The sequence below is a fragment of the Hyperolius riggenbachi genome, chromosome 3 (assembly GCF_040937935.1).
Source record: "Hyperolius riggenbachi isolate aHypRig1 chromosome 3, aHypRig1.pri, whole genome shotgun sequence".
Classification (NCBI taxonomy): Eukaryota; Metazoa; Chordata; class Amphibia; order Anura; family Hyperoliidae; genus Hyperolius; species Hyperolius riggenbachi.
Window position 1 is genome coordinate 444,364,989 of NC_090648.1, and position 144,179 is coordinate 444,509,167.

The 144,179-nt window shown below is 44.2% G+C and overlaps 3 protein-coding genes across 4 annotated transcripts in view; 2 read left to right on the forward strand and 1 right to left on the reverse strand.

Moving 5' to 3' along the window:
* Nucleotides 1-6,017: 6,017 nt before the first annotated feature.
* On the forward strand, nt 6,018-76,157 carry APBB3 (amyloid beta precursor protein binding family B member 3). The gene is made up of 13 exons (XM_068277814.1): nt 6,018-6,321; nt 32,591-32,766; nt 34,925-35,001; nt 35,191-35,251; nt 38,489-38,629; nt 39,994-40,121; nt 48,370-48,375; nt 58,521-58,635; nt 59,885-59,972; nt 65,046-65,129; nt 66,986-67,101; nt 68,901-69,083; nt 72,990-76,157. The coding sequence occupies exons 1-13, from the start codon at nt 6,273-6,275 to the stop codon at nt 73,218-73,220; spliced, it is 1,455 nt and encodes a 484-aa protein (XP_068133915.1). The 5' UTR covers nt 6,018-6,272; the 3' UTR covers nt 73,221-76,157.
* Nucleotides 76,158-88,046: 11,889 nt separating this feature from the next.
* On the forward strand, nt 88,047-106,292 carry SRA1 (steroid receptor RNA activator 1). The gene is made up of 5 exons (XM_068272967.1): nt 88,047-88,133; nt 90,970-91,092; nt 96,132-96,352; nt 99,602-99,710; nt 105,612-106,292. The coding sequence occupies exons 1-5, from the start codon at nt 88,109-88,111 to the stop codon at nt 105,806-105,808; spliced, it is 675 nt and encodes a 224-aa protein (XP_068129068.1). The 5' UTR covers nt 88,047-88,108; the 3' UTR covers nt 105,809-106,292.
* Nucleotides 106,293-120,241: 13,949 nt separating this feature from the next.
* Nucleotides 120,242-144,179, reverse strand: part of C1QTNF2 (C1q and TNF related 2) — a 119,283-nt gene continuing 95,345 nt past the window's right edge. For both annotated transcript variants that reach the window (XM_068272968.1, XM_068272969.1), the window contains 2 exons: nt 121,917-122,174; nt 120,242-120,913 (listed from right to left, as the gene is read on the reverse strand). In XM_068272968.1, coding sequence (XP_068129069.1) covers nt 120,258-120,913; nt 121,917-122,166 — 906 coding nt within the window. In that variant the 5' untranslated portion in view covers nt 122,167-122,174 and the 3' untranslated portion in view covers nt 120,242-120,257. The remainder of the gene's footprint in view (nt 120,914-121,916; nt 122,175-144,179) is intronic.

Genomic DNA, 144,179 nt, shown 5'->3' on the forward strand with positions numbered 1-144,179 from the left:
CCACCCTAATGCTTCATACACACTTGAGATAAAAGTCTTTGGAAAAGGCAAGATCACAGACCAACTTTACCCCCTTCCATGTAGTATGAGAGCCATACTCTACACAGTCTATTCTATGGAGCTGAACTCCCCATCAGATAAAAATCTTTGCAAGATGCTGCACACAAAGATGCCTGTACACATTCAAAAGATCATTATCTGCAAAAGATCTGTTCCTGCAAAAAATCCATTCCTGCAAAATGCATTCATAGTCTATGAGATCTGCAGATCATCATACACACTTGGTTTAACAGACTTCATCTGCATATCTGGCAATCATCTGCAGATCTGAAGATCCATCCTGGTGGATCTGATGTGCAGATGATCTGCAGATGATTGTCTGTTAAACCAAGTGTGTATGAGGATCTACAGATCTCATAGACTATGAATGCATTTTGCAGGAATGGATCTTTTGCAGGAACAGATCTTTTGCAGATAATGATCTTTTGAGTGTGTACGGGCATCTTTGTGTGCAGCATCTTGCAAAGATTTTATCTGATGGGGAGTTCAGCTCCATAGAATAGACTGTGTAGAGTATGGCTCTCATACTACATGGAAGGGGGTAAAATTGGTCTGTGATCTTGCCTTTTCCAAAGACTTTTATCTCAAGTGTGTATGAAGCATTAGTCTCAGAGATCCAACACTGTCTAATCCGATACCACAGCCAACAAGGATGTTGGCTGTGGAGCAATAGCACCTGCAATATCTACTTTCCCTGACGCAGGAGCAGTAGAGGCTTTCTGATCAGGCTCAGGCAGAAATAGCCGCTCTACTGTGCAGGATCGATAGAAAAGCAGCTACTATGCCTGCGCTGGATTGCGGTAGGTAAATATTTACCTCACCAGTGTTTGGGGACTTCCAGCGCTTGATCGCCAAGGCTTAGAAGGACGGGGGAAGCCTCATTAGGATCCAGAGGCTTCCCTCTCCCTGGGTATGTATCCCTGGGGAAGGGGGGTTCTTCCAGATTTTTTTTAAATAATCAGAGACTTCTATTCTGTCCATCCAAGCTGCATGTGACTTCACATAGGAAGGCAGTTTTGCCTATCCAGCAAGCCTGGCAATAAAAATGAGAAAATTCAAAAATGAATTATGTGTAATGTACAAAACGTTTTACATTACAAATTTTTGCAGGAGTGATTTTTCCACGATTTCATGCGGAAAAATCACTGAACACTGCAGCGATTTTATCCGCGATCACGTTTAGTGCTTCTGTAGCACTGAAACACAATCGCCGGGAAATTGCCTAAAAATGGTGCAGGCGACGCGTTTACATTTCGCGTTTTAGGCCGATTTGCGGCGATTAGCACAAATCGCCCAAGTAAAAACGGGCCCATAGGGTTTTTGCGTTTGAGCGTTTTGCCGAAATTGCAGGCAAAACAATCTAGTGTGAATGGGCCCTAAAGATTTCATAAGAAAAATATGTTGCTTTATACTCCAAACCACACTGGTCCTTTCCATCCTGGTTCATTTTCCTTCATATTTACATTTTAACCACTTCAGCCTAACTGGACGAAAATTTCCGTCCAGTTAGGCTGCGCGCACTCCCGTGGGCCCCCCCGTGCGCGCTCCCGCCGCCGGCCGTTAGCCCAGCGATCAATTAATGGGATTATAGATCCCTTTCATTGATCGGACCCCCCCGGAGAAAAGCCGACAGTGTCTCTTCAGACGCTGCAGCTTTTCTGAGCTCTGGTCTTCTTCCTCGGAGCGAGATCGATCGCTCCCAGGACCATTTGACTGTGGCCATCTTGTGGCCAAATAGTAAAACTACACCCCAAACCACATTTTATAAAACAAATACATTTTTACACATTTAAAATCCCCTGTTTACCTCCCACACCAAAAAATACCCACATACAAGTTTTAATAAAAAATAAAATAAAAAATTACAATAATAAAAAAAATTAAAAAAAAAACATAAATAGTTACCTAAGTTACCTAAAAAAACATAAAAAACCATAAAAAAAACATAAAAAACATAAATAGTTACCTAAGGGTATGAACTTTTTAAATATTCATATCAAATGAGTATATCAATATGATTTATTAAATTATGGGCTTCTAAATAGTGATGGACGCAAATTGAAAAAATGCCCCTTTATTTCCATATTAAATATCGGCGTCATACATTGTGATAGGGACATAATTTAAATGGTGTAATAAGCGGGAGAAATTGGTAAATAAAGTACATAGGTTTTAATTATGGTAGCATGTATTAATTTCAAACTATAATGGCCAAAAGCTGAGCAATAATGATTTTTTTCCATTTCTTTCTTAAAATTCCTGTTGAAATGAATTTAGAATAAATTAATTCTCAGCAAAATGTATCACCCACAGAAAGCCTAATTGGTGGTGGAAAAAACAAGATATAGATCAATTCATTGTGATGAGTAGTGATAAAGTTATTGGCAAATGAATGGGAGGTGAAAGTTGCTCAGCTGTAAAAAAAAATCTCAACCCTGTAGGCTGAAGTGGTTAAAATTAGTAATATATCAATTTGAAGGATGGGAATAAAGTTCAGAGAAAATCAAACACATTTTTTTTAGTTTTAGTCCTGAAAGAGGGACAAATGAGGAAGAAAGAGGGACAGGGCTCCCAAAGAGGGACTGTCCCTCCAAAAGAGGCACTGTAACGATTGGTGTCAGCACACAGAGAGAATCTGATTATTGGTGATCTGCAGTATCACCAACAATACAGATATATACCCGATTATTGATGATCTGCAGAATCACCAATAATACAAGTATGACTAACCTATGGACACCTGATAAAGTGTAAGTGTTTTGGTGCAACAGTAGGCTGTCTCCCGTGGGGCGGGAGACGCAGATAACAATGAGCATGGACCACCTGAGGAGCAGGTGGCCCTTGGCTGGGTGTGAACTATCTCCTAGGAAAGGGGATAGAGATAACCTGCAAGCCAATGATTCCCTGCAATACTGGGAATCAGACTATACTGCAGCCAAAGGACTCCTAAGGGAGAGAGCCCCTGATTGGTCTCTCTGAAGAAGCTGAGCTGTGTATTCAGCCAGGGAAGCCTGCATAATATAAGCAGCCTCATTCTCCCTCCCTTCTTACTTCTGGTGCGGTGCCTCCCTCCAGCTAATAGAATGAGAAAGGCAGCCGAGCTTCCCCCACAAGAAGATGCAGCCTGCAGTGAGAGAATGTTGATTCTGGAGTCCAGGACTCTCCAGAGCACAGAAGTGTCAGACATGATGCAATTAGAGGGCAGGAAAGCTGGTAAATATCCACAGCATGATGCAGAGCTTGCCTGGACTCAGGGTCCGTGGCCAAACATCTGTCTGGTCTCTCCCCATTGTTATAATGACTGCATGTGTGGATAAGGTGTTAAACAAGTTGAAAAGTTTTTGACAGTCCCTAGACTCCAGGAGGGCTTCTTTCTGACTTGTGTGGGAGACTGGCAGGGACAGGAGTCCGATTACAGGCAAGTAACCTGTCTGATGTGGGACTGCAATACAGATAAGTTCTCTGCTCCATCTCAGGCTATTCTCAATTTCTCCACTCCTCTCTCTGGGCTAGTGCAACGCCAAAATGACAGTAGCAATCGCTATCAATTTGTGAGTGTGATTTTGTGAAACGATTTTCAGAGCGATTTTTGAATGAATCGCTCAAAAACATGCTACATGCAGTATACGTGCGATTTTGAAAAAGTCACAACGCTGTTGTGAAAACACTGTCATAGGGTAACATTAGCCAAGCGCTTTTCAAATCACTGTTGATTTGAAAAACGCTCAGAAGCACTCTTGGTGTGCACCAGCCTCCTTCATTCACCTTTGTTTCCCTCTTCCCCTAGTGCTGGCTGTGTCTTCTTGTCATACAGGAAAGCTAAATAAAAGTGCAATTCTGGTGAGGCAAAATATTATTATATAGTATTTATATAGCGCCGCGCCGCCATCTTCCGCAGATGCATATATCCCTGCATCATATGGGTATCGCTTGCGCTATGTGACACTATGTGGCATATTCCACTGAATTGTCCAAACTAAGTCTATCTCCCGTTCCTCTCTCGGGGAGATGTTCCAGTGCTGTACCCCGTTCAAATTTGCTGCTACCAGAAGCCCTCAGAAACACTTGTGTCCTTGAGTACTTCCAAAGATAGGCAGCTCCGTAATACGCTAGCGCACTTTTGTGCATGGGCAGTATGGAGCCACCTGTATTCGGAAGCACTCGAGGACATAAGTGCTTCTGGACCTTTCAGGAACCCCCCCTTAAAAATCCTGCATTGGCCCCTGCACTCGGCTGGGTAGTGTCACAGGTAGTACAGATAGACTGAACACTCAAGGTATGAGTGACAGCCAGAAGGGTCGGTCAGGCCAGGTCAGCAACACACGAGCAGATAAGGTACAGAGACAGAAGGCTGATTCGGTAACCAGGTGCAGGCAGGGTTTGGCAACAGGTAGGCAGATATGCATAGGTACCGACTCAGAAAGCAGGAGAGAGGTCTAGAGAGCAATTGGTCATAACAGATAAAGCAGAGGTCTAGTCTAGAGTGTAAGGTCCGTGGTCTCAACACCCAGGAACTGGTCTAAAGTATAACACAGCAATGACACAGTATTCCTAAGCTTGGGTGTGAGGTCCGTGGTCACAACACCCTGGAACTGGTCTAAAGTATAACACAGCAATGACACAGTATTCCTAAGCTTGGGTGTGAGGTCCGTGGTCACAACACCCTGGAACTGGTCTAAAGTATAACACAGCAATGACACAGTATTCCTAAGCTTGGGTGTGAGGTCCGTGGTCACAACACCCTGGAACTGGTCTAAAGTATAACACAGTAATGACACAAGCGTAATCTGGCTACGTGTGAATTCCCAGATCCACCTGGTTCTAACACACTGTGGGATCTGACTATGGTCTGAGTGCTCACACGTATGTATTCGCAACGGCAGACAACCTGAGACTGACCAGCGAGATCTATATATAGGGCAGCGCTCCTCAGCGCCACCCAGCGCTACTCAGCCAGTGACAGTCTGCGCTGGGATCAGCTGACCAACCTGATCAGCTGATCCCTCTCCTCCTGGCATAAAGGTCCTGCCTCCCAGCGCGTGCGCGTAGCTCTCCATCTGTGTGCACTAGAAGGCTCAGACAAACCAGACGCATGCTGCTGTGCGGAAACCGCCGGTCTGAACGCGGAGACAGCCGCCCCGCCGCCAGACCGCGCGGCGGCATCTCCGCAATCCTTTACAGGCACAGTTGGGAGCCATGGATATACTCAAAATATGTATTGCAAAAATTGAGCCTGATCCACCATCATTTCAAGTGGACCCTTATTTCTGTTCTAGAGAATATCAAGATGAGATGTTTTTGTTGACATAAAGCAGACTGATAAAATGTAGAAATCACGTTTACATTTTGAATTCGTGAATTCAGTAGTGAGTTTCTAGCACTGTTATGTTTTGAAAAATATTATGGTGTAATATCATTACCTTTTAAAACTACTGCAACCAGCCATTACAGAAAAATAATCCACATTCACACCTGACGTCACATTATTCTAGATGACAGCATTCCTGTACAACCAGATTTCCAGTCCTTCTGTGACCTTTACTTTTATTAGAATCTATGTTTCCATGCAGAATTCCCTCCGGCCAGCCCATGCAGCTACATTAGTGTTATTAGTCATTATTACGTGTCACCCCCTCCCCGGGATGCTGCAGGTGGGACCTAGGGGCCGGGCTGCTAAATATAGTTCAATTCTCAGAACAAGGAACGCCCCATTCCCTCCATGAGGAGGGGGGCAGTCTTCCAAAGTGCATAACTCCACACAACTAACACTGAAGACATGAGGACACTGCTTGCCTAGATGACCTATAAATAAATCTATAATCCAAAGTGTGTGTAATAAACAGAGCTGTGTGTGTGAATGTACTTGGTCTTGGTGTAGCAATGCCTGGTTGAGGACTGTTACATTGAAGCTAGTGTACAACAGCATCATTCATCAGCACTGGACAGCTCCTCCCAGACTGCAACTCCCACTAACAGCTCAGTATCGCCTCTCCTCCCAGCCAAGCATCCTCAGCTTCCCTGCCTGTCCAGTGCTCTGTGCATCATCCTCGCTACAGATGGGTGCTGCAGACTTTCCTGCTGTGTTTGCAGGCTGATCCGGGGCAGAGGCTCTCATCCTTGGTACCCCTCACCCTCCTCCACCCCATCTCAGCCATCAGGTTGGCATTTTTCCTTTGCGGAGACCCCCTTTCGCCTGTTGTGGCTGCCTGAAGATGCTGGGCAAGGACTACATGCTCGCTATCATTATCGTTAATTATGACGGTAAGTTGATGCGATGATGGTTTTTTTACGAGCTGCGGTTTTTCTCTGCATCCCAGCAAACAGTCTTGCCTAATTAGAGAGTTAGAGGAGCGTTATTATTGAGTTGTACAGATTTGATGTACGGTACATCTGCAGAGTTTTCATGATGGCTTCCTGAACCATCAGGTGAGCTGTACAGATTTTATGGACTGTGGAGACAAAACCTGCACCTGCTTTTACAGACGAGGCATGGACTGTGGGAGTTTTTAGTGGGACAAGTGTGTTTATTGCGAGTTTTTCTTTTCTTTTTACATTAATACTAGCTTCATGCTAACTGTTGTGTAACTGCAGCACACTAAATATTTTGGTACACGACTATGAATAGCTGCAAAGAATGAGCATGGCTTCTGTAGACAGGAGGAGATACAATACAGGGTTGAAGTTTGTCATTTTAATGCTGTAGATTTTCTTTGTTGTGAATTTAGAAGGAAAAACTGGAGAAAGTTGACTGTGATCTGTTTTTTTCAACAGATGTCTGGAGACTGATGGTACCGTGCTAGAAGTTGGAATAGTTTTAGTAATTCATGTGAAAACATAAAAATCTGTGATTGATGGGGCTGACTTGGTGCAAAAGCTAGTATGGCATAAGCCAATCTCAGTTTTAGCTACATGATTTTTCATTTTTAGACTATAGAGAATGCAGCAGAAGAAGTGAGACTCCAGCCTTTGGAAGATTGGGCATTGAGTTTAGAGCAGTGTTAATGAAATCACTGCCTTATTGAGAAACTGTAGTGAAAATAACAGAATGAATAACATTGCTTATTGTTTACAATATTCATTTATAGATTATTTAGTCGGTATTTGCCCATTGTAACATTCATCCTCTTTCTGAATTCCATTCTGAAATGTATGGTGATGGTGACAGCTTTAGTCCCGCTAGGTGATCTGTACTGAATGTCCATTACTGAGAGTTCTATGCACAGAGAAAGATACTGCTTTTGCTTGGCAGTTGGAAAAATCTGTTTCACACAATGCAACGAGGTTCACAGACAGCAATCTGTCAGGACCATGGTCATGACATCACACTGTGGGAGGGGTTTCACCACAATATTAGCCAAACAAACCCCCCTGATGATTTATTTGAGAACATTTAGAAATTTTTCATCTGGAAGGGGGTATCAGATATTGATTGGGATGAAGGTCAATCCTTGGTAAAAGTTCCTCTTTAATGTGTACCCGAGGTGACATGTGACATGATGAGATAAACATGTGTATGTACAGTACTAAACATATTAATAACCAGGCTGTTTTGCTTGTTTTATTTTGCTGCCTGAAATAGTTAATTTTTAAGGCTGGAAATGACAGCTTCTGTCTTGTCAGTACCTTGTCAGGAATGTAGTAAACATCACTGATAATCAAATTACAGCCATAAAAGTTTTTTACATTTTCTACATATTTCTGAGAGCAGATGGAGAGAGAAAGGGTCAATATAGTTCCTGTATTTTCATTTAGGGACACTTAAATAGACTGCAACTGAGCAGAGACAACTAAACATTCAATCTACTTTCTAAATGTTTAAATATAAAATAAAATCCTGGGCTGTCTTAAAAGTCATTTTTAGGAGTAGGAGGATAAATACGATTGTCTATCTCATCAGTTTATTTTCACCTCGGGTTCACTTTAAGCTGGCCACACATTGGTCGATGTGGCCAAAGGATAAATCCCTCTCAAATAATAATCTTATCAGAGAGGGATCTATCTGATCACCTGATCAAATCCTTCTACACACTGCACATAGATGTTGAATAGATTTCGATGCAGGGCAACGCTATGGGCCGTTGATCCGCCTCTGCTCCTGACCCCCCCCCCCCCCCCAGTGCTGATTAATCGAACTGTCAGGAATGATTGACCGATTTGATTGATTTTAAACAGCATATTGGGACATCACTTTCTAGCAGATTTGAGCCAAAGATCAAATCGACCGGATATCGACTGGAAAAATAATTCAGATGGACAGCTGCCGGGGGCTGGTTTATGCGTCCTCAAACGCTTTTCACCTACTGAGCAGGAAAGCATTTGGCATCATTTCCTATCGACTTGTTGTCACGTTTTAAGCCCAGGAATGGGGGGGGGGGGGGGGGGATTTGGAAGTACGAACGTCGCCAATGCTAGATGCTAAATGCAGGGTCTCTGGAAAATGTGATCGACCTTGGCGCTTACACAATTGACGGTTAATGCATTGCTTGCATTTTCAATGTGTGGCACGGTGGGTCCCACCAGTAAACGAGGACGATCGCCAGCAGCCGCCCGTCTTAACCGGCCCTTACTCATCTTACTGAAATCCACATGTAGCTGAGATTTCTTTCGGTTTTTGATGTGTTGATTTTTTTTAAGGGACAGAACATGGGGCAGCCATTGCTGACCTGTTTTGGAATGTGCATTCTCTAGGTTGTCCTTATGTGGGTGGTGTTTTTGCTGGCTTGGCAGAAAGCCATTGCGTCAAGACACTTGACTGCTGCACAGGGACATAGCACTAGTCATATTAGCGGTAGCAGGAAATTTGGGCACTCGTGGCTCTAGGCCAATTTGGACGACCCATTGGCGCTAATGCAAATATTGTTAATACAGCGGCAAAAACAGAAATTTGAAGTGAGCATATGAGATGTCCCATATTGCATCACTGCTGAATATGCAAATGGTCCCTTTTGTTGACCCTGAAAGCCAAACACACCGCCAGTACTGAATTGCATATTCAACAGTGATGCATTGTAGGACACCTCATATGCTTACTCAAACATGAATAATCACAAATACCTTCTGTTTAAAGAAGGCACATTTCTGTTTTACATATCATTGTAGTAAGGCTTTTTGGTCCTTCTCAGCCCCTTACACACTTCTTTGAGCTTCCATTCACCATGAGCTTGCTGGGAAATCTGTAACTGTATTGTTATACTGTAACAGCTACAATAAACCTTCCATTGCAATTGTAGACGGATAATTTCTTGGTTAAAGGGCAAACGAGCAAAATCAGTAAATGATCGAATACTTCATTCCCTCACTGTACAGCTTCTCCCATTTGTCTCTGCAGAACCTTATAGTATAATGTTTTTACCCCATCCGTACAAACAGCAGGCCTTGTGTGGTCAGACATCAGTGAAGCTACCAGCATGTCTTTGGTCCTTGTAAGGTGGCCACGCACAATACAACATTTTTTTTTAATTAGAGAATTAGGATTAACTAGGCGACCCGCGGCATAGCATACGCCGCATAAGGGGGTAGCGAGCAGGAAGGGGGTATTGGGCACAATAGCGGGGAGGGGGTGGTTGGACCCCCCCTCACCTGGGTCCCCCATGTGCGCTCTCCCTCCAGCTTAAGCTCAGCAGGACCCCCCCCTCCCTCACCTAGGTCCACCAGCAACTGGGACGCGCTCAGGAGGCCACCCTGCAGTGTTAGGGAGTCTTGCCTTGAACTCCTTACTGAATAGGTACTAACCCTAGCCAGGATTCGAACCCTGGCCTCCCACGTCAAAGGCAGTGCCCTTAACCAGTACTCTATTCAGCCACTGCTACTTCTTCTTCTTGCTTGGACTGGCCCTGGGGGCAGGGCGCCACTTCTTTATCTTGCTTGGACCGGCCCTGGGGGCAGGGCGCTACTTCTTTATCTTGCTTGGACCGGCCCTGGGGGCAGGGCGCTACTTCTTCATCTTGCTTGGACCGGCCCTGGGGGCAGGGCGCTACTTCTTCTTCTTGCTTGGACCGGCCCTGGGGGCAGGGCGCTACTTCTTCATCTTGCTTGGACCGGCCCTGGGGGCAGGGCGCTACTTCTTCATCTTGCTTGGACCGGCCCTGGGGGCAGGGCGCTACTTCTTCATCTTGCTTGGACCGGCCCTGGGGGCAAGGCGCTACTTCTTCATCTTGCTTGGACCGGCCTTGGGGGCAGGGTGCTACTTCTTCATCTTGCTTGGACCGGCCCTGGGGGCAGGGTGCTACTTCTTCTTCTTGCTTGGACCGGCCCTGGGGGCAGGGTGCTACTTCTTCTCCTTGCTTGAAGGTTGAGGCACGTACTCTATTATATATATAGATTTAGTTTTTTGCCTGGTTGTAACTTTTGAAAAACCTGACCCAGGGCTGTCTTACCATAAGGCACTGTAGGCACATGCCTACAGGCGCATAATGATGGAAAGGCGGCTCACTCCCCTCCCAGAGCGTCTCCCTCCTTCCATATGCAGAGTCCTGATGAGAGTGTAAGTGAGAGGTTACTCACCCAGGTCTCAGCATTCCACTGACCAGATCTCCCTTCAGTCAGGGGTACCTCTAGCTACTTAATACTGAGGTTCCTCTAGCTACCTAATACTTGGGGGCACCTGTAACTACTTAATACTGAGAGTGCTTCTGGCTACCTGATACTAAGGGGCACCTGTAGCTACCCATGACTAGTAAGGGAGAAGTGACAGCTGAGACAGCCATCACACTTGCAGTGCAGTTGGCGGGTGTTTGTAGGTTCATGGAGGGTGAAGTCTAAGGTGCCAGGACATCTGTGCCTATAGGCTCCTGTGAGGTAAATCCGGGCCTGACCTGACCACTGTTTGACTTGTGCCCAATTTTATGAAAAACTAAATATATTAAAAACTCAAAAGAAACTTGCTTGGGCCTATAAATCAAGAAATGTACCATCTATCCTACACCATTCAATTTTCTGAAAAATGAATCAGAATTTTCTACCACAGTCTACCAAAAAAGGAAATTTTGATAAAAAAAAAAATGAAAACATTTAATTTTTCTATATAAGAGATTTTTGTATTGTAAAAACAAAAACAAAAAATCGAACAATTTATAGTATGGTGTGTGGCCACGTTTAGGGTATTCAAATACAGCCCATCCTAACTGTATAATTTTATAAGATTCAAATTTTATTAATCTACATCAAGACTTTCAATAACTGTCATAGGGACACTTTGGAAATGATCATTGTACAGACACACTGCTCAACAGTCTGCTCTGTTCTATGGAGAGAGGAGGGGTGACAAGCTAGAGCAGGCATGAGCAAACTTGACCCTCCAGCTGTTACGGAACTACAAGTCCTACAATGCATTTGCCTTTATGAGTCATGACTGTGGCTGTCAGACTCCTGCAATGCATTGTGGGACTTGTAGTTCCTTAACAGCTGGAGGGCCAAGTTTGCCCATGCCTGAGCTAGAGTCACTGACCATCTCTAACTGTGATATATCTATTATTTATAGCACATGAGATTTATAACGCATATTTGCCTAATGATAAGCATTCTTGAATTGTTACTGTGGTATGGGTGCTGTATGCTTTATTTTTGTAACAAATAATGTACAGTGTTGGCATTTTTGCCATGACCTAAGAGGGTGGACTAATTCATAGTGCCTTTTTGGTTTATTATTTTATTTTTTAGCAACCTTTTTGTTACTATGATATATAACTACATAACTTGTTGGGTGAAAAAAAGACATATGCCCATCACATTCAACCTGAAAATATGGTAAACACTGGCCTGGACCCTCTCATGTACCAGATGATCCAGAATAAGGCAAAAAAAAAACCCTTTCAAGGCTTTGATCAATTAGCCCTAACAGGGAAAAAAAATCCTTCCCGTCTCCAGATGGCAGTTACGGTACATAAAATTCTGGGATCACCACAGCCGAGAATTACCTAGTAATTATAGCCATGTCTTTTAATCAGTCTTTCAATGCAAGGAAAGCATCCCAGCCTTCTTTTAAAACTAAGATTTAGAATTTGCCATGACTACTTCCTGTGGTAATATAGTCCACATTTTAAAGTCAATGGGAACTGTAGAAAAAAAAATCAGTCAAATACTTACCTAAGCAGAGGGAAGGCTTTGGGTCCTATACAGCCTTCCCGCTCTTCTCACGGTCACCGCGTTCCAGCGCTGGATCCCCTGGTAGCAGTATTGGACCAGATCGGTGAAATATGGCTTTCCACCACCGAAACAGGCTACGGAAGTCTTTGAGAGCCGAAGACAGGCGGCTTCGTACTGCGCCTGCGTGAGAATGCTTGCTCGCACGCTCATGCAGGCGCAATATGGAGCCGCCTGTCTTCGGGAGCACTCAGGCTCCCGAAGACTTCTTAAAGAGACTCCGTAACAAAAATAACATCCTGTTTTTTATCATCCTACAAGTTCCAAAAGCTATTCTAATGTGTTCTGGCTTACTGCAGCACTTTCTGCTATCACAGTCTCTGTAATAAATCAATGTATCTTTCCCCTGTCAGACTTGTCGGCCTGTGTCTGGAAGGCTGCCAAGTTCTTCAGTGTTGTGGTTCTGCTATGAACTCCCCCTTCCAGGCCCCTCTATGCACACTGCCTGTGTATTATTTAGATTAGGGCAGCTTCTCTTTTCTCTCTTATCTTTTACAAGCTGGATAAATCGTCCTCTGAGCTGGCTGGGCTTTCACATACTGAGGAAATTCAGACAAGGGCAAAGCTGTTTGCAGGAAGAAAAGAGCAGCCTGAAACTTCAGTGCATGAGAGCTGAAGGGGGAAAGAAACACACAAATGATCTCTTGAGATTCAAAAGGAAGGCTGTATACAGCCTGCTTGTGTATGGATGTATTTTCTATGTGTGGACAAACTGTACATCAACCTACTTCCTGTTTTGGTGGCCATTTTGTTTGTTTATAAACAAACTTTTTAAAACTGTTTTTAACCACTTTTAATGCGGCGCGGAGCGGCGAAATTGTGACAGAGGGTAATAGGAGATGTCCCCTAACGCACTGGTATGTTTACTTTTGTGCGATTTTAACAATACAGATTCTCTTTAAGTCCCCTGCGGCGGGGGATTCAAATGAGGGAAGCTACCGCTGCAACAAGTGGACCGAGAGAGGAGCGGGAAGCCTCTATAGGACCCAGAGCCTTCCCTCTCCTTAGGTAAGTATCTGGCTAATTTATTTTTTTAAAGTTCCCATTGACTTTAATCACTCTGTTAAGAACCTTTTCCTGAATAGATGGCAAAAACGTTTGTCCTTCATGCGTCCCCTAGTCTTTTGCACAAGCTTAGGGACAAAAAGGTAATCTGCCAAAGTTTTACAGTATATTTCCCTCTGATGTATTTATACATGTTGATTAGGTGTATTTTCTCCAGACTAAATAAGGCCAGTTTAGCTAACTTTTCCTGGTAAGTGAGCTCTTCCCTTCCTCTGATCAGTTGAGTTGCTCATCTCTGCACCCGTTCAAAAACTGCACTATCCTCCTGTAATGCGGTGCCCAGAACTGTATTCCAAATTACAGTACAGCCTTACAGTAGAGCTAAACAAGGGCAGTATTATGCTAATATCCCGACTATTTATTTCCCTTTTAATGCATCCCAAAATTTAATTTGCTTTAGCTGCAGCTGCTTTGCATTGAAGATGATTATTTAAAGTGGACCTGAACTCTTGCACTGGACATAAGGGAAGCAGCGAGAAATGCACCATGTATGTATTTAGAGCGTTTAGCCTGTCTAATTTCCCTCATCTGTGACTAATCACCAGGTTAATTTGATATCTCAGCTGTGTCAGCTGGCTGTCTCGGCACAGCAGCAAATTTGTAAACACAGGATGTTATCCCTATGTCTGCTTCCATGAAAGCAGGACATAAACACACTGCAAATGTATTGCAAGATTTGTATCAGCTGTAACAAACAAATGTTTTTCTTAAAATGTTATTACGCTGTTGTTTATCTTTTAGAACAGAGAGAAAGTTCTGAGTTCAGGTCCACTTTAACTTGCTGTCAACCGGTGTGCCTGGATGCTGTGTCTTCCCTCTTGACTGCCATGACATTGTTATACTAGCACTCTATTTCTAAGATAAGAAATTAATTGGTATTATAATAACCTATATCCACTGTCCTATCACTAAATACCATTTACTATTTGTATGTATATTGATGAATGTTTCCCTTGTGATGCATTCTGCAAACTGACCTCCAGCGTTTTTGCTTCCTTCTGCTAAGTACAGTGTGTACAGCATTTCCCTCATGATGCAGCAGAAACAGCATAGGCACAGCTGCAGTCATTTCTGCTGAGATATATTAGGAAGGAATAAATATGCACTTATTAAATTAATATTTAGCTCATGTCTGTGATGTTCTGTTTGAAGAGAACATTTGTGCTGGGCGAGACCATAAGGCCTATTAATCTTCACATACTGTCTCTTTGCTCTGCTGGCTTCAATGTTCTTTCCAATTAGCAGCCCCCTCTCTCGCTTTTTTTTAAATTATAAGTACATTAAAGAAATGATTTTATGTAGGAGGGTATGTGTAAAGAAACTGCAGTGTTGTCTAAGGGTCGGCTCACATTAGGATGGAGCAGTCGGAGCAGGTAGCATAGACGATGCCCTGTGCACCGTCTGGTGGTTTGCTGGGGGTGCAACCGCTGCCGGCAGAGTGACATGCTATATCTTCAGATACGGCAATGTATCCGCTATCCACTAGGCGGTGAATGCACATCGAAGTATCACAGTGGACTTTCACCTATCACTATGTGAATGGGCCTACAGAAACATTGGTTCATCATAATGCCAAGTACACTATTGTTAAAGTACAGCGTTTCCCCGAAAATAAGACAGCGTCTTATATTATATTTTGCCCCAAAAGATGTGCTAGTGCTTTGTTTCAGGGGATGTCTTATATTCCTCCTGCCTTCCCCACTGTGCCACCTCTTAGTACTGGAACCCACTAAAAAGCTCTATCTGAATCGCTAGCGATTTGTGATAGCGTATTGCAAGCAATTTTGGAAGTGATTTCCCTGCTCCTCTACAATTCAGTAGAATGGAAACGCTCCCATGTCCTGTGGTTGCGATTTCCTTAATCACAATCGCTGTAGTGGAATCTGTACTATTTTTCCCACCATAGCTGCCGCTAGGGCTTAGTTTTAGATTAGGACTTATGTTTCGAGATTGCTCAAAATTTCAGCTATGGCTTGTTTTCGGGGGATGTCTTATTTTTGGGAAAACAGGGTGGGTAATTAAAGCAGACCTGAACTCCGAACTTTCTCTCTGCTCTAAAAGATAAGCAACACTTCCCTACTACAGCTTATAGAACTCTTACTGAGATTCTGAAGAGTGGTTACATCCTGGTATCCTGGGAGCACAGAAAGACTTAACCTCCTGTGTTTACATATTAGCTTAGAAGTCGGCAGACTGCTGACAGCTCAAATTACACTAGCTCATTACTTGCTGAGAAGGGAGAATTAGAAAGGCTGTTCTCTACAAATACAAACAGGGTGGATTTTTCTGTGTTCTCCTTGTCTCCTGTGCAAGAGTTCGTGTCTGCTTATAGGAAGATAGGGCACTGCCATAGACCACAATTTAATTTGTGTCTTTGGTGGAGCCAGCGGAGTCATTTTGGTACTGGTATAGCTGAAATCCATCTTAGCGGCAGCAGTTTGGGGCCTGAGGTTCAACTAATATATATAGCCGAACTTCAAACAGCAGCGGTGGGAGTCACTAAGCAGCGTATTAAGTTTGGCTACTAAGTAGCTGAGCTTTGGATAATGGTGGAAAGCCGCGGCGGGGGGACTAAGCAGTGGCTAAAGTTTGCCTACCGTGAGATTGCAGCTGGGGTGAGTAAGTTACGTTTTATTAGCTGTGACAGTGTGATAGCTAGTGTAAGGAGTAGGAAGATGGGCAATTAGTGGTGCTTCTGGGGGTGGGGACTGTTGGGGGTAAGTTACTCTTAGGTGTAGGGAGGGTGGAAGATTAGTGTTATCCGAAGTTGGGGGGGGGGGGGGGAGAGGGGTAGTGTTAGGCATAGGTAGGGGAGGGCTAGTGTGAAAGATAGTTTGAGGAACTGCTAAGTTGCGTATTGGTAAAGGCGGCCACTAACGATACAATTTGCCAGACTATCGTTTATAAATGATTCTTCGTATGATTGATCGGAAATGATCGTTTGAGACCACTAAAAACCACCTTACCAATCCAATCCGATTTACGGGATCGATCCAAAAATTGGATCGATTTCATTAATCTGATCAGATTTATTAGGAGATTTTTATCCATTAGTGATCCCAAACGCTTATATCCAGTCACTTATACAAAGAATCGTTTGTAAACGATCATTTGGCAAATTGTATCGTTAGTAGCCCTCTTAAAGGAAACCAGAGATCAAAAATAATAAAAGATTTAGGCTTCCTCCCTCCCCATGTGCACGGATCGCTACCACGCCGCAGTCCTCCGCAGGTCCAGTACCGGGTCCCGTTACTTCGGCCAGTCGCGGCCAGTCTGCGCAAGTCAAGTGCGTGCTCTATGTAACTCTCCAGTGTCCGCTGGAGAGATACGTAGAGAGCGCACTTCCTCTTGCACAGACTGGTCGCGACTGAAGGAAGTTACGGAACCCGGTACCAAACCTGCAGGCAGCGGAGGACTTCGGTGTGCAAGCGATCCGTGCACATGGGGATGGAGGAAGCCCCAGGTATGTATAAATCTTTTATTATTTTTGATCTCTGGTACACTTTAAGATTATCAATATTCTAAATATCAGCAATAATTTCCTCTTTCATCTGGCGCACTATTGGTACATTTCGTTGATGTCAAATATGCCAGATCGGTCTGCCAGTATGTGGCCAGCGTATACCGGGATAACATTAGACCCTGGCATGCATGTGGTTTAATTGCTTAGTAAAGTATTGCATTTGCTTAGTAGTTGTGTTTTTAAATACCTGACAGCCATTATATTCAGTCTTATGGAGCAGGACGTTCCATTTCATTTGTATCACCGGAACACCTAAAAATTGCTGTTGAAATTGCTGTAGCACACAGGAGGAATTAGCCAACCCTTGGGAATCTAATTGCAATACTTTTCCACTGCTTGGGACTTGCGATGCTGAACAAATGCCATAACAACTGCCTGTATGTGTTGTACCTGTCTGTTCCATAGATTCCTATGGGGCTTGTTTCCTCAGCGGTAATGACAGCTTGTTGATAGAAAAAAACACTGGAAACAACAGTTTAACTGTCTAAGGGCCCTTACTGTGTGCTCAAAGGAATGGAGGGAATTTTGTTAGTGCTGTATATCCTCGATTTCTTATTGACTCAAGTATAAGTCTACCCAGCTAAATTTAATGGCTGCACTTGGGGACCAGGTCGAGTTAATGACTGCACTGCATACAGTATTGCAGCCATTAACCCCTCCGGTCCCTTAACCTCCTTGCCGGTCTAATTCCCCCGGCAAGGAGGCAGCGCATCACTTTTTTTTTTATTTATTTTTTTTTCTAAATCATGTAGTGAGCCCAGGGCTCGCTACATGATAGCTGCTGAGCAGCGGCAGCTCCGCAGCCACTCCGATCGCTTCCGGCGATCGGAGTAAGCAGGAAATCCCGTTCAGAACGGGATTTCCTGCTGGGCTTCCCCGGTCGCCATGGCGATGGGGCGGGATGATGTCACCGACGTCATCGACGTCGGGACGCCATAGGGAATCCGGGCCACCCCTCAGCGCTGCCTGGCCCTGAATGGCCAGGCTGCGCAAGGGGTCTGGAGGGGGGAGGGGGGCGGCGCGACGTTGCGGATAGCGGTGGATCGGCGGCGAGCGGCGGCGATCGGATGTTACAAGCAGCTAGTAAAGTGCTAGCTGCTTGTAACGAAAAAAAAATTATGCAAATCGGCCCAACGGGGCCTGAGAAATCCTCCTGCGCAGGTTACCCCGGACTGAGGATAACGGGCAAGGAGGTTAAGTGCAGCCATTAACACCTCCAGGCCACCAAGTTCTGCAATTATTCACTCGCCTTCCTGCAGTCCCGTATTTTTCCCCCACCCCTTTCCTTATTAATTGTTGTGGTCAGGACTTTCAGACCTGTGTTTTCTTGGTATTTCCTTTATAAAGAAAGTATCACTTACCACTGTGTAAATTGCTGCAAATGGGAATGACACTAATAGTACACATATGTTACTCAGTGTGCTCAATGTTGCTCGCTATTTAGTTAGTCAGACCTAAATTTCTAGCCTTATAGTTGAGTATATACAGTATTTAAATCCACATTTAATTCAATCACCCTAAGCCATTGTGACGTCTGGGCCTGTAAGAAGGCAGACAAGGTGGGTCAGGTAAATGCTGCCAGAGACGGCAAGTAAATTTGGGTGATGCCATAGATGCCCATGTAACAAATGCTTATAGCGGCTACAGCAGTAAATGTTTAACTTTTCTTGAATAGATCATCAGGGGGTCTGTATTTCTGAAATTGTGGTGAAACCCCTCCCACAGATTGATGTCATGAACATGGTCCTGACAGTTTGCTGTCTGTGAACCTCATTGAATTGTGGGAAATGATGGCTTTTTCCAACTGCCAAGCAAGCAATATCTCCCTCTGTGCATAGAACTCTCCGTAACAAACATTCTGCACAGATCATCCGGCAGAACTAAAGATGTCACCACCAGTGATACATTTCAGAATGTAAATCAGGTAGAGGAAAGATTTTACAATGGCACACACTAACTAAATAATCTGCAAATGAATATTGTGAAAATGCTAAAAATAAGCAATTGTATGTTTTACTAGTTCCTCTTTAATTTTATCACTGGTGGTGACATCTTTAGTTGTGCCAGGTGACCTGTATGGAATGTTTGTTACTGAAAGTTCTCTGCACAGAGGGAGAATTGCTTGCTTGGCATTTTGAAAAAATATGTTGTTTCCCACAATGCAACAAGGTTCACAGAAAACAAACTGTCAGGACCATGGTCATGACATCACACTGTGGGAGGGGTTTCAGCACAATATCAGCCATACAGAGCCCCCTCATGATCTGTTGGAGAAAATGTAAAGATTTCTCATGGGAAAGGTGGATCAGCTACTACGGTAATTGGGATGAAGTTCAATCCTGATTTAAACCACTGACCACAAGGGGGGACAGCAGCAGACTCAGGGGTCCTGGGGGGAAATATGGGGCCCCTTATACCGCTTTCTGATTTGGAGGTGTCTGTTAAGGGGGCCCCTGGATTTATTTTGCTTGGTGGCCCCATTGTTATTTGAACTGGCCCTGATAACAAGTGTAGCAACAAAAATCTGATCTGGAGAGTGGACCATTTTATCAGAGGGAGTAAAGTAGTAGTTAGGGTCCCCTTACAGCAGTGGCGTACCCAGGGAATTTGACACCCAGTGCGGATTATTTACAGACCCCCCCCCCCCCCCCCCCCCCCCCCCAAAAAAGTCCATCTTTTTGGAGGGAGGGTTGGAGCGCGTCGCTGCACATTTTTATTTGGGAGAAAAGGAATTATGAAATTCCTAAAATGATGAAACTCTGTACTCTATACAGTGCTGCAGAAGATGCCAGTGCTATATTAATACACAATAATGATATATTTGGACATTAGACTATGACAATGGTAGGATTAGATTATGAGCTCCTCTGAGGACAGTAAGAAATGGTGGACATAGGATAGAGGGGGGTGTCACGGAAGAGCCGTGAGACCAGAAAACGCAATCGCAATCTGTTTACTGCACCGATTGCCGTTGACGTGCCAGATCAGAATCGTATGTCTCTGGATACCAGGCAGTCAAGCCTGGGGGTCTCTGTTGTCTTGTGTTAGCATAGTTCTTTTCATGAGAGCCAAGTATGCTCTCTGATAAGGCCTGTGTGGTTAATTAACTGGATCAAAAGAGTCCCTTTCCTGGCCAGTGACACCAAGGTGTGAAATCTCTCCAGCAGTAAGCAAATGGCAAGTGTTACTGCCTTTTGAGGAGACAGGATAAACTCAGCATGAGACCAGACTGCCTGACTCCGTCAGAAGCAGAGAGAAAATTAATACTGTATATGATTTTTTGCCTGTTTATGGAATACCGAATCTAGGATAGTTATGAGAGTTGTATCATTGGGTTTGTAGTGTCTTGCTGAACCTTTTGATACCATTCTTAAGGGGCTAGGGATATGCTACAACCAAGTTTTCAAACTTCTCAGGAACTGGACCCTCTACCCTAATCATGTCTGATGTCATAGGAATTGTCATAATCTGAGGAATATTAAACTGTTATCAGCACAAATGTGTCATTTATCGGTTTTGAATTACATCGTTTTATAAGCTTAAACCTAAATCTCCGAGGGAATGAACTGTGATTGGTTTGTGAACCGGAGGGGGCTGGCTTTGTTCTACCCCCAAAACTAGCTTCCATAAAACCAGGGTGCATACAGGGAGGGGCAGTCCTCCAAATCTCATCTTCACGAGAGCATGCTGCTGCTAGCCAGAGGACCATGTGGTTAGCAGCTATCTTGTCTGAAATTTTGCTCCTGAACTGAAACAAAGGAGCTTTACGAGTTTTCCCAGAAAGGACATATTTCCACGAACTTAAGTATTTTCCTTTTTTTAAGTATTTTCTCCCTTTTCATTTTTTTTTACTGCGCTACTAATGTTTCTATAATTGTTGATTTTAATGATTTTCTGTATTTATTAATTATTTATATTGCATTTTTAATAAACGACGCTAACGTCATTTATTTGTTCGGCTACACCTACACAGCAACACAAAACTGAACCCTGGCCTCTGAAGAGTCGCTACTATTGTTAATAGCTAGATAAAATTGTGTGTTTAACCGTTTTCTATTTGCAGGTCTAGAGTCAGCCAGTCAGTGGGTTCCTCTGTCCCATGGTAACAGAGGTGGTGGGCTGGCAGTTATACACTGAAATAGTGTGTAATTTGTATTACGGTATCTCACAGGCTCCCTTCTAGTCGGTCTGCTGCCAAAATCCCAGCAGTTTCTGCGCACCGATTGCGACCACAGATTGCATGGCCTGTGTTCTGAAACCATTGGAAGGCATTGTGCGGTCCGGCCACTAGGGGGCTTGTGACAGGGGGTGCATAGGAGGAAGGGGGGAATAAAGAGGTAGAGGCACAAAACAGAGAGCATGGTGGGAGAGGAGAAATGGCAAGAAAACGTGTTACCAGGACTGCAGACATCATCAGTGCTGTTTTGCAGGGACATGCGGTTAAAAGAAGCCACTAAAATCTGAAAAGAGGAAATGGTCATGGGGAAAGACAACAGGGTGGGAGGGGGAGCTAGGAAAAAAGATAAGATTACCTGAAATCATGCTGATCTAAATTGCCTGGAGCTTGCTTTTCTGCTCACTACAGAAGTTGGCTGTCAGCACCTATATCACTGGCTTCTGCAACAGCAGACTGCCCTGTATTAGTGATGTATTACTCTGATCAGGATAAACAATCAATAATCTAGGGTACTCTGGTATTACAGCAGCCAGTGCACATGGCTACTAATGACAGGCAACTTCTGAAGCACTAGACACATCTTGCCACCTCTCCCTGCTAATGTCCCAGCTGCAGCACAGCAATTATTCCCTCTACTCACCCTGCTGCTCTGCATATTCACTCACTGCAGGCTGTGTGTAGAGACCAAGGAGACACATTGCCCATGGGACAGGAAGGGGGAGGGGTGCTACATCTAGTGCAGGGAGTAGTACAGTCTCCTGCACTACCTGCTGCTATTTTCCCGAATGCTGCCCAAACTATGAAAAAAGTCCCAGGTGGAAGAACACAGTGGCTGAGCACCACAGCAGCACCCCTAGCCATGGCTGCACCTGGTGCTGTGAGCACCTGCAGCCTTATGGTGGGTATGCCATTGCCTTACAGCTGTGGGCCCTCCTAGGGGTGCAGAGGCTGCTCCCCTGTAGTTACACCCCTGGTGTCAGTCCAACAACCATATACTGTAAATTAGCGCAGGATCCCCCTGGCACTGCTGTTTGTCAATAATTAGATTTTTAGTCTCTTCCAAGAGCTTACTTAGCAATGTGTCATTCCACGTGGGCGAGTGTTGATGAAAAATGCAATTACTGTATTTCACAAGTGCATATTTGAGCCTTATCATAATTTCAAAGAGTAACATTTCTCGTTGCGCAATCAGCGGTCACAGCGCTTTACAGGCTAACAAGTTTCCTGACGCATCTTATATGAATCATGGTGCCACTTGTGGAGGTTCAGTACCGTGCAGTGACTAATCATGCTTGCATTATGTGTGGGGGAATACATTCTAGTAAAACAGTGATATATGGGCTTTGCCAAGGTAAAGCGCAAACATCATAACAATAACAAAAATAATTAGTAAAGAGAAAAGGGAAGTTCAGCCTAAAGCAACTTACTGTCATTAAGTTACATTAGTTATGTTAATTAAAATAGATAGGTAATATAATCTCTTACCCACCCTGTTTTAAAAGAACAGGCAAATGTTTGTGATTTCATAGGGGCAGCCATCTTTTTCATGGGGCAGCCATCTTTTTGGTTGAAAGGAGGTGACTGGAAGCATGAGACACAGTTCCAACTGTCTTGTGTCCTGATCACCCTTCCAAGCTGCGCATGCTAGGCTTCAAATCTCAAATTCAAAATAAAAAAACATTAAATTGTGCCAAAACAGCAGAAGGAGAACAACAGCATCAGAAATCCCATCATGCTTTGCACAGCATCAGGGGAAAAATGCCCGGCAGTTTTCTTCTGTGCAGCTAAAAATGAGGCTTGAGTAAGAAAAACAAAGTTCTGACGTTGTGAAGCTGTTAAAGAAACACCAAGGGCCTGATTCACTAACCGGTGCTAACTTAGTTAGAATGCCTAAAGGCTTTGGGTGTGCTAACTAGGGTGCTAAGTAGTTAGCACTCACCAAGCTGATTCAGATTGCGTTCAAAGTACCGTGCACAAAGGCCGGTGCGCGCGAAACGGTACATCGGGTGCGATGAAAGCGGTGCACCCGATGCACCTATAACGGTGCATTAGGTGCGCCCTGAACATCGCACCTATGCGCCAATTAGGGAGCATCCAATGATAGGTGCATCGGGTGCGCTGTTTTCGTCGCACCCGATGCGATGTTTTGCGCAAAGGCAAAGTTTTGCGCGCGGTACTTTGCGCTATTTAGCACGTGCAAAGGATTTTCAGGCATGATAAGGGGCTTTTCACAAGTGTGCCAACAATTAGCACCGCTTTGTGAATCAAGCCCCAAGCCTTTTCAATGCTGCTGAGTAGATTTTTAGTCTGGAGGTTCACTTTAAATTTTATCAAGCAACATCGTAAAGACATACTGAATCTGGTTTTGCCCAAGTGCTGAAAAAAACACGTAGGGCTGGTTCACACGGGCATTTTTTGCGGCATTAAACGCAGCGTTTTTTGGGATCTACTGCCATCCCATTCAAGTGAATGGGAGCGTTTAGAACTGGCTTTTGCAGGCTTTCATGAAAGCCTGGCGGTAGATCCCAGCGTTGCGTCTTGTCTTGAAAGCAACATGTTGCTTTCAGACGTGGTAAACGCCAGGATACAATTGCAGAGACCTGAACTGCTATGGCCTCGTTCACATCAGCGATTTCAGCAGTGCTTTCAATCGCTGATGAACGCTAGCAGTTTGAAAAGCGTTACTGAAATGTAAGGCCTCATTCACACTGGAGCGTTTTAAACAGCTGATGAAATCGCTAGTAAATCGCTGGCGATCACTAGCATTTTGAAAAGTGATACTGCAATGTAATGTATTTGGCAGTGTTCACACTTAGCCAGCCTTTTACGGTTTGCTGAAATCACAAATATATTGCATGCAGCATTTTTTTGTGATTTCTGAGCGATTGCGTATCAATGTTATAGAGTTGCAAAACACAATCGCTGTAATATTGCTTTCCTGTACAGTGAACAATTGCTGGAAAATCGCTTTGCAAAGTGCTAGTGCTTTTGCTAGCGTTTTGTGATTGCCAGTTTGAAGGAGGCCTAAAGTGTCTCTCGCTGTAGTAATCGCCAGTGTTAAGTGATTAGCTGAAATCATAAATGTAGTGCACGCAGCATTTTTTTTTGCGATTTTGGAGCGATTGCAGTTCTATGTTAAAGCGGATCCAAGATGAAAAACTAACTATAATAAGTAACTTGTCTATATATCTTACCTAAAGTTTAGATAGTTTACACAGCAAATCTAGCTGCAAACAGCTTCAAACGTTTATGATTATTTATTCCTGTGATACAATGAAGGCAGCCATGTTCTGTTTGCCACATTGTCACAGGCTGAGGGCTGGAGATGCTATCAGCTTGCCTGTGTGTAAATTCAGTCCCATCTCCTCCTCCCTCCTCCCCTCTGCCTCTGAAATCAATGGCTAGTAACCTCCTTCTCCTCCTGCCCAGACTGTGCTCCCATAAGCCCTTGCTACACTGCCAAGGCACTGTGAAAAGCTGTGAGCGAGGCTTGTTTATTTTATAGGGAATTAGAGTATTTAAACAAAACAAAAAAAGTATTTGGCTTGAGGAATGCCCTATAAACTATATGAAAGGAATACAATTATGCAATGAGTAAAAGTTATCTCGGATCCACTTTAAAGAATCACAAAATACAATCGCTCCAAAATTACTTTGCCATAAAGTGATATAATTGCAGGAAAATCGCTGTGAAAAATGCTTGTGGTTTTGCTAGCGTTTTGTGATTCCCAGTGTGTATGGGGCTTGTGGCCTACTTTACACTGGGAATTGCAAAACGCTAGCAAAATCATTTGTGTTTTGCAAAGCGTTTTTCCAGCAATTTTTCACTGTACAAGAAAGCAACTTTGTAACGATTGTTTTTTGGCGATTCTATAACGCTGAAACGCAATCGCTCCAAAATCGCTAAAAAAAGCTGTATGTGAACACTGCCACACACGTTTCAGTAGTGCTTTTCAAAACGCTAGTGATCGCCAGTGATTGAAAAAGCTGCCGAAATCGCTAGTAAAATGCTCCAGTGTGACTGAGCCCTAAAAGAGCCCTCATACAGCAGTGGTCTGTATTATGTGATTACTATACATACAGTGCTGGGAAGGGGGCCAGTGTTGCACTGGGGCCCCTGGCTCTGTACCTACTCCATTGTCAGCACTATATAAGGGCTCATTCAAGCTATGTGCTGCGCTGTCAGTTTTTGACGCACTGCATATAGTGGGCTTGATTCACTAAACCGCACATTTAGTGAATCAAGCCCAGCGTGCGATCCACATGGTAACATGACAGTCCATAGACTTTCGTGTTACTATTCGCAGTACAGCTGTGCGTTCCCATGCATTGCGATGTAACGCGCCTGGGAACATTTTATCGCACGACGCACACGTTTTCTCGATGGGTTTTATTGTGTTTTGCGGCTGCTGATATTTACGCTTTCATGAACTACAACCTGGATTCGGTGCGATGGGAACGCATGCACAAAATCGCATTTGTGCATGCGTTCTGTAGTGTGGATGAGCCCTATATGTACAATAATAATAATGGCAGGGAAGGTACAGTATGCATCCCTGGCACAGAAGAGTTAATGTTTCTACAGTAAGCTAAGGTTCCCTGCAGCACAGCTGAAAAGCTTTGACTCACCAATCAGCTCACCCCGGCAAATGTGTGGGCAAACACACGCCAGCACTCCGCTAAACCCTGAAACACTGCCTTGCTACGCTGTAATCCTGCAGATAAGAGCCCTCATTTTCTTGATTAAATCCTCCGTGCTGTCAGCAATGCAGATCGGAATTATACCCTCATAATGTTATCCCAAAATCACAGCTATATTGTTACGCTCTATTGCCGGAGATAGTATACCAGTTTGACCCAGTTCATTGCCATTGTCCTCATTTTAGATTTTTTTTCAGACCTACTGTAGTTATTCAGGAGTGAAGCATTTTGGGAAACCACCATTGCTCACTTACAGCTGAATTAGTGCAAATGCCTTCTATTTAAAGGCAAAGGCTCTATAGGACCCAGAGCCTTCCCTCTCCTTAGGTGAGTATCTTTTTTTTTTTTTTTTAAATCATCTTTTATTTAAGAAAGACAAATATGCAACAGGATACATAATAATGCAGCAGTGCGCCTCCGTACAGCTTTATGGTCAAGAAAACGTTGCGGTTTGATGCGATGTTTAAGTCGCAATGCAAATTACAACGCAACGCCCCCAAAAAATCATTACCAGCATAACACCATTGAAGAGCTAATACTGTGGCTGAGGGAGGGCTCCAGACCCAGACAGCAGTGGCGTAGCAATAAGGGACGCAGGGGTTGTGACCGCATTCTTATCCAGCGGCCATGGTGCGGTCACAGCCTCTGCATCCACTATTGCTACACCACTGCTGTCTGGGTATTACTCTCAGATCTACAGGGATATATTTATAAGGTTTTATCACTAAGCAATGATAAATGTATTCTTCACTTGCGGTTCACATTGTGTAAAGTAACAGGGAATGTAAAACCGGTCTTAGTTGCTGACAAAAAAGTCTTTATAGGTTTACTGTTTCAAGGTAGTGACCATATTTAAAGCAAATCGATATATAAAGTGAAAAAGAATACGTTGCCAGCATTATATGCACTGATCGCTGCTGAGTCATCTGACTACCAGATAGCTTTTATTATAGTGTAAAATGCATGACCATCAGGCTAATGTCAGGCTGGGATTTAGTACACACTTACAGATCTAACGTTACTGGGACACAGCCAAGGATGGGCTGGATACAGAACATGCTTAGTAAGAGGAAAAAGTTAAAGTAAACCAGAGCTGTGGAAAAAAGAAGATTTGATACTCACCCGTGGCTTCCTCTGGCAGCATAAACCCGACTGAGTCCCACGCTGTCCTCCCGCAGTCTGCCCTTCAGCCGCCATCAGCCCTGGTAACTGCGCCGGGTCTACGCCGGGTCTATGGGTCATTCAGAACACCCAGACTGAACCCGACTGAGCTTATTACCGGGGCTGATCGCGGCTGAAATGCAGATCGTGGGAGGACGGCGTGGGACTCACAAGTGTTTATGGGGCTGGAGGAAGCCACAGGTCAAATCTTCTTTTTCTCGGGCACTTCGGCCCGCGCCCGAGATACACATCTACGGATGATACACACGCGCACGAAATGGACATGTACAGACAATATGCACGCCTGCGCACGAGCTGCACATGTACGGATATTACACACGCCTGCTCACGAGATGGACATGTACGGAAGATACGCACGCCTGCGCACAAGATGCACATGTATGGAAGATACGCACCCCTGCGCCCAAGATACAATATGCACGCCTGCGCACGAGATGGACATGTACGGACAATATGCACGCCTGCGCACGAGATGGACATGTACGGACAATATGCACGCCTGCGCACAAGATGCACATGTACGAACGATACGCACGACTGCGCACGAGATACACATCTACGGATGATACGCATGCGCACGAGATGGACATGTACAGACAATATGCATGCCTGCGCACGAGATGCACATGTACGGACGAAACACACGCCTGCGCACGAGATACACATCTACGGATGATACGCACGGGCACGAGATGGACATGTACAGACAATATGCACGCCTGCGCCCGAGCTGCACATGTACGGATATTACACACGCCTGCGCACGAGATGGACATGTACGGACAATATGCACGCCTGCGCACGAGCTGCACATGTACGGATATTACACACGCCTGCGAGATGCACGAGATGCACATGTACGGAAGATACGCAGGCCTACACACGAGATGCACATGTATGGAAAATACGCACGCCTGTGCCCAAGATACACATCTATGGACGATACGCGTGCCTGTGCACGAGATGCACATTTATGGCCGAAACGCATTCCTGCGCCCAAGATACACATCTACGGATGATACGCGCGCCTGCGCACGAGATGCACATTTATGGATGAAGCGCATGCCTGCGCCCAAGATGCACATTTACGGACGATACGCACGCCTGCGCCCAAGATACACATTTACGGACGATACGCACGCCTGCACACGAGATGCACATGTACTGACGATACGCATGCCTGCACAGCAGAGATGTCAGTATGCATTGGAATCCCTGCAGCTTTGTCATGCACGGCTATAAGGATTCAGGTGTACACTGCAGGAAACTGCAGCATGCCTTCCAAAATCACACTGGCATGCGATCTGGCCACAATGTTATTGTACGGAATAGGCAGGGCTGCTCCGTGTGACTCAGATCTGGGAAAATGCTGGGTATCTGTATGTAGTGGAAATGGGCCCTAAAAGTTCCCAAAGTATTGGATTTTCTATCTACCATTGCATGCTGGCGTAGTGGATGGAGAGTGTAGTGGTTAGGGGCTCTGCCTCTGACACAAGAGACCTGGGTTAGAATCTTGGTTCTTCCTGTTCGGTAAGGAGTCCTTGGGCTAGACTCCCTAACACTGCCACTGCCTACTCAAGGTGCCCATGTGGCTGCAGCTCAAGCCCTCAAAAAGCGCAATATAAATTTTATTTGTCTTGTCCAAAGTATTTTGACAACAAGGCTGACCAAGTACGGCCACTGGACTGGACATGCTCGCTCACTGGTTGGATATTTGAGATCTGCTGTAGATGTGTATAAACACTTATAATGAAATGATGGCGACAGTTGGCTTGAATCAAGTGACTCGTACATTTGGTCTTGTTATTAAGCCCAGTGTTATGTGTTATTTACATCTAATGTAACATGGCAAGTCTGTGCACTGTGTGATTTTGACATGACGTGTCTTGTAGCTAGGAGACGGTTTTCCAATTTTCTAATCGGGTTTAGCTGCAGTGTGTCAACATGATTGAGTTTCTAAGAGAAGGCAGGCTACTCTTAGTGTATTTTTAGATTCCTTCAATAAAGAAACAGATTCAGTTACACATCTGCGAATTGTACAATGTTTTATGCTTGACTAGCCATTGTGTAACAGTACTGCCTTCACTTCTATTCATACAGATTACAAAATCATGACCAATCAGTATTTACCACACTATCTACAAGGCAGTTGTACTGCAGGACCTAAGATAGCACCCAAGTACATTTTAACTCACATTTAAAAAATATATATGTATCTGCCTTTGTCTACTGTCGGTGGGTATTGTGGCCCCAGTTTATTGAGGCTGGAGATCATTTTTGAAAGTTCTGATCATGGCAAACTGGGGGAAAAACCCTGTCAATAGCACGGAGAATGGGTACATGATAAAACTGTGCCCAGAAACATGGGCGTCGGAGATACTGGCTAGTTATAGTGGTAAAACAGATATTCTACTACTGACCAGTGATATGTAATTCCAATAGTAAAATATCTGTACATTTTACAGATATTTTACTATCACTAAACCTAACCCTATTCGCTCATGAACCCTCTACCAGTACCTAATCCTAACTGACCCCCCACAATGCCTAACCCTAACCAGCTCCTCTCCTTTCAGGCAAACTGAAATGAAAAGTCAAAATAAACATACACACGTCATACTTACCTCCCATGTAGTCTACTCATTAATCTCTTTCTCCTCTCCCGCACCCTGTTTGTCCACTTTGGCATTCTCCGTCCTCCATTTTAAAAATGGTGATGACCCCGTAACAGCTTCCGGGTCAGCACACTGTTAAACTGTAATATCGCCCACTTGAGCCATGGTAACATGGATTTTACCTTGCACATCAGTTGTCCTTTCAGTTATAACTGACAGCAACTGATTTATTTCAGTTATGACAAAATGTTGTCAGAACTGGAAGGAATCGTTAGAAGAAAATGGGGAGCTCCTGAGAGGAACTGAGGGCGAGGTTAGTATGCATTATTTATTTTCAGGTACACCGTGTTTATTTTAAACTAGCTGATGGCCTGGCGTTGCCCGGTATGCATTTGGCTGGTTTTAGCTCCACCCTCTTTTTCTAACCCTAACACACAATTACTCAATGACCTAGTTTGTGAACTTTGGGGTCTTTTGCATCAATAATTTGCATTGAAATAAAACAAATCTGATTGGCTGTGGCTCCACCCCTTTTTTGAATCTGAACCCCAATCAACCAATGACCAGCCGTACCAGGTTTGAGGCTTGTGCCATTTACAGTGCAAGAATGGTAGCAATTAAAGATTCCCCTTGAAAATCAATAGGTGAATTTTGAATGGCTTTTGTAGGCGCCACTCACTTTTCTGGATATTAATCCCTGTCACCCAGCGACCAACTGTGCAAAGTTTGAGAACCCTGCCATTAACAGTGTAAGAATGGCTGCAGTTTACATTTTCTCCGTGAAAATTTTATTTGTCTCTGCCCAGTGATGACCCGGTGATGATCCGAAACATACAAACATCTGAACTTTCCCATTTATAATATTAATAGGATGGTACTTACGTATTATACTGTCTGAAGAGTTTGGTAGTTCCTTGTTTAAGTTTTGTTTGCTCCACTACCAAGATTTCACCCTTTTTGAAAAGCTGAAAGTCCTGGCTTTCCATTACACCAGGTCTCGTGTCAGTGTAATGCTACATTGCCAAGTTAAAGGGTTTTGAAGGAGGGGTGTCAGAGCAAACAGAACTTAAACAAGGAACTGCCAAACTCTTCAGACGGTATAATACATAAGTACCTTTTAAATAATTTTATTCAGTTCAGGTTCATTTTAATCCTAACCAAACCCCCATGATGCCCAATCCTAACAGACCCCCCACCAATCTCTAAACGACCCCCCCACCGATGCCTAACCCTAACCGATCCCTATTCCTACCCCTAACCACCCTCCACTGCAAACCCACTTTTATCCACACTGCCTGTTGCTATATATGATAAATAACAGCACCATGGACATTTGGGCACCCCCAAATTTTCCTGTTTCTCAGAGACCACCCCAGCTCCAAAAAAGCAATCTCTATGGCAAGTCATCCCAGTGCAGTCACCCACTAGTGCAGGATTGTAGGACTCAACATGTCCGTTTGTCAGTTGAAAGCACAAGTGAAAACAGATGTAGCTGGAAGCAGGAAAAAAGGGCAGCTAGTGGACAAAAAGGGCGCCGCCCTTCACTCCCATAATAAATATAATTTAATGGGCGGCGAACAGGAATAAAAAGTGCCGGAGATTATTAACGTTGTATAACTGCGCCCGGAGATTATTAACGTTTTATAACTGCGCCCGTGACAAATCACGTTTACAAATATATTAAATATATGTATCGTATGTAACTAAAACGTTATTTAAAATGTTATGACTTACTGTGTGTAAAACATTATTATTCGCATAATAAAGCGATCAGTAAGTAAATCGTAATTGTTTTAAAGTCACTATTTGTAAAACATTATTATCCACACAATAAAGCGATCACTAAGGGGAGTCTTAGGGTTAGGCACGACCAGGGGGGATTTAGGGTTAGGCACCACCAGGAGGGTGGTTAGGGTTAGGCACCACCAGGGGAGATTTAGGGTTAAGCACCACCAGGGGGGTCTTAGAGTTAGACACCACCATGGAGTGGTTAGGGTTAGGCACCACCAGGGGGGGTGGTTAGGGTTAGGCACCACCAGGGGGGGGTGGTTAGGGTTAGGCACCACCAGGGGGGTGGTTAGGGTTAGGCCCCACCAGGGGAGGGTCTAAGGGTTAGGGATAGGTACAGGGAGGGTTCTGTGTGAGATTAGGGTTAGGTTTAGTTGTACTAAAAAGTTAGTAATATTTAGTAATGTTTCACTACAGTTATTTTTCATTGTTACAAACAATATTTTCAGATTTTATTACATGAAGAAACGATAAATGAAGGTTATACACAATATTATACAATGATAATTATTATACATATATTATGTTTTTTTTAACAAACGTTATTATAAGTTTCACTTTCAAAATAGGGAAGATTATCGTTTTTACAATTTGCAAACTCATACACATTATTTATTGTTTTTAAATTTGTAAAACATTATTGTAAACGAAATACAACACATTATTTTTTATAAATGTTATTGCCACTTATCGTTTACACCCCGCACCATTTTTTCCCGATGCCCTTTTTGCATGTTGCCCTTTTGCAGTTGGAGACAACTGATGTGTTGAAAATGGACTTGCCTGTAAGGATACTATAGATAACATAGGATCAGTTGACATGTCTGGTTATCATTAGGTCTCCATTGTGGAGTGTCTAGTGTGAGATCATCAACATTATACAAAAAGAGTAGCTAAGGATTTTTTGTAGAGCTAATATATCATGCAGAAACATGCAAACTTGTAGTCTATACTCCAAATATGCACTCAAGGCCGGATTAATAATTTTTCTATCCCTAGCCCCAATGTGTCGTGACTCCCCTTCCTGGTGCAGAAGCGCCCCTCCCACTCCATGTGCAGCCCATTTGTATCCATGTACTGCAGCCCCTCTCTTTCTTAAACAGCCAGCAGGGACATTAGCTTCACTTTTTCCTGTGTTGCTCCCCCTTTGCAGCCTCCTCTTTCATATGTATCGACGTCTTTTTCATGACCAGGTGCCCCCCAGGTGCTGCAGCTGCACAAGGCTCGGGCCATTGGGGCCTTACCAGAAATCCAGCCCTGATCGCACTGGTGACATGGTTTTGCAAAAAAACTCAGCTTACTGTATTTCACATCTATGCTTCATGTGTTTGTCTACAGATAACCTTTGGAGTGACCAGAACCTCGAGGCTGACCCTGATCTGCCTCCAGGCTGGAGAACAATCCGTGATTCCTCCGGCACCTATTTCTGGCATGTGCCAACCGGAACCACCCAATGGCAGCACCCCATGTACAGTACAGGAATATCTCACAGCATGAGTGCCATTCAGGAAAAGGTAAAGGGAAATGTCAAGCACATGAGAAAGTATAGGCAAAACACATTTTTATGGAATGAACAATGAAGGATGGAAGTGTATATAGCAACTGTATTTCTTACATGGAGTCTGACGCATTTATTTCCTTTTAAACCATGCACATTTCCTGGCTGTCCTGCTGATCCTCCGCCTTTTAATATTTTTAGCCGTAGAACCTGAACAAGCATGTAGATCTGGTGTTTCTGACAAAAATCTGATCAAATTAGCTGCATGCTTGTTTCAGGTGTGTGATTCAGACACTAATGGCCGGAAAGATCAACAGGATGCCATGCAACCTGTATTGTTTAAAAGGAAATAAATATGGCATCCTCCAAATCCCTCTCAATTCAGTTGTCCATGAAATAGAACAAAAGGAGGAGAAGTGCTAAAGAGGTGTTTCTAAATTCCAAGCAGCTCCGATAATTATCCCCTTGTACACTCAAGGTGGCCACTAACTGCCCAATTTCTAGCGAAAAATCGTTCGAGCGATCAGAAATTCTGATTAGACTTTTGTCAAACCAAACTTTGGATTTTCTTGATTGGTTGTGATAGATAGGAAGCAAAGATTGGTTTGTTGATGGTGTAGTGGGCGATTTTTCTTCCGATCACAATTTCTGATCGCTCGAACGATTTTTCGCTAGATATTGGACCATTAGTGTCCACCTTCATACATGTACAGGGTCTGGGTCTCCATAATCTATTTTGTTGATTCTATCTCCAATCTCACAATGATCCTGCCTATAGGTTGCCACAGACATGAGTGGAGATTCAGCTTTCATGCCTAGAGATCCTCATCCTCTAATATAAAGTGGATGTCTAGTTATGAACTCACACAAGAATTATAGGCAGATAATTTCTATCTGTCTTCTGACTATTAACAGCTTTACTTAAAGTGTGCCAGAGATCGGAAAATTCAAAGAATCGATACTTCCTCCAGCCCCATAAACACATCTAAGTCCCTCGCTGTCGTCCCGCGGTCTGCCGTTCAGCCGCGATCATCCCCGGTAACTGCTTCAGTCGGGTCTAGTCTGGGAGGTTCGCGCATGCACAGAAGACCCAGACTGGACCCGTCTGAAGCAGTTACCGGGGCTGATCACGGCTGAACGGCAGACCGCGCTGGAGGACAGTGAGGGAGTATCGATAAGTATCGATTCTTTGTATTTTTTGATCTCTGGTTTACTTTAATCTTTGCCGCAGTGAGACTGAGCTGCTGAGAAAACATAGTCATTCTGTTCTCTTTTAAAGTGGGATGAAACTCTATACTGAAAGAATAGAAAGAAAGTATCCAATGAGAAATGACTTATTTATCTTACCCATCATGTTGTTTTTAGTGTTCACTGTCAGATTTAGGAGAGGTGAAATTAAAAAAAAGAAAATAATATTTCTGCTGTTTTCCATTTTTTCTATTTCTTTTTGATGCCAAACGTGACATCACTTTTGCACTTTTTTTTTTACCCACCTCCCTACTGCCACAGCCTACTGTTCCTTCCACAGCAAACATTACCTAGACAACAGGCTTATGCTAGGTACACAGCATACAATTTTCTGTTAGATTTACCTGCCAGATCGATTTTCTCCAGCATGTCCAATCTGAATTTCGATAGATTTTTCGATTTTCCGATAGTTTTTTTCTTAATCATTTTTTTAGATCATTTTTTAATAGATTTTCATTGAACTGAATGAAAATTGATCAAAAAAAGGATCAAAAAACGATAAAAAAATATATTGGAAAATCGAAAAATCGATCAAAATTCAGATCAGACATGTTGGAAAAAACCTAGCATTACATCAATTACTATGTAAACTCTACAGAAGAGGGGGATTTAATTACCTTCTGAGTGTGTCCTTAATGGTGTCCTTATCTTATCCGTAGGAAGCTTTCTGTTATTTGCATGCTTAGATAAGCTTGTTATTACTGTTAATCCCCACAATCCGGCTGGCACTGTACAGTTCCTGGAAATTAGTCAAAGGCACCAAAGCCAGGTACTGTAAAAAGAAAATATAGGGACTTGTTTTAGAAAAAAAAGGGGGGGGGGGTGTGACAAATATATTTAAGGCACTGACTATTTTTTGGCAATTTCTTTAGTTTTGGATGTTACAACCCCCTTTAAAATATGTACATTTTGGTCTTCTTGCACAGAAAGTCCTCAGGACTTCGGTTAGTGATATCTCTCCATCACGGCCCTTGTTAGGAGCAGCATCTCCATCAGACCGAAGGTAAAGAACATTTTCTGACAGTTTATCAGCTGGTGATGTCCTAGACAGCGTCCTTGTTGTTGTTATGCTTGCTTTATGTCCAGTTCCAACATTTATCGTGTTTCATCTTACAGTATATAGATGTTGAAATCGAATAAGTGTTGCATCATATTAATGAAAACTAAAAAGATGATTTATCTGTGTGTTTAGGCTTTCTCCTCCATGGCACGACGATGATTTCTTTCATACTATCAATGAGCCTGGCTGTAAGGTAATATTTATGAAATGCTTACACCTGGTAAAGAATTGCATCGAGTGTACTGCTTTAACAAAATAAATTATATAGGCAGCAGGGCCAGATTTTTCCATAAGGCACTGTAGGCATGTGCCTACAGGCACCTGATGATAGAGAGATGGCTCACTCTCCTCCTCGAGTGCCTCCCTCCCTCCTTCCCTATGCAGAGTCCTGATGAGAGTGTAAATGAGAGGTTACTCACCCTGCTCTCTGCATTCCACTGACAAGATCTACCTTCAGCCGGGGCACCTCTTCCTACTTAATACTGAGGGTACTTCAAGCTACCTAATACTAAGGGTCGTCTGTAGTTACATATGATGGCCAAGGGAAGTAAGGGAGAAGTGACAGCTGGGCCAGTCAGCACACTTGCGGTGCGGTTTGGCACAACCAACATTGCCCTTAATGGACGTTAATAGATTCTGTGGGAAACGAGCATTGTACAGACATGCTGATTATCTAATTTTCTTTATATAGTATTTATATAGTGCCAAAATCTTCTGCAATGCTTTTCAGAGTACGTAGTCTTAACACTTAACTGTCCTCAGATGGGCTCACACATCATAGTCTAAGGCCAATTTTGGAGATTGCCTGTTTACTTACCTGCATGATTTGGGATAGCCGAGCAGTGTGTGCTACCCTCTGTAAAAGAGATGAAGGACGACAGACGGCGCATGAGAGCGCGGCATCCGGTAGTGCAGGTTAGTTAAAAATCTCTCAGGCCGGATCCACACTATGGCCTAGTGCACACCAAAAACCGCTAACAGATCCGCAAAATGCTAGCAGATTTTGAAACGCTTTTTCTTATTTTTCTGCAGCGTTTCAGCTAGCGTTTTGCGGTTTTGTGTAGCGGTTTTGGTATAGTAGATTTCATGTATTGTTACAGTAAAGCTGTTACTGAACAGCTACTGTAACAAAAAACGCCTGGCAAACCGCTCTGAAGTGCCGTTTTTCAGAGCGGTTTGCGTTTTTCCTATACTTAACATTGAGGCAGAAACGCATCCGCAATCCAAAATCTGCAGCAGCCCGGGAGTATGCGTTTCTGCAAAACGCCTCCCGCTCTGGTGTGCACCAGCCCATTGAAATACATTACCCTAGCGGATCCGCACCCGCAAGCAGATCGCAAACCGCAGCGGAAACGCTCCGGTGTGCACTAGGCCTATGTGATTGATTAGCGCTTTTTAAAAATTTCTCCCATTCACTTTCATTAAAATTGTGGTAAAAATGGCTGCGATTTTTCGCGGACGCGATCTTGGCGATTTGTACCGCACTTTTAATGAAAGTGAATTGGAGAAATTTTTAAAAGGCGCTCAGCTAGTGCTAATCAATCACAAAGCGCGCAGAAAAGCTCTTAGGCCTGGAACCCACTGAAAACCGCAAACGCAAAACGCAACCGCTAGCGTTTTGTCTGAGCGGTTTGCAAGCGGATTCATGCGCGTTTTGGGTTGTGTTTTGCAACATTGTATTTTTTTCCCCAGCGGGTGCCTAGCGTTTTGCGTTTTGCGTTTTTATCCTGACTGGTCCTGTGAATTATTTTTAATTTTGTTACAGTGTGCTGAACCGCAAAACGCTAGCAAAACCGCTCAGTTTAGGTTTTGCTGAGCGTTTCTGCTAGCGTTTCAATACTTTACATTGAAGCGCTAACGCTCCCAAAATGCTGCAGGTCCTGCGTTTGCGTTTCTGGGAAACGCAAACGCTCCTGTGGAAGTTGCCCCATCCATTAACATTAGCCCAGCGTTTTGGCAAACTGCTAGCGTATCGCAGTGCTGCCAAAACGCTGCCAAAAGCGCTCCTATGGGTTCCAGGCCAGACAGTGTGGATTCGGCCTCATAGTCATTGTACATATGCACGATTTTTGGCCACCACCAACCAATACCACTGCTGCCTGCAAATGCGCAATGCTGTCACATAGTGACTGGCAAGCGGTGACTGTGATACACCCTAGCCATACGTGGGTGAGCTGGCACTATAAGGGGGGGGGGAGGCATTTGAAAATAAACTGTAATGACTGAAGACGGTTTTACACCTGGCCAATGCTTTTGTGGTGCGCCCCCGTGTCATCGCACCGCAACGCACAAAACGTCAATTATATGACCCTGCACTAGCGCACCATCGGAGTCATATGCATAGCGCCGCCCCCTGCACACCTCTCACCCAGTGACATACTTCCTGCTGGACAGGAAGTATGTAATACTTGTCAAAAGAACAGACTGTGTGGCACTCCTATTGCTGAGAAAAATAGAGGGTTGTCAGTGAGCAGAAGTATCCTCTTAACAGCCACTGATGTGTGCCCCGTATAAATGGAAAGGAAGAAGGGACATCATGAAATCTTGTTACAAGATGCAGATACAGGCACCATCCATCATTCAGCTGATTTATTGCGTAGTAAGATACTTGTACATCATCGAGACATCAAGCAAACATCATCTTACAAGATATGGATACCTGTGCGGGGTGGAGGTGGGTGCTCAGGGCTGCAGATGGGTCGGCGCCGGCCGTTTCGCGTCCAACAGGAAGCTTGGTCACGCTGCGTTCCACGGTGGAACGCAGCGTGACCAAGCTTCCTGTTGGACGTGAAACATCTGCTTGATGTCTCGATGATGTACAAGTATCTTACTACGCAATAAATCAGCTGAATGATGGATGGTGCCCGTACCTGCTTCTTGTAACAAGAGGACAGGAAGTATGTCACTGGGATTCCTGGGTTTCCCTGTCGTATTCCTGTCGTTCTGGGAATGTGTGCCGCACTGCTGCCATCATGTGTAAATTTCCTGCATTGCTCATTGACTCACATTACTTCCGCCGATGCTACGTCCCTTCGGAAGTCCGCCGGAAGCGCACTGTTGACTTCGCAGTGGCTTGGCAGCTCGGGCACTTCCAGCGCGACGTGATGCGATAAGTGTGCTAGGCTCCATTGTCTTACATTGCCGCTGCGTAACTCTGGGTAACACAATGCAGCTTTGTAAAAGGGGCCTGATTCTACAACTGAAATTCTGATCAATTACTGATACTAATTTATGCCAAGCTCTCTGCAGTGAAATCCATACACATTTAGGCCTCATCTACCATTGTTTTGTGATCAGAGGGATCCCCAGAATATTTCACACCCATTCATTTAGTAGTTTTATATACAGTATTCTGCCAGGGTATGGGCATAAAATGTATTACAGAGTGAAGAGAGAAGCAAGGTTCTATGTTGTTTTTTGTTTCCTCCAGAGCTTTGCTGTTCATTGTCTGGGCTGGGTGGAGATTCCTGAAGAAGACTTGGCACCTGGGAAGAGCAGTATTACTGTGAACAACTGTATCCAGCAACTGGCCCATACCAAATGTGACGGCACTGACATGTCATCCAATGAGGTGAGTTCTAATCGCACCAGCAGCTTTTAGGACTAACCTTTGTCTGTGATGGTCAATGAGATACTTATAATATCAGGTTAATTCAAATGGTATGTTCATTTAAGCAAATATATGCAGCTTAGAAATTGGATCAGTCAAATGCAGGAGTACACAGCTGAAAGGTATATGCCACTCCGATCTGACAACGTGAAGGGAAGACACAACACCATATATGCCAGGGGACACTCGGAGGGGACATAATCTTGGGCTAAAAGTATAGGGTGGAAGACATTTGTCAGCCTCTCTGGTTTAAATCAACTGGGGGTAATAAGACTGGGAACACAGGTCAGAGTGGTGCCAGGTATAAAATGGGGAGAAAACAGGCTGGGCTTAGAGCAAACCTGAACTGAAAATTAAAAGTCAAAATAAACATACACTCACCATACATACCTCCAGTGTAGTCTACTTCTCTATCTCTTTCTCCTCTCCTGCGTCCTGTTTGTCCACTGTGATCAATGGAACTTTCCATCCTCCATTTTGAAAATGGCCATTACCCCATAACAGCTTCCTGCTCAGCACACTGTTAAACTGTAATATCGCCCACTTGAGCCATAGGGAAACAGACATTACCTTGCTCATCAGTTGTCCTTTCAGTTATAACTGACAGAAAATGATATATAACTGACAGTAACTGATATATTTAAGTTCTGACAAAATCTTGTCAGGAATGGAAAGAATCGTTGCAAAAAGATAATGGGGAGCTTCTGAGAAGAAATGATGGTGACGTAAATTTGTAATATTCATTTGCAGGTACATTACGTGTTTTGTTTTAAATAATTTTACTCGGTTCAGGTTCCCTTTAATGTGGTTGTGTTAAAAGCAACAGATTCTTGTTTGTGGACAGTAGAGGAAACAACATTAATAAAATCTTGAAATAACTGTTGAATTCCCAATGCATGTAGATATACCTAGGTATAGAGTAAAGATTAGGACATCCAGGCAGCTGTTTTGTGTTGTTATTCCTACTTGGTACAGCACTGCTTATATGTCCAGTACCGGAAATGTAACTTGCGTTGGGACTCAGATTGGGGACAGCACATTATAAAGAACAATGGCAAGGCAGAAAAATAGGCTCGGAACAATGACAGAGAATGGTCACCTATTACAACTTTCAGCTGCTCAAGCAACCGCCAGGCTAGCTTTTTACTACTCTCGGCTTATACTCGGGTCAATAATTTTTTCCCCTGTTTTTGAAGGTAAAAGTTGGGGGTCTGTCTATACTTGAGTCGGCTTATACTTAAGTGTGTAGATATGCAGAAAGAAAACTATTTATAATAGCTACTGTATTTATTATACATAATATTGACACCTTCTGTTTTTTTTAGGGGCAAAACATGGTGATGATTCTTAAAAAAGATACCATGAGCCTGGTGGATCCACTAGATCACAGTCTGATCCATTCTCAGCCCATCATCAACATTCGAGTGTGGGGTGTTGGCTGCAATAATGGAAGGTACTCAGGTTTATACCATTCTGTACTCGTACTGACAACACTAACTGCTGTAGAAAGGAATCCCCTTGTCCGGTATAACATAGATCTGCTCACATCTGTCTCCTCATGGCAGCTAGAGAGCAAGACTTCTACCTTGCTTTTCTACTTCATTACAAAACGTATGTTTCTCCAAAGTACAATTTACAATTTAGTGTGTAAACTATGCATTAAAGGCAACCACTGTTGGTGGAGTGAGACTCATGTACTGTGCCCACCCATTCTTCACACACTAAGCTTTTCCCATTGGCCAACTGTCACTAAACCAGTGCTTACTAATTCTGTCACCAGTATCACATGACTGGAGATGGGGGCAGTTGGCCAATGGGAGAAGCCTAGGGAGGGAGGAAGGGGTAGACACAAGATACATCACAAGCCTTATTCTAACGCCATAGTGTCACTGGACACAGGTTCACTTTAACGTGTATCTGAAGGGATGTGTAACTTAAGATAAATGTGTGTATATAGTACCAATCTTACTTAGAAGTTGCCTGTGTTCCCTTTTTGTTTTTTTCACTGTAAGGCCCGTTTTGCATTAGCGTTTTTTTACGGAACCGGACATATGGATCAGGCCAGCTGGATCCGGTGAAATCGGTCCGTTTTACAGCCAGTGTGCTGTAAAACATCTGTTTTCATTGGTTCCTATATGCTGCAAAACCTTCCGTTTCTGTTCCGCTGAGCGAAATTGGGTCCTGCAGCATTTTTTCGGAACGGACCACGGAACCGTACGGCCGGTTCCGTTGGCAAACGCTAATGTGAACCGAGCCTAAGGGTTCATAAACTACTACTAAGAGTCAGATTCTTTCTGCTGTTGGATAGAGTTAGGCTATAATGCAAGGTAGTTCTCCCTGATAACTGATAAGAGGTCATAAAACACATGAGTGTAAAAATAGATATAGATTAGATATAGTTTGTCCTTTATCCAATTGACTTTTTCTCCAATGTTTTCACAGAAAATTTATCACAGGTGGCGGCATATTTAGTCCTGTCAGATGTAGCTCTGCAAATACCGGTATGTTTGTTTTTGAGAATTCCGAAGCCAGTAATGCCTGGTCTCCCAGAATGCTCTGGGAGGAGAATTCCACCTAGCTTAACAATCTAGGCTAAGCATCACTGGAATGGTGTGGCTACATACCAATATACAGCAAAAATATATATACTAGACCTTAGGCCCGTTACACTAACGAGCGCTAGGCCTCTGCCGCTACACCCCTCACAACCCCCTTCCCTCCCGCCCCTGTTGCCACCGCATCGGCCCCAGGTCAGCGCGCATGCCCGCCCCCTGCCCCGTCCTCCTGTAGTGTCCAATGTCTGCCCACGTGCCGCACATGCGTGCTGGCAAAAAAAGCATAGACACAGGGACAGCAGAGGACGCATGGACACAGGGGTTTTATCCTATATGAAATAACATATATCCTTATATACTCGCATATAAGCCTACTTTTTCAGTACAGAAAATGTGCTGAAACGTTACCACCTCGGCCTATATGCGAGTCAGTGAAGCAGAACGGATGGTGGAGCAAGTTTTGCTACGGGCAGAGGAGCGTAAGGATTGTGCATTAGTGATCCTGCTCTTGTCATCTGACTCCCTTCTGTTTCTGTGCCCCTCAACCCCTGCAACATGGTGTGCAGAGTGCACTGCACAAGACTACCGGTGCCACCTGGCTTGTGGAGCAGAGTGTGCAAGCAACGTGTCAGCGGTGTAATGATCGGGGATTCTTCCTGTGCGGCATTCGCTGTCTCTAATATCTATGATGCCATCTAGTAGTGTTTTGAGACACAGCTGTATCATCCTTGGGGCACATCTGGCTATGAGGGGGCTAACTTTTACTGGGGGCACATCTGGCTACTGTGGAGAGGGCTGTATTGGGGAGGGGGCTAATACACAAGTCAATCACTTTTTCATGGTTTCTGAGTGAAAAGTTGGTACCTCGGCGTATATGCATGTTGGCTTATATGCGACTTTATACGGTATATATAGTGTATTTGATACTGAAACCAGGAAAATTACTGTAAAAGTGGGCATCCTGAATGATTAGTCTGTGACAAATGGGCTCTCAGTGCTGTAATCAAACACGTTGGAAATGATAATTGATTCTGATTTCTGACAACTGATAATGATGGACGAGATGTAGATAATGATTCTTATTCCTTTGGAAGAGGCTTTGCTTCCATTGGGTTTAAATTGCTGTATCATAACATTTATATAGCAGCGTCTCACTCTGGCTCTGTCTATAGGTAATAAAGTGACAGAAGAGAGATGGGATCCGGGGAAACTTTCCAAATTAGTAAAATGAGTAAATTGGAGTTCAGTGCTGGCATGAATCCACTTCCCCTGCCAAGCTTATACACAGAAAATCAGATTAGCGGCTTCATCAATATGCCAGCATCTCTGCCTTTTGTGTGGCCAATTCAATCCTTTTAAGAAAATAACTATTGAATACGCTCCATTTTTCAGGTGCTGGTGACGTTTTTAATTTTCTCTGGATAAACTAATTGCAGAAAACAGATTTTTCTCTCGCTCAGACAGCAACAATTCAGCCCCCCCCCCAAAAAAATAGGAAAATGTAGAACTCCTTGTTTGCTCATATTTCCTAAGCTGTTGTTGACATTATTTTAAAATGACACCACTCTTTTAGCAATTTTATTGGTTTTATGACCATCTTTTATTCACTTTATGAGATTACGTAGCCAGGGCTATCGACAGGGCCGTGCATTGCTTTTCTTCCAAGGTCGGAGTGACCTCCACTTTGTATAAAGGATAGATTCAGTCAGGCTGAGCTGATTTCATCCGCTGGTCATGCTGTACCCTTATTGTGTGTGGCGATCACTAACAGCAAAAAGTAGGATTTTAAATATTGTCAGAAAGTCAAAACAAGTAACCACAAGGACAAATAGAGATAAAAGAAAACTAAAGTGAATTTAAACTCTAGTTCGAAAAATAAAACTGCACATAACAGCCTTAAATATCTATCTACATCAGTGCTTATATCTAAAAGATTAGGGCCCATATCCAATTCACTTTTTCTCCAGAGTTTTCTCCTATGAGATAATTTTGCATCTTCAATGTAAAATAACTTTTTAGCACTTTGCAATGGAAATAGTACCAAAAAGTTGGTGGATGTACTGTCAAAATTATTTTTAGTATTTTATTGGTTGCTGGTGGTTTAACCACTTTGTCCTCCACTACAGTATATCTACGTCGGCTGTGGCACCCTCCAAGCCACAGTGACGTAGATATACTGACCTCCTTGCAGCCCTGCTGTGCACGGTCGGGTGCGCTTCAGAGTGCACCCTCCGGCACTGTCAGCTGCAATACTAATTGGTGGAAGGGAACATGTTCCCTTTTGGCCAATTAGTCCACCCTCCTCCCATGAATGATCGCTGCAGTAGTGAACTACATCGATCCTTCATCTGTCCCCCTCGGCGCACAAACAGTTAAAAAAAATGCACAAGCAAGCAGCCACACTCACCTACCTCGGTCCTGCGACTGTCGTGAAGTCTGATCCTCCGATCACCGCTCTGAAGTCAGCCGCATATTGCCGGAAACCCGGGTCCCGGCTTGATGACGTCATCAAGCCGGGACCCGGGTTTCCGGCAATATGCAGCTGACTGCAGAGCGGTGATCGGAGGATCAGGCTTCAGGACAGTCGCAGGACCAAGGTAAGGTGAGTGAGACTGCCTGCTTGTGCATTTTTTAAAACTATTTCTGCATAGAGGGGGCTGCCTAATGGGGGGGGGTGCATCTGGCTATATATTATTGGGGGGGGGGAGGGATATGTAAAGGGGGGGGGGTGCATATACATGGGGGACATCTGAGTAACCAAGGGGAGGGGGGTTTAAAAATGTTGCACATCTGGGCACCTGGGGGGGGGCCCATAACTTAATACTGGGGACACATTTGGCTATAATGGGGGGCAGCACTAATCTTGGGGGTACATCTGGCTATAATGGGGTAATCCTGATCCCGGGGACACATCTGGCTATAAAGAGGGGCACTATTCTTGGGGGTGAATCTGTCAATCGATTCTGGGGGTGGCAAACACAGGGGACACATCTGGCTATGCTGGGGGGGCTGATATTGGGGACACATCTGGCTATACTGGGGGGGGGGGGGGTGATACTGGGGACACATCTGGATATCTATACTGGGGCGACTTTAACTGGTTGCACAGTTTTTATGTCAATCGCACTTTTTATTTTTAAACAGAAATTGGTCAAAATTGAGAAATAATGAATTTTTTTATTTTTTCCACCTTTTTCCCATTAAAATGCATAGAGAGGAACATTTTATTTGGGACCAAATACCCCCCAATGAAAGCTTAGTTTGTCTTGAAAAAAACGATATATAGATCATTTAAGTAGCACGAGTACAGATGAAGTTATTGGTGATTAAACAGGGACACCGCTAAAGCGTCAAAACTGCTCTGGTCAATAAGGGGAAAACAAGGTCTGGATGCGAAGTGGTTAAAAGGCACTTCATTTACAAATTGTAAGGCCCCGTTCACATTGCACGCGTTCCCGTACGCATTTCGGGAACGCGTGCGGAAGGCCGACACGCACGACATCAGACAGTGCATAGACTACACTGTCTGATGTTCACACTGCATGCGTTCCGGACCAGTGCGGTCCGGGAACGCATGCTGCACGCGTTTCCTAGCAAAACGCGCGGCTGTTCTATTCACTTTCAGTGAATGGGATCAGCCACGCAACGCACAGAGACGCACATGACGTGCGTTCCTGTGCGTTGTGTTCTGAACGGAACGCGCCTGCATTCTGTGATGTGAACGGGGCCTAAAAGTATCACTTAGGAGAAAACTCAGGTGAAAAAGTGAATTGCATATGGGCCCGTGGCCCTTATTCCAGTCAATTTTTCTCCTAAGTTTTCTCTTAGGAGATAGTTTTTCATCTTCTATTTAAAAGAACTTTTTAGCACTCTGTAATTGAAAAAGTACCAAAAAGAAGATGAAAAGTAGTGTCAAAATTATGAGTATTTTCTTGGGTTCTGGTGGCTTAAAAGGCATTTTATTGAAAAGATGTGAAAATGTCACCTAGGAGAAATTGTAGGAGAAAAAGTGAATTGAATAAGGGTCCATATGCAATTCACTTTTGCACCTGAGTTTTCTCCTAGGAGATACTTTCCATCTTCTATTTAAAATAACTTTCCAGCACTTTTAAACTAAAAAAAGTACCAAAAAGTAAGTGAAATGTACTATCAAAATTATTTTGAGTATTTTATTGCTTTCCGATAGATTAAAAGGCATTTTTGTGATGATTTGCTCAGCTGCCTGTGCAGGCAGGCAGCCTTGTGACCATTGTGTAGGTTTGCATGCTGCAGGACTCTGGAAAGAAGAGTTTCTGTCAGTTTTGCAGCTTGTGCTTGCAGAGGAATTTGCATATGTTGTCATGCAAATTGCCTGGCCACATTCATTGGAGGCGTGTACTATAAGTACTATGTCTTTCCCACAATGCTTGGCTGTTCATAAGGAATCCGTCCTATGTAACACTCCTAGTGGGGTGTCAGCCATGCTCTTGGTTTGAAGATCAGCTTAGAGTAATTCCTGGAATCTGCGCTAGGCAGGTGTTCCCTAGTGCAGTTAGGATTGTTTATCTGTTTGTTTGTCTGTTGCCATTGTCCTGTCCCAACGGTGGTCGACAGGAAATGGTTCTGATCTCTGTTCTTGGAGTATAGCTGGTGCAGCGGTTGAAAAAATATCACCTAGGAGAAAACTCAAGAGAAAAAGTCAATTGCATATGGGCCCGTGTCTCTCAGCACTGACCGTAACTGTTGTTCCTTCATTTGCACTTTATTTATTATTACTGTGTTATTTTTATTATTATATCGGTTCAGTTATTTTACTTCAAAATCTGTAAACATACAAAACAGAATCATCGGCAGATGACCAGCTTAAAGTGTACCTGAGATGAATAAAAAAAAAACATACCTGAGGCTTCCTCCAGCCCCTCTCGGCCTGATTGCTACCTCGCCGTCCTCTTCCCCCTCCCGGATCCTCTGTTAAGGCTCCCGGTAACTTTGGCCAGTCGGGCCTTACTGCACATGCGTGGCCCGGCAAGCTCCTCCTCCCCCTCGAGCTACGCATGCGCAGTAAGCCCCGGTTTCTTAAGTTACCGGGAGCCGTAACGGAGGATGCAGGAGGCAGAGGACAGCGGCAAGTGATGGATCAGGCAGAAAGGGGCTGGAGGAAGTCCCAGGTATGTATGATTTTTTTTTTTATTATTCATCTCAGGTTCTCTTTAAGCACAACATACTCATTATTGTAGTCAAGATAATAGTCAGAAATGGACAATTGAATATGAGATACATGTAGCTCCCAACTTACGAGCGGCATGAAACTGGGAAGAAGTAAAAAAAAAATTCCAAAAAGGAATTTGTACTTCTTGAGAACATTGATTTTTAAAAAATTCAAAGAAAAAATGTTATATAAACTCTGTAAAATTACAAAATATAGTGTACTGCGTTACACTAGAGAGAAACCCAGTGGAGGCAGAGGGAGACAGTGGAGGCAGCAGTGGCACAGAGGGGGACACTGAGGGAACAGGGGGACAGAGGTAACAGAGTAGTGGGGCAGAGGTGGCACACTGAGGGCACAGGGGGACAGAGGTGACATAGTTGGGAGAGCAGCGGTGCCACAGAGGGGGACACTGAGGGCACAGGGGAACAGAGGTAACAGAGTAGTGGGGCAGAGGTGGCACAGAGGGGGACAATGAGGGCACAGGGGGACAGAGGTGACATAGTTGGGGGAGCAGTGGTGGCACAGAGGGGGACACTGAGGGCACAGGGGGAAAGAGGTGACATAGTTGGGGGAGCAGTGGTGCCACAGAGGGGGACACTGAGGGCACAGGGGAACAGAGGTAACACAGTAGTGGGGCAGAGGTGGCACAAAGGGAAACTCTGAGGGCACAGGGGGACAGAGGTGACATAGTTGGGGGAGCAGCGGTGCCACAGAGGGAGACACTGAAGGCACAGGGGGACAGAGGTGACATAGTTGGGGGTGCAGTGGTGCCACAGAGGGGGACACTGAGGGCACAGGGGGACAGAGGTGACATAGTTGGGGGAGCAGTGGTGCCACAGAGGGGAACACTGAGGGCACAGGGGGACAGAGGTGACATAGTTGGGGGAGCAGTGGTGCCACAGAGGGAGACACTGAAGGCACAGGGGAACAGAGATGACATCGTTGGGAGGGGGGGGCTGTGGTGGCACAGGGGGGCATAGAGAAGGTACAGGGGAAAAAGATAGCTCAGTGTTCCAATTTAATAACGGATTCAGGTTAAGAATGAACCTACAATCCCTATCTCGTTCACTAACCGGAGACTACCTGTTCATACAAATAAAAGACAGATCTGTCAGTTTTTTACTACCTACTGTAACCGCAACTTGGGAAAAAGTAATTTATAGTACATCTTACCCTGGGAGAAGTGTATATTTTATATGCTTGAATTTTACATTTTAAAATTGTTTGTGATAGTGGTCATTTAAGTGCTTGTGTTCCTTTCACGTAATTATACATTTGAAACCAAACTATGAAATGAACAGCATAGCAACATTTAGCATCAGGTAATACTGCAATCTAAAAACCATAATTGCCAAACAGAAGCAACCAGGTGGAAGCTGACTGGTGGCTAATGGTGGCTAATTTTTCACCCTGTGCTGTGCCCACAACTATTCCTTGCTGTGATCATGTTCTCTGAAACATCAGATAACTTCAAGAATGGATTTTGACCTGTCCAACCTTCATGAAAGGAAGAAGCCTCCTGGGCCCGATGTGAGCTATATATAGGATATTCTATTGTCAGAATCTAGAGGATCTTCCAAGAACAACCACTACCAGATAAATTATAGAAGTAGATTAAATGTGTGATTTTGAGTACAGCCGTTAAGTGCTTCGTTGCACTGAGAGGCATTGAAACCCCATAAATCAGCATGTTTGCCTTTTTCAGGTTCATGTAGCCCCCTTTGGGGATAGAAGAAGTAAGAGCTGCTTTATAGAAAGCAAACCATAAATGGCATCTTGAAATAGACACAGCGGTGCACTCATGCTGTTTGCTATGTTTAGCTGAACCTCTGGGGGTTTTTGTATTGAATGAGTAAAGCTGAATGTTTTGTATGGCATTTGTGTGGCAAGTCTTCCTAAAATGTCTGTTTGTTTGTTTCCTTTCTCCTTATGGGCATTCCATCTATTGAAAATTGAAGAGACAGGTAAGCGATTATAACACAGTATATTATGAAGAATATGTTGTGCTTTTTATTTTTCTCTTATGTTGTGTGTATTAGCATTTTGGCACTATTCACTAATTGATTCCCTCAGGCTCCATTCAAACTTTGCAATCCTGCACGGTGCAGGTGAATGTTGTAGTTTTGCATCCTACACTGTTATTTAGTATCTAGATAGCCCCCACATATTTTGCAGTGCTTTAAAGAGTATATGTAGTCTTGTCAAAAACTGTCCCTCACAATCTAATCCCTACCATAGTCATATTGTCTATTGTAGTCTAGGGTCCATTTAGGGGGAAGCCAATTAATTTATCTGTATGTTTTTGGGATGTGGGAGGAAACTGGAGTGCCCGGAGGAAACCCACGGGGACAACATAAGGGGGTTCCCAGTGCTACAAGGCGAGAGTGCCGTCCACTACCCCACCTTTCTGCCCAATTTAAATGAAATCATTTAAGGCCTCTTGCACACTGCACGCGATTCCGATTCAGATTCCGCTTTTTAATCTGTTTTTACATCCGATTCAGATTCAGATTTGCAGTGTGCAGGGAGCAAACTGCAAATCTGAATCGGAATCTGATGTAAAAACTAATTAAAAAGCGGAATCTGAATCGCTTGCAGTGTGCAAGAGGCCTTAAATTGCGTTTTCGTTTGAATTTTCCGATCCAATTTTTATGCATTGTTAAAATGGCCGTCAGTGCTGCACCTATCTGTGTACGATGTGCGATTCACACTTAATGAAAGTCAATAGGAATGCGGAAAATTGGAAGTCAATTACATAAAATTTACTGTAAATTGACTTTATTGATATGAACGAAAAATCATAAAGTAAAAAAAATCAGATACAAAAAAATGAATGAAATAAAATTGGGACCGAAAAATTGCAAAACACAGAAACAGGAAAGAGAAAAAAACACACAGAAATGCATCCAAAATTTGCAGGGATAAGTGTGATGGCTGCCTATGTGTAACCAACTTAAAGTAAAGCAGAGCCGAAGCACTCTCATGTATTTTACCATATATATCAGTGGGAACATAAGAGAAAACACAGACCCTACTCTCTGTTTCATTTTCCACTGCTCAGCATGCTTCTAATCATCCCTATTAAAATCCCCAACTGAGCATTTAGAAACCCAAGCCTGCCCCCTTCTGGCTCTGCTATAATGACTCAGCTATAATGATTCCTGAGCAAAGCCAGACTGAATGCTCAGTTGGGGATTTTATCAGGGCTGTTAACAAGCAGGCTGAGCATTGAAGAATGAAACAGAGAGCAGGGTAGGTATTTTCTCTAATGTTCCCACTGATATATATGGTAAAATACATGAGGGTGCTTTGTCTCTGGTTCACTTTAAACCTACACTCCCCCATCATTAATCCATATTTTGATTCTGCACCATAATCTTCTAACCCTACCATGTATCCCTAAAATCCTCTTACCTTATCCTCTAAAGCCCCGTACACACCAGCGGATTTCTGCTGCCTGGCAGGGATCAGTACGTGAACCCTTGGGTGACTGTGCAGTGCTGACGCTGTACAGATGTGTCATCATCAGCCTATAGGCTAGCCCCGCGTTGGTTGCTATGGAGGGGCAGAGGGAGAATGAGTGGCGCACAATGGGGAAATGCCTGGGCATCGGGGACTGTGGGATCTTTAGCTGACATTGGGCAGCCACTGTACACATGTTAGATTGACTCTCAATCCTCAGCCGAGGGTCTTTATTGTCTGCCACAGGCGAGTTCAAACCAGTGTGTGTATTTTAGGATTAACCTGCTTAAAGATTACCAAATCCCAACCACTAAAGACCCATACACACGGCGGATTTTTGCGAACGACGGGACGTTCAAACGACCCATCGTTCACAAAAATCCGCCGTGTGTATGGGCCTTTAACCCTGCTTACTAGTCACCTTTTATTGTACTGATATCTGGTGCTGAATCCATCTTTCCTCTCTATCCATACTGTATCACAGGGGTATCAAACGCAAATACAAAGTGGGCCAAAATTGTACATGTGACCAAGTTGCGGGCCAACCTCAATGTCTAATGTCTGGTACTTTCCCCTCCCTCCCCATATGGCTTCACTGGTGATCTATGACTTCACCTCCAATATAGCTTCCCTGGCGGTCTAGAGGGGGACAAACATAATGCAAAATGGGAAACTACTTGAGGGCCAAATTTAATGGCTCAGAGGGCTAGCTTTTGACATGTATGCTGTATCAGCACTTTAACAATAAAGCGTTTGGGCACTGTCACTGGCTATGGTTAGCCCCCAAACCATATATTTTACCATGCAAACTGCTGAATTGGGCTATGTCTGCATCCAAATCATACTGTCATCAGGATGCCCAATCCATGGCACCAAACCACCCTGCCTTCATCCTACAGCCTTGTCCCTACTCATGCTTTAAATCACAGGTGTCAAACACAAGGGGGTCCTCCTTGCCATTTTATGTGGCCCTCCAGATCTTCAAATGAGCACCATTGTAAGCAGTAAAAGAACACTGCCTCCCCATCCAGAGGAGCACATCAGTGACAGTGTTTCTGGTTGAAACATTGTCAGTTTGAGCAACAACTCATGGGACCCCTGGGCAAAATTACCATGAAGCCCTCCTCTGGGGATCCCCCCTAACTTACCAAAAAGACTGGGTAAGTGAAGGCTAGCATCTTGCCTTGAGCAGCATTTCATCTTGAATTTTTTCTGCTGAAGCAGCACTGGGGAATCTAAATATTAAACTGCTATACTGCGCTACTCTGCAGAAGGGGGAGGAGCTTGCACCCCCATGTTAACTATAGTTACGCCACTTAATTTGAGACTGTCCTTAAAGTGAACCTCCGGACTAAAAATCTACTCAGCAGAACTGAAAAGGATTGATGTTTCTTTAACAGTTTCACAGCATCAGAACTTTGTTTTTCTTACCAAAGCATCATTTTTAGCTAAGCTCCACCCATCAAAGAAAACTGCCCAGGCTTTTTTCCCCTAATGCTGTGCAAAGCATGATGGGATTTCCTATGTTGTTGTTCACGTTGCCTAGCAACTGGGAGGGGTGATCAGCACACAGGACAGTTGGAACTGTGTCTCGTGCACCCTGTCACCTCCTTTCAACCAAAAAGATGGCTGCCCTCATGAAATCAAAAATTTGCCTGTTCTTTCAAAACAGGGGGGGGGGGGGGGGGGTACGAGATTATATTACCTATCTATTTTAATTAACATAACTCATGTAACTTAATGACAGTATGTTTGTTTAGGCTGAAGTTCCTCTTTAACCACTTTCCGACCGCCCACTACCTATGGGCGGCGGCAAGGTGGCTCCCCCAGGACCACGTTAACGCCGATCGGCGGCGGCACCTGGGGGACTAATTATCCGGCGATCGTGCGCAGGGATGCGTGTGCATCTGCCGGAATTAGGCTCCGCACACCTGCGACGTCAACTAGGTTTTAGATTTTTGCCCCTTACGTGATTGAGTTTGACACACCAGATCTAAATCATCAATTGTACGTAGGATGAAGACCACAATATTTATCATTAGTTTATTCACATTACATTTGCATTACATTACATTGCACTCTTGATTTCCTCTCTGTTTTGATTGCAGAATATGTATAGTTACCTTTTTACCTTTAGTTTTATTTTTATGGCCTTTTGTATCAGTACATTCACTTCACTGAGGAACAGTGATGTGCAGCTAACGAGTGCAGACAGTAAAGCAGAGATTTCTGGGAGATTTTGGCTGGCCCTGTTGAACAGTGGAGCTTGACTTTTGTCATGTATGAGCTCACAGCAGCTGCCCTTGGGTATAGCTTGTCTGTGTGGCTCTGTGTGATGAGTCATTGACGTGATTCAAATAAAGAAAGCTTGAACTTTACATGCTTACAAAAACACTGACGCGTTGGAAATAAAATGGTTTTTGCAGCTGTATAAGTACAGCCCTTTCTGCTTTCTTGACCATTCACCAGAGATGCTCCAAATTAAGTCCTTAGCCCATAGCCAACACTTTATTCCCTTTGGCGACACCCAGGCCAAAAGGAGGGCTCAGTGCCAAAAAATGAAAATAAAGGATCATGATGTACAGGCTAAAGCTACTGACACATGCTAGGCTAGTGTTGCCAATCATAAGTTATAGTTAAAGAGAAACTCCGACCAAGAATTAAACTTTATCCCAATCAGTAGCTGATACCCCCTTTTATATGAGAAATCTATTCCTTTTCACAAATAGACCATCAGGGGGAGCTGTATGACTGATATTCTGGTGAAACCCTTCCCACAAGAAGCTCTGAGTACCGTGGTACTTCTGGCAGTTTCCTGTCTGTGAACCTTGTTGCATTGTGGGAAATAGCTGTTTACAGCAAGCAGCAGCTACATCACCTGCCAGCAGTAAAAATGTCACCATGTGATAAATGTCCGAATGTGAATCAGGGATTTAAAAGATTGTTACAATGGGCAAACACTGACTAAATCATTTATACATAATTATTGTAAAAATGAAGCACTTTTTTTATTACATTATTTTCACTGGAGTTCCTCTTTAAAGCAAACCTGAGGCCAAATTAAAATAAAATTAAATAAAAAAAAACAGATACCATACTTGATCCTGATTGACTATGGTGAGGGAACACTTTGGATCGTATATAGCCATGCCATTCCTATCCTGGTCCCCTTGTTCCAGCGCTGTCACCCCGGTTGGCGATTTTGAACCGATAGAGGCTCCGGATGTCTTCAGGAGCCCGAGTGCTTCTGAAGATGGGCGGCTCCGTACTGTGCTTGCATGAGCGCCCTCTCTCGCATGTGCAGTACGGAGTATCCTGTCTTCAGAAGCACTCGAGCCTTCGAAGACTTCCAAAGCCTCTCACAGCAGGAGATTTGAACGGTGGTGAAAGTGCTGGAACAAGGGGACCAGGAGAGGAAAGGGAAGGCTCTATAGGACCCAAAGCCTTCCCTCTCCATAGGTAAGTATCTGTTTTTTATTTAAATTTAGCTTTAGGTTTGTTTTAAAACATTTGACATTATCTCTGTAGACAAGTTGTCAGTTGTCTTGTCTTTATTTGAGAAGTTTTCTTTTTTCTCTTGTTTTTTATTAGTTTTTTTTACATAGAAGAACTAGATTATATACCATCTTTCCCCTAAAATAAGACCTCCCCCGAAAATAAGACCTATCTCATATTTCAAGTATGCTTGAATTATAAGCCATCCCCGAAAATAAGCCCTAGCTGCGCACAGTGTGACGAAAGTTGGGGTAATACCTGCGCTTCTCCATACCCCTCCCCCCACCCACCCCCATCACCACCACACCACTGCTGCTATGGCCGATTTACCTCTCCTGCTTCTGCCCCCCTCCTCCAGAAAGTCGGATCCCCCTGTGGGCTGCGGCTAACGCTGTGCATAATTCAGATCTTAGATCAGCGGTGAAGGCAGCTAAACTTGAACAGTAACAGAGCCCGTATACAGGTAGTGATCTCTGTTTACTTCCTGTGTAGGGCGGCGCTGTTACTATACAACTTTAGCTGCCTTCACCGCTGATCTAAAAGCTGTATTATGCACAGCGTTAGCTGCAGGGGAATCCGACTTTCTGGAGGAAGAGGCCAGGAGCAGGAGAAGTAAATCAGCAGCAGCAGAGACGGGAGTGTTATCTGCTACTTACACTGGCTATATACTAGGGAATCTGGCTATAATACTTCGGGGGGATCTGGCTACCCCCAAAAAATTTAAGACCTAAGTGGAGATCTTGGTTCTTACAATTCACCTTTCCTCCTAAATTTTCTCCTAAGTGATAGTTTCACACCTTAATAATAAAATGGCTTTTAAGCCACCAGCAAGCAAGAAAATAAATAATTTTGACACCACTTTTTCACGCATCTAGTGAAAAATGGCGCCGGCAAAAAAATGGCGCCCCCTTCTGCCCGATATATGTTTAAAACGATATTTATTGTTTTAAAGGTTAAAATAGTACAGACCTTTTGAACCAAATTTATCGTTTTAAAACTTTTTTTTTTTGTCCTGCCTGAACGATATTTATCGTTTTAACCCCTGCTTTGCTGCCGTTTGGAAAATATCTGCCCGCCGGCTTTAATGTTTAATAGCAAAGCCCCCTAAAAAACTAAAAACACCAAATTTGCAGGGAATGTTAAGAAGAAAATTGTGAACAAGAGGAAATTTTTTTTTCAAAAAGACCTTATAGTTTTTGAGAAAATCGATTTTGAATATTCTTCTTCTGACCGTGGGAAAATTAAACGCCCGCCGACTTTAGCGGTTAATAGCAAAGCCCCTTTAAATGCCAGAAACACCAAATGCGTAGGGAATGTTAAGAAGAATAGTAGGAACACGAAGAAAAAAAATTGTTTAAAAAGACCTTATAGTTTTTGAGAAAATCGATTTTAAATCTTCAAAGAGGAAAATGTATCTATTTAAATCGCGCAATGACATTTCCGTGGAAACGATTCCCGCCGACTTTAGCAGTTAATAGCAAAGTCCCCTTATATCCTAGCAACACCAAATTTGCAGGATATGTTAAAAAGATACTGGGAAACATAATTTTTTAAAAAAATAGAATTTTTTTTTTTTTTTTCATTTAAATTTTTGGTATATGTTCTGAGTGTGGGAAATTTTCTGAAAAAAATGATGTGGGGTCCCCCCTCCCGAGCCTCTGTAACCCCTTGTCCCCCATGCAGGCTGGGATAGCCAGAATGCGGAGCCCCGGCCGGAAATGGAAATGGGTAAAGGGTACTTTGCACCCCTATACTCATTTCTCCTGGGAGGGGGGCAGACATCTGGGTTCCCCTTCTTAAAGGGGACTCCCAGATGCCACCATGTACCCCCACCCAGGGAGTCGTCGCCCCCACCTCCTCCTGGGGCACCGGAGGTGGGGAAGAGCCCCTTGTCCATGGATTGGACAAGGGCTCCAGGGGGGAGGGGAAGGCTTGGCCGCCCCTCCCCCCCGAAGCCCCCCCATACCATGGGCCATGCGGGCTGGTATAGCTCAGGGTGTGAAGCCCCAGTCGGCCGGGGCTCCGCATTCTGGCTATCCCAGCCTGCATGGGGGACAAGGGGTTACAGAGGCTCGGGAGGGGGGACCCCACATCATTTTTTTCAAAAAATTTCCCACACTCAGAACATATACCAAAAATTTAAATAAAATTTTTTTTTATTTTTTTTAAAAAATAATGTTTCCCAGTATCTTTTTAACATATCCTGCAAATTTGGTGTTGCTAGGATTTAAGGGGACTTTGCTATTAACTGCTAAAGTCGGCGGGAATTGTTTCCACGGAAATGTCATTGCACGATTTAAATAGATACATTTTCCTCTTTGAAGATTTAAAATCGATTTTCTCAAAAACTATAAGGTCTTTTTGAACAATTTTTTTTCTTCATGTTCCCACTATTCTTCTTAACATTCCCTACGCATTTGGTGTTTCTGGCATTCAAAGGGGCTTTGCTATTAACCGCTAAAGTCGGCGGGCGTTTAATTTTCCCACGGTCAGAAGAAGAATATTCAAAATCGATTTTCTCAAAAACTATAAGTTCTTTTTGAAAAAAAATGTTCCTCTTGTTCACAATTTTCTTCTTAACATCCCCTGCAAATTTGGTGTTTTTAGCTTTTAAGGGGGCTTTGCTATTAAACATTAAAGCCGGCGGGCAGATATTTTCCAAACGGCAGCAAAGCAGGGGTTAAAACGATAAATATTGTTCAGGCAGGACAAAAAAAAAAGTTTTAAAACGATAAATTTTGTTTGATAATGTAAGTGAATGGGGCACCATTTTTATCTAACGGTGCTGGGCGCCATTTTTCACTGACCCGCTTTTTCACATACGTTTTGGTATTTTTCAATTGCAGAGTGCTGAAAAATTATTTTAAAGAAAAGATGAAAAATTATCTCCTAGGAGAAAACTTAAGAGGAATAGTGAATTAAGGGCCCTTGACTTTTCTGACTTAGGTTGCTGGACATTAGGAAGAAGCAACAAAAGTGGGACACCGAGAGCCCAATATAGTGTAGTATGTACTGGTATATGAAGTGAGACTATGGTAAAAAACAAGAAAAGGACGGGAAGAGAAAACGGGAGCCCAATATGGTGTAGTATATAGAGTAATGATGATGGTTCACAGGGTAATTCTATGATATTATACTCACAAAATTAGGTTGCGAACCAAGCAACCACTTCGTGTGCATGCGGGGAAGTACCGTCCCCGCTCGGTCTTGTCCAAATCTGGTCGTAGCTCCTTCAAAAAATCCACTTGCCAAAGTGGTAACCCCTAGCTTGGGGTAAAAACGTCAGAACAGAATAAAGTAGGAGGCGCCCGTGGTATGTTTGTATTATGATTCAAAATTGTAGATGGATAGCCATACGAGTGGCGGATAGAAATAGTGAAAATAAATGAATAAAATAAATAAATAAATAGGGTAACGGATGGTCCTACCTTATGAAAGTAGTCACTCCGCTACAAGGTATAAAAAAGTAACAAACTTTATTGGGCACTTTTGATTGACAACGCGTTTCGCGGAATAGCAACCGCTTCCTCAGGTCGAGTAACCGTGCCTTGTAACAATTGAAGGTTATCCTAGGCGCCTGTGAGTCACAGGTCACAGGCGCCTAGGATAACCTTCAATTGTTACAAGGCACGGTTACTCGACCTGAGGAAGCGGTTGCTATTCCGTGAAACGCGTTGTCAATCAAAAGTGCCCAATAAAGTTTGTTACTTTTTTATACCTTGTAGCGGAGTGACTACTTTCATAAGGTAGGACCATCCGTTACCCTATTTATTTATTTATTTATTCATTTATTTTCACTATTTCTATCCGCCACTCGTATGGCTATCCATCTACAATTTTGAATCATAATACAAACATACCATGGGCGCCTCCTACTTCATTCTGTTCTGGTATATGAAGGTGTGTGGAAAGAGTATGTGCTCACAAGTCTGTGTAACCGCATAGACAACTACTGTAAAAGCAGGTGGGGAGATTAGATCTGTCCCCACTCAGGATTAAGAAGTCGCTCTTTGTAGATCAAGGAAAAAAGGGGTAGCGCCCGTCCACCAAGGGTGGATATGTATAATGTAGTATGAATACAGAGGCACCAGAAGGATAAAAATATTTAAAACGTTTAAAATGAGGAGGAAGTGGTGGACTTGCCTCCTCCGGGCAGACACAAGAAAATGCCAATACATTTTTAGCAAAATAGTTTATTTACATACTCCAGTAAAATACAACGCATTTCACGGGAGTGACCCACTTCCTCATGCAATAAGATGGAGCATATACAAAAACAGGTCTGGTACTATGCTAAGCGCCTCTGTCTCACAGGCAATAAGATGTAAGACTTGACAAAAACAGGTCTGGTACTATGCCAAGCACCTCTGTGAGACAGAGACGCTTAGCATAGTACCAGGAGGATGGTGACAGTGTGGTGGATGGTGGTGTGGCAAGCAGTAGGAGGGGTGAGAAGGAAAACAATAACCCGTGGTCAATACGATACGCCAGGCAGATCACTCACCAACTCACCAAGAGAGATTGGGGGCTGCTGTACACACACTAGAGGTGGCCCTGCCAGGCAGTCTCGAATAAAAACCATTTTGCATGTTTACAAGGCTTTATTGTCTTACATAGACTGCAATATTGAAAGGTGATCGAGACTGGCTGCTCCGGCACCACAAACAACCCTTCTTTAAACTAATTTCACGCATGCAGCGTAATGGGTACATACCTTTGAGTACCATAGTAGCATAGTACCAGACCTGTTTTTGTATATGCTCCATCTTATTGCCTGAGGAAGCGGGTCACTCCTGCAAAACGCGTTGTATTTTACTGGAGTATGTAAATACATTGTTTTGCTGAAATGATCTGCATGGAGGTAAGTCCACCACTAACTCCTCATTTTAAACGTTTTCGATCTTTTTATCCTTCTGGCGCCTCTGTATCCATACTACATTAGGAAGAAGCAGACAGAACTCTATGCGAGCAGTTATTCTCAGGTTTGTGAATGATAAGAAGCTTAGGATCACAGTTGCCCAATAAGTGTGTCCCTATAATTGGAGGGCTCCCTGGAAAGCAGCAGAGACAGTTTACAAATGCTGAAAGGTTTTCTTTGCTCGTATAAATATTAAATAATGTTGCTAATTCTCACGGGCTTCTTCTGTTTTAGAGACTTTGCCTTTGTAGCTAATGACAAGGACACCTGCATGTTGAAGTGTCATGTATTCCGATGTGATGTCCCAGCTAAAGCCATTGCCAGTGCCCTGCATGATATGTGCTCAAAGGTATGTATTTATTACACTGCATGCATGAAATGAGTTTAAAGAAGGATTGTTTGGGGTGCCCGGAGCAGCCAGTCTCAATCACCTTTCAATATTAAAGACAGTGAAGATTTGTAAACATGCTAAATTATTTTCAGTTGCAATTGCCTGTCAGGTCCGCTTCTGCCGAGGATCTAGTGTGTACAGCAGTCCCCAATCTCTCTCAGTGAGTTGATGACTGACCTGTTTGGTGGATTGTCTCAACCACGACTTATTGTTCTCCTACTCACCCCTCTACAGCTTACCACTCCACCATCCGCCACACTGTCACCATCCTCCACCTCCATAACAACAGGATATGTCACTCGCCTGGAGGCTAGCAATGCATCTGCACAGCCTCAGCCTTGCACTGTTGCCTAAAGGATCGAGTTCTGATCCTTGCAGAGTGACAGGCCTTGTGTGTGAATATGAGGCTTACTTGAGAAAAGGTATAGCCACTACTACAAAAATGTTTATATCAGTGCAATAGAGCATTTGAGTTAACAAGCATGCAGATCAGGTGCTCTGACTGAAGTCTGACTAGATTATCTGCATGTTTGTTACAAAGTGTGTGATGCAGATGCTGCTAATACCAGAAAGATCAGCAGGACTGCCAGGCTACTAGTATTGTGTAAAATGTTTAAAATAAATATAGCAGCCTCCTTATGCCTAGCAAGGCATAGGTTGTGGTGCAATGTCTGCTAGGCGACCGGGGCATAGGTTGTGGTGCAATTTCTGCTAGGCGACCGAGGCATAGGTTGTGGTGCAAAGTGTGCTAGGCGACAGGGGCATAGGTTGCGGTGCAATGTCTGCTAGGCGACTGAGGCATAGGTTGTGGTGCAAAGTGTGCTAGGCGACCAGGGCATAGGTTGCGGTGCATTGTGTTCTAGGTTACATGGGCATAGGTGTCTGTGCAAAGTGTGCTAGGCGACCTGGGCATAAGTTGCGGTGCAAAGTGTGCTAGGAGCACCTGACTGCATTTGTGACATTCTCAAGCGGTTGTGGCTAGCTGAGGAGGCGTGGCCATACTTGCTCAAGTGCAGTACGGCTGCCCTTATTCATGAAAAGGAGCGCGGCCACGTAACATATCCAGCAAGCTCTTGAAAGATATGTTTTGGGGGTCCGCTCACGGCAACAGTGGAGGCCAGGAAGATATGGCAAACCTCAGGTACACTTTAACTCTGCATTTGCTTAACATGACATTTAAAGCACCTTCATTGTTTACCCTTCGCAGATCATGTCGGAACGAGCAGTGGCCAGTAGCAGCATGAGTCGCTCTGTTACCCTGGAGACGATTTCACCTGAGGATTTGCCTGTACAAGGTGGGCAGATAGCCAGATATATTCCTCCCCTATAAATTGCCAGTGCACTGCAAGATGTTATAGCCTTGGTCACATGGGCGGCACTACACTGGGGCTTTAGAATCACCTATGCAAGTTGATGGAGCAAAGTGTTCTGTATACGCAGATAGGCACACAGTATAACAAGTTAGAACTCTTTACTGAAGAAAAACATGCAGAGATAAATCATACACCACCATCAGGAAATGCAGCTTACTTAGAACAGAGAGGAACACAGAATTAATACAGGAAATCACAGTACCATAGAGATCATTGCAGCACTTTACATTTTACAGTGACATCTTGTGGTTGCTTTACTATACTGCAGTTTTAAGTAATTCTGTTGATACTGCCAACACACGTGAGAGTTTCTCTCCAGTCGGGACCCAGTCGGACTATAGCATCCATCACTGATGAGAAATTACAGCCACAAACCTCCTTCCACACAGAGAGTGAGTTCTGAGAGCAGGGAAGAGATAAAAAGGGTCAATAGTTCATAGTTTTTAGTTCTGGCATGCCTCAATGAATGAGATAAAACATTAAAAACTTAAAAAGTAGATTCAAACATAAAAAAAAGACTACCATTTTTTTCGGTAAATAAGATGCGCTTTTTCTCCCACAAAAATGGGTAGAAAAAGTCCCTGCATCTTATATGCCAAATACAGGGAGGCTCTTGGTGTGGCGTCTAGCGAGGTTCTGAAGCGGCATCAGTTGGGACAGTCACCCGGGGACTGCATCTGTTTTGACATGCTGGCTTAATACCTCTGCTTGTGAGTGCAATACTACCTTTTATTCTATTAAATGAAACGTTTTTACGCTATGTTAGCCTGTCTTAGTCCTAGTGCTTATTGAAGAGGAAAGGGCGCTCTGGAGTGAATCAATTGTATTGCGGAGTGCGCAAACCCCCAAAGGCCATCATTCCCACCTCCGGATAGATTGGAGGACATTTGGGTGAGTGCGGGCACTTAGGGGGGGTGTCCCAGCACAATTGGTGTCCATGAGGTGACGGTTTAAGCACTGGTGAGAGGTGCTGGGAAGCTTTGAGCCTCGCAGATATACACTATGTATGTGTTTTTCTTTTTGCATGTAACGTGGAACATGACCTGTGTGGATTGGAGCTACTGATACAGCTAATCCCTCTCTTTGGATTGTCTACGAAAGACCCTGAAAGGGATGTGAGACATTTTTCTGCACTGGTAGTATATGTTTTTGGAGCGCGGACTTTTAAAATTTATTGACTTTAGATTGTTTAAACACAACAATTTTGGAACGCGAACCACGTTTGCAATTTATATTGGATTTTGATCCTAAGCGCATAAGAGTTTTTTTCCAAATACAGGGAGTCCTAGGCTTACGAATGCCCGCCGATACGAACCGCTGACCCGCTGCAATGTCAGAGGCTCCCTGTATTGCCCCCCAATTTGTCCTCCGCTTTCCCCCGTGTTTCCTCATCTGCTCCAATGTATAACTATTAAAAGCAGGTCGCCTAATGTATGACTCCAGCGGCAATCAGAGACCTCTCCTCCCCTTCACTGTTCCCCTAGTGCTGGTTTCTGCTGAAGACGCGATCAGCAAAAAGCCTGCACTAGGGGAGCCATGAGTGAAAGGAGAGGTCTCTGATCGCCGCTGGAGCCGTGGGTTAGTCGAGCCGTGCTTCTGCTTCTGATAGTTAAAAGCCGTGCTTCTGCTTCTGATAGTTAAACATGGGGGGAGTGGTGGACAAATGAGGGCAAGGAGGAAACATAGGGGGAAACGGAAGACAAACTGGGGGCAGAGAAGGATAAACGGGAGCAAAGGAGGACACACAGGGGACCGAAGGAGACACATGGGGGACAGAATTGGACCCATGGGAGACAGAAGGGGACACATGAGGGACAGAACTGGACACATGGGGGACACAGGAGGACACAATAATTGGGGGAGAGCATCTACAAGACGCTCCTGGTTCATGGACACACCAGGTTTAGTATATATTTTTTCCCCTGGTTTTTGCCCTCTAAGCCTAGGTGCGTCTTATATTCCAGAGCGTCTTATATGTATGGTATACAGGACAAGGTGAACACCGCTCGACTCCACCACTCTTTACTGCAGTGCTCGACCTGGGCAGCAAATCCAAAGTACTAGGAAGAAGAGGAGAGGTCCGCACTTGTCAGTAAAACGTAAATACTTTATTATGGACGTATCCAAGAACAACCATGGCAAGCGTACAGAGCTGACATGTTTCGGACTATCAGTCCTTACTCATAGCTATGAGTAAGGACTGATAGTCCGAAACATGTCAGCTCTGTACGCTTGCCATGGTTGTTCTTGGATACGTCCATAATAAAGGATTTACGTTTTACTGACAAGTGCGGACCTCTCCTCTTCTTCCTTATACCTTTTGTATGGTAGTTATTTGTAGGAGTAGGATAGATACAATTGTTTATCTCATTAGTTTATTTTCCCCTGGTTATTCCTTTATATCCATGATAAGCACATAAAACTATGACTCTGGTAGGTATTACATAGGGGTAAAGAGGCAACTTTGGAAAGGGTCAAGAGTAAATGGAATTTTCCATGTGAAAAGGAATTCTCCTAGAAGTTTACTCGCACAGAAAAGTATTAGCACATATTGTAATATTAGAAAACTCAATTCTTGTTCCCTCTCCCTGGAGCTGGAGGGCTGCCCGGTGTAATGCGGGAACATTTTCCATAGCTTTTGTAACACAAACAGATGGACATTTTGTTTCACGAATCCTCAGTCAACACATTTCACAGCCTGCGATGCCAAATTGGAAAAATGTATGAATTTAATAATTTTTCCCATTTTCAGATGGAGAGATCTGCATGCCGGCGGTCTGTACGCCTTGTACAGCAGGCAGCTAAAATAGGAACATAGAATGAGCTGGGAATAGCCCACATACATAAATGTAACTGTTGATGGTGTGCTGTCACTTCAGACCCTGCGGTGTTCCCTGCTTGGCTGTAAGACAACATTAATAAGTTGGCCATGCAGAAGGACACGGTGGGTACCTGCGGCTGATTGGAAATTTGGGTGCTGCGTAAATCACAGTGCTAATTGCAGCTATAGCCATTGGCGTAACTACAATTCATGGAGTCCACAAGTGAAACTTTGATGGGGCCATCCAATGTTCACACCCCTTCCCTTGTCTCCCCTTGGTGCCCTTCACAGCCTTGGGGACCATCTCACAAGGGTCGTAAAACAAGTGTGGCCATCATGATCTTAATAACCATAGCAACTTGCTATTAGCAAGTGTAGCCAAACCAAAACACCTGATCTGAAGTATCGTCCCCTGTATTGGAGGAAGGGTAGGTTAGTAGTTGGGCCCTCCCCTGTGATTACAGGTGCTGCTCCCCTCTAGTTACGCCCCTGGCTATAGCAGCACCCAGTTGTCAGTTTGGTAGCCAGGGGCGCCAGATTCAGCCGAAATACCGGGGCAACGTAGATTGTGATGGAGATAGTGGCAGCTGGGTAGGTTACTGGGTGTGAGTGTGTAGGTGTAGATTAGTGTTAGGAGTATGTAGGGATAGGTTATTGTTAGGCTTCACGTTGACCTAAACTCTATCACAGGAGAGAAGGAATACACAGAGAACCCCACCCTGTGTGTATTTAGAGAAAATAGGCTGTCTATTCCTCCCCTATCTGGAAGTAATGAGCCACTGTAATTTGAGCTGCCATCTCTGTCTGAACTGTGCCACGGTGTGCCGTTGAGACAGGCTATATCGAAACACAGGAGTTTAACCCCTTCTGTGCCACAGCAAATCTGGAAGTAACTACATTGCAGCATCTCTGAAGCTGTAACAAGGACATGTTTTTCTTTAAAGGTTATTATGCTATTGATAATCTTTTAGAGCAGAGAGGGTTTAAGTCCGCTTTAAATAGTGGTAGGTTGGCATTGGGAGTAGCTAAGGGGGCTTAGTGTTAAGCTTACACAGCGGTAGGATAGTATTAGGAGCAGGGGCGTCTCTAAGCACAGGCACTACAGGTGGTCGTCTGGAGCAAACCTGTCTAGAAGGCGCTGTAAATTTTCTGGCAGTCCAAGAAAAAAAAAAGTATATTTTCCCTGTCCTGAGAGACTGAAAAGTAAAGGTGCAGAGAAAAATCTTTCTGCTCTTTGAATAATTGTTCTAATGACTGTGTCTGCTCAGCCACTGATAATGAATCATATAAAGTTTTGTAGACAGAGATATATAGACAGTCCCTATTCAGTGTGCAGCAGGCCCTGGGGGGAGAAGCCAGGGGGACCTCTGGGGGGAGAAGTTTCTTTTCCCTGTCCTGAGAGACTGACAACTAAGGGCACAGAGGGAAACAACTTTCTGCTCTCTGTACAATTGTTTTAATGACTGTGTCTGCTCAGCCACTGATAATGAATCATACAAAGTTTTGTAGACAGAGATTTGTAGACAGTCCCTATTCAGTGTGCAGCACGATCTTGCATACGGTGCCCAGCCACAGCCTCTCCACCCTTTTGTAGCAATTTTGGGTACCTGGAGTCTGAGTCAGTGGTTTAATAAACTGAGGAGTCGGATGATTTTGTACCTCGATAGCCCTGGCCACTACACTGTGATTCTGCATTGAAAAGCTTTATATGCATTTTTATGTGAATTTTCATGGTACGGGAAACACCTAAGATTTTGGAAAGTGTGATCCCCTGCCTTAGAGTTTTTTCAGTTCATTTTTCAGGGGAAAAACCTCTAAACCAAGAACTCATGGCACAGATTCCTAAAACCACTGTATGTCACTTTGGTTTCTCATTGGCACATCATAAAGCACCCCCCCCCACACACACACCACCACCACCCACCCAATATAAAATGTTAAGCTGCACTGATCAGAACTGCTGCATTCATAATTTAGTACCAAAAACTATTTAGCTTTGTCTGGGATATATTTTTTACTAGAATTGGATTTTTGGAACCATAACACCTCCCACAAAAGCACTGTTATGTTAATAATCAGTTGCAGAGCGTTTGTGTTACTCTCCTCTGCATTGGCTTTGTGTTCTGTTCTTTAGGTAATGGATGACATTTTCACATATTGTACTGTTGTTCTAGTTGACATTCTGGATACGGTGCGGGAGTCCATTCAGAAATATGAAGTGCTGTTTCTTGGCAGCCTGCCTGTCTCGAAGCCAATGGGTGAGTTATTTTAGTGACTGCTGCAATGGCTGCTCTAGGGAGCTCTTTACTGCAACTAACAAACATGGCATAAATAACGTGTGTCTTTATTCCCCCTCCCACACCGCAGTGCTGTACTATTTGTTGGATCTGAAAAACGGTACATTGTAACTGCGCTAATAGCCTTTAACCTTGTTCAAAGACATACGGTATATAATGGATGCTGCTGAAGCAGGGCTGGGCAAACTTTGCGTGGCCTGGGCCGCATGCTGCGGACCACGGGCCGCATTCCTTAACTGGTTCCGGACAGATGCAGTACAAATCTACGTCCAGCAGGTGGTGCTGCCGCTCTGACTGGACGTAGATTCAACGCCTTGATGAATGATGCGTCCCCACCATTACCGCCGATCTCACTTCTCTGAACCCACCGCAATTCGCTCGCTCTGCCGGGTATAAGACGGCAGAGCTCTGTAAGCAGGTCAGAAGCCGCTTTCATTGGCTCCTGACCGCGTGATCACGGAGAGCCAATCAAATTGCTCCCATTGATAGACAGCGTCAGGAGCCAATGGAAGCGGCTCCTTACTGGCTGACAGCACTCTGCCGTCATAGAGGTGGCAGAAAGAGGAGCCTGTGGTGATGAGACAGCGTCGTAACCTGGTGAGTGCGGCGATTCATCGGGAGGTGGCGTTTTACCGTACCAGCATATCTGGTCTTTAAGGGGGTAGAGACTGCTGGTATGGAAGTGGTTAAATTCCTCTCTCCTCAGGGGAACTTAAAACCCACCTGATTGCTGAATCCAGCGTCACGTCTCCATAGCGACAGGGCACCACATGTCACGACTTCGGGACGTGCCAGCATGTCACATGCTGGCAGTCCGTGGGCCGTAGTTTGCCCAGTGCTGTCTTAAAGGATATCCGAGGTGACATGCAACATGATGAGCGTGACGTGTATGTACAGTGCTAAGCATACAAATTACTAGGCTGTGTTCATTTTTTATCGTTTCTTCCTGAAAGAGTTAACATTTAGGGATGCAAGTGACAGTTTATTTTAGGTCAGGACTAAGTCAGATTATGGGGTGGGGAAGTATCAATACCTACCTATGGGGTGCTGCTCCTCTGGCGCCCAGTGCATACGATATGCACCATCTTCTCCACCCAACCAGCAGCATCTTTTGTAGTTCCCAGTGGTGTTTTCATTTGTGGACATAGTCCATGGATATGCGCACTTGAGGATGGGAGTTTGAAATCCCTGCTGTAGGCCATAAATAATCAGCTAAATGTAAAGAAATAAATGCTTGAAATATAGCACTCTCTATGTAATTGAATCTACTTTAAATTGAATTACCTTTAACTTTTCACTGATATTCTAATTTACTGAGATGCACCCATGTAGGTTCCTATAGTAACCTAATCAGGGGCGTAACTAGAAGTCCCCGGGCCTCCCCGCAAAAATTTGGATCCTGTTTAACCAGGAAGTAATGTTAAGCACTTACAGAACGGAACCTCCAGCGGCGGTTGGAGGTATGTGTCTGCCGCTGCTGCTGCCACTGTAATTGATGCAGGAGGGGAGCGCAGAGGGAAGAGCCCGAGGTGAGGGGGAGGGGGCTGTCCCCCCCTCCCCACCGATGTCCAATGCTCTCCCCTCATGCTGCGACCTCTCCTGCCCCCCAAAATGGTCCTGAGCAGGCCCCAGAGGGCTGCATCCCCTATTGTTACACCCCTAAACCTAATGTGACAGCTAGTTTTTGATGTAATGTAAATTTTTACATACTTGCTTTTCTATATCCGCATTAGGGTAATCTCTAGTGATTGAACCTGCCTGAGTGAGACAGAAATGCATCATTATTTGCAATTAACAGCTGATTTTTTTGTATCTAGGGATGGACATACTGAACGATACGATAGAAAACCTCACCAGTACCACGCTCAGGGATAACTGGACAGCCGCCACCATTGAGGTGACTGACACATCAGTAGCTGTGCATCCGAGAGAGGTAGGTTTCACTGACACATCTGAGAACCTACCTGCATTATAAGGCCTCTTTGAGGCCGGTTTTACACCTGAGTTTTACATTGCAGTAGGATGAATTGCTTCTGCCACATCCCACCACAACGCAAAAAATGAAGACATGACCCTCCAGCAGAGTGCGCCGACAGGGTCAGATGCATAGCGCTGTCCTACACTCAGTGACATACTCCCTGCTGGGCAGGAGGTACATCACTGGGATTCCTGTTGGTCCGTGCATGCGCGCAGCAACGCACTCCGTAGTTTACACATAGTGCACCACCGGTAATGCGCTGTTGCCATTGTGTCAGATTGGATACTTCGCCAATGACCGCAATAAGTGTGAAAGCTTTTGCTGCCCCTTGCAGTAATATAGGGTAAGGCAACGCAGGTTTACCTTACAAGTGTAAAAGGGGCCTCAGACAGACGACTGAAGTGCACACTTGCAGAGCAGTTCAGTATCCCATCTGCCTCCTGCCAGTGGGGTTCAGGTGCACTTTAAAGAGAATCCAAGGCGGGTATTTTAAATCTTAAGAGGACACAGAGGCATGTACTGTGCATAATCACATGCCTCTGTGTATTTCTATTGCTGCCTCTAGTACCCCCCCCCCCTCCCCTGGGACCTGCTGTGCCCCCTGAAAATATCACCTGGCTAGCGACAATCTGCTAGCCTTCTATTTACATACATTTTGTCATTCAGTCAGCGCTTCCTGCTTCTGTCCCCACCTCTGTCCCCGCTGCTGCCCGCCTCCGCGAGCTTCCTCCAATCGGAAGCTAAGCCGCGACCTGGGAGGTACTTCCTGGGTCGTGGCTTAGCTTCCGATTGGAGGAAGCTCACAGAGGCGGGGATTGCTGACTGAATGACAAGATGCATGTAAATAGAAGGCTAGTGACAAGCAGATTGTCGCTAGCCAGGCGCTTTTTTTTTTCAGGGGGACACAGCAGAACCCAGGGGGACGTCTAGAGGCGGCAATAGAGAGACACAGAGGCATGTAATTATGCCCAGAACATGCCTCTGTGTCCTCTTGAGATTTAAAATTCCCGCCTCGGGCTCTCTTTAAATGCAGGCAAATGTGCAAGTGGTTGTAACACCAGGCGTGTCAATCGCTGAATTGCGGTGGTGCAGCAGCAGGGGACCGCAACATGTTGTGTCTGAGCACAGTTGTGGTTATGTTTGCCAAATACTCGTGGGTTACATCATATCTAGCACTCCTTGACTCATAAACATTTGGTAAGATTACTTTATAATTGGATATTAATACAGTATTTGCTAAAGATTCCATTATGCTTTTAAATGACCAAAATGTTATTCAGGTTTATTTATATTTGATTTTTATTATTTGAAATCTCAGAACTTTCTATAACAGACCTATGATTAGTCCAATTACCCCCTGAGCTATATAGAAGTTCCCCCGAGGTACTTGTTCCATGTATTTAGGTCCTAGTCCTAGGCACTACTTTTTTGTGGAGGTGCTGATTCTACTTCCTCTGTCTCACTTAACTCCTCCCTGCTGTAGTCACATGACATTTTATATTGATTAGCATATGCACATTCCATAAAGGATACTCACTATGAGGGCTGGTTCACACTGTGAGCGATTGTGCTTAGTTTGCCGATCGCCAGTGATTGTCAAAGCATCACTGCTGAATATCCACATTTTTGCAGGGGGGCCCGGTGATTTCTAGTTACGCCCTTGATAAAAAACCTTCTGTTTTAAGAAGGCAAATGTTTGTTTTGCATAGGTTTTCTATAAGTTATTGTAATGTGTTTTGCATTTTGAACTCCAGGCTGCAGCAGAAGAACCTGTGTGGGAGTGCCAAGTCCGGTATGTGACTTTCATGGGCGTTGGGAAAGATCCCCACACGTTTGCACTGATCGCGGATGTAGGCAAGCAGTGTTTCCAGTGCACGGTGTTCTGGTGTGAGCCGGATGCCGGGCATGTTTCCGAGGCTGTACAGGCTGCATGTATGGTGAGTGCTCACTTTGGAACCCATTATAGAAATAGATTGTGGTGTGTGCTATGAATGTATTTCTGCTAAATGTGTTTATTTTCTGCATTGTTTGCTTGTTCTGTGCCTCAACATTACTGGTAGCTTGTATTTTTTTCCATTAGGAGTCCCACCATCTCTTGCTTTTTCAGTTTGGGATTTAGGGTCCTTTTATGGCATAACATCTGAAGGGTAGTGATTTCCAGCTCATATAGCATCTCGGCCACAGGGACGGATCTAGCTACAGTGGGGCTCCGGTCAAAATTAACCTGGGGGTCCCACCTGAACCCCCCATGGACAGCTTCCACCTCCCCAGAGCACCCACCCCCATTCAATTCGGTCCCTAGGGCTCCTGCACAATTTTTAACAGCACAGTGACTCACCTCTTCCAACTGGTGTGCATGTATTTCTGCTTAGTGAAGTTTGTTTAATTCACCTCAGTATATTACCCTTGCGAAATTAATCTTTACTCAGGTTTTAGACTACATACACATCTTCAATTACTTTCACTCCCAGGGGTGGATACTTGATCCCATGGGTGACAGTTTGGTACCCAATGCTGTACCGACATGACGCTAGCCTCTAGTCTAGCTACACGTTCTGTTGTTATGTAGAGGGCCACACACAGAGCAGGGGGTGGAAGAAGCCCCAGGTAAGTTAAGCTGCTTTTTTCTTGCTACTTAAAGTGTACCTGAGATTTAAAGTAGCGGTAAATAAAAAATATACATACCTGTGGCTTCCTCCAGCCCCGTTCAGGCTCATCTGTCCCCTCGCCGTCCTTTTCCGCCTCCTGGATTCTCCGCAATTTGACCAGGTAATTAGGCCAGTTGGGGACAGTCAGCGCAGGCGCAGTACACTCCCCCGTCGTGCTCCTGGAATTGCCGGACCGAAATGTGGAGGATCCTGGAGGCGGAAGAGGAAAACGAGGGAGCGATGAGCCTGGACGGGGCTGGAGGAAGCCTCATGTATGTTTATATTTTATTTACTTTACATCTCAGATACACATTGTTTCCCTTAAAATGGTTCCGAGTCCAAGTTTTACTCATTGTATAATTGTTTTCCTTTCATATAGTTTATAGGGCATTCCTCAAACGAAATACTTGTTTTGGTTTGCTATAATACATCATTCCCTTTAAATTAAACAAGCCTCGCCCACAGCTCCTCCAGCGCCTAGGCACTCTGAGAGCCATGTAGCAAGGGCTTATGGGAGCTCAGTGTGGGCAGGAGGAGGAGGAGGTGTCACTAGCCATAGATTTCAGAGGCAGAGGGGAGGAGGGAGGAGGAGAGGGGAGTGACGTTTTCACAGGCTGGAGATGCAGAGCAGCTTGCCTGTGTGTAATGATCACCAGCAGAACATGGCCGCTTCATTGTATCACAGGAAGAAATAATAATACCCTGAGAAAGCTGTTTGCAGCTAGATTTGCTGTGTAAACTATCTAAATTTTAGATAAGATACTATATAGACAAGTTACTTGTTATAGTTAGTTTTTCATCTCGGATCCACTTTAAACTCAGCAGGTGATGCATTTAATCAATCTAAGCTGCATAAACTCTGAATTATTGTCATGTCATGGACCATCCCTAGCAGGGCACTATACATTGTGTGATTCCTTTCTATGATAGCGAGGCTCTTATTGAAAATCCTGAAAACACTTTAGATAGTTAAAAAGCATACCGTATTTAGAATATAATATAATGCAGTCCGCTTGAAAACCATTCATTTAAAAATGCAAAAAATATAAAGCAAAAGCAAACCCTGTGAAGATGATGCATGATTATGATGAGCGGAGTAAAGATGTTATTATGACTATTATTGTGGAATACTGTTGATACAATCCAGCCTGCTGTTCGTAGGGCTCAGCATTGTCCTTACATGTATCTCACTGCACCTGAGAAAGTGGTTTTCTATCCGACACATTCTATGAGTGCTAATAAACTGTCCCTGCAGTGAATAATTATCACCACTGCACCGTGAAGTCATTCTGGGAGTGCCTCTGCAATCCTGGATCCTTGTCAGATCTTCTGTAGGCCTGCAGGAGTGATAGTCCATCTCCTAGTACACTCATTCTAATGATGCTAACATTGCTGGAGTAGGAATCAAATCATCTAGGCTAGGAACACACTATTATTATTATTGATTTATAAAGCGCCAACATGTTCCGTGGCGCTGACACTAGGCAGATATGCTTTGCGTTTTTGTCTATAATGAAATTATAAGGGATGCATGTAAAAATGCATATATGTGTGTTTTACAAAAAAACAGCAAAAAAAGCAAACGTGTGGTTTTCCGCACAGCCTAGCGTGCTCCCAGCCTTAAAGAGACTCTGTAACAAAAAAACCTGGGGGGTACTCAACTGGAAAGTGCCAATAATAGTCATAGCCCGACATAGTTAACTTTCCACATGCACCCGCCACAGTCGCTCACACGCTAATGACAGCTGGGTTCTGTGCGCCCATGTGCCTGAGCCAACCACAGTGATCACAAGGGGAAATTTGTAAAAAAAAAAAAAAAAAAAAAAAAGGTAAAACACAGAACATCTATATCGTGCTTTTCTACTGGCAGCCTCAAAAAAAGGCTGAATTCACTCCATGGGTGATCAGGCGGTCTATTAAAACCCGCCAGGGGGTAGTGCGGAAGTTGTTTTTTTTTTTTTTAAATCATGTAGCAAGCTACATGATAGCCGCTGTGCAGCGGCATCCCCCCACCCGCTTCGATCGCCTCTGGCGATCTGCGATCAGGAAATCTCGTTCAAAGAAGGGGATTTCCTGGAGGGCTTTCCCCGTCGCCATGGCGATGGGCGGGATGACGTCCCCGACGTCATCGGGAGTCCCGATCCACCCCTCAGAGCTGATAAGCCAGGCTGCGCAAGGAGTCTAGGGGGGGGGGGGGCGGCAGATAGCAGCGAATCGGTGCGGAGCGGCGAATCGGCGCGGAGCGGCGACGATCGGCATGCACACGCAGCTAGCAATCCTCCTGCGCTGCTTACCCCGAACTACGTTACTGGCAGGAAGGTTAAGGAGCCTTGCCCAAAGACTACTTACTGTTTTTACGTGCTGGCTTGAGCTGGGATTTGAACCCTTGTCAAAGGCTCAAATCCCACATCTAAGGCAACCGCTTTACCAGTACATTATCACAACAAAACCCTAGAAAAAAGTCCTAAAGGGGGTAGAGCAGTGCAGTACTAAGGAGGTAAAAATAAACTTGTACTGGAATAAAATGTGTACAGTAAAATAATGGTGTGTGTTCCTATAAGTTTAATGGTTGTCTGGGGCCTTTGGGGTCCATTTCATTTCCCGTTTCATGATCTTCCATCACTCTATCACACTGGGAGTGCCAGAGGCCTTGATTGAATGTATTTGTAGTGTGCATGCATGAGTTCACCTACTCTGCATTCACAAATCGATATTGTGCATGCCTGTGCAGATGTGCTCAAACATATTACTAGGCATGCGTGGTTCCACGAAGTTGGGCATGCCCGGTGCATATTCTGCTGTGGACTCTTCTGAAATACAGACCTAAACTGTCTAGCAGGCATACATGAAAAAAGGGCACATGTTGTTTTCATAGTAATTTGAGCTCTGTCTTTTGAGGGCGCCCAAATTACTGTCTGAGCGCTGCTATAGCTGTAATCCACGTTATGGTCTATGGGGGCGCATGGTAGCCCTTTTGCATTGTCTTGGTCTAACAGTTGCATAATTTAAGACTCTGAAATGGATGGGAGGGACAACAGAGACCCAGAGGGTGGCAAGTGTTCACTAAAACTTATAGTATTGGTCACCATCCTTAAGGGTACCTAAACAGAAAATAACATAAAGTAATAAACGGACTAAAGTTCTGCTTAGTTCTAACAGTTTATTCTGTTCTTTTATCCTTTGCGGCATATGCAGGTCCAGTATCAAAAATGTGTGGTAGCATCGTCATCAACACGCATGAAGCCAAAAGGTGGACCTGGCAGATCCCTTCTGAGAATAAAGAGGACTACATCTGTGGACTCCCCAATCTCCCCTTTCAGCTTGTCAGGACACACCCTTCAGAAAAACGGGGCAGCAAGTAAAAGGAGAGGAGTCATGGCTTTCTTTGAAGCCTTCAAACAGAGGCATGTCAGGCATACCCCGTAGATTAGAGAAACTGGAATGACCCCCTTTTTTCAGGTCTTGTTTTTGCCTGTTTTATAGGTATTTTAGAACATTTGTTCTTTCTGTAATTTCAGAACTAACAACTGTTTACTATAACTTATTTCTCTGAGAATCCCAGGTGATGAAATTCTGCTGTCAGTGAAGTTACAATAAGCAGGGAGATGTATTTATTGAGAATATACAGAGAATATAAGACATGAAGATTATTTAGCATGGTGCTCACACACTAAGGACTAGTTCTCACAGTGACCAATCAGTTGATAGCTTTGTACACAAAGGAGCATAGTCCCCAAAGTTCGGTAATGTTGCCATGTGGAGGGAGCGCACAACAATTTTACCATTGAGGCCCCTTGCGCGCTGCATCACACCGTGTTACCCTTCGTCGCTGCAAGGGCTATGCAAGTCTATGGAGACGTAGCGGGCAGCAAGTCTATGGAGACGTGCAAACCAACAGGAATCCCAGTGACGTACTACCTGCCCAGCTCTCCTAGGCTACCGCAGTGCATGCCCGGAGATGTAGTCCATCGATAGATGTACTCACTTCGACAGACTACATCTCCCATCATGCATTGCAGCAGTCGAAGGTGCGTGACACCACCATGGGTGCACGGCAACGTTACTGAACTTTTGTGAATATGCCCCAAAGTATAGTCAGCTGAAATATGACTGCAGCTATTGTAGATTACAGTGAAACGTGTTCTTTTGTCAGGTACATGAAAAAAAGATTCAGAGATATTTAAACATTTATTTTAGTTTCGGGTGGAGTCATCATTTGAATGCATCAGCACTGATTTATTAAAGTCCAGGTCTGCTGTGGAAAATGTAAATAAAAACAGTTGAATAATTTGCAAATCATTTTAATTGAAAACAGTGCAAAGACAAAATTGAATGCTGAGTCTGAGAACTTCCATTGTTTTGCGGAAAATAGATGTTTATATTGCATTGGATGCCAGAAAAGTAACACATTGAAAACATTTTAAGAAAAGACTGGACAAGTTGTATATATAAAAAAAACAAACAAAAAAAAAAAACGCTTGGACAAACATCTCATAACTAATTAGAATAATTGTTAACATTTGAGTAACATGTCTGCTATTAAAGGATCATCCCAGAGAGGCAAATGGGGCAACAATTGGAGGATTTCATTATTATTTAGACATGTTGTTCTTAAATAGTTTGCAATTTGACATGGTACATACTGAAAGATGCTGAAAAACTGCAGAAATCTTTGTAGGCAGGGACAAGGCCGGGAGCCAATGTTGGATGGGCTCATGGAGCATTCCATTAAAACCAGACATGATTTTATAATAGAAATTGCTCCATGGGCCCAGAAACCCTTCTAAAAAGCATTGTCTGTGAACCCTGTAGATAGCAAGTCAAATACCATGATAAAAAAAAAGGTCAATAATAGGATAATATTTCACTTTTAAAGCTAGAGCAATTGGTCTCCTCGGTCCCAACAGGGACAGATTTATAATTTTTTCATCCCTAAGCCAACTTTATTGTGGCTTCTCTTTCATGTTCCCCTTCTATTCCATGTGCAGTCCCCTTTTCCATGGGTAACATACATGTATAGCTGTCTCTATATTTCCTGTACAGCTCCCTTGGGCAGCAGCTTAGCCCTTCCATGTGCTGCTCCCCATTTCTAGCCCCCCTTATCCACATTCAGCAGCCCCTTTTGCATGTCTAGCTGTAACCTAGGCCTTTGTACCCTTTCCAGAAATGAATCCTGGTTCCCAAACCTGGAGCAATGTTAAAGGACAAGTTTGGCCACAGTTTTTTTTTCATGGACATTTTGTGCAAAGTTGTTTCATATGAATTATGCAGAAAAAGTTTTTTGCTAAACAGAGTAGGACAAAACTGCTTTATGAATAAGCAGCTTCTGATTTCCTCTTCAGCAAGCTCTAGAAGGCAGAGCACTTCCCCTTCCCAATCAGCCTGACACTATGATAGGCTGTTCGCGAACAGGGAGGTGTGATTTCTGCTGGATCACTCTGTCACTCCCCCCGCTTTATGCCCATGTGACTAAAGGGGAGTGGCTGAGCTGTGTGTAAACAATCAGCCAAAAGAATATGTAACCTAATGGAACAGGTAATCTCTTTATTGCTTTTCAAAAATGAAAACTTTTTTGCAAAACTTTTTATTACTAATTGATTTAAAATAATCGCCTCTAAAATGCATATTAAAATCTAGAGGTTTAAAAGAAGAGATGATGGAACACAACATAAACATTACTCTGTCCCACCTTTTTCTTAAATGTGTTGTTGATATCAAATTCAAAATGAGCACATATCTTCTGGACATCAGTAACGTTTCTCAGTTTGAGTATTTGGCATGTTGTCATAGTACTATTCCACTATTCCTGATTTAAAGAGACACTGAAGTTAAAAAAAAATTATGATATAATGAATTGGTTGTGTCGTATGGATAATTACTAGAACATTAGTAGCAAAAAAAAATCTTATATTTTTATTCACAGTTATATAGTGTTTTTTATAACATTGCATCATTCTCTAATATTTGCAGTTCACACACTACTCAGCATTCTAAATGATTTTACAGAGCAGGCCACTGAACTTTTGACCTGTCATCTGTAAGAAAACAAACAATACAGTGCCAGACACTTGAGATAATAAGCTTCAGAAGACAGAGCTCTTGTGGAGCTCAATGGCTCTTTTTATCCCAAAAAATCCATACACAGATACAACTGTACCACAGATGATCATTTTGGGGTCAAGACACACCCCTTCCTTAGTGTAGAATACAATGAAGAAGGGACACCCCTTGAGACTTAAATGATCATCTGAGCACAAAGCCCCATGTACAAACCCCCTTCCTGCCGCCTAACCTTAACTGCTCTCCCCAGCCGTAAACCCTTTCCTGATGCATAACCTTAAAGGACACCTTAGCCCTGAACCAAATCGGAAATGAACACCCTGTGTGTGGGGGGAGGTGCACATGGGCTTACCGCCCCTCCCGGGGCCCGGAGTCAATCTCGGTTCAGTTGTAACCCTGTTCACAGGCCCTGGTTGGCGGGGTCAGTGCAAGCGCATTATGCCCACGGGAGTATGCGCGCATTCCCGTGGGAAGACGTAGCCAGCGGGCGTGGCCACCAGGTACACAAGTGGACATACTGTGCTTTCGCTCGCAGTATATCCGGGTCAGGTGACCGCACACCCTAGCTACGTGTTCCTGCCGGAGTGTGTGCATACTCCCACGGGCATAATGCGCCTGCGCCGACCCTGCCGACCAGGGTCTGTGAACAGGGTACAGCTGAACAGAGATGGACGCTGGTCCACAGGAGGTGTGGAAAGCCTATGCACACCTCCCCCCACACACAGGGCATCCATTTCCGGTTTAGTTCAGGACTAAGGTATTTTCTAACCATCCCCCGGGCACAAGCCCCCTTTCTGATGCCTAACCTTAACGGTCCACTCTGCCACAAATCTGGCGGAAACAAAAAAAAATAGAAAATACCAGTTACTACATTAGCAATAATATTAACGATAAAGTTCATCAGGCCCACAAATTTCTGCTTGGGTGCCCAGTAGCTGCTAACCAACATCAGTGCCAATGGCGGCGTCCAAAATTGCCTATTCATACAGGCATTTACACAGGCACCCAAATTTCCTGTTTCCTTGTAAGCACCATACTCCAGACACGAACTGAGTAAATCTCTTCAGAAGTAACAGACACAACATAAAGTTGGACCACCAGATTTCATATTAAAGTCTGCCAGCTCCATGGTAATCCCAGGGACAGATAGGCCTAGTGAACACCAAAAACCGCTAGCAGATCCGCAAAATGCTAGCAGATTTTGAAACGCTTTTTCTTATTTTTATGTAGCGTTTCAGCTAGCATTTTGCGGTTTTGGGAAGCGTTTTTGGTGTAGTAGATTTCATGTATTGTTACAGTAAAGCTGTTACTGAACAGCTACTGTAACAAAAAACGTCTGGCAAACCGCTCTGAAGTGCTGTTTTTCAGAGTGGTTTGCGTTTTTCCTATACTTAACATTGAGGCAGAAACGCATCCGTAATCCAAAATCTGCAACAGCCCGGGAGTATGCGTTTCTGCAAAACGCCTCCCGCTCTGGTGTGCACCAACCCATTGAAATACATTACCCTAGCGGATCCGCACCCACAAGCGGATCGCAAACCGCAGCAGAACCGCTCTGGTGTGCACTAGGCCGAAGAGAGGAAAATCTCCCTGATAGGGACCCATACAGCAGTAACATTATTTTAAAAATATACCATCGTTCCACCTCTGTATAAATATTATTTTTTCTAGAGATAACATTTAGGTATAGATTAGTGCTGCATTTAATTTAACCCATTTGATGTCCGTTAAAAGAAAAAAAAAACATTGATAAGTCTTGTCACTATGGCAACATAGCATATTGCTTGTGTAAAGGATTTATTAAAAAATGTTGAGTTCTGTACATGATGCTTTTGGTTATTTGCCCTATCAAAAATTATCCTAGGATTTGGTTTCACGAATCTCGCTTCCTTCATCACAACACTGGAAACAGTACAGAATTTATAATATGGGGATATCCAAGAATAAAGAGGCAGTTCTCTGGGACAATGGTAGTTCAAGTTTAAAAGTAGAGTATTAGGGTTAGTTCTCCATTGTTGTGGAATATCCCAAATTCAATGCAAAAACTATACTGCATTGCAAGTAAATAAAAAAAATGGACGAACCAAAAATGAATTATTCCATCACCATCTGGGTTTGCATTGCTGACCTCCTGTGCTGGTATAAAAAGCAGCCTGTGAGCTGACCAAAGTCCTATAACCATCATTCACAGAAGGTAGTCCAGGAGGAGGTGCGAAGCGAGACCAGCCAGCCTTTTCCTGTGAATACAGAGCTGACCCCTCCCATCTCCTTACTGTACTCCATTGGAGGGAACAGAGGAGTAGGAGGTGGGTGTGGTCAGGTAATAGTACTGTGCAAAGGAAGAAACTCCCACTCTAATGGCAGCTCTATACTTTGTACATAGATCTCTGGTTCATGTAACTGACATTTCCAAAGGGAAATTATTCGTTGGAAGAACAGCAAATATGAAAAATGTGTATCCAATGGCATAGTCCCATTTTACCTCTTACTAATAATGACTAAAATCCTGAAGGGTGAACTTGGGCTAAGGAATAGGAGATTGCCGCAGAGGTGAAAGTGACCACTATGATTTTATACAGGATTAAAAAAAATAGGTTAATAATTAGGACTGTTATAACAGTTATATTATCTGATGAAGGTAGAGTGACTCTTAAAGTGGGATTACACTCAAAACTAAATGTTTACCATAATGCATTGAACACAGTAATATGAAACACTGTAAGACTGAATATTTACAGTACACCTCACTGAAGCAAACTGATATCAATGTCAGCTGCAGGACAAATTATTAGAGTGACTCCCAAATAAGTAATTACTGAGCAAATAAAGGAGAGAAAGTTATATGCTTCCTCCCTGAATACAGCAAGCTTATCAATTAGCAGCTAAATGAAGTAAAAAATAACTTAAGTATTAACCTTTCCAGTACCCTGAAATACAGTGAGGCCCCACTCACACTTAATCAGTTGGCATGCGTTAGTGTGCATTAGTATGCGTTAGTGTGCGTTGGTATGCTTTTTTCCATAGCAGTGCATTGGGAAGAAGATTTCAGTTAAAATGCGTTAAGTGTGAAAGGTGCCATAGGAAAATATGGGCATTTCTTTGAAAATCATTTTTCTTTCAGTTATAACTGAGAGCAACTGAAAAAGGGGCCTAAGATGGTTTTAGCTGTTAATTTTATGCTGTGTTTAAAGAAAACCTGAACTGAAAATGAAAAGTAAAAATAAACATACACAAATCATACTTACCTCCCGTGTAGTCTACTCCTCGATCTCTTTCTCCTTTCCCGCTTCCTGTTTGTCCACTGTGATCAAGGGAATTCTCCGTCCTCCATTTTGAAAATGGTCATTACCCATAACAGCTTTCTGGTCAGCACACTGTTAAACTGTAACATCGCCCACTTGAGCCATAGGGAAACATAGACATTACTTGGCACATCAGTTGTCCTCTCAGCTATAATTGACAGCAACTGATAAATAACTGACAGCAACTGATATATTTCAGTCCTGACAAAATGTTGTCAGCACTGAAAGGGATCATTGTCAGAAGAAAATGGTGAGCTCCTGAGAGGAACTGATGGCAAGGTAAATATGTAATGTTCATTTGAAGTTACCTCATGTGTTTATTTTAAATAATTTTACTCAGTACAGGTTCCCTTTAAGACTGGATTCACAGTTGTCAGTTGCATAATGCAATGTATGTGAACTGAAATGGAGACTGGACATAGACTTTAATGCAAAGTCAGCGTGTAGCGAGTTAGAATAACGTGACCGGTTACAGCGCAACACTGTGAACAGGCCCATAGAAATGTATGGGCAGTGAGTTGACATCTATAATTATTCTGCAATGCAACTGAGCACTGTGAACTAGGCATAATGCTATAAACCATAGAGGAAATTTGTGTATAATACCACTTTAAAAGCTAATTGTACAACAATTTTTTTTTAGTGCAAGTAAAGAGAGTATCCCACACAGTAAGAAGTCAATACTATGAGTGCACTGGATATGACTACAGATATGGTAGATATGGTACACTGTCGAGATAGTCAACTGCAGTGTTGTACCGGGAAGTAACCGCATGTTCAGACGCGATGGAAGTGACCGCATGTTCAGATGTGATGAAAATATACAGGGATACCGGCTGGCTGTTCCTGATCACAGAACTAGATGTATGGTAAAATATATTGAAAATATGTAGTGAGCTAGATCATGTATATGTTTTATTCCAATTAGTGTAATGAAGGAACTGCACTGTAATATACGGTTTATTGTAAATATTTAATAGCACCACTAGTTTCTCAGTGGATTTGTTCTTAATAAATTTGAAGCATTAAAATAAGTCTTATTAGTTTATTTAACTGCTTTTTATATCTCGTGTCAATTCCTTGAAATGGATGTTGATATGGTGTGTTTTTTTCTTAATAAAGAACTGCGCTGTCTAAAATGCATTACTAAGCATGTAAAGAATGCTAACAAGAAACAGCAATGACAAGGCTTATGAAATAATTTAATATTCATCCACAAGTTGTTATAACTACATTGGTTTGCTTATTAATTCAAACTGGACGTTTTTATGCGTCCAGTTTGAGCTCAGTTAATCCTATTATGTCGTACCGGTATGTCCTGTCAATCAGCGGTGGGTGCACGAGCCTGTGTACATTCTCACTGCTCATTCCTGGCAGGATTTGCATGTAGGCGATTGGTGAAGGGGAGCATGTGTACCCTGAGCCAATCAAAGTTCCTGGTAATGAATGGACATGACTTGAATCACGAGCCATGTTCATTCATAAAAGTGAAAGTAAAAAATGTAGTTTCTAAACGAACACTTCCCGGTAACTTCCAGGAGAGTTTACAGTGATAATTATTAAAACCTTATTAACCCTCTTCTCCTGTGGTTACCAAATAAACACTTTTTTTTTTTTTTTAAAGTGTCAGTTAAAAAGAAAATACATAAATAGTTACCTTAGGGTCTCAGCTTTTTTTTTATATGTATGTAATGAGGGTATATTACTGTTGTTATTGGGGGAAATTAGGTTATATTACATAAGTGCTTGTAATTATTAATATGTTACTAAAAATAGGGTTCTAAATAGGGTACTAAAAACACTACAATATTGTCGTCACACATTGTTCTAGGGGCACAATTGAAATGTTGTGATAGCCAGGACAAATGGGCAAATAAAATGTGTGGGCTTTATTTACAGTAGCATTGTTTATTTTAAAACTATAGGGGGTGGAATTGTAGAAAGTGTGTATTTTTATTTTTTTCCCTTGTATTTTCCTATAAAATACATAGAAAATAAAGTAATTACTGAAAACAAGTATCGCCCCCAAAATGCCGAATTGGAGGAGCGCTAACAGGGGAAAATAGCCTGTGAAGTTAAGTGGTTAAAGAATATTTTTTATTTTCTTTGGCACAGGCTACCTGGGGATTAGACATGGCCAATAAAATTGTAATAATTTGACTTGCATGTAAATGAATGCAAATAACATGTGGTTTGGAATTAGGCTAACTAAAATCACCAGGAAGTGATTTTCTAGTGATTTCTAAGCTGCATGCAATTTGCATCCAAGTTGGAATTATTAGCAGATCATAGTCCATTTCTACTGAGGATGCCTCTGGAACCGAAATTGTTAATTTCAAACATCTCTTTATTAAAGAGCTTCAAAAGAAAAGGAAAAGGTATACAGTATACCACAGTTTGCAGTAGTATACAAATTCAAAGTATAAAGATAACAGCAAGAGTAATCAATTCAACTTGAATCAAACAGTAAGTAATAAACGCTGCCGTCAGGGTCAGACCAGCCTGCCGTGCCTAAAATAGAATTACCGGCGGTTCCACAAGGTATACAAGGGTACATTTATAAGGTACAGGAGATAAGAAAACAGGCAATAAATCGTCATAAAGTACATAGGGGACAAAAGAGCGTAGGTGATCCAGGGCCAAAAAGCACACTTGGTGGGCAAAGGAACATTGTATATGCAACATCAGTGGAGGAAAGACGAGAGGGTATTGCCGTTGCAGTCTATCCAAGGAGACCAAGTTGTGAGACAAGCCTCCTGCCTATCAGCCAGTCTAGCATTTATTTTTTCAGATACCTGTAACGATAGGTGTCAGCAACCAGAAAGAATCTGATTATTGGTGATCTGCAGTATCACCAAGAATACAGATCTATACCTGTATATGGATGATTTGCAGAATCACCAAAATACAGATATAGTACTAACCTCTAGACACCTGAAGCGTGTAAGTGTTTGGTGTAACAGTAGCAATTGAACCACCGGGCTAGCAGGTGGTCCAATTAGTAGAGAAGACTCTACTGCAGTCAAGGGCTCCAGGAGGGAGAGTCCCCGACTGGTTTTGCAGCAGGGCCCCCCTCTGAGGAGCAGAGGACCCCTGCAGGAGGACTGAGCACCCAAAGGTTGGATGACAGCCAGTAGGGTCGGGCAGGCCGAGTTGGCAACACACAGACAGATAAGGTACAGAGACAGGAGACAGATTCGGTAACCAGGGACAGGCAGGGTCGGCAACAGTAGATCAGATGTGCTAAGGTACCAAATCAGAAAACAGAAGAGAAGTCAGGAGAGATACAATTCATAAACAGATATCCAATAATGCCTAGTCTTGAGTGTGAGGTCCGTGGTCTCACACCCTGGGGCTGGTCTAAGGAATAACACAGATGATATACAATATTCCTAGTCTGGGGTGTGAGGTCCGTGGTCTCTACACCCTGGAACTGGTCTAAGGAATAACACAGATGATATACAATTCCTAGTCTGGGGTGTGAGGTCCGTGGTCTCTACACCCTGGAACTGGTCTAAGGAATAACACAGATGATATACAATATTCCTAGTCTGGGGTGTGAGGTCCGTGGTCTCTACACCCTGGAACTATGCTAGAGAATAACACAGATGATAATACAGGGAACTGGCTAAGTGTGGTTTCCCAGGTCCTCCTGGTTCCACCACACTGAAGGATCTGACTAAGGTCTGAGTGCTAACACATAGGTATTCGCAACGCCAGACAACCAGCAACTGAACAGCAAGAGATATATATAGTAAAGCGCTCCACAGCGCCGCCCAGCTCCCATCAACCAATCACCTGCTGAGCTGGGATCAGCTGACCGCCTCGATCAGCTGACCCTTCTCTTATTGGCATAAAGAGCCTGTCTTGCGGCGCGTGCGCGCGTAGCTCTCCATCTGTGTGCACTACTAGGTCCAGACAAACCAGAAGCATGTTGCTAGAGGGAAACCGCCGCTCTGTGCGCAGATTCCGCCGCTCTGTGCGCGGATTCCGCCGCCTCACTACCAGAACGCGCGGCGGCTTCTCAGTAATCCGTCACAATACCATCGTAGAATCTATTCTGCTGATAACTGGCGCAAGCAAAAGGTGCGTTGAGTGCCAGTTGGCTGCAATATGTGTTTTGGCAGCATTAGCTATGTGTTGCATAAGCCTAACCTCTGGATGTTGAAGTGCTGCTTGTTTACGACCCAACAAAAAATTGTAATTTAGTAATCTTACGTGTAAGTTGTTGGGAGAAAAGTTGGGTGATTTTGTTCCAAAAAGTGGAAACTTTACGGCAGGTCCACCAGATATGAAGAAGAGTCCCTCTGATAGGAAAGCCTCTAAAGCAGCACTCCAAGACCGAGGAGTCAAAGGCATGCAACCTAGACGGGGTAAGATAAATGTGTGGTGTAGCAGTCTCAAGAGAGACTCCCAGATGAGTACTATAAAGGCTAACTTTGGCTAACGTTTCAAAACAGCCAGCCCAAGTTTTATAATCAGATTCAAAATTCAAATTAGCCAATTGGACATAAACAGAGGTTTGGGATCTGAGGGAGGCTGATTCTGAGCTGAGTATAAGTGTTATAAGAGATCAGGCCCTTGCGAAAGGGGTCAAACTGGCAGATAATTTTCAAACAAGGTTTTTTTCAATTCTATTGGTCTCATGGCAAGGGAGCTAATATAATGATTGATCTGCATGGCTCAAAACAACTCTCCATTTGTTATTTGAAACTCTGAGAGAAGGTGGCGAAAAGTAGGTGTCTTACCATTGAAAGATTTTGAAGGTGGGTTAAATCTCTAAAGGACAACCAAGAGAACGCTCTGTGGTCAGTGCCACCAGAGAAGTCAGGATTGTCCAACAATTGAATAAGGAAGGGGGGGGGGGGGGGCGGGGAAGGGAATTTGGGACTGGAGCTGTTATGTAAATCCGGCCTCATCCCAAAGTGACGGAGTGGAATGTGATACGGGACAATGTCTGAATGGTTTTGTGCACTTCATTAGATGCCCAAAGGAGTCCCTTCCAAGAGTAAGGGGACAGCAACAAGTTTTCTATTTTAACCCACACAGGGGCAGAGGGCCCCGCAAATGTCAAAGGGAGTTGAGCCAGCTGGGAAGCTACATAATATTTGGAAAGGTTTTTAAAGTGTACTGGGCCCTTATAAGGTTTAAAAAGTAAATAAGCTAAAAAGAAGTAAGCCTCTGGATCCTATTGGGGCTTCCCATACCATTCTCTGGGCCCCCATTGCCAATCATCGGACTCCCCAAAGATTATGACAACAGCTCGTGGTTAATTACATCTGGGCCATGCGCCGCTACAAACGCAAGTGTGGTCCCGCCTTAGGTTCTCTTTAAGGATGCTAGTTGTGATCCAAGCTATAAGGTCATGTAGTGCATATGTTCCATTCGCAAATTCGTGTTCTTCACCCAATATGTTGTTCAGATATCTTCCTATATATCTCATGAAAACTTGGATCTAAAGTGCTATAACTGCAGACTGTTGTATGGCTGAAGATTTCTATATTGCACTCACCAAAAATCATCAGAGCACAACTGTAGACACAAAAATTGAGACAAAAGCTCACAACTCAGCCCAGGAAGTGAGCAGTGAAATTGATGGGTTGGGGAGGGGACGACACTCATTTATGGACAAAAGCATGCTACACAAGTCCATTATGGTTTATGGGCCCCAGATGTTAGTTTTTCTTTTTTAAAGGGACATTTATTTGGCTGCAGCGGGAATCATGATTTGGTTCACACTTGTCCCCTGCAGAACGGATCCGTTTTTGTAAACAATTTTTTTTCTCTCTCCGTTTTGAAAGAAAATGTTTTGTTTGTAGGGAAGTTTCCAATCCATGGAAACGTCCCCAGCCCTAGCCGTGGGTGGGGGGCGCCATACTGGAGGGGAGAGCAGGCAGGAAGGGGGGCAGCGGTTGGGTCCCCCCTTCCCTGCTCCCCCTCTAGCTAGTTTCTGCTTAAAATACTTTGAAAATCACTTCCTTGTGCTCCACATGCTCGCCGCATCACTTCCTGCAATGCCGCCCTCTGTACTTCATTGGGTGACATACAGTAAGTGAAGCGGTGAGTGGTGGAGCGCAAGGAAGTGAGTAGTTCCCCACTCGCCGCTTGCTTTATAACATTGGTTTTTAAAGAATTTAAGCAGAAACTAGCTGGAGGGGCAGCGGGGAAAGGGGACCCAGGTGAGGGAGGGGGGGTAAACGACCCCCTCCCCGCCGTCCGCTGCAAACCCCCCATCCTGGCTGCTACCCCCTCCAGCATGGTGGCCCCTCCACACCCACAGGCAAGGCTGGGACACAGAAAACGGATACGTTTCTGTGTCAAAAGATGCCTATGTAGAGGGGTATCCGTTTTCCTATTGCCCTTTACTACCCCTGCGTGTATCAGGATCCATATGTGGCCCGTGAAAATCTGGACCTTCCGTTCAGGCTTTGAGAACTGGTCCCCTCAAACACAGACGGATCCGTTTTTTGTTTGGGTAAATGCCTTCCAGTACTGAAAAGAAAATACAAAACAAGATCTCTGCAGATGGTGACTACAGTCATGAGATTAAGAGACGTTGGTTGCGTGGGAGGAAAGCTATGGCAAATTTGGATAAGATACTACAGGATGGAGATGTCACTTTACCAACAAAGATCCTGATAGTTAGAATCATGGTCTTCCCAGTAGTAATATATTGTATAGCTGTGAAAGTTGGACTAAAAATAAACAGAGGGGTTGATACTACTATTAAAACGTAAATAATTTGGTCACATAATCAGAAGACCAGATTATCTGGAGAAATCCTTGATGCTTTGAAAAACTGAGGGCGGTATACGTGAAGCTATAAACTCCAACAACAAAAATCTTAATCTTTATTTTTCCCCTAGGATATCCTTCAGGGCATATTCACAGTGGGACGTTGTGGTTTAATGCTACGTTAAAGTTGCAACCAGGGCTGTGGAGTCGGTACAAAAATCTTCCGACTCCAACTCCTCAGTTTCTGAAACCACGACTCCAACTCCGACTCCGGGTACCCAAAATTGCTCAGACTCCGACTCCTCGACTCCGACTCCTTAGTCTAATACTTAACAGGGCTGTGGATTTTGTACAAAAATCATGCGACTCCGACTCCTCAGTTTCTGAAACCACGACTCCGACTCCAACTCCGACTCCAGGTGCCCAAAATTGCCCCGACTCCTCGACTCCAACTCCGACTCCACAGCCCTGGTTGCAACATGCCTGCGTTTAGAAGTAAAGCACTGCAAGCATTGAGTGAGTTACCACAACGCAACATTTTCAACGGGACAATAACGTTGCACTGTGAACGGCCCATAGGATTATCATTGCAGTGCGGTAAGCTGCGTTATAAGACTTTATAACGCAGCTCCACAATGTGGCACTGTGAATGTGACCTTAAGCTTTACTAACCTGAAGCTTCTTCCAGCCCCTAGAAGTCTATCTGGTTCAGCGGTGACGTTCTGTTGTCCTCCAGGGTGCCACTGTCACCTTTGTAGGATCGCCAACCCCAGCCAGGTCACAGGCTTCTGCAAATGCGTGGGCATGCTGTGCGCCTCTATAGATCCCATAGCCATGAGCGTTCTTCACTTGCTCAATTCAAAAGCGTTCTGCACTTACTCAATCTAAGTCAACACCTGCACAGGTGCATATGCTTCCAGCCACGGGTTTGTGATCACAAGAGGCACACATGCGTGTGACAACCTGGAGGACAATGAGACTGCACCATTGAACCAGATAGACTTCTAGGGGCTGGAAGAAGCTCCAGGTAAGTAAAGCTTAATCTTTATTTTATGCCTTGGATATACTTTTAAGGGAACCCTCTGTGAGAGGGATATGTAGGCTCAGGGACAGATTTACCATAAGGCACTGTAGGCACATGCTCACAGACGCCTGCTGATGGAAAGGCAGCTCATTCCTCTCTCTCCTTTGCAGAGACCTAAGCAGAGTGTAATTAGAGGTTACTTACACAGCTCTCAACATTCAACTGATGAGATCTCCCTTCAGTCTGGGGCACCTCTAGCTACATAATACTGAGGGTACCTCTGGCTACCTAATCCTAGGCAAGGGAAGTAAGGGAGAAGTGACAGCTGGGCCAGTCAGCACACTTGCAAAGTGGTTCGCCGGAGGTTTGTGGTTCGCCGGAGGTTTGTAGGTCCATGGAGAGAAAGTCTAAAAGGTGCCAGGACATCTGTGCCTATAGGCTCCTGTAATGTAAATCCAGGCCTGTGTAGGCTGCCTTATTTATTTATTTGTAAACAATACCAGTTGCCTGGCAGCCCTGTTAATCGTCTGGCATAAGTAGTGTGAGTTAAAACCCCGGAACAAGCATATGGCTAATCCAGTAAAACCTGAATCAGAGTAGTTGATCTGCTGCATGCTTTGTTCAAGGTCTATGGCTAAAAGTATTAGAGACAGGATCAGGAGGACCGCCAGGCAACTGGTATTGTTTAAAAGGAGATAAGGTTCTTTTCCGTTAGCCGGGCGCATCCACTAGGTGGCGATAAAACTCCACCAGAGTTACATCTTTCCCTACTATCCATGGCAGCCTGGAGAGGGTATAGTAATTAACGCCACCTGGTGGATGCGCCCGGCTAACGGAATAGTAACGGAGATAAATATGGCAGCCTCCAAATCTCTCACCTCGGGTTCCCTTTTAAATGACATCAAAAAATGTATACTAATCATTTTTAGGCACAGCTGGTGAGTCAAAAATATTTGAATGTGTACAAATATCTAGGCAGCAAGTTAATTTCCAGGACTGTGCTAATAAATACGGTTCTGCTGAAAATTAGTGCAGCAGCACTACTACAGCCAATTTGGTCCCTCCAGAATAAGGAATACAACCAGCTCAGTGTCCTCTCGATGTACAAATAAAGCTTTGAAGAAAAAAAAAAAGCAGCCACGAAGCACTGAGCAGCAGAGCATGGGACTTCCTGCCTGGCAGAGAGAGGAGAGATGGCTGAGCTGTACGTCAAGCCGGGTAAGCTGGGCAGAGAGCTGGGTGGTCCTGTGGCAGACCACCTGAAAACAGGCTGGAAGGGCTGAAGGAGGAGCAGTTATAGTCAGAGCTGTCAGTGTGTGTGATGTGTGCTGAGTTTGTTTACTTTTACAGAAGGAGAGAATCTGCTCATGAAGTGCTGAGTGCTGGAGATAGTTATACATGAAGCAGTTTTTTGTGGCATGCTCTGTACAAGTTTTAATGTAATTTATAAAAGATTTAGGAGTAGCAGAAATGCACTCCAGTCTAACGTGTAGCTCATTATTAACTGTCCTGTCTCCTTGTGCTGCCTCATCTGTATACAATACTTTGGTAAACAACAAATGCTGATTCTTCCCTCTTGGCGTGTAAACTTACATCCAGCATGCCTCATGTGTAATCTTAGCTAATACCTGCCTGCATGTTATATCAGCTCTCACCTGCTCATTGCCAGGTGCATCCAATCCCAGGTCCCTCCTGCCTGGCGCCTCTACCCGGCTCCCTCCTGCCTGGCGCCTCTACCTGGCTCCTCTACCCGGCTCCCTCCTGCCTGGCGCCTCTACCCGGCTCCCTCCTGCCTGGCGCCTCTACCCGGCTCCCTCCTGCCTGGCGCCTCTACCCGGCTCCCTCCTGCCTGGCGCCTCTACCCGGCTCCCTCCTGCCTGGCGCCTCTACCCGGCTCCCTCCTGCCTGGCGCCTCTACCCGGCTCCCTCCTGCCTGGCGCCTCTACCCGGCTCCCTCCTGCCTGGCGCCTCTACCCGGCTCCCTCCTGCCTGGCGCCTCTACCCGGCTCCCTCCTGCCTGGCGCCTCTACCCGTCTCTCTCCTGCCCGGCGCCTCTACCCGTCTCTCTCCTGCCCGGCGCCTCTACCCGTCTCTCTCCTGCCCGGCGCCTCTACCCGTCTCTCTCCTGCCCGGCGCCTCTACCCGTCTCTCTCCTGCCCGGCGCCTCTACCCGTCTCTCTCCTGCCCGGCGCCTCTACCCGTCTCTCTCCTGCCCGGCGCCTCTACCCGTCTCTCTCCTGCCCGGCGCCTCTACCCGTCTCTCTCCCGCCCGGCGCCTCTACCCGTCTCTCTCCCGCCCGGCGCCTCTACCCGTCTCTCTCCCGCCCGGCGCCTCTACCCGTCTCTCTCCCGCCCGGCGCCTCTACCCGTCTCTCTCCCGCCCGGCGCCTCTACCCGTCTCTCTCCCGCCCGGCGCCTCTACCCGTCTCTCTCCCGCCCGGCGCCTCTACCCGTCTCTCTCCCGCCCGGCGCCTCTACCCGTCTCTCTCCCGCCCGGCGCCTCTACCCGTCTCTCTCCCGCCCGGCGCCTCTACCCGTCTCTCTCCTGCCAGGCGCCTCTACCCGTCTCTCTCCAGCCCGGCGCCTCTACCCGTCTCTCTCCCGCCCGGCGCCTCTACCCGTCTCTCTCCCGCCCGGCGCCTCTACCCGTCTCTCTCCCGCCCGGCGCCTCTACCCGTCTCTCTCCCGCCCGGCGCCTCTACCCGTCTCTCTCCCGCCCGGCGCCTCTACCCGTCTCTCTCCCGCCCGGCGCCTCTACCCGTCTCTCTCCCGCCCGGCGCCTCTACCCGGCTCTCTCCCGCCCGGCGCCTCTACCCGGCTCTCTCCCGCCCGGCGCCTCTACCCGGCTCTCTCCCGCCCGGCGCCTCTACCCGGCTCTCTCCTGCCCGGCGCCTCTCCCCGGCTCCCTCCTGCCATGTGCATCTTCCGGTCTCACTCCTGCCGGGCGCCTCTCCCCGGCTCCCTCCTGCCGGGCGCCTCTCCCCGGCTCCCTCCTGCCGGGCGCCTCTCCCCGGCTCCCTCCTGCCGGGCGCCTCTCCCCGGCTCCCTCCTGCCGGGCGCCTCTCCCCGGCTCCCTCCTGCCGGGCGCCTCTCCCCGGCTCCCTCCAGTCGGGCGCCTCTCCCCGGCTCCCTCCAGTCGGGCGCCTCTCCCCGGCGCCCTCCAGTCGGGCGCCTCTCCCTTTAATAGATTTTGATTTAGTGCTGAATTGGATCTAATGTTTAATCTATTAAAGGACACCTGAACTGAGAGGGAGGTGGAGGCTGCCATATTTATTTAGTTTTAAACAATACCGGTTGCCTGGCAGCCCTGCTGACCCTCTGCCGCTAATACTTTTTACTATACACCCTAAACAAGCATGCAGTTCAGGTGCTCTGACTGGATTATGCTTGTTTCAGGTGTGTAATTTTATACACTACTGCAGCTAAAGAGATCAGCAGGACACCCAGGCAACTGTATTGTTTAGAAGGTAATAAATATGGCAGCCTCCATATCTCTCTCATTTCAGGTGTCCTTCAAAGACATCCAGAGGTGAATGGTAAACATTTGTAGGCATATCTGTTTGTGTATCTCGGTCTCTTTAGTTCATACATGTCAAATCTGGCCCTCAGACCCATCAAATTTAGCCCCCAAGTGGTTTCACCACTTTGCACATTTTGCCCACTCTAATCCACTAGGGATGCTATACTGGAAGTAAAGATCATCAGGGAAGCCATATGGGGTAGAGAGGGGGAAAGCACTAGACACTAGGGAGCTGTATAGACAAGAGAGGGTGGTCAGTAGACACCTGGGAACTGTATAGGGGAGGAAAGAGGGATACTAAACACCAGGGAATTTTATAAGGGAGGGTAGCCACTAGACATTGAGGTTGGCCCTCGACTTTGTCTCAGTGTTCAAGTTCGGCCCACTCTGTATTTTAGTTTGATACTTCTGGTTTAGTTGTTCTTGTCTGTCGTTCATTCTATACATTTTAGACAAGATGCATGTTTCATTAGGTTTTTTTTTTGTACTAGCTTTTCATTTGAATTACCAATATTGTGTTTTGTTTCCTAACAGGGAACCAAGAGAGGGGTTGGAATGACCCACCACAGTTCTCTTACGGCTTGCAGGCATCCGGAGGCGGTAAGAGGCCACCGCTGAATAAGCGAGTACCTGTGCCGTTACAAGGATCTCCCGCAGGTAGGAGGCAGCAGAAGAGTCAGGCGTGACTTATTGTAATCAATGTTACATAGTTACATAGTTACTTTGGTTGAAAAAAGACATACGTCCATCGAGTTCAACCAGTACAAAGTACAACTCCACCCTGCTCCCTCACATATCCCTGTTGATCCAGAGGAAGGCGAAAAAACCCTTACAAGGTAAAAATTCCTTCCCGACTCCAGATGGCAATCAGATAAAATCCCTGGATCAACATCATTGGCATTACCTAGTAATTGTAGCCATGGATGTCATTCAACGCAAGGAAAGCATCTAAGCCCCCTTTAAATGCAGGTATAGAGTTTGCCATAACGACTTCCTGTGGCAATGCATTCCACATCTTAATCACTCTTACTGTAAAGAACCCTTTCCTAAATAAATGGCTAAAACGTTTTTCCTCCATGCGCAGATCATGTCCTCTAGTCCTTTGAGAAGGCCTAGGGACAAAAAGCTCATCCGCCAAGCTATTATATTGCCCTCTGATGTATTTATACATGTTAATTAGATCTCCTCTAAGGCGTCTTTTCTCTAGACTAAATAAACCCAGTTTATCTAACCTTTCTTGGTAAGTGAGACCTTCCATCCCACGTATCAATTTTGTTGCTCGTCTCTGCACCTGCTCTAAAACTGCAATATCTTTTTTGTAATGTGGTGCCCAGAACTGAATTCCATATTCCAGATGTGGCCTTACTAGAGAGTTAAACAGGGGCAATATTATGCTAGCATCTCGAGTTTTTATTTCCCTTTTAATGCATCCCAAAATTTTGTTAGCTTTAGCTGCAGCGGCTTGGCATTGAGTACGATTATTTAACTTGTTGTCGATGAGTACTCCTAAGTCCTTCTCCAAGTTTGATGTCCCCAACTGTATCCCATTTAATTTGTATGGTGTTAGACCATTGGTACGACCAAAATGCATGACTTTACATTTGTCAACATTGAATTTCATCTGCCATGTATGTGCCCATATAGCCATCCTATCCAGATCCTGTTGCAATATAACACTATCTTCCTTAGAGTTGATGATTCTGCACAATTTTGTATCATCTGCAAAAATAGCAACATTGCTCACTACTGTATCCACTAGGTCATTAATAAATAAATTGAAGAGCACTGGACCCAGTACAGACCCCTGTGGGACCCCACTGCTAACAGTCTCCCATTTTGAGTATGATCCATTGACCACAACTCTTTGTTTTCTGTCCATTAGCCAGTTCCCTATCCAAGCACACAGACTCTTCCCCAGTCCTTGCATCCTCATCTTTTGCACCAGACTTTTGTGGGGAACAGTGTCGAATGCCTTAGCAAAGTCTAAGTATATCACATCTACAGCATTCCCAATATCCATATTAGCATTCACTACCTCATAAAAGCTGAGCATGTTAGTCAAACAGGACCTGTCTTTAGTAAACCCATGTTGATGCTGAGAAATAAGATTATTTTCTACTATGAAGTCATGTATAGTATCTCTTAGTAACCCCTCAAATAGTTTGCATACAACTGATGTTAAGCTTACAGGTCTATAATTTCCTGGATCTGATTTTTTGCCCTTCTTAAATAATGGGAAAACGTGGGCTGTACGCCAATCCACTGGGACTCTGCCAGTTGCAAGAGAGTCACAAAAGATAAGATAAAGGGGTTTATCTATAACTGAACTTAATTCCCTTAGGACCCGAGGATGCATGCCATCCGGGCCAGGTGCCTTGTCTATTTTTAATTTATTTAGTCTTGCCTTTACTTCTTCCTGCGTTAAGTATTTAATATTACAGTTAGAAGATTGAGACTCATCCGCCTCTGTAATTTGCAACAGTGCTGTTTCCTTTGTAAAGACAGAAGCAAAGAAAGCATTTAATAACTCTGCCTTACCTTGGTCATCCACCATTAAGTTTCCACCTTCATCCTTTAGGAGTCCTATACAGTCAACCTTTCTTTTTTTAGAGTTGATGTACTTGTAAAACTTTTTTGGGTTAGATTTGATATCCCTAGCGATTTGATTTTCAGCTTCGATCTTTGCTAGCCTAATTTCTTTTTTACAATTTTTATTGCACTCCTTGTAATTGCTGAGTGCAGCCTCGGACCCCTCCTGTTTTAGGACCTTATAGGCATTCTTTTTCCTCTTCATTTTATCTATAACCTTTCTATTCATCCATAGAGGCCTTTTTTTATTCCTAGACATTTTGTTTCCATATGGGATATACATACTACAATATTGATTGAGAATACGTTTAAAAGCTTGCCATTTCCCTTCAGTGTCCTCCCCTTGTAGTACATTATCCCAGTTCACCAAACTTAGTGCCTGCCTAATTTGATTGAACTTTGCTTTTCTAAAATTCATAGTTTTAGTGGTCCCGCTGCCCCGTGGCCTATCAGTCACCAGATCAAACGTTATCATGTTGTGATCACTATTTCCCAAATGTTCTTGAACCTGCACATTTGATACATTATCTGGTCTATTCGAAATGATCAGATCCAGTAACGCATTCCCCCTAGTTGGTTCCGTTACCATTTGAGTCAAGTAATTGTCCTGTAGTGCTGCCAGAAATCTGCTGCTTTTACCAGAATGGGTAGCCTCAATACCCCAGTCAATGTCTGGAAAGTTGAAGTCGCCCATAACTATGACCTCATTTTTACTTGCCGCTTTTTCAATTTGCTGTAGTAATTGCAGTTCTGCAGCTTCATTAATATGGGGTGGTCTGTAGCATACCCCAATAAGCAATTGGCAACTTTTATTTCCACCATGAATATTTACCCAAACGGACTCCACATCTTCGCAATCTTCCTCCATCTCATCGTTGAGGACAGCTGTAAAAGAATTCTTAACAAAGAGACAAACCCCTCCACCTTTTTTTCCCTGTTCTATCCCTCCTGAACACATTGTATCCTTTTAAATTGGCTATCCAGTCATGACTTTCATCCATCCATGTCTCGGTTATTCCCACAATGTCATAGCCTTTGTCATTCAGAATGAACTCTAGTTCATCTATTTTATTTGCAAGGCTCCGAGCATTGGTTATCATGCACTTTATATTTTTACCACCACATTTACCAATTTTGTTTACCTGAAATGGGCTACTTGAAGTTTTACCAACCTCCTTAATCTTTACACTGTCCCCACCCCCCTCTCCACCCCCCATAATGTTAGGCTCCCACTGTCTTTTTACCTTATCTTGTCTATATGTTGAGACTTTATCCTCCCGCCTCCCCCCAGATCCTAGTTTAAAATCTCCTCCAACCGTTTAGCCATCTTCTCCCCCAATGCAGCTGCACCCTCCCCATTAAGGTGCAGCCCGTCCCTGCTGTAGAACCTGTAGCCGACTGCAAAGTCTGCCCAGTTCTCCAGGAACCCAAACCCTTCCTTCCTACACCAATTTCTCAGCCACTTATTTAACTCCCTAAGCTCCCTCTGTCTCTCAGATGTAGCACGTGGCACTGGCAGTATTTCAGAGAACACCACCTTGGAGGTCCTTGCTTTAAGTTTATCTCCAAGTACCTGAAAATCATTTTTGAGGACCTTCCATCTCCCACTAACTTTGTCATTGGTGCCAATGTGTACCATGACAGCCGGGTCTTCCCCAGCCCCACCCAATAATCTGTCAATTCTTTCCGCTATATGCCGAACCCGAGCACCCGGGAGGCAACAGACTGTACGGCATTCACGGTTTCTTCGACAGATTACCCTGTCTGTGCGCCTAATAATTGAATCCCCTACCACCAGTACCTGTCTAGCCTTAGCTGCACTCCTATTCCCTTTCTCGTTACAGCAGTCTGCCCCTTGGTTGCTAAGGAGCACATCCTGCTGCAGCATTGCTACTCCAGAGTCGTCCTCACCAATATTACGCAAACAAGCATACTTATTAGTGTAGCCTAACTTCTCAGTGATCACCTCACAGTCATATATTTGCTTAATGAGTCATTATGTAATCAGAGGACAAGATATGTAGTGCGTGATTTCACAGAACAGCGATGTCAACACAGAGCAAAGTAGTAGATGACTTAATGAGAGAGCATTGAGGTCACTTGCTAATAATAACCATAGATTTGGATGTGAACCAGAAACTTAGTAGATTCAGCATCCGTAAATACTGGCTGGTTTTCATTCAATTCTGATCATAGACCAGTGTTCATAGCTTTCTTGTGGTGCATGTGTGTTTGTGTTTCGGGATCTATTAATGGGCTGACAAAACTCAAAGGGCCCCTCAGCAGATTGTAATGCTGTATGGCCTAGGCACAGGTGTAATATAGATGCATATATTGGTTTTACCAGCAGAAAGCCTAGCAAGGTGATCGCAGTATTGGGGTTGCAGCACTAGAAGGGAGTATAAAAGATACACCATGTCATCAGTTTTATCTTTTCTGTTGAGGTTTGTGATTCTAGAGTTTGGTGAATTCAGGAGGTATTTTGTTTTAAATAAGCCTGTACATGCATATGGCCTCAATTCTGGTAGGGTTATCTGCAAATTACCTCATGTGAGGTAGTTTACCTCATGAGGTAATGACATTTACCAATTCTGCTTGATGTTATTCATGTTTACCTCGATCAGTTTAAGACCGGCCTGTACCTGGAGGTAAAGTCAATTTGTATGCATTTTGTAGTTTTTAGTGGAGTTCCTATTGCTGTTTTAGTGTTGTTCCTATTCAGGCTGTGTAATAGAAAAGAATAGTAGAAATAAAACTCTAAAAGAGGAAAATACCTCATGAGGTATTTTACCTACAAAAAATATTTACATCACATAGCCACTAGAATTGAGGCCTATAATCTCTCTCTTTTTTTTTTTTTTTTAATCAATTCCCATTCGTCCAGTTAGTGTTATACACACAGCCAGAAACCTAACCCTGAAACACACCATAAGGGCCCTTTTACATTATATGCATTGCATCATAGCGCAATGTGTAACTTGTTAGCAACGAGCAACCATGTAAAATCGATACCTTCTTTCACATCATTGCATTATAATGCTTATACGTTTTTAAAAAGTTCTAAGTAAATGGATCTGGTGTTAAAACATGTTTTTATTACATTATAGCACCTTCTGGGCAGCCACCTTCTTCCACCCCTCCAAAAATGCCACCTACAGGTCAGCCAAGCATCGCTGGTCCGCCACCTCTAGGACCAGACACCCCACCCCTCAGGACAGACAGACCCACACAGCGCTCCAGCCAATCAGAAACCGAGGCTCCGGTAGATGTTACAGAAATTCTGCCTTCCCTCCGGGAAATCCTGGACAACTGCAAAGACTTAATAAAGGTAAATCTGGCACTAATGTACACCTGAACTGTAAAGCTCATCTCCAGGCGGACAACGTTTCCTTAGTTCCATGTGGCCTTTCTAGGGCAGAGATGGGGTGGAGAAATATGATCCGTACCTGATCAGGAGTAACTTCAGCAGCTGCTCCCAGGAGTCCAGACCTCAGTAGCTGCACACTACAACCTTATCAGATGCCCAACATGATTGCCCTTGACTTAATTATTTATAAAGTAATATTGTTAATATAGATTGATTAATAAAATTGTTTTTTAAGTTCCTATTTAATACTACTGCCCGTGTGAAGGGTGTGTTCACTTTAGCAACACAAAGCATTTGGCCACACTATAGTGTGTTGCTGCCCCACATCCATTGACAGAGAGCTGTTATGCAGTAAACCAGCTGGCAGAATGTTTCTCTCCTGCCAGGCTGCTTCACTGTGCTCTGCCATGAAGCACCCGTGTGAGGAATGTGATTATGCTTTTGCATTTGGATGCAGGGCTGAATGATAGGGGACACGCGGCTTAGGCACAGATGTTTTATTGAGGCAACTTGTATTGCTGCACTCTGATCAGCATTACAATGACTGGGCACAAGACAGAGCAAAAATTCTCCCAATCCAGCCTGCCTTCTATTACTGCAGTTGCCATTGCCTTGTATGCATCATACAGCAGTAAGGATAGGCAAGCTGAAAGGCAATAGTGGACCATGAGTATCTGTATATCAGACTATGGGCTCCATTCTGGTAGCTATGTGAGGTAAATATTTTTTGTAGGTAAAATACCTCATGAGGTATTTTTCCTCTTCTTTTATCAATTCTGAAAGATTTTTCTCCATTTCCGAACATGAGGTAAAACAGGAGGTAAATGCATAGAGTGAGGTAAAACATGAGGTATTTCAGTGGTAAGCCTGCAGCAAATAAGTAATAGTCTTTAATTGTCTTCCATAAGTTAGGATAGTCTTTGGAAGATGTTTTTTTTTTGTTTTGTTTTTTATTTGAGGAGGGAAGGTGTATTTGATTATGTAGCAACCTATGAAAAGTGCTCCCCCCCCCCCCCCCCTCTTCCCAGCCTCTAAAAGGTAAATGAGCTGGTTTTTTTTTGTTTTTGTTTTTATAATGGATGCCTATAAATTTACTTTTAGAGGCTGGGGGAGGGGTCAGCACTTTTAGAGACTGGGGGTGTGAGTACTTTTACTTTTAGAGGCTGGAGGGTGGGGTTACAGCACTTTTACTTTTAGAGGCTGCTGGGGGGGGGGCTCGGAGCACTTTTAACCAGAGGAGGAGGGGGGGGGGGGGGTGGTATCGGTGTTTTCCACAGTTTTACTTATTTTTTTAAAAAATAGAGGCTGTGGGTTGGAGCATTTTTTGACTTTTTTTTTTCTTCCAACCAGAGGTTGGGGAATGGCAATGTTGAGGGAAGGGCACGGCAGATGAAGGATTGTACAGGGTTTGGTTGGAGCACTTTTTCTTTTTTTTAAAACAAAATGGAAGCTGGGAGGGGGGGGGGGGGGATTCGTTGGTCAGATCACTTTTACTTATTTCAGCAAAATATGGGGGCCCTGAACACAGAACAAGCTGAAAAGGCTCCATGTTATGTGACAGATATCACAATTTTGTCACAGCACTGCATTTATCATGTGGTAGAGGTAGGTCTAATTATGTGAGGTAAAAGACATGCAAACACGCACCTTATTTCTCTTCAGAATTCAAGTGTGAGCTATTTCTCTACTTAATACCACACATTTTTAGTAGAAAATTACCACATGAATTACCTCATGAAATTACATGAGATAAAACTTTACTTAAACTTCCAGAATTCAAAAATTGATTTCCCTCATGAGGTAAACCCAATTCCATGATGTAATTATTTACTAAACGCTACCAGAATTGAGCCCTATATGTTTTATACTTCCTGTACACAGACCAGCATGTATATGTAGTAGCTTGCGCTACAGTGAACTGTTATTTCCTTATCAGGCCAAGACATCCCAGGATGCAGGTAGCCGCTGTAGGTGCCCATATACAACTACAATTGCAAACTATACCCGATAGCTATTATTAACCACTTTTGTAACCACTGAGAGGCCCTTTCTCAAGGCAAAGCAAGCAACAGTCAGTTAAAGATGCATTTGGCGCTGATCTGTGAGTTCCAGTCAGCTTCAGCACGTGACTGGATCTCACACATTGCCATTAAGTGAGTGTATTGCCATTAAGTGAGTCCCTGAGATTAGAGGTAGAGCCCTTAACCATTGTAATTTTCAGCCTCTGCTGGATAGTGTAACAGCAAAGCCAACTAAGGTTAGCACAGAAGTTTGTCCATGCTGGATCCACAAAAAAAAGATCTACTCTACCCGAGGCTTCCTCCAGCCCGTGGCAGCTGATATGTCCCTCGCCGCAGCTCCAGTGTCCCAGGATCCCCTCTGGTGCCGATGCCGACCTCTCCAGGTCGCCGTCTACTGTGCCTGCGTGAGCACCGCTGGTGATTGTGCTCACATGGTCTGGAGAGTTCTGCACCTGTGCTCCAGACCACGTGAGCGCGGTCACCAGCGGCGCAGAAGATGCCAACCTGGTGAGGTCAGCATCTCCAACGGAGGGGATCCCAGGACACTGGAGCTGCAGAAAGGGACATAGGGACGTATCAGCTCCCATGGATTGGAGGAAGCCTCAGGTAGGTAAGTAGATTATTTTATTTTTTTTCCTTATGAGGGAATAGGAGGGTGATGGGACGGAACATCTCAGCAAGCCTGCCACTTCTTGTCTGAAAGGAGGAGTAAGGAGAACCAGGAGGAATGAGGAAAGGACAGCACAGTATGTGGATGCAGCATGAACATACATCTGTGTGTACTTTAGGTAGCTTTGCCTTGGGTCAGGAATCCTTTGGAGTTCTGTGTGGCTGCAATGCCTTTACGTATATGCTACTAATAGATGGTGCTGTGTAGCCCCCTATGTACAGCACCCGTATTATAGGCCTATTGCCAAATACTGTGCAGGGTCTACCCCTACCTATCCTGACCATCTGTTACGAGTCTCTGCTGGTTATTTTTCACTGCATTCAAAACAGTAATTTTTTCCCCCTTTGCAGCATTCCTCAGTAGATCACATTCGTAGATGAGTTTGGGTTATATATGGGTGAAGAATCTTTATTGAAGTAAATGGAATCTGTTAGGTTGTACGCAGCCGTGAAATGAGCTTTGCTTTGTGCTGTTACAGTCAGTTCTGTAAAATCCCCCGTGAATAATTTGATTTTCCAGAAGCAAGTGTTTACAGACATTGGCAGGAGGCTTACCATGCTGGAAGAAATGTGGAGCGCTGGAAAGTTATCTAATCCTGTGCAGAGGAGGATGGCCGTATTAGTGAAAGGTAAGCTTGCATGTCATTGTATTAAAAGGTCAGCCCAGCAGAACTGATAGTTCAGCTACAGATGGACCCTGGTGGCAGGAATCGCTCAGAGGCTTTCTTGTGCGTTGTCATACTCTCCCCCGCTTATACCAGTTGCCTGGCTATCCTGCTGATCCTCTGCCTCTAATCCTTTTAGCCATAGACCCTTAACAAGCATGCAGCAGATCAGGTGTTTCTGACATTATGGTCAGGTCTGACAAGATTAGCTGCATGCTTCTTTCAAGTGTGTTATTCAGAGAGAACTGCAGACAAATAAATCAGGACTGCCGGGCAACTGGTATTGTTTAAAAGGAAATAAATATGGCAGCTTCCATATTCTTCTCAAGTCAGTTGTCTTTTAACCTCCCTGGCGTTTTGATTATGCACAGCTGCACAGCTGTGCATGGTTCTTTAAACTTAATTTTTTTTTTTTTTTTTAATCATGTAGCTAGCCTAGCGCTAGCTACATGATACCCCTCTCCCTTCCGATTCCCACCCACCCTTCCAATCGCCGCCGGCACCTATGCCCATCAGGAAATCCTGTATTGAACGGGATTTCCTCCAGGGCTTTCCCCGTTGCCATGGTGATGAACGGAATGACGTCGTGACGTCATAGGGAGTCCCGATCCACCCCTCAGCACTGCCTGGCACTGATTGTCCAGGCTGCGCACGGGGTCTGGGGGGGGGGCCTCTTTCGCATCGGGTAGTGGCGGATCGGCGGCGAGCAGCGGCGATCGCAGCAAACACGCAGCTAGCAAAGTGCTAGCTGCGTGTTTAAAAAAAAAAAAAAAAAAGCTCCAAAAGCTCACCAACTTGACCAGTCACAAGAAACTGTACATGCTGCCCTCCCACACTCAAATCATGAATTGCAAAAGCGTAATCAAGGAGGTGCATGGACAGGACCACAAATGTGCATTAGTCTGCCACTGCTCCAGTTGGCAAGCTTTCAGAGGGGCACAGCGGAAAGGCCCAGGAGGAAACAGGGGACCTACAAGACTACAATGGGTTGGAAGAAGTCACAGGTAAATAAAATCCTATTTTCCTCCACTTAAGGTTCAGTGATGTGTCAGCTTGTTATTACAAGCTGTAATATTAACAAGCTGACACATCCATTGCATTCCAGCGGATCTGGTGGTGTATTAGCTCAAAGGGACAACAATGGGTGATTTGCATATTTCAGCAGTAATGCATCGGGAGAAATCTCGGAGTTCACTCCAACCTGAATTACCGCAGATACTTTCTGTTTTTAAGGAAGCAAACTTTTGTATTCCATAGCATTTTAGTAAGGGGGCTTTTTGGACCATTGTAGCCCCTTACTCACTCCTAGAAGTTCTGGATCACCATGAGCTTGCTGGGTACTCTGTAACTTAAAGTGAACCTCCAGACTAAAGCTCTACTCAGCAGAACTGAAAAGGCTTGGTGTTTCTTTAACAGTTTTTTACAGCATCAGAACTTTGTTTTCTTACCCAAGCCTCGTTTTTAGCTGCACAGAAGAAAACTGCCCGGGCATTTTCCCCCTGATGCTGTGCAAAGCATGATGGGATTTCTGATGTTCTGCTGTTTTGGTGCAATTTTTTTTTTTTCCCCTGTGTTTTTTTTTTTTCTTTTTCTTTTCTTTTCTTTTGAATTTGAGATTTGAAGCCTAGCGCGCGCAGCTGGGAGGGGTGATTAGGACAGTTGGAACTGTGTCTCATGCTCCCTGTCACCTCTTTTCAACCAAAAAGATGGCTGCCGCCATAAAAAAGCTAATTGCCTCCATGAAATCACAAACATTTGCCTGTTCTTTTTAAACAGGGTGGGTAAGAGATTATATTACCTATCTATTTTAATTAACATAACTAATTTAACTTAACCTCCTTGCCGGTTTTCCCGACCTGAGCTCGGGGTAGAAAAAAGAAGCTGTTAGCGGTGATCCCGAGCTCAGGTCGGGGTATGCATTGCAGAGCTTTACCTTTAGTTGTGGAGTCCCGCGCGCGATCGTGCTGCGCAGCGGGACTCCAGCCTCTCTCCCCGGCAGTGTGGGGTCTTTCCATGGCCGCCGGGATCCCCCATGTCCCCGCTATTCTTCCGGGGACCCGGCAGCCAGTTGGAGCAGCGGAGCCGTGGTGGCAGCAGAGCGGTGGTGGCAGCGTGACGTCATCGGGGGCGGGGCTAATATTGAAAACGAACTTCTCTATATTAGAGAAATATAGAGAAGTTCGTTTATATGTATATTAGCCCAGAAAGGTACATTTTTTATTATTTTGCTGCAGATCTCCCTGCCAGAATGATTTTTTTCAGGTTTTAGGGTCTGAAAGAGTGGAAAAAAATTGCACCGCTTTTAGACCCTAAAATCTGGAAAGAATCAGAACGGCAAGGAGGTTAATGACAGTATGTTTGTTTAGGCTGAAGTTCCTCTTTAACCTCCTTAGTGTTACGCACGCCGGAGGGTTTGCAGCCAGGAGTCCCCCATTATAATTTTAAGCGATCGCATAGTTCTAATATCTTCAGCTAGCACTAGGCTAGCTAGCAGTGGTGGTCGGTAGGGCTGCACGATTTTAGGTAAAAATTTAAATTGCGATTTTTCTCTCAAATTGCGATTTCGATTTTTTTCACGATTTTTTTTTTTTTGTACTGGAATCTCTTAAAGGAAAAAATAGGCTAGTTACTTACCTGGGGCTTCTTCTAGCCCCCTAAAGTCCTCCTGCTCCCTCACCGCCGTTCCACTCTCCTCTGTTCCTTAGCTCCGCACCTCCCCGATCATGCTCCAGTGACCAGGAGTGCTTTGCCCATGCACAGTAGCAATTATTAGTTACCGCGCAAGTGCAAAACGCTACTGGTCACGAGAATGTGATAGGGGAGGCGAGTGACATGTGGCTGCACATGCAGTGTTCAGAGAGGAAAAAAGCAGTGCGGGATGACTACAAGTGACAAGAACAATTTAAGGGGCTGGAAGAAGCCCCAGGTAAGTAACTGGCAATTTTCCTTTAACAGGTAAAGTGTCCTTTAAAGTTCTAACTACCTTTCAGCTGATTTAACTATGAAACTAGCAGCTGTCAAAGGCCAGGGTGTCTCTCACTAATCACTCTGTGCCTCTGTCTGCCGATGCCATGGGTGAGTCTGTGGTCATCTGTACACTGGCTCACCCCCCCCCCCTTCCCCCCCCAAATTGCAGCTCCCTCACACGAGTGACACTCACTTCTATCATGCATCGGGGCATGACAGGATAATTGTGGGGTGAAAGGGTCAAGCATCCTAACGTTCTGGCTGCGGGGGGCTGAGTTAGAGGGTCCCCTCCTCCATTAGTAGTAGCCAGCGAGATCACACACATGCACAAGCTGCGGCTGGGACCAGCACAGGGAAAGCAGGAGAGCGTCTGGTTGGACATGCCACAAAGATCAGAGCTGTGTTATCTCCCAGCTGCAGCTCAGCTCTATGAGCTGCGAGTACAGGGAGAGAAGGAGGACAGCATCTGGCTGAACATTCCGAGAACCGCGCTCTCTCGTGTGACGTCCCTGCATTCCCCGCCCCTCCACACAACACACAACTGCCAGTGCCAGGAGCTGAGGAGGAGGGCGGAGATAGCGTCCCTGAGTGACAGCAGCTGGCTGCAATGATACAGCCGCCGCTGATCACTAATAAATACACAGAGCAGGGATAATTTTACCCGGGCGATCATGGATCTCACCCAGGCGGCCTGCCCAGGTAAATGGCTCTGGGGAGAACACTGCGCTTGTATCTGGCCCCGCTGTGCGCGGATTGGCCAGAAGCAGTGAATATGCATTAGGGTTAATAAGCGGGGGGCGGATCCACTCTGCTTGCTCGAGTGGATCCGCCCCCCGCTAATTAACACTATTGCATATTCACTGCTTTGGCAAATCCGCGCACAGCGGGGCCAGATAAAAGCATACAGACAGCGGGGACAAAAAAACAGAGTATACTGACGATCACTAAATCGTCTTGTCACAAACCGCGGTTTCAGTTTTAAACCGAAAAACCGTGCAGCCCTAGTGGTCGGCATCCTTAGATTACGTTTGATCCCCCTGATCGCCGCTAAATACATTACCCACCCTGGATCCAGCGATCGCTGCAGCCTCTCTGGACAGCTCCGCTCTCCTCTATGGGGAGGATCGAACATGACGTCGGCGACGTCATGCGCAGACCCGATCCTCCCCATAGAGAGGACCGGAGATGTGCAGGGAGGCTGCGCGATCGCTGCTTCCAGGGTGGGTAATGTATTTAGCGGCGATCGGGGAGATCAGAAGTAATTAGGGGGATGCCGACCACCACTGCTAGCTAGCCTAGTGCTAGCTGAAGATATTACAACTATCCGATAGCTTAAAATTATAATTGGGGACTCCTGGGGACAGCCGGTGGTATGCCCGACACAGTGTCGGGCATACCGCTAAGGAGGTTAAGGGGGCCATACACTAGCCGACCAACCAATCGACCATCCAATTCGATTATTATAATTGAATTGGATGAAAATTGGTGCTACCAAGTGCATGCCCAACCGACAAAGTGACCAATTTCGGGACAGAAATTGGGCGCACGGTCGATCGCACATGCTGGAAAATGTCGGGCCAAAGTTGATTGGTCGGGTGCGTGGCGGTGCGGTGGCCGAAATTGCGAACGAGCGATGAGACGACAAAACTCCTGCCGCTGCAATGTATAAATGTATGTAGTGTAGTGCATTTATACATTACCTGTCCGGTGTCAGCCTCCACGCGGTCTCCGTCCATCTCGCCGGGTTCCACATACACACCGGCGGCGCTATGTCTGACGTCACAAAGGTGCATAGGGTCTGATATCAGGCGCTATGCACCGCTAGCGTGTATGCGGCTTACCCGGCGAAATGGACGGACACCGTGCGGAAGCTGCTACAGGACAGGTAATGTATAAATGCACTACACTACATACATGCCAATTCCCTGATGATTTCATGCTGAAATCGGACGGGAATCGGCCTGTAGTGTATGGGCAGATTAGATTAGAGTTTAATTTATCTCTAATCAGATTTGATTACAGATAAATTTGTCTCTTAGTCGAATCTGCCCATAATCATTCTAATGTATGGCCACCTTGAGGGCCTGTTTCCACTACACACAGATTGGATGCAGAAAAACTGACTCCAATGAATTCCTATGGGCCTGTTTCCACTAAACGTGATTTTTCTGATGCAGATTTTCCCATAGGCATTCATTGGAGTCAGTTTTTCTGCATCCAATCTGCTTATAGTGGAAACAGGCCCTTAAGGTTCACTTTAAGGCCTCTTGCACACTGCAAGTGATTCCGATTCAGATTACGCTTTTTAATCAGTTTTTACATCCGATTCAGATTCCGATTTGCAGTTTGCTCCCTGCACACTGCAAATCGGAATCTGAATCGGATGTAAAAACTGATTAAAAAGCGGAATCTGAATCGGAATCACTTGCAGTGTGCAAGAGGCCTAAGGGAGTTAACAGAAAGCTGCTACCAAACTGAACAGGAGATTACTTGAACACAACTGCTCTGTGTTTGTGCCCTGTTTTGGCTATAGTTTTTCATCTGTAAACTTCAGTATCTGAACCACAAAATAGTTTGTTTAAAAAAAACAACAACAAAAAAAACGAATTTAATGTATTATTTCCATGCAATTACAGCTCCTAGCAGTGCTTTATGTGCTGAGGGGTTTTGCTTTTGTTGCCAAGTAATGTCATCTGTGTGAAAACCACAATTGTATGGACAGTAAAGAGTATGGAAATGAGTTTGTATTGTATTTTGTCAGGCTCTAATGTAATTCCCCTTTATATATCAATTCTGCAAAGTGATATAGTAAGGCATTATCACTTTCCATCTTTGGAAAAGAGGACAAAATGCATACCTAAACCTCCACTGTTTATTTTGTCTTATTTATTGTTTCAGAGTTGAAATGTCGAAACTGGGATGCAGCTGATGAAATCCACAGATCCCTGATGGTAGATCACGTCAACGAAGTTAGTCAGTGGATGGTTGGAGTGAAACGTTTAATTGCTGAAGCAAGAAATTTACCTCAGGATGACCAGCCTATGAAAGATGAGACTGTAGAGGACCGTTCTGAGGATACCGAGCAGGAGACATAGGACTGTTTTTATATCTGGTGCTATTGCTGTGCTGTTGGTATCAAATGACTTTTTCCCTTTGTTTTTTATCTCTACCACCTTGATGTTTTCATGGCATTTTTTATAGCTGGCCATGTTTTCCTGGGTTAAAGTTAATGACTTTATTAAATGGCATTACTTTTATGGAGGCCATTTTGAGAGCTGAGCCTGTAGTCATGGTAATACAGCCAGCCTGCAAATTAAACAAGAGCTGTGATGTTTTCATAGCTCAGGCGACAAAATGGCTTCCCTCACAGTGCACTTTATCACTGAATGCTGCTGACCTATGAAAAACAAAATACTTTTTACCTTCTGAGCCTCATAAGGCAATGAAGAGGAAGCGTATGCATTGGACTGGCAGTTATCCTAGTGTTTTTTCAAACTTCTCAATACAGTGACTGTTATCGAAAACTGTTTTAACATGGCACTTTTAACTACAGAGTATTAAAGGATTATAACACCCCAATGAACTTATTTTATTAACGGATACCAAAGGACCACTCCAGCAAAAAAAGTAAGCTGCTAAAATCGTACAGAACAGACAGGTTTTGGACTAGTCCATCTCCTTATGGGGGATTCTCTGGGTTTTCTTTGTTTTCAAAACCATTTCCTGAATGGCAGTTTAACTGCCATAATAGTAAATTGCCAGCCTCCCTACTTGCATACTATTTTGTCAGTTAGACTTAAAGGACAACTGTAGTGAGAGGGAATATGGAGGCTGACCTATTTAGGAATACTAGTTGCCTGGCTATCCTGCTGATCCTCCGCCTCTAATACTTTCAGCCATAGACCATGAACAAGCATGCAGCAGATCAGGCGTTTCTGACATTATTGTCATATCTGCTTGTTTCTGGTGTTATTCAGACACTACTGCAGCCAAATAGATCAGCAGGATTGCCAGGCATTTGGTACTGCTTAAAAGGAAATAAATATGGCAGCCTCCATATACCTCTCACTTCAGTTTTTTAACAAATGCCATTCACGAAATGCTTTTGAAAACAAAGAAAACCTTGAGAATCCCCCATGAGGAGATTGACTAGTCCAAAACCTGTTTGTTCTGTCAGATATTAACGTAAATGTGGTACTTGCCAGGTTTGGGGAAGTGCTTTTCCAGGTGGATTCAGATTTTGTATAATTCACCCACGGCCAGGGTCTGCACCAATGGTTGCTTATCAAACCCTTTCTTTGTAGGCCAAGTTATGAGACAAAGCTGCCCTCTCTCCCCACTGTTGTAGCAAAACCAATGGCCTTCCGAATGCAATGTCACTGATGTTAGATTCAGCTGCAAATGTGAGCTCACTGTGACAATTTTTTAATTTAGTGTTGTGCATCACCACCACCACAGGCCCAATCTGATACAGTAGTACCTAACTGTGTAAAGCAGCCCTGAAACCTTGGCCTCCTCCACACTGTAGATCAATGTAGCCCTTAAAGAGAACCCGAGGTGACATGGAGGCTGCCATATTTATTTCCTTGCAAACAAATGTTAGATTGCCTAGCAGCCCTGTTGATCTTCTGGCATAAGTAGTATCTAAGTCAAAACCCTGGAACAAGCATATGGCCATTTCTGTTAAACCTGACTCAGGGTACCTGATCTGTATGCTTGTTCAGGGTCAATGGCTTAAAGTATAAGATACACAGGATCAGGACTGCCAGGCAACTGGTATTGTTGAAAAGGAGATATATATATGGCGGCCTCCATATCGCTCTCACTTCGGGTTCCCTTTAAAGTGAGCCTAAACTGAAGAGGAAAAAAGAGTTTGACTTGGGCTTCTACCAGCTCCCCTGCAGCCGCCCTGTGCTCATGCCACGACAAACCGGTCCCCTGCAGGGACCCTCTGTCACTTGGATGAGCAGCCCTGGTCTGGGCACCTCCTGATTGTGCTTCTGTGAATGCTCCCAATGCTGCGCATGCACAGTGGCTGTCGACTCGCCTAGTCGGCCGACTGAAAGGGGTCGCTGCGGGGGACTGGAGGATCGGTTTGTCACAGCACAGGCGCAGGGCAGCTGCAGGGTGGCTGGTACAAACTCCAGGTAAGTTAAACTCGTTTTTTTTTTTTTTTTTCAGTCAGTTTAGGTTCCCATTAATAATCGATGTTTATTAGTCATTAGGGCGACATTGCTGGGAATGAGTGATGTACAGTTGCTCTAAAGAGGTGGGTGGGGGGATTGGACTGTTTCACGTCTGGCAAGGTGGGTAAGTAGGAGCTTATTCACTGCTTGTTGTTTAATAATTTGTAGTGGCAGATCGCTGAGAATGTCATGGGCCAGCTACACACCTGCTAGATTCCCAGCTGAGACAGAACCTAAAGCTCCGTGCACACACTATATGAAACTCGACTGAGGCTGTCAATAACGACCGCCTCTGCCGAGAATCCAGTGTGCATGGCAGCCACTGACACTTTTTGACCGCTCAGCTAGAAATCCTTCCTGGCAGAGAACTTTGGCCAAGCACATTGTTCTCCCCACTTACCACACCCGCTATGTGACGTCACTCGTGTGTCACTCCGACCGCTGCATAGAATAGAGCACATTGCTGGCTTACAAGTGACCAATGCATCTGCACAGGTTCAGTCTGAGAGATCGGGTACCGATCCCCATCGGGTGACATAGATTAAAGGATACCCGAAGTAACATGTGACATAAGATAGACGTGTATGTACAGTGCCTAGCACACATAACTATGCTGTGTTCCTTTTTTTCTTTCTCTGCCTGAAAGAGTTAAATATCAGGTATGTAAGTGGCTGACTCAGTCCTGACTCAGACAGGAAGTGACTACAGTGTGACCCTCACTGATAAGAAATTCCAACTATAAAACTCTTTCCTATCAGAAAATGGCTTCTGAGAGCAAGAAAGAGGTAAAAATGGGAATTTCTTATCAGTGAGGGTCACACTATAGTCACTTCCTGTCTGAGTCAGGACTGAGTCAGCCACATACATAACTGATATTTAACTCTTTCAGGCAGAGAAAGAAAAATCACTCCTGCAAAACGCTGTTTTTTGAGCTTCTAAGTGTGAATGGGGCCTAAGAGGATTATGTTTAGCAATCGTAAAATAATAATAAAAATTACCAATACTCTACTATTGTATTACTCATTGCCCAAGTAGAATATTGCTATTTTTACTGATCTTCTACAAGTGGCTATATCTGGTGCCCATTTTGAGTTCTGGAATAGCATCAGGGCAGATGCCAGTGTGATTCAGTTTTGAATTTCAAGAGGAATTTTCCTGAAGTATTATTTACATTTTACTGATCACTGCCATATGGCTTTGGTGGATATTTTTTTTTCTTTTTCTTTTTTTTTTCTTAGGCAAAGTCAGATGGGTGTTTCACACACATTTATGGAGCTGAATATGCTGCTTTGTGTTACTCACACAAACAGCCAAACTAGGCCTCATCTCTGTGGATTTGAATGAAGGCTCTCTGTTCCACAGCTAAGCTCATAAAAGAGTGAGAGCGAGACAAACAAAATGGCAAAATAATTCAGTTTAATTAAAGAAGAAAAAACCCTAATGCCAACTTCTAGGAATCTAGTGCTCCTCCTGTAAATCATGAAACTTCTTGTAAGGTTCGATCTTTACAAGATGTTTTTTCATGCACAGTTATTTCTTTTGGCTAAAATCTTACAGAAACATTTCTTAGCTGAAACTGAGCTTAGGGGGAACAGGCCCAGATTTACATCTCAGGAGCCTATAGGCAAAGATGTTATGGCACCCTAGACTTCACCCTCCATGAACCTGCAACCCTCACCAAACTGTACCGCAAGTGTGCTGGCTGTCTCAGCTGTCACTTCTTCCTTACTTCTCTTGCCAGTCATAGGTAGCAACAGGTGCCTCTTAGAATTAGGTAGCCAGAGATATGCTTAGTATTAAGTAGCTAGAGGTGCCCCCAAGTATTAGGTACCTAGAGGTGCCCAGGATATCTGGTCAGTGGAATCCAAACCCCGTGGTGCGTAACCTCTCATTTACACCTAGAGATGTGGCGAACATCTCTGCATCACTGGGCCCTGTACTACTTCCGGGTCGCTATGACCTGGAGTAGTACGCTTGCGCTGGCCCGGCGGTGCGCGTCCTAGAACGCGTTCCTGTTGCCGGGCACTTTCTGCGCATGTGCATGATGTCATGAATGACGTCACGCTCATGCGCAGAGTGCCCGGCAACAGGAGTGCCATATAGGACGCGCACCACTGGGCCAGCACAGGCGTACTACTCCGGGTCATAGCGACCCGGAAGTAGTACAGGGCCCACATAGATTCGCCCGGCGAACGGCTCGGGCCATCTCTATTTACACTCCGCTTGAGACTCTGCATAGGCAAGGCACGAGGGAAGCACTTGGGGAGGGGACTGAGCTGCCTTTCCATCATCAGGCGCCTGTAGGCACATGCCTACAATGCCTTATGGTAAATCCAGCCATGTGGGAAAGTGACAAACTCTGAGTTCCTGGATCTGTTCTGGACGTGTTCCAGGTGGTGTAATAAAGAAATCTCTACTTACAAGTCTTTGCTGGTTTGTTTTTGCCAGGGAGTGACCGCACATGGCAAATAGAGATGGTCGACGAGATCATTTTTAGTTGGTGGTGCAAAAGTTGTGTTAATTTTATACAATTAACTTAGCTTGGAAAAGGACCATCCTAAGGCCTCTTTTCAATGGACTGTTGAACTTTTTTGCTCAGCAAGCAGTTACCAGGCAGCAGTTAGAGTTTGAGAGGCATTTCACTGCCGATCAACAGTCCGTGGAAAAGAGGCCTAAATCTCCAGCCTCTGCCTTTGATTTGGTTTTTAGATGCATATATTTGCATAAAATCAAAATATTAATTTGCATTAGCAACAAATCATTAGTCCATTCGTAGTGATGCTTTCCCTTAAAGGATACCCCAACTGAAATGTGACATAATGAGATAGACATGTGTATGTACAGTGCCTAGCTCACAAATAACTATGCTGCGTTCCTTTTTTTATTTTTCTGCCTGAAAGAGTTAAATATAAAGTATGCAAGTGGCTGACTCAGTCCTGACTCAGACAGGAAATGACTACAGTGTGACCCTCACTGATAAGAAATTCCAACTATAAATCACTTTCCTAGCAGAAAATGGCTTCTGAGAGCAAGAAAGAGGTAAAAAAGGGGAATTTCTTATCAGTGAGGGTCACACTGTAGTCACTTCCTGTCTGAGTCAGGACTGAGTCAGCCACTTACATACCTGATCTTTAACTCTTTCAGGCACAGAAAGGAAAAAAGGAACACAGCATAGTTATCTGTGTGCTAGGCACTGTACATACACATGTCTATCTCATTATGTCACATTTCAGTTGGGGTATCCTTTAAGGTGCATAAACACATGCAATTTTGATTGACCAATCACTGACCAATTTTACAATGTCTTTGTTCATAGTATTCAAAATCTGTTGGCTCTCATAGTACTAATTCTGCAGATGAGCTTTCATACTACATAGAAGTGGTAAAAATTGACCAACCATTGGCCACTCAAAATTGGATGTGTGTACCTATTATTGAGTTTCCCCAGGTTTTTTTTACCTCCTTTTTTAGAGATCAGTACACCAGATTACACATCTCATATCCAGATGAAAATGCTTTCATCTGGTCTGCAAAGGCCACATACCTAGGAAAGCGGGGGGTACATGTATGGAAGGTTTTGTTGGTGCTGCACATAGAGGAACTGGAATAAAAGTGAAGGCTGTTCATGAACACTATTTACAATGTGAGGGACAGTCAATGACATAACTGTGCACTCTATATACTGCAGACATCCTCAGCAGCACCTAACAAAGACATACTAACAATGTACAGGTAGTCCTAGAAATGAGCTATACAAAGATACCGACTGGCTGACCTAGTTGTGTGCCACTAATCTGACAGATTGACTGTACCACTGTCATCCCTGAAGACTCTGAGAAAACACCATGTGGAGATGTACTAGTCGCAAACCTGTCAGTCAGAGGTTCAGAGCCATCAAATTCTTGCTACCTACTGTATATGACTAGTACATAGGAATAAAGTCATTTACAGCACATTTAATTATGGGACAGATGTAGTTCTTATATGTACATATTTGTTTTATACTTTACAATTTGTGGTGAGAGTTGTCCTTTAATATGTTAAACACATACTCAATGTAGTGCACCTTTGTTAGAAAAAAACACAATTCGGTTAACAAATGACTACTTGCTCAGTGCAATAAAAAGCATGTGCTGGGAGAGGGGAATATTAACCTCCTTGCCGGTTATTCCGAGCAGAGCTCGGGGTAACCCGCCGCAAAGGATTTCTCAGGCCCTGGTGGGCCGATTTACATAATTTTTTTTGGTGCACGCAGCTAGCACTTTGCTAGCTGCGTGTGTAACGCGATTGCCGCCGCTCGTGGCCGATTCGCCCGCTACCTCCGCGTTAGAGGGCCCCCCCCAAAACCTCGTGCGCAGCCTGGCCAATCGGTGTCAGGCAGCGCTGAGGGGTGGATCGGGACTCCCTCTGACGTCGGTGACGTCATCACGATCGTCTCCATGGCGATGGGGGAAGCCCTAAAGGAAATCCCGTTCAGAACGGGATTTCCTTATGGGCAAGTGCGCCGGCGGCGATCGGAGGGGTGGGAGGGACGCCGCAGGGAGGGGGGCATCATGTAGCTAGCGCTAGGCTAGCTACATGATAGAATAAAAAAAATTAGGCAAAAAAAACCCTTCCCGCCGCAGGAATCAGAGCGGCAGGGAGGTTAAGGTGTTTTGTATGCTGGAGTACTGAAACCAGTAGCTGGATAGTGTACTGGTTAAGGGCACCGTCTTTGACATGGGAGACCAGGGCTTGTATCCTGGCTAGGGTCAGTACCTGTTCAGTAAAGAGTTCAAGGCACAACTCCTTTAGGGTACGTACAGACATACGATAACGATCGTTCGTTATGAACGACGAACGATGTTAAAGGAGGTATCGGCCGATGATCGTTTGAAGAAAGGCTACTTTGAACATCGTTCGTGTACGAACGATCTTGGAACGAGCGTTGCGTGCGCAACATGATTTATAAACTGATTTCAAACACAAGTGTCAAAAATAACTGTTTGAGCATGTGCAAAGCTTTGAGAACGAACGATCAACGACCGATCGTTGTACAGACATTACTTTTTGAACGATGGTCGTTGGAAAAGATCTGGCAGAATGGATCGTTCTTTACCAACGACATATCTCGTTGGTCGGTCGTTTTAACGATCGTTCGTGCACTTTTTACGAACGATCGTCGGGCAATGCCGTCGGTAACAATCGTTTTAAACGACTATAGTCGCATGTCTGTACGCACCCTTACACTGCAGGGTGGCCTCTTGAGTGCTTCCCAGTAGCTGCAGCTCTTGAGCGCTTTGAGTCAGACAGGAGAAAAGCGCTATACGGATGTTAGGATTATTATGGTTGCAAAGAATAGATAGTTCAACTTCCTGATGAATTTAAAAAACATCTTAGCTGGTTAAAATATGAAATGAAAAGATAATTTTTATTAATATAAAAATGACTTGCGTAACACTGACAAATATTATATTAATTTAAATAAAAATGGAGTTTCACCTTTAATACACTAATGGATGTTCAGGTCAGTGACTTAAAAAAGTTGTATAAATATGACATTTTATATTTGACCTCAGGAGAATAAAACCATCAGTTTTGGTTACATGCAATTTTTTTCATTACGGTTCATTTTTTCTTTATACTGGTGCTGCTCTGACATCATTAGATGGATGATATCAGAGCAGCACCAGAAGGACTCTGTTACTGGAACTCCAGATAGAAGTAGGTAAGTATCACTGGTTTAGAGGATCAGCATCAGGACACATGTTGCCTCAATTCACTAAACTTATCTACTGTCTTTAATAACTCTTCTGAGCTGTTTCTACAGTTATCACTATGGTGATAACTGTAGAAACAGCTCAGGAGAGTTATTAAAGACAGGAGATAAGCTTAGTGAATTGAGGACATTGGGGTTGGTGTGAAGGTTCAGTTAGTGCTAGGGTATGGGTTGGATTTATCTAGACCAATACCTCTGCCTACTTCTAATGCTAGGTACACACCATACAATTTTCTGCAAGATAGATTATTTCTAACATGTCCGATCTGAAATTCAATCAATTTTTCTATTTTTAGATCGTTTTTAAAACTTTTTTTTTTTTATCGATTTTCATTTAGTTCTATGAAAATCGATAAAAAAACAGAAACATCTATTAAAAACAATCACAAAATCGATCGAAATTCATATCGGACATTTTGTAAATAATCTAGCAGGTAAATGTGCCAGAAAATTGTATGGCGTATACTTAGCATAAGGTATTGTGAGTAATAGCTTGCCTGAGATAATAGTGTTAAGGCAGCCATACACTGGTTGATTGTCACCAGATCGACCAACAGATAGATTCCTCTGTGATCAGATTCGATTAGAGAGGGATCTATTGGCTGCCCATTACTGCACACAGATTTTGAATAAATTTCAGCTTGTAATCGATTCACAACCGGTGAAGCTGCCACCTGCTTGCCACCACCGTTGGCTCACCAGGCCAGCAGCAATATATTACCTGTCCACTGGTCCATGCTGACACTTTCTCCGGCTTGCCTGTCTCCTCTTCACTTCCTGTCCCGTCCTGTGACGAGCAGAAGTACAAACAGTAGAGGGCGCTCTGCTGTTTGAACTTCGGCTTGTCACAGGAGGAGACAGGAAGTAATGAGGAGAAAGAGTCAACACGGAAGGGGACTTGCGGCAGCGGACAGGTAATGTATTGCTGCCGCTATGCTGTGTCAGTCGTCGACGAATCGATTGCCGCTAATGACGAGCTCCCGACCCGCCTTCGATCGAGCAAAATTTTCCGGCGGGACAGATCGACTGAATCGATCGATTTTGGATGGAAATCAGTCAACACTTGCGTTATCGATTTCACAGCAGATTCGATCACAGTGATCTGCTGTATATCGATGGGAAATCAACGTAGTGTATGGGTAGCTTTAATATTTGTTTCATGGGTTAAGTAAGATAAGTTTATCTTTAGGATCAGGGGAAAGGTTAAAGTTAGTGTTAGGATGTTGTCACTGTAAAGGTTAAAGGGGAACTGAAGTAATAGGCATACGGAGGCTGCCATATTTATTTCCTTTTAATCAATACCAGTTGCCTGGCAGCCCTGCTGATCCTCTGCCTCTAATACTATTTAATACTATTAGCCATAGCCCCTAAACAAGCATGCAGCAGATCAGGTGTTTTAAAGTCAGATTTGACAAGACTAGCTAGCTGCATGCCTATTTCTGGTGTTATTCAGATACTACTGCAGAGAAATAGACCAGCAGGGCTGACAGGCAACTGGTATTGATTAAAAGGAAATAAATATGGCAGCCTCCGTATACCTATTACTTCAGTTCCACTTTAATATGAAAGCTTATGTAAGGGCTATCAGAGAGGTTGAAGATTGTATCAAGAATAAAACAGGGTTTGCCATGTTTCCACTACACGCTTGCCTTCTACGTGTGAGAAATCACATTCAAATTTTTTTTCACGGAAAGAAAGAAAAATATGCAAATTTTGTGCAGATTTCTAAATGCAGAGAGCATATTAGACAAGCCATTGCATCCTACGTAAAACAAATGTGAAGTTTTGCATTTCACATAAGGAGCCATGCATGCTTAGGATGTGAATTCGTGCATAATGCAAAAATGATTTTGTCACACACCGCATTGTGATCGAAAATGGACAAACATGGAAAATAGCACATTGATCATTAACCATTTCAGCCCGCAGGGATTTTTCACCTTATGCATCGGAGCAATGTTCACCTCCTATTCATTCACTAATAACTTTATCACTACTTATCACAATTTATTGATCTATATCTTGTTTTTTCCGCCACTAATTAGGCTTTCTTTGGGTGGTACATTTTGCTAAGAATTATTTTTTTATAAATGCATTTTAACAGGATTAATAAGAAAAAAATTGAAAAACTTCATTATTTCTCAGTTTTTGGCCATTATAGCTTTAAAATAATCCATGCTACCATAATTAAAACCTATGTATTTTATTTGCCCGATTGTCTCGGTTATGACACCATTTACATTTTGTCCCTATCACAATGTATGGAGCCAATATTTTATTTGGAAATAAAGGTGCATTTTTTCCGTTTTGCGTCCATCACTATTTACAAACTTATAATTTAAAAAAATTTCTTAGTATACCCCCTTCAAATGCATATTTAAAAAGTTCAGACCCTTAGGTAACTATTTATGTGTTTTGTTATGCTTTTTTTATTGTAATTTTTTTTTTCCATTAAACATTTTATGTGGATAATATTTTAGTGTGGGAAATAAACTGTTAATGTTTAATGTTATTATATGTGTAAATTGTAATGTAAAAAATATGTAGATGTAGTTTTACTATTTGGCCACAAGATGAGTTTTTTTTTCTCCTTGTGCTTCTCGCTAACCGGAAGCACAAGGACGACGCGGAAAATTCTACGTGTAGAAAGACTGAAGCCTCTTGTAAAAGTGCTTCAGTTTTTCTGCTGGGGACACGGATCGGTGATCGGAACCATGTTCCCGTTCACTGATCCCAGGGCTACCGGGGGACAGCACCGAAGCGCAGCACTGCAGCAGAGCAGCCGCCCGGACTTGAACTTCATGTCCGGGCGGCAGAAATGGTTAAAGGATACCTGAAGTGACATGTGACATGATAAGATAGACATATGTATGTACAGTGCCTAGCACACAAATAACTATGCTGTGTTCCTTTTTTTCTTTCTCTGCCTGAAAGAGTTAAATATCAGGTATGTAAGTGGCTGACTCAGTCCTTACTGAGACAGGAAGTGACTACAGTGTGACCCTCACTGATAAGAAATTCCAACTATAAAACACTTTCCTAGCAGAAAATGGCTTCTGAGAGCAAGAAAGAGATAAAAAGGGGACTCACTTAGCAGAATCGCATGCATTTTCGCATGCTAAGTGTGTTCCTTGCCTTAACCTCTTGACGACCAGCTAACGCCGATTGGCGTAAACTGGTCGTCTGCGGGTTACCATGGAAACAGCCGCTCAATCGAGCGGCCTTTCCATGTCAGTTCACAGAGGGTGTCTCTGTGAACAGCCGGAGAGCCGCCGATCGCGGCTCGCCAGCAAAATGTAAACAGGCGGGGAAGAAATCCCCGCTGTTTACATCAGCAGCGCCATAAGGCAGATCGGCGTTCCCCGGCCTCTGATTGGCCGGGGATCGCCGGCATATGATAGGCTGAAGCCTATCCTTCAATGCGCAGGACGGAAATCCGTCCTGCGCAGCTCACAGGGGGAGGGAGAGGGAGGGAGCGGGAGAGACAGCGGAGAACGCTGCGGAGGGGGGCTTTGAAGAGCCCCCCCGCTAAGCAAATGCAGCCGGCGGCGATCAGACCCCCCCAGCAGGACATCCCCCTAGTGGGGAAAAAATGGGGGTAGTCTGATCGCCCTGCTGCACTCCTGATCGGTGCTGCGGGCTGTAGAGCCCACGCAGCACCGATCAGTGAAAAATCCCCTGGTCGGCAAGTGGTTAAAGGATACCCGAAGTGACATTATGAGATAGACATGTGTATGTACAGTGCCTAGCAAACAAATAACTATGTTGTGTTGCTTTTTTCATTCTCTGCCTGAAAAAGTTAAATATCAGGCATGTAAGTGGCTGACTCAGTCCTCACTGAGGTCAAAATGGCTTTTGAGAGCAAGAAAGAGATAAAAAGCGGAATTTCTTATCAATGAGGGTCACACTGTAATCACTTCCTGTCTGAGTCAGGACTGAGTCAGCCACTTACATACCTGATATTTAACTCTTTCAGGCAGAGAAAGAAAAAAAGGAACACAGCATAGTTATTTGTGTGCTAGGCATTGTACATACACATGTCTACCTCATCATGTCACATGTCACTTCGGGTATCCTTTAAGGCAAGGGACACACTTAGCATGCGAAAATGCACGCGATTCTGCTAAGCGAGTCCCCTTTTTATCTCTTTCTTGCTCTCAGAAGCCATTTTTTGGGTATCCTTTAACATTCATTATAGTACAAATTTTAATTCCGAAAAAAAGGAATGGAAACAATGCATAAATGGAAACTCGGCCTAAAACACACATCCAGTTATGATTGGCTGATTTTAACTATTCCATGTAGTATGACAGCTTAGCTACACAGTCTGGTCATATTATGATCTAAATCTTAAATCTTTTGGCCCTCATCTACATGGAGGTGGTAAAATTGGTCCGTGATTGGCAAATAAAAATAGTTTGTGTGTATGCACCATTAACCCTTTAGCAGCTTCAATAGATTTATCTTGTTTAAGATAATGCACTGCTTGTGACCTCAAAACTCGTCGTGCTGTAAATTCTTGGATTGCTCTGATCTCTCTCTCTAGCAGAAAATATAGAAACTGGAAGCAGACGTCCTTAATTATTATCTCACACTGCCCCCTTGTGATAGGAGGCCATAAATACACATTACAGCAGTGCCAATTAGAAGCCAAAAAAAATGTAGCAAATAAGGAAATAAGAACTGCTAAAATAAATTGGCATGGAGCACTTGCAAGCATCTAAATAAATTAGCTAGTAAAGGATTAACCCCCCTGGCGTTATCATTCTTTCTGGATTTTAGTGTCTACAAGCAGTGCAATTTTTTTCATGCTTTTAGATCCAAAAAACCTGTAAAAAAAAATCATGCTGCTAGGGAAATCGGCAGCAGCCCCAGCAATCACTCACCTCCCTGAGCTCCAGCGCTGCAGTTTTCCCTCCGTCCTCTGTCTGGGTGGTGCTGTAACCCAATAGTGAGATTGCCAGCTGTCATCATGACGACAGATGGCGATCTCATCAGGGGGAAGCAGAGCCTCGGAGGAGCGGAAGAAGAATGGCGGCCGACCATGGGATCCCCCGGGAGGTGAGTTAAAACGCCCACTGCGCGCTATACTCTGCAGTTACCTCCTGGCTGCTACCACGAGTTCAGCTTGGGGATACCGCTCCTGGCATGTTTTTCATACCCCGAGCTGAACTCGTGATTACCGCTAAGGAAGTTAAGGCTAGATTCACACTTTAGATGCGTTGCTTAATTGCAGAATGCTTTTTTCAATGGGATGCAATTTGACACTACTCAATGCATTGAATCTAAGTGTGAATCCAGCCTTAAAGGGACTCTGAGCAGTAACTAAAATCAAAATCTGAACTTACCTGGGGCTTTCTCCAGCCCACCGTAGGTCGGGAGGTCCCTCTGCGTCCTTCTGGCTCTTTTCCCAGGCCCTGGTCAGAAATGGCTCCCCGGCGGCTCCCGGCGACACTGGGCCCGAGTGTCGGGCTCCTTCTTCCTGAAAGGTGACATCAGTCGTCATCGCGGCAGCCGGCGTGACAGTACTGCGCATGCGCGGTTTAATCACGCATACGAAGTACTGTCACGCCGGCCACCGTGATGAGGCGGCCGGCGTGGTGATGACTCACGTCACCTTTCAGGAAGAAGGAGCCCGACACTTGGGCCCAGTGTCACCGGGAGCCGCCGGAGAGCCATTTCTGACCAGGGCCTGGGAGAAGAGCCAGGTGGACGCCAAGGGACCTCCCGACCTACGGTGGGCTGGAGAAAGCCCCAGGTAAGTTCAGACTTTGATTTTAGTTACTGCTCGTAGTCCCTTTAAGGGTAGGTAGGAGGTGAACATTTCTGTTGTTGCTGTTTTTGGTGCTATTTGTATTTGTATTTGGTATATGAGGTCAGTTGAGGTCACTTTTACTAAATTTACTTTATAGGACTTCTATAACTCAATGTTGAAATTCTGAAGCATAAAGGTATTAGTGCCAAAAACCAAAGTATCAATAATGTATTGCTTATTAGTATAAAAAACGGGTAAAATAAGATTGCTTTTCATAATTTCTTTTACCATCAGCTCTGCGCACAGTTGTGGGACTGCGCTGATTTGGAAAGGCCATGTTACCTTCCAGTTAACAGCATAGCTGTTTCTTGAACCTTCTGGAAGGAGTAATGTAAAGGGCTAGTTCAGACAAAAGTGATCTGCAATATAAAAGGCAACTAGGAGGTAAGCCACCTCCTGGCTTTATTGATTTTTTCCTGGACTCCATTGAAGGGATCACAGTTCCCGGTAGTCACACATTACGTTTTTTTGTTGATTCTGCTCATCTCCTTGCATTGTAAATAATGATAATAAATAAGCTGTACAAGGAGAATGGGCTCAGCATAACACCCAGTAAAGGTGTGCAGGACCAGAGGTCTAAACAGAGACTTCACCACATAAGTCCTAGAAGACATGAAAATTGGAGGAACCTGCCCAGAATGTCCTAGTTTTGGGTTAAAGCAACTTGAAAACAATTTGGTTATAAATCAGCATAAATATTATATCATACGAAATGGTCCATCAGTTTTTACAGTAGGTCAAGTTTCCTATAATATAAAGTTACAAATAATTTTCTTCTCCATGCCTCAGCTCACTCCTGCTGTGTCTTTAATTGTGTTCTTATTTTCCTTCACTTCATCAACATATTCCTGCTCAGGGTAGATGAGGAACCCTGTAAACAAACTATCTGTCCAGTAGGGGTCATAGAAGAGTCCATTCTGGTCGGAGTAAAAGATCTGTAGCCACACCTCATCTCCTGCCTTCAGTGGAAGAATGGTAGAGCCTGATGCAATGTCATGGTTCCCAGTGTTGGCATCGAACGTCTTTATCTTGTATTGCCCATTGTGAACCAGTCCAATGGCCAAGTGCTTGTTGGCCAGAGTGATGTCATATGTGAAGAAATAAACACCAGGTATGCTACAGACGTATTTCCCACTAGTGGCATTATAGTGTCCTCCTTCATTCATGAGGACTTTATCAAACTTGATAGGTAGACGTTCTTTGGGGTAACTTTTTGTGACAGCAACAGAAAAGGCTGACTTCGCTTTTTTTGAGCCGCAAGTGCATGGGCCTGGCATCCCCACATCCCCTTTCCTTCCTTTCAGTCCCTTGGTTCCTGTTTGCCCTAGCTTCCCAGTATCCCCACGAATGCCTTTTGGACCTCTTGGGCCACCTCTTCCAATGGCTCCTTGCTTGCCCTTGCCGCCTTGTTTTCCTTGATTGCCAACTCTGCCAGGGGTACCTGCAAAAGCCAGATAGCATCTTATTTCAATATTTTTTTTGTTTTGTTTTTTTTAAGAAAGCCACAATGCTCACAGCCAATGTATACTCCAAGTTGTATCAGATCCATCAATTACTTGAATAGAAGGGGCCTAATTCACATACTGCTGGCAATACTACCAGTACTAACAGCAGCAAGATAATGTGCATTGCACAGTAAGATCACTAAAATACTTTTTTCCCCTCTGGATGGCCTGTTTATCATGGAGTGAATTTATGTGATAATATAGTAATGTCCTTTTTTTCTTCAGATTCTAGTTTTGGAAATTAAGGAGTGGGATTAGTAATCTTTTAGGACTTTCACTGCTGTCCCCATGTACCAGTTGGAGAATTTTCAAAATATGTTTTATATGATGCGCATTCCTCCCAACGTTTTGAGTTGAGAAACAGGGACACTTAAGCCACACCCCTGATCACGCCCCTGGTCACACCCCTAGTCACGCATACCATAAAGATTTCATAATAAAAATATGTTGTTTTATAATTCAAACCACACTGTTCCTTTCTATCCTGGTACATTTTCCTTCATATTAACATTGTAAAATTAGTAATATATCAATTAAAAGGATGGGAATGAAGTTTAGAGTCAATCAAACACATTTTTGAGTAGAAAAATACCCATATTTATATAGAAAGAGGAACAAAGTCCTGAAAAATGGACAAATGAGGAGGAAAGAGGGACAGAGGGGTGCAGGGCTGCCAAAGAGGGACTGTCCCTTCAAAAGAGGGACAGTTGGGAGCTATGACTGATGCGGTCTGTATTTCTCTTGCAGAGATCCCTCCTCTTCCTGTTTAGACAGGAAGTGACAGTAATTCTCGCAGATTAGAATCCAAGACAGCAATGAAAAATTGAAGAGCAGTTGTAACATTTTACCATACTATCTAGGACTATGATACCATTTTCCCACAAAGACATACAGTATATGCAAAACATAATAAAAAACCATCACTTATAACAGCCATACCATCATCTCCCTTTTCTCCTTTGTCTCCATCCTTTCCATCTTTGCCATCCTTCCCAGGAAATCCAATTCTTCCAACAGTGCCAGTGGATCCAGGATGTCCAGGCATCCCCGGGGGTCCCGGTGGTCCTGGTAAGCTACAGAACATCTCAGAGTTTCCCTTCGAGTAGTGTAACTCGCCCTTGGCAGCACTAGAGAACAGGTTGTCTGATGACCACTGAATCGCCCACATGAGGAGCATCAACAAAATCATGGCTCAACCTGTGATGAGATTGGGAAAGTTTAGAAAAGAAAAGAAAGATTAGAAAAAGCAAAGAAAATGTACAAACTTCATGATTTCCAACAGAACTGTGTAACACAGGAGTGATAAAGTATCCTCTCCTTTATTAAGGACCAGCTAAATATTCTGGATATTATTTATTTATATATTTATTGTATTTATAAAGCACCAACATATATTGCAGCACTGAAAGGCGTTGGAACCACTTTTGGGTTTTACGGTTTGTTGCTTGATATGGGAGAATTACATTTTTTTTTACAATGTTCATGTATAAATTATTTAGTCACTGTATGCCATTATAAAATCTTTTCTCTCCCCGATGTATTATTTGAAATGTATCACAGGCGGAACCATCTTTAGTACTGGCAGGTGCAGCTCTGCGGAATGTTCATTTACTGAGATAGTGGGAAGGCAGGGCTACATGGCAATATATAGCTATAGGAATTGTTTCTGATGCTAAAATCAGGATATTTCACGTAAAAGTGGGTATTCTGAATAATTTACTACATTCTACTATAAGTTGTTACAATTCCTCTTTAACTATTTCTTACTTTATTGTAGATGGTGGGAAAGAATGAATACTCCCATTACGTTTTAATATCTTATACCCAGGACTAGCAGTCATGGAGGTCCAAAAATGAGGAAAAATTTCCCCATCAGGGTCACAGATGACAGTAAAACTCAAAATAGATTTTAACTCCTTTCATCACCATCCATCACTAAAATAGGCTTCCCTCCAGCTTAATAAAGAATGATTGATCTTATTATTGTCCTACTATTATGTTTCCTTTGTTTGATTTTACTTGGCAGTTTTCCGCAAGGCTATGTTAAGCACTGAATCTGGTGTAATGTCCATACAGATCACAACTGAATTCAGAATTGGTGTCTCACAACAGCACACGTGTCGGCATGCACTGTACCTTGTTACCATTCCTTTGAGAAACACGTGTAATGTGCATTGTCCAGTGGTGCACAGATTGGCATGCATTATTATAACAGAGCCAACACACCGAGTCAACACGGCAATATGAATCGGCCCCTTGTGTGGCCATTATGTTATAACACACCGCAACGTGCATAGTGTGAGCCCACCCTAAAGTTGGTAGTACAACCAGCAGTATGATATTATAGCAGTACCTTCAGACTCCACTACACACATCATGTCTTGGATAGAACATTATATGATGTCCCTGAAATGGGACATCATAGCACACAATATTTTAATCTCACACTTTCTACCATGTATTACTAATTGGATTTTGAGAACAAAATGATGTGCAAAGCAGAAGAGTCAGCATAGCTACTTGTTGCCAGGAAATTAACTACAGGGAGTGCAGAATTATTAGGCAAATTAGTATTTTGACCACATCATCCTCTTTATGCATGTCGTCTTACTCCTAGCTGTATAGGCTCGAAAGCCTACTACCAATTAAGCATATTAGGTGATGTGCATCTCTGTAATGAAAAGGGGTGTGGTCTAATGACATCAACACGCTATATCAGGTATGCATAATTATTAAGCAACTTCCTTTCCTTTGGAAAAATGGGTCAAAAGAAGGACTTGACAGGCTCGGAAAAGTCAAAAATAGTGAGATATCTTGCAAAGGGATGCAGCACTCTTAAAATTGCAAAGCTTCTGAAGCATGATCATCGAATAATCAAGGGTTTCATTCAAAATAGTCAACAGGGTCGCAAAAAGCGTGTTGAAAAACCAAGGCTCAAAATAACTGCCCATGAACTGAGAAAAGTCAAGTGTGCAGCTGCCAAGATGCCACTTGCCACCAGTTTGGCCATATTTCAGAGCTGCAACATCACTGGAGTTCCCAAAAGCACAAGGGCCTCGATTCATAAAACATTACCTCATGCGGTAATGCTGAAAACAGCAGACTTTACCGACCACTTAGCAAAAAGTCAATTCATAAAGGCTGTTACCGCATGAAAAGCTGACATTACCGACCAGGGAGCTAAATTACCGACTTGGCTGCAGTTACCGACAACACATGTCAGTAAATTGTCAGCAAATGTCAATTCATAAAGCCTTGAACATGCGGTAAGCCTGGCGGTAGTTACCGACACCTCTGGTGAGGTCTTAACAAGTTACCGACAGCTCTGACAGCTCTGATTAATGCAAAGTGCAGAGATCCGAAAGTCTGTTTGATTCATCTGTGGAGAGAGCCAAAGAGCCCTCTGTGTGAATCATTTCAGCAGGCAGGGAAAGACTGTGTGACTCATCTGTCTGAGTCATCAGTGGAAAGAGCCGGCTGTGAGAGTAATTTCTTCAGGCAGGGAAAGACTGTGTGACTCATCTGTCTGAGTCATCAGTGGGAGAGCCAGAGAGAGCCGTCTGTGTGATTCATTTCTGCAGGGCAAAGAGGGAATTGGGACACTGCTCTACTCTACCGCTCAATGGGCTGCGGTAATTTACCGACCTCCAAGGGCAGCTGGGGAAATCTTTATGAATTAGCACACAGACCGGGAAAATACCGAGTGCGGTATTTTCCCGACAAGATTTTTGTTATCGCACTGCTGTTTATGAATCGAGGCCAAGGTGTGCAATACTTAGAGACATGGCCAAGGTAAGAAAGGCTGAAAGATGACCACCACTGAACAAGACACACAAGCTGAAACGCCAAGACTGGGCCAAGAAATATCTCAAGACTGATTTTTCTAAGGTTTTATGGACCAATGAAATGAGAGAGAGTCTTGATGGGCCAGATGGATGGGCCCGTGGCTGGATTGGTAAAGGGCAGAGAGCTCCAGTCCGACTCAGACGCCAGCAAGGTGGAGGTGGAGTACTGGTTTGGGCTGGTATCATCAAAGATGAGCTTGTGGGGCCTTTTCGGGTTGAGGATGGAGTCAAGCTCAACTCCCAGTCCTACTGCCAGTTTCTGGAAGACACCTTCTTCAAGCAGTGGTACAGGAAGAAGTCTGCATCCTTCAAGAAAAACATGATTTTCATGCAGGACAATGCTCCATCACTTGCGTTCAAGTACTCCACAGCGTGGCTGGCAAGAAAGGGTATAAAAGAATAAAAACTAATGACATGGCCTCCTTGTTCACCTGATCTGAACCCCATTGAGAACCTGTGGTCCAACATAAAAAGTGAGATTTACAAGGAGGGAAAACAGTACACCTCTCTGAACAGTGTCTGGGAGGCTGTGGTTGCTGCTGCATGCAATGTTGATGGTGAACAGATCAAAACACTGACAGAATCCATGGATGGCAGGCTTTTGAGTGTCCTTGCAAAGAAAGGTGGCTATATTGGTCACTGATTTGTTTTTGTTTTGTTTTTGAATGTCAGAAATGTATATTTGTGAATGTTAAGATGTTATATTGCTTTCACTGGTAAAAAATAAATAATTGAAATGGGTATATATTTGTTTTTTGTTAAGTTGCCTAATAATTATGCACAGTAATAGTCACCTGCAAACACAGATATCCCCCTAAAATAGCTAAAGCTAAAAACAAACTAAAAACTACTTTCAAAAATATTCAGCTTTGATATTAATGAGTTTTTTGGGTTCATTGAGAACATGGTTGTTGTTCAATAATAAAATTATTCCTCAAAAATACCACTTGCCTAATAATTCTGCACTCCCTGTACGGTCCACAACCCATAATAGAAGAAACAGAATGAACATTTAGCAGTATACCAGTGCAAACATACAAGTCACGATCTCTCCTGATAAAGGTGCCCGCACTGACCTGTGCCAGATCTCCACCATGGAGAACACTGGACAAAAAGTGCTAAAAGTGTTAAGGCTCATACACACCTACCAACAATCTGTCCAACTATCTGCCAAACTTGTCTGTTAAGCCCCATACAACTTTTGTTGTGAAAGTTGTGAGTCTTTTGCTATTGTTCAAACAGCTGATAAAACTGATAATAGCAACAAAGAAATAGAATGGTCTGGCACTATGGTTGTAGGCAACAATAACAAACACAAGATCTTCATGTGGTGAAGAACATGACACAATTGGGCAAACACAGCATACAAGTGTAAAATGTGTCATAGCATGGTGGTTTTGTGGTGTCCAGGTGTGGTAGGGAGGCAGCAGGTGTGGGTGCCGGTAAGGTGCATGGCCTGACGACCAACTGTTGGATTGACTTCTTATTAGTCTTATCAGTTTTTTGAACAATAGTAAAATACTTTTTTTAGTTGTTTCAACTTGTTTCACAACAAAAGCTGTTTGACAATTGTGTGAATGGGGCTAAACAGACAAGTTTGGTAGAAAGTTGGACAGATAGTTGGTAGGTGTGTATGAGCCTTTAAGTGGCAAGTGTTTAACCAGTTCAGGACCATAGGCTTACAACCCCCTAGTGACCAGGCTATTTTTTACAAAATAGGGCTCTGCAGCTTTAATAGCTTGCTACCACACAGCACACAAATGAATACACCCCCCTTTTCTGCCCACCAACAGAGATTTATGTTGGTGGGCTCTGATCGCTTGTGCAATGTTTATTTATTAGTATATATTTTTTTAAATAAATTTGTCAATTTTACAGTTTTTTTTACCCACCTTCCTCCCTCTCCCCACCAGCCAATCACGACGATCAGCTCTCAAAGACATCAGCCTATGAGAGTTGATCGCTCTCTGAGCCTCTCCAGGGGGACAGCCGAGTGACACTGCTGTCCCCAGTACAGCGCTGCCGTAGATCCCAGCACTGTACAATGTAAATAGACTTTGCTGTCTAACTGTCTCCTAGCGGCGATCGCTGCTGGTACAATGATGACGGAGTGGAGCTCCGTCACTCAAGCGGGGATGCGCGCACATGGGCGCATGCGATCCCCTGCAAAACCCCGCCCCAGGACTTCACGCCTTTCGGCATAGGCGGTCCTGGCTGCCACCTTCCGGACACCTATCGGCGTTAGGCGGTCAGGAAGGAGTCTCCGGGTATGGTGATGATGGCAAATTGTATTTATACACTTCTCATTCTGATTACTAAGTACACAAGCAAAGTGGTGGACAGAATAACTGCTTTAGTCGGCGGTGCAGAGCGGGAGATTAGAGAGAACACAGGGACACCGGGAGCCCAATGTTGTGTATATCACTTGATGGAAGATAGTTGTATTGCTAGAAGAACTCATACAAATCTGAGTTTCTAAGGTAAGCAACCACTCAAGAAGGCAATAACACAAAAATCAGGAGAGGAAATAAAGCTGTGGGTAATCCAAGTGAATGCAACTATAGTCATTTTCAGAAATCAAAAATAACTTTATTGAATTCACATAATAATATGAATCTAATTAAAAACACCATGAGATGACCATCCCACCATGTCAACACACACAAACACCACCGCACTGGCCCAATACACACCCACTGCTGGGGAAAAGGACAAATATGGGGATTTTGGCTGCTCAGTAAACACAGCAATATGCTGCATCAAAGTCCACCTTGGTAAGGCAAATGACAGTCTCCACCAATAAGCTGAGGAAATAGATAGCAAGCAGTTCATGTGTATGTGGGTTAACACTGTAAGCTAATAAAGCGAATGAGGAGCAGCAAGCTAATTATGCATATAGAGGTCCCATCTTCAATATTAATGACGCCAGGTGTACGGCTACGGCTGCTCGGGTATCATAAGCAAAGTAAGCAAAGCAATGTCCACAAGACAGCTAGCAGCAATAGCGACAGGTAGACCAGCAGATGCTGTGTGACACGCAGATACGTCCCCGTCCACTCAAGAAGGCATGTGGGGAAGTACTGTCCCCACTCGGCCACGGTAAAGGGGGTGATCACATCTCCAAAAATAGAATGTTATAGTACAAACATAACATTTATCCCCCCCCCCCCCCAACAAGAGTTGATAATGTAGGAAAAGACAACAACTGCTTGTCAGGATCTCTCCTGGAACATGTCCTGTCGGTTGCAGTGGAACGGCAACCAGGCAGTTCTGATTTCTCTGCATGCATTCTGTTGTTTATTTTTGATTGCATTCACAATAAGTGTCATTACCATCTGCACTCACTCTGCAGTTCAGAGCAGCTCAGGATACAGTCATGAATCCACCTATGGCTTGCTGCAGCTGAACTGCAGCCAGACAGCTCTGAATTCCTTACCTGCATGTTGCTTTATAATATTGCATGCATTTGTAATGAGGGTCCTTTCTATCTGCAGTCAGCCTGCAGTCTTCAATCAGACTAGCACAGGATTGAGTGATTACCATACAGCTGAGTGGACATTTGCATGTCTGCTCTCATTGGGTGATGTTCACAGAAAAGTCTCCTCCTCCTCTCACACCTTGTCTGTCATAGATTTCAGCTTTGTCTTAGCTACTTGCTGGGGTCCATGTTTGAATCATGAATTACCTTGTCTTCCCTTGCCTTGTTTAGCCTTGCTTGTGGACATCATTGTCCTTCTAGTCCTGCTAGTCTCTGGACACAGCCATCACTACTTAGGTGATTGGCTAGCACTCCAGCCAGTTCAGATCCTGTAGGCGTGACTATAGTTGTGGTTGCTATTAGTTAAGCTCCTTCCTGTTTGTCTTGTTTGTGCCTGTGTGGATGTTTGCTATCGCTGTAGTTGCGATTAGATTGGCAAACATTCCTTCCTGTCTGTTTGTCTTTCTTTATCTATTCAGTGTGGTGGACATCAGATGTTCAGTGCTGCGGTCGCACTGAGCAACCATTGTGTCTCGTTTATTGTGGCGGTTATCGCAAGCTCAGAGCTGCGGTCGCTCTGAGCAACTTCGCTCTCTAGTCTATAGCTTCTGTAGAGTTGACAGCGGCTTGCTCAATAACTTGCTGTATCTTCATAGCTCCTGTAGACTTGACAGCTGCCTGCTCACCAACTTGCTGTATTATCATAGCTCCTGATGTGATCTGTGTAATCTCCTCCACATGTGCATTCCGCACTACAGTCTGAAATTACCCTGCAAGGTTTGTCTTGCCTAGTGGGTTCTGGTAGTACTCGTCTTCCTGGCCTCAGCCTCTATACCTTGCACCCTGAAGTCCTGTGGGGTAACCGTAGTTGGGTAGGCATACTGGTCTCCCATTCACATGGGGGCTTGGCGTATAGATGAAGAACGTGGTATTAGATTGGGATATAGAGGCTGAAGGAAGACCTGAGATCTGCCAGGCCTTACACTGCTAAAGGCACCTAAAAATTTATTTAACAATTAAAAACTGTTTAAAAGGAAGGCAAGTGTTGGCTTATCTTCACACGCATCAACAAGTCAAGTCAGTTTTTTATTAAAATATTGCACAAAAAGACAGACAATGCATTTCCCGGTTCAGGGACGCTTCCGTGGGTCAATAAAGTACTGAGTCTTCAGTGTAAAAGTCTTCAGTGCCTTACAGCACATTTCCTACCCTCTCTGGATTCAGCAAATGGTCTGGTCTGTTATGAATGACCATGTGACATCCACTCTAGGAGATCAATAAAGGCCAGACTACATTTCTCAGCTCAAGCTCTGGAGGTCTGAGTGAAGAGGTACTTAGCTGCAGGCAAAGATAACACTTAGGATTAACACCGATCAACACAACTGCTTTAATAATTTGCCTTGTGCAGTTTTAAGTTTAGTTGGCCTTTAACCACTTCCCCTCCCATGTGAATGAATGCCATCGTCTATGAGACGGCACCGTCATTCACAAAACCCGATAGTTACACATCCACGCATTGCTTCCTCTTTGTGTAGTAATACTACGCATAGGAAAGTTTTGTGCAAGGATATCATGTGGCCAAAAAGTAAAATTACATCAAAAAACATTTTTTAAATAAAAAGACCTATTTTCACATTTTAAATGAACCCCTTACCTCCCACACTCCCCAATAGTTACCCCAATTTTATTTTTGTAAAAAAATCAAATAAACAAACAAACACAGAACACTTATATTGCGCTTTTCTCCTGGCGGACTCAAAGCGCCAGAGCTGCAGCCACTAGGACGCGCTCTATAGGCAGTAGCAGTGTTAGGGAGACTGGCCCAAGGTCTCCTACTGAATAGGTGCTGGCTTACTGAACAGGCAGAGCCGAGATTCGAACCCTGGTCTCCTGTGTCAGAGGCAGAGCCCTCAACCATTACTCCACTTCAGCCAAATAAAACATCTACAATTTAAAAAAAATACATAAAAAGTTACCTTAGGAACTGAACTTTTTTTTTTTAAATATGTATGTGAAGAGGGTATATTACCGTTACTTTATAAATTTTGGGCTTGTAATTAGGGATGGACACAAAACTGAAAAAAATCACCTTTATTCCCAAATAAAATATTGGCACCATACATTGTACTAGGGAAAAATTGTAAACGTTGCAATAACCAGGACAAATGGGCAAATAAAATGTGTGGGTTTTAATTACCGTAGCATGTATTATTTTAAAACTAGAATGGCCGATAACTAAGAGATAATGAATTTTTCCATGTTTTTCTTATTTTTCCTGTTAAAACTATTTTTGAATAAAATAATTTTTAACAAAAAGTACTCCCCAAAGAAAGCCTAATTGGTGGCCGAAAAAAACAAGTTATAGATAATTTTTTTGTGATAAGTAGTAATAAAGTTATAGGCGAATGAATGGAAGGAGCGCTGACAGGTGAAAATTGCTCTGGTTTTTTAAGAAGAAAAACCATTTGAGGCAGTGGGGGTGCAGAGGTAGCGCCTGCATCAAGGCCCTTGGGCCAGAGAAGCCCCAAAGTGTCCACCCTCTATCACAGTATTAGCTCTCTATTGGTCCTGTGCTTGTAAATAATCACTTCTATAGATGTTTTGAATAGTGGTAGTCCTTAACACACTGTTCGCCATCCCCTTCTTGCAACTCTGACACTGTGGTTGTCCTTGGAAGTTTTGGTAAGCCATATCAATTGTTATGTATAGAGTGCTTGGGGGGGAGCCCATGTAAAACTTGCACCGGGGCCCATAACTCCTTAGCTACGCCACTGCTTGGAGTTGGAGTTGAAGTGGTTGAATACTGAAATCCACAATCCTTAACATCCTTAAAGAGACACTGAAGCGAAAAAAAAAAATGATATAATGATTTGTATATGTAGTACAGCTAAGAAATAAAACATTATGAGCAGAGACAGAAGTCTAATTGTTTCCAGTACAAGAAGAGTTAGGAAACTCCAGTTGTTGTCTCTATGCAAAAAAGCCATTAAGCTCTTCGACTTTCAAAGTCGTGGAGAGGGCTGTCTTCTGACTTTTATTATCTCAACTGTAAGTAAACAAATGTCTTTTCCTCTGCCAGAGGAGAGGTCATTAGTTCACAGACTGCTCTGAAAAAATCATTTTGAATGCTGAGTGTTGTGTAATCTGCACATATTATAGAATGATGCAATGTTAGAAAAAACACTATATACCTGAAAATAAAGATATGAGAATATTTTCTTTGCTGCTAATCTTCTAGTAATTATTCATAGTACACAACCAATTCATTATATCATATATATTTTTTTCGCTTCAGTGTCTCTTTAAAAACTATGCATAACCTTTGTTGCTCAAGTAAATACTTTATAAGCAAGTTGTATGGCCAAAAAAGAGGATTTTGTAAAAGAAGCTACATTGGTTATTAGCTGTACGGATCCCAGAATATATATAGTATTTAGAAATAGAGGGGCCGTTCCGTTTGTTTACATTGCACATAGTAAACACAGATGGTGAAATAATGTGATGCACAGCTTCCTGTTTCAACTAATCTTTATTAAAAATATGTGGACTGTTCATATAAACATTTTCCATGACAAAAGTGCCAAGTGAATGGTAACAAACGTTAAAGCACACCTCCGGGAAAAGGAGTAACTATACTGTCTAATATCTTGCTACTCATATTGAAGGATCAAGATGAGGATATGGGAAGCCTCTGGACCATCTCCCATACCTATTGCAAGCTCTGTTGGGCAGGGTACTCCTCTTCTGGTATATTATTAGGCTGCTTAGGTCAAGTTTGTAATATACTCTCCTTATGTAATGAGCAGCATTGTGCAATATGTTCATGCTTTAAGAAGTATTTATTATTATTATTAAAATACGCAATCTCTGTTCTACTAACAGTATTCTCTTATCTGCTTCTCTGGTCACCTCTTCTTTCTCCCTTTTACAAGACTTCTCTCAATCCTCTCCCCTCCTCTAGAACACATTCCCTCAACACATCCGCCACTCACCCACACTTATGCAAAGTACACACTTGCGACTATGGTCGTTCCTAACAGCAGCTTAACGATCACTCTGCCGACAATCGGGTAAAGAAGTTTACAGCACGATCATTAAATACAACAACGAACGAGCAATACCGGCGAGAGGAAAAAAAATCAGCTAGGATAGAACATATTGAATGACAATCGTTACAAAACAAAAGTGTGTATAGTTCTCTGCCGATAACAATCGTTACAAGGGAATGTACGCATGCGTCAGAAAGTAACATTTCTACTACTTCCTGTTTATCACGACTTATAATGATCCTTCTATTACTAATGTTTACTATTTGAACTATAGTTTGTATTAAACTTAACTGTGATCTATTGTAAGCCCATCATCTGTTTGCATGCGCACGCTTCTCATTTTAACGTTCCTTTTCTGGAGAACTATCGTTGATATGTGTATAACAGTTGTCTTTTTCAATTGTTGCATTCCAAATCGTTCCTCCCTTGTTCATCGGCTAATTATCGGTTCTTTAGAACAATTGTTATCACAAGTGTGTACTTAGCACTACTCTTTTAAGACGCAATCTGAAAACTCACCTCTTCAGGCAGGACTCTCCTACCCAGGACATTTCAGCCACTGACCACCGTTTCTACCACCCCATACAAAGCTTCCCTTTATCTACTGTCCTATCCCTTACACCTTTAGACTGTAAGGCTTTTTGGGCAGGGCTCCCTACCCTTTTTTCATCACAATGCTGTGTAATCCTCCCACCCCTGTGTAAAAATATGTAGTTAATTTGTTCACTGTATCAGCTGTAATCCAACATTGTCTTGTATTAACGGTTGTATTGTTTATTTTATATTGTTAAACCTTGTATGCTGTTGTACAGCGCCACAGAAGATGCTGGCGCTATATGAATCAATAAAAAGTGCCCACATACTTAGTGGTGCTGATTTATCATAATAATAATGTGTGCTCATAGGTCCAGGAACACTATTACAAACCTGCAATGACTGGAGTCTCCCTTCTCTAATGAAAACATCATGATGATGCCTCCATTGTGCAGCGAGGGGGACAGAGATAAGTATTATTGATTAAGTGTCTGAGTGGGCCCCACTCTTGCTATTTAGTCCTCTACTTTCCTTTCTCTCTGAATAAATTAGTGGCAGATGCTTACATGAGACACTTGACACGGGACATAAAAGACTGATGGATTGCCAAGTCACTACACACTGTTCATCTCCTCAGATCACTCTGCTTGGCTATCAGGAACAGCCGTATAAAGTGCATGAACTGACCGTAACTGAAAACATGTCTCTGCTAAGTTCCAAACATCAAATTGAAAACAGAGGTCTAGCCCGTGTCCCTGCTGTGCAGCGTGTAGGAGGAACCCACTGACAGTATAAGGCGCCTCAGAACTAGAAGTCTGCACACATGTACAATACTTCTGGCTGGGGTTGCATGGCAGGAAATTTAGCTGAGCCCAGAAGCCACATGTCTATGGAAAACCAGGGACAAGTAACAGAGTTACTCCTAGCAATAGATAATTAAAATGTAAAACTCCTCCCAGGGCACAATGGTTTCCCTAGATATATGGAAGTACCTGTCTGTAAGTGCATTGATGCAGTATCGGCCACTTCCTGCACAACAGAAAACTATAAGCTGCAGTCTGCTCAGACAGATTCAGTCTGTACCAGGATGATGCAATCAAGGCAGAAGCAGCCATCCCACCCACAGAGCCTGAACACTGACTTACTTAACACAATAGTTTTATTTATTTACTTAAGTATTTATGTAGCGTCGACATATTACGCAGCACTGTACAGAGTATCTTGTCACAAACTGTCCCTCAGAGGGGCTCACAATCTAATCCCTACCACAGTCATATGTCTATATATGTATCATGTAGTGCATGTATCATAGTCTACAGCCAATTTTAGGGGGAAGCCAATTAACTTATCTGGGGTGTGGGAGGAAACTGGAGTGCCCAGAGGAAACCCACGCAGACACAGGGAGAACATACAAATTCCTTGCAGATGTTGACCTGGCTGGGATACGAACCAGGGACCCAGCGCTGCAAGGCGAGAGCACTAACCACTACACCACCGTGCTGCCTAGTTCTAGCCATGTGATTATTAGTTGCAAAAGCCTCAGTTAACAAAAACAAACAAAAAAAATAAAACAAGTTACAATGAAGCACTAATTACAATGACTAAGTTATTAGATGGCTTTATATTTGCCTGCAGGTTTGCTTTAATTTGACATTAAGCTACTGGCACAGAAATGTATTCATGTCTGTGAATGGGACAGACATGAAGACAATAGGGATGGCTGAATACATTCACCAGCAAATAACGAGTAGCGCAAACGATAAGGGGCCATTCACGCCTGCCCTATACTTTCCCATAGTGCCATGTTCTGACCCTCCACCCTGAAGTCAGGTGGGACAGGATGGCCAGTTAGTCAGACATGATCACCACCTGAGCCACTCCTCTCCCTATAAATGGCTCAATCCCGGCGGCCATTTTCATTCTGCATTAGTCAGTGTAGGGAGAGGCGCTGCTGCTGTAGATAGAAGGACTGTGAGAGATAGGCTGCATTGTGATATTATGCTGTGCAGTGTCGGACTGGGAGGTGGAAAAGCTGAGGAAATCCACTTGCTGGCCAAGCAGCAGTAATCATGTGTCGCTGCTCACAGTGAAGATTTTCTACAGGTTTCTATTGTGAGTGATAACACAGGGTTTCTGCTGCTTGGCCAGCAGGTAGATTTCCTCAGCTTTTCCACCTGCCAGTCTGACACTGGTGTGTGTAGCCGCTTCCTAGGTGCTCTGCTACTTGCAGTTCACCAGCTAGCCCCCCTCCCCCCCCCCACTAGTCCTTTTTAGGATTTTAGGACTCTTCCTGACCACCTAAGTAAGTCCTTTTGAGGATTGACAGTGACATTGACCCTGCTGTACTTATTTCTCAAGCCCCCCCAAGTGTCCCGGATTCTGCAGGACTGTCAAGGGGCGGGGGTGTCCCACTATCCCACGACCCCCCTTATGTCCCGGCCCGCTAGGCAGTGGAGGGAAAAAGTTATTGCGGCACCAGCCACCTAAGTATAAAGCGGGGAGGGAGGCCGACATCACTCCTCCCTCCTTCTCCATCAAGTGCACCCTCCCGAGTCCCCTTGCAGAAAACGCGCAGCGGGCATTTAGTTTACCGGTTTGTATGCTCCGGTGGCTGGCTTTATTCTATTTCCCATGAGACAAAACAGGAAATAGAAAGAAGAAGTCGGCTGGAGTGCACAGACAGGTAAACTAAATGCCCGCTGCACGTTCTCTGCAAGGGGACTCGGGAGGGGGCACTTAATGGAGAGGGAGGGAGGAGTGATGTTGGCCTCCCTCCCCGCATTGCACTTCGGCAGCTGGTGCCGCAATCTTTTCTCTTCCTCTCCACTACTAGAGTGACAAAGTGCACACCCCAGAAAAATAAGAAAGGTGACGTGCCACGGCAAACTCGGTACCACCTGAGTATGATCAGAAGCCAAAAATGTAAAGCCGGCACCGTCAATGCTCTTTTACTTTTATTGAAATGCTGTCATCAAAGATGGATACAAGCGACGTTTCGGAGCATAGGTCCCGCTTCTTTATCAAGCCATGACAGCAACATATAATCACTCAACATTCACAATATATATAGTACATCAAATTCAAATGGAACCAATCAGAGGCTGCCTTATTCGCACAGCCAATCATTGTCCAACCACACAGGGTCGGACTTGATAGGGAACTGTTGGACACTAGAAGTAACCAGTGGAAAGGGTTCTCCTACCTGTGTGGACACATCCGCCCCCAAGCCAGTGTAGTATCCGTGCAGCTACCTGCCGTGACGTAAAGGAGGTACCACCCACCGGTCACACGGACCTGATGGGGAACTACGCCCGGGTAGCAAGGTAGCGTCATATGACTGGGATGATTTGCTGCCACTGATTTAAAAACTTCCTACTGTAAATGTCTGGCTATATTGGTGCATAATGGGAATTTTTTCTCCCATATACTGTTATTGCTCTGCATGGCTTGTTATCATCTCTTGTAGAGGCGACACCTAGATGTAATATGCTATACACTATGTGCCGGGGTCATTGAGATATACGGATACTTATCTATATGGGATAAATTATATATATCGATGTTATGCCCTCGTATATTGTGTCTCACCGTCATTTTTATTTTTTATTTATATTTTTTATATTTTTATATATTCTTTATTTTTTATTCTTTATTTTCTTTTTGTATTAACCCCGTTCGCTTAACAGGTACTGACACTATGTATGGGTGGGGATACCGTATTTTGTAAGTGCAGAGACGTTTCCGTAAAGTATGTGGATACATCTTATCCGTAGCCAGTGTTAGCAGCACCCTAGCGTTTTTCACCATGACAACGCGGCCAGTCCGTAGCCGCTCGTCACAGGGAGATGCAGGGCCGGCTGATTGGTGGATGTTTCCACGTGATCAGCCGGCAAGGGCGGTGACGTCACATCCTGCCCTTAGGAGGTGGACGGATTTGTCCGTCCAGCTTCCTTTGCATCTCCCTTGGTAGCGTCATATGACGCTACCTTGCTACCCGGGCGTAGTTCCCCATCAGGTCCATGTGACCGGTGGGTGGTACCTCCTTTACGTCACGGCAGGTAGCTGCACGGATACTACACTGGCTTGGGGGCGGATGTGTCCACACAGGTAGGAGAACCCTTTCCACTGGTTACTTCTAGTGTCCAACAGTTCCCTATCAGGTCCGACCCTGTGTGGTTGGACAATGATTGGCTGTGCGAATAAGGCAGCCTCTGATTGGTTCCATTTGAATTTGATGTACTATATATATATATTGTGAATGTTGAGTGATTATATGTTGCTGTCATGGCTTGATAAAGGAGCGGGACCTATGCTCCGAAACGTCGCTTGTATCCATCTTTGATGACAGCATTTCAATAAAAGTAAAAGAGCATTGACGGTGCCGGCTTTACATTTGTGGCTCTTTCTCTCCACTGGCACCCTTCAGTCCACTCCCAGAGAGTGGCACCCTGCTTCCTCCTCTCCCCCCAAAGTGGCACCCTTTACTCCACCCAAAGTGGCATCCACCCACTCCTACCCACCCAGGTTGGCACCCTCCTCTCCCCCAGAGTGGCACCCTTCTCCCACTCAAAGTGGCACCCTACCACCCACCCATGTTGGCACCCTCCTCTCCCCCCACAATGGCACCTTCCTACCCACCACTCCTACCCACCCAGAGTGGCACCCTCCTACCCACCCACTCCTACCCACCCATGTTGGCACCCTCCTCTCCCCCCACAATGCCACCCACCCATTCCTACCCACCCAGAGTGGCATCCTCCTTCCTCCTCTCCCCCAGAGTGGCACCCTTCTCCCCAGAGTGGCACCCTCCTCCCCCTCCAGAGTGACACCTTCCTCCTCAGCCACTGGCACCCTCCTCCCCACCCACAGGCACCCTGCTCCTACCCACTGGCACCCTCCTTCCCCTTCCCACCCACTGGCACCTTCCTCCTACCCATTAGCACCCTCCTCCCCACCCACTGGTTCCCTTTCGCACCCACTGGCACCCTCTCCCACCCACTGGCACCCTCCTGCTAAATCTAGGGTGTGGCTTAAGGCCGCATAGGGGGCATGGCTTAAGTGTCCCTCTTTCTCATCCTCCAAAGTTGGGAGGTATGATTTCTTATTGCTACTTTTTTTGTGGTGTGGTGTAGCAACACAACACTCCTATATACAGTACAATGTAGTGTGTGGCTGTGGTACCGTGACATGCCATGTGCTGTTTTACTCCCACACACGACATTCATATGATTGACCATACTGAGTTATTGGTGATATTAGTGTGCTAAAAACCAAACAAACCAGCGTCACAGACATTTATGACAATATCCTTTTGCTGATCATTGCCTTCTGTGTGATTAACGTATACTTTAACTGCATCACATCAACATCTGAGTAACTGCACTGCGTGTGGCTGCGTCACTATTATGGCCCACCATCACTACACAAAAGTGATTAAGTGCCTGACATTTGTGACGCTCTGTGTTGTGTTACTCCCACACAGCATCACAGCAGCACCCTTGTGCCCAACCGTACTTGTTATCGGTGATATCAGTTCCCCCCACCCACCAAAGAAAAAGTGTCACAGACATTTGTGACAATAAGCGCTGGCTGGTCACTGCCTGCTGTGTGATGAATGTGAACTGTTACCGTGTCACATAAACATCTGTGAGTTCTTTTGTACCAAGACCCCGGCTTGTTCCTTAGCTGTAGGGATAGCAGTGTGGTTCCTGGATGATTGATTTCTGCGAAAGCATTTGTATGAACATTTGCTTGTAAGTGTGTGAAGGGTTAACTGACTTTGCTATTTTATTGGCCACACCGCCTTTAGCACCTCCCTAATAACTTATTTAAATGCCCTAACTTGAGGCGATGTGCCTGGATTTATGTGGTTTTTTTTTTCATTTTACTGAGCATGTGCACTCAACTTACTTGGTCGACCATGGTGATGCCTGTTCTGAGTGGAACATGTCCTGTTAAGCCACTGTATGGTCTTGGCCACCGTGCTGCAGCTCAGTTTCAAGGTTATGGCAATCTTCCTATAGTCTAGTTCAGTGTTTCTCAACATTTCATGGGTATGTACCCCTATTGAAAGCCTGTGCTAGCCAAGTACCCCCTGATATGGTAAAAACCAAGTACCCCTTGATTCAAATACACTTAATAGTAGTACTTGATAGTTTTTTCTAAACCATTTCCAAGCATTTGCAATTGTTTTTAATTTGCCCGAAATACTAGTTTGGCTGTTTATATAGGATTTATTATTTTCTGAAACCATACATTTATTAAACTTAATTAAATACATGAAGCCCGAGTACCCCCTGGACCCATCAGAAGTACCCCCTGGGGTACGCTTACCACATGTTGAGAACCTAGGGTCTAGGTCACCTTTATGTAGAGAAACAATTCTTTTTTTAAGATTCTCGGAGAGTTCTCTGCCATGAGGTACCTGGTTGAACTTCTGATATGAGAGAGTGTGAGAGCGATAACACCAAACTGAACATACCTGCTTCACCTGAGACCAGGGGTCTAATCCTGGGAAAAGAAGTGAGTGGACTCAGCTCGAAAAACCCTGCGGCGTGCCAAAAATGGGCGTGGTCAAGCATAATGTGGGCGTGGTCATGGGTGGGGCCAAATATACATGACCTTAGCAGTGATGTAAAAGGTCTGCCGGGGAAGTTTGAGCTCTGCCGTAGTGTATCCCCCCAAAATAGATGCAATCTGACAGCATTTCACCAAAAAGACACATAATCTGGTAGAAGTTCCTCCAAAATACAGATAATATGGCAGTAGTTCCCCCAAAATAGACAATGTGGCGGCAGCAGTTCCCCCAACATACACATAATTTGGAAGCTGTTCCCCAAAATACGTGAAACCTGGTAGTGGATCACCCAAAATACACGTAACACCCAACATACATATAATCTGGCAGCAGTGGTCCCCCAAACATACACAATCTGGCAGCAGTTCCCCAAAATACGCGTAATCTGGCAGCAGACGTTCCCCTAACATACACATAATCTGGCAGCTGTTCCCCAAAATACATAACAGCGGTTCCACAAAAATGCAGATAATCTTACAGCAGTTCCCCCAAAATAGGTACCCCCAGCATAGGTAGCCAGGTCTATAGGTGTCCCCAGTATAAGTAGCCATGAGTATATTAGTCCCAGTATATGTAGCCAGAGGTATATGTGCCTAGTATATGTAGCCAGAGGTATATGTCCCCAGTATATGTAGCCAGGGGTATACGTGACCAGTATATGTAGCCAGGGGTATATGTGACCCAGTATATGTAGCCAGGGGTATATGTGACCCAGTATATGTAGGCAGGTGTATATGTGCCCAGTATAGTCAGGGGGTATATGTGCCCAGTATATGTAGTCAGGGGGTATATGTGCCCAGTATATGTAGTCAGGGGTATATGTGCCCAGTATATGTAGGCAGGGCAAGTGTATATGTCCCCAGTATATGTAGGCAGGGGTATATGTGCCCAGTATATGTAGCCAGGGGTATATGTGCCCAGTATATGTAGTCAGGGGTATATGTGCCCAGTATATGTAGTCAGGGGTATATGTGCCCAGTATATGTAGCCAGGGGGTATATGTGCCCAGTATATGTAGCCAGGGGGTATATGTGCCCAGTATATGTAGCCAGGGGGTATATGTGCCCAGTATATGTAGCCAGGGGGTATATGTGCCCAGTATATGTAGCCAGGGGGTATATGTGCCCAGTATATGTAGCCAGGGGGTATATGTGCCCAGTATATGTAGCCAGGGGGTATATGTGCCCAGTATATGTAGCCAGGGGGTATATGTGCCCAGTATATGTAGCCAGAGGTATATGTGCCCAGTATATGTAGCCAGAGGTATATGTGCCCAGTATATGTAGCCAGGGGGTATATGTGCCCAGTATATGTAGTCAGGGGGTATATGTGCCCAGTATATGTAGCCAGGGGTATATGTGCCCAGTATATGTAGCCAGGGGGTATATGTGCCCAGTATATGTAGGCAGGGGTATATGTGCCCAGTATATGTAGGCAGGGGTATATGTGCCCAGTATATGTAGTCAGGGGGTATATGTGCCCAGTATATCTATCTAGCCAGGGGGTATATGTGCCCAGTATATGTAGTCAGGGGGTATATGTTCCCAGTATATGTAGTCAGGGGTATATGTCCCCAGAATAAGTAGTCATGTATCCCCCCAGCATGAGGGGAGCAGCAGAGTGGAAGGAGAGCTGTGAGCAGCGGTGGGGAAGGGCGGACATCTCCCCTCCCTCCCTCACCTTGGGGCTCGCCTTCCCTCGCTCTCCCCTCCAGAAGTAATGTGCGGGCAGCCGGCAGCGTGTGGGACTTACCTCTCCTCTTCGTCGGAACACCGGATCTGCGTGCCGCAAGTCTGGTCTGGTCCAGAGCAGCGGCACGCAGATCCGGCGCCGGAACGAGGAGAGGTAAGTCCCGCCCGCTGCTGGCTGCCCACACATTACTTCTGGAAGGGAGAGCGAGGGAAGGAGAGCCCCAAGGTGAGAGGGGGGGGGATGTCCGCCCTTCCCCACCGCTGCTCACAGCTCTCCCTCCACTCCGCTGCTCCCCTCCACAAATGCCAGGGGGGACGGCGTCCACCCTCGGGAAATAGTAAGTGGACGCCGTCCCCCCCCGCGTCCACGCCCCACTCGACCTCTGCCTGAGACCATGTAACTGTAATGTTTAACATGAAATGTTTAACATGACCCAGGGGAGGAAAAATGTCAAAAATGTCGATCAGGAAAATAATCGAAATCAGATCGGACCTGTCAGAAATGATCCATCGAGCCATCTATCTGCAAAAAAAAACCCTCATGGGGCTTGATTCACAAAGCGGTGCTAACTGTTAGCACGTCTGTGAAAACCCCCTTAGCACGGCTAAACGAGTTTTCGCGCGTAAAATTTTACACGCGCAAAACTTTATGCGCGTAAAACTTTACGCGCGCACTGCACAGAGCGCAGGGCGCTCCGCGCGAAGTGCCCATTAAAGCCTATGGGACTTAGCGCGCATAAGACTTTGCGCGCGTAAAACTTTGCAAAGTTAGCGCGCAATCTGATTGAGAAATCCGGTGCTAACCTACTTAGTACCCTGGTTAGCACGTCTAAAGACTTTAGACGTGCTAAGTAGGTTAGCACAGCTTTGTGAATCAAGCCCATGGTGTATTCACTGCATAAGCCTTAATTTACATAGTAACCCCTTTATTGTCTGCATAATGCCCCTTGATTTAAAGCAGAGCTGAACTCTTGGGCAGCACACAATGAAAAGTCTTTATCCCACATATAGTTGCTGAAGAAATTTACTTATATGTGTTCTGTGGTTAATTAGCCAGATCAAATTGTCATTAGTTCTTATCAGCAGCTGTGAATAGACTACAGGAGCTCTGCTGAGGACGCTCTTCCCATAGAGTAAACACCGAGGCTTAACCATTGCAGTGCTCCCTGCAAAGTGAAACCAAATTATAAACCTCATTTTTTTAAGATTTCTGTAATTTGTAGTGGAAAAAAAAAAAAAAGTACAGCAGAGAGAAATCTCAATTTAATTCCATTTTAACCTCTTCTCTGTCTGCATAGTGACCACTATGACCTTAACCCATTCTTTGCCAGAACAGTCACCCTGAATATAACCCTCTCGCCCTTAAATGAGCCCTTCCTGTTTTCACAGTGACCCAGAACTTAACCCCGTGAATGACTGCAGAATGACTGAACTTAGCCCCTTCTGTGTCTGAACAATCATTCAGCATTTAAACACAGTCATTTGTCTGCCTTCATTGTGACTTCTTCCTAGTTCATATTCTTTCTCCTTCTGCGATGCTCTATCTTCACAACTTGAAGTTTACAGAATTATTTAAGGAACAATTATTTATTTTAAGACAGTTATTTCTGACTTGTATTAAAACTTGTGGCTGCACCATCTGGATTGACTTTTTCCATTGGAGATGCCAAAAAGAAAAACATCTCTGGAGAAAAAAAGGGGGTCCAAGAACTTTAAAACTAAAAATGTTTTTTTTCCTTTTAGTATTTTCGAGACACACATATGTTCCAACTTTTAGGGATTATGGCATCTTAGAATATATTAAATATATTAAAATGAATACCATACTTTGAGAATTTATTTCTTGCCACACATTTTGATGATGACTTGTTCTCACACGAGATTACGAGTTTATTATGATCAGAGGCATAACTACAATTCATGGCAGCCCCCAGTAAAACCTTAATGGGCCCCCAATGTTCACTCCCTTTCACTTGCCTACCTCTGGTGACCCTCACAGCCTGGGGTCCATCTTGCAAGGGTCATAAAGGAAGTGGTGACATCATAATCTTCACAGCCATAACATGTGTAGCCACAAAAGCACCTGACCTGAAGAATGTACGCCTTTATAGGAGGGAGTTAACCAGTAGTTGGGGTCCCCTTACAGGCCTGGGCCCCTCCCAAGTAACAGGGGCTGCTCCCCGGTAGTTACGCCTCTGCTTATGATGATAGTAGCCTTTGGATGGGGGAACACACACTGAGATCTCACCACTTTGGTCATGAAGATGATACATGAGAAAATATTGGGAGTCAACAAACAGCACTTCATATTATTGACTGTTTTGGGAGGTTCTCGGGCCTCAGAGTCAACTGGGGAAAATCAGTTTTGATGCCATTAGACAACTTTGATACCAATTGCTATCCTAGCCCGTTACAATGGGTCAAACAATTCAAATACCTGGGGATCCAAGTAACTACGCAATTACCTGACTTTCACAAACTAAATATACAGCCAACAGTTGATAAATTTCAACAAAAAGCCTTAATATGGAAGACTCTCCCCCTTTCTCTAATTGGTAAAATTAATATATTTAAAATGATATTCTTGCCTAAATTTCTTTATATTTTTCGCCAAACGCCAATACTTATACCTAAGGCATTTTTTAAGAAATTACATTCACTGATTTCAAGTTTTATCTGGGGAGGCTGTGTGCCGAGGATTGGTCTTGCCACTCTGCAGCTACCAGCAGACCAGGGAGGTCTAGCACTTCGAAATATGTACCTCTATTATTGTGCTGCTGTTTTGGTCACCATAAGATGGTGGTTTTCTCAAGACAAATACAACGCCGCAGTTGCGGTGGAGGCAGCAAGGTTGGGCTCTTACGAGAGGCTAACCCTGCTGGCGTTCAGGGGCACCAGGGGAGATCCAAGATGCACGATTCCTATGTCCACCACAACCAAAATATGGAAAGACATGCTCGCCTATACAGGTAACGTGGGTAAACTCTCTCCCCACACACCACTCTGGGACAACCCCTCTCTGCTTCAT

Bases quoted from the DNA above. Each gene is read 5' to 3' on its own strand.
- APBB3 (XM_068277814.1), top strand. From the start codon at position 6,273: ATGCTGGGCAAGGACTACATGCTCGCTATCATTATCGTTAATTATGAC. The intron at 6,322-32,590 runs GTAAGTTGATGC...GTTTGTCTACAG, and splicing joins CATTATCGTTAATTATGACG to ATAACCTTTGGAGTGACCAG. The intron at 38,630-39,993 runs GTGAGTTCTAAT...TGTTTTTTTTAG, and splicing joins CTGACATGTCATCCAATGAG to GGGCAAAACATGGTGATGAT.
- SRA1 (XM_068272967.1), top strand. From the start codon at position 88,109: ATGGCTGAGCTGTACGTCAAGCCGG. The intron at 96,353-99,601 runs GTAAATCTGGCA...TTGATTTTCCAG, and splicing joins ACTGCAAAGACTTAATAAAG to AAGCAAGTGTTTACAGACAT. The intron at 99,711-105,611 runs GTAAGCTTGCAT...TTATTGTTTCAG, and splicing joins GATGGCCGTATTAGTGAAAG to AGTTGAAATGTCGAAACTGG.